The following is a 144179-nucleotide window of genomic DNA, read 5'->3' on the forward strand; positions in this document are numbered from 1 at the left end:
ACAAAAAAAATACTGGTGGTATTTTTATTAGATTTACAAATGTGAATTTAATTTTGCATATTTATCAATCTATGAATTGATTTGATTTTAATTTATTTGGAAAATCATCATAAAAAATTTATACAAAGTGATAACATAAATTACGGACATTACAAATACAGTAATACATTTATAACAGATTTTCTCTAGGATAGACCAAAAAGCTTATCAGCTTATTTTCATTGGGATCCTTTAAATTTACTATTAGTTGGGTGGTAAACAATAACTAAACAAATTAAATAAAAAGTTAAGAGTTTTTAAATTTTTATAATAGGTAGTTAATAGGCCATACTGTTTTGAGTAGATTTCAAACCAGATTACCGGTGTGTCGGGAGTCTTTTTGTTTAGTTTTAATTTTTCTTCCGGAAATCCTGCATTTTTCATTTTTTTATTTCTCCTTGACTCTTGAATACTGGGCCAATATATCATTAAATTATGTAAAAATTAATTGTAGTAATGTTTTTATTACAAAAATATTAAAAAATCAAGCATTTTTCAAAACAAACATTAGATAACATTTTGTGTACATTATAATATTATAAACCTACAACTTATAGTTTGATTTGATTGTTTGCTGATACAGTACAATACTAAATGATATCTATATTTCAATAATATTGCTTATGTATTAGTAGTACACTATTCACGAAATACATTGTTAATTTAACAATCTGAGTCATACATCTCATTGTGAACGGGTCTAAATGCATATGGTGAAGTAATTAAAATGTTTTATCCTTCTATCTCCTTCACAATTATAATCTGTCTATTAGTCATCCTCAGTGTATTGGGGTGTGCCTCATACTAAAGGCGGTTTGGTATATTCATAACAATCAATAACCTCGTAAATAATTTTCACACGGCACGTAGGTATTTCAACAGGTCTGATAAAACACGTCCAATCAGTGCGATTAATAAATTAAGATTTATCCAATCAGAACGCTTAAATTTACTTTCACTTCAACAAACGTATCTGAAATATCGGATCTGGCGTAGCGCCATAGCATGAATGTACTGTAAACTAAAAATCCAGCCGTGTGGTAGAAACGGTTACCGTGCAGTGTCTTTTTTATCAAGCAAATCCTAGAGGTTGTTGATAAGATATTGGAATATTTAGGCATTCATTTTAGAAGGTAAGATAAAGATTACGATACACAAGAGAAAAGCTCAACGAAAGTTGGATATGCATAGGCCTAGGCCTAGCTAGTCATGCTCAATCAATTATAACATCTGGGCCCGGTATCTCATCTCAAGTGTGTTGTGTTTATGTGGAGAAGCATCCCAATTCGCTGAGCCAGTCCACCGCACACAAACTACCAGAGTGCCAGAGGCAGTGGTGGTGGCAGTAGAAAAAACTAAAAATCTAGGATTGGCCTAGCCTCTAGGCTAGTTACTGTAGGCCTACTCTAGTCTACTTGAATTATCAAGTAGCCATGGCATCGAGGGTCTAGCCCTAGGCTAATGTCTGTTTAAACAAAACACACACTATAGCCTAGCCTACTAGGTAGGCTAGGCCTTATTATATATAGGCCTAGTAGGCCTATATTGGTACTTGGTGGTTATCAGACGATCGGGACCACGGACGATCGGGCCCAAATCGTGAGACAATCGGGCGCATCAAGGGTGAAAGACGATCGGGCCCAGACGATCGGGCACAACAAACAAGACGATCGGGCCCAAAACATTCTCGGAAAATAAAAAATAAATAAATACGCGAATCAATACAAACACAATAATAACAATCAAAATCAATCACATTTATTCATAAATCGAGAGTATTGGTAAGAAATTCTTAAAACCAGTTGTGTTAATTAGGGGAAATTATGATAAAATCAGAAAAAATCTAATTTATAACCTTTTTAATTAAAATCTTATTTACGCAAGAAAAGCACGTTGACACTAAGCACTAGGAATGAAATGTGGCACATTATTTTATATAACACAAAAGACTATCGGGCCCAACGCTAAGACGATCGGGACCAACTGGTAAGACGATCGGGCCCAACGTGGTTCTGAAAACACTGGACGATCGGCCATTAGGCCACTGTACTTTTGCACCTAGGCTAGGCCTCTATACACCATTGACTAAACATACTGTATGCTCACTAGAAATAGTATGTAACGCGCACAAAGAAAGAGAGCCTGTAAATGAAATTATTTGACCAATCACAAAAACATCGATGGATTATTTGAATTAATCAAACTCGTGTTGCGTACATGTACATCCTTGCGTTACTATTTCTCTCCTCTAGTGGGAACTATACCTGCTGCATTACTGCTGGCAGCGGCTGAATGTTTGAACTAAAGTTGTACTAATCTAATTTGCTGCACAATTGTAATAATATTGTCATATTTCAGATTTATATACAGTAAGAACTGCAAGCATCCCATTAATTTAAAACACTTTTTATTGTTGTGTTAGGGGCCAACTCTGACTGCGCCATACAACGAGGCCTTACGAGTCGTCTCGTCGGAAGATTAAACTTGTTTCATGTTCTCCCAACGACCTAAAAACTACGCATACGCCCGATGCTACTGTATCAAATGAAGACTCATCTCGTCGTTAAAATAAATGGCGCCTGCACTTCCAAAGCAGTACTGACTTGTAATGGTCCTATGTCACAGTGAAATTAAAAACCAATTTAAAAATTAAGTTTCCACCAAAAGAGAGATGAAAAGGAGAGAGATTAGCAAATCAATACAAGGCAGTGAAAGTGTTTTCAGTATCGAAAAAAGTGTTTATGACCTTTGCTAGTAAACTGTTAAGTACATTATTTCCCAAGAGTAATATCCTTTGTTATGATTATAATTACTGCTAATTGTATTATTAGCATTAATGACATTGACACAGCATTTAATTCTAACATTTAAGACTAATGCAGCTCAACCTTTCTGCTTAAAATAAAAATCTTGTGGATGGGGAAAACCATACTGTACATGAAAGCAATCAGCCCAGGCTGTTTTAACTGTTTAAAATAGTTCTTGTTTCTCATGTTCTCAGTGTCTCTTGAGTACTTGGGTCTATTGTGCTAACAATGGTCTTTCCTGGGTCATCTTGTGGTGGTTGTTTTCCCCGAATTACTGTAGTATGAATATTTTGTTCTTGTATGCACATAAAATCAGTTTTCCAAAGTTCTGTAGTACTGTAATGTACTAATCTGAATGCAAAATAATTCTGTGTATTCTGTTTGCTTGTGAAAGGTTCACATTCTGATCATGCATCAATGCTACTCTGTAACCCTTAGCTTTCTCCATCATAAATCTTGATTTCATTTTACTGACTTGATTTATTTAATGTTTTTTTGCATTTACATATCTTGCCAGGAAATTCACACTTGTTTTCTGTTTGACTTTATATTGCAAGATTGAAACTGACATTTACTTGAGTTCAAAGATCATGGAAAAAAAAATTATTTAGAATTGAATAACTTTATTAAAACTGCAAAATGGCCTACCTGTATTGTAAAGTTTTATTTTAGTACTGTATATTCATTTTTGATGTTTTTTGGGGGAAATAATCTTTAAATAAAAATACTCCAGTAGTAGCAAAATAAAAGAATTTGCTGTCAGAGAAAAGCGCTTTAAAAAAGTTGTTGGTCTAGTTGTTGGTCTAGTTTACCTTTAAAATCAACATGCCAACAGTACAGTCGTAAACATTTTATTGTTCTTAACATTTACAGTATGTTGAAAATTGTATTTTTTTTTATTTTCTCTATTTTATTTTCTACTTATTTAATTGATTTATCAAAGAAATGAACGTAAACGCAGACACACACAATCCATGTCAATCACAGGTTACTAAAAATCAAAGTAAATTTATCTGGATACAATTCAGGTTTGTTTCTTGCCGGTGTAGAGTAAAAAGGGGTTGATGTGTTAACAATGGTCTTTTCCATTCCGTACCTGCATAATTAAACCTTGAATCATCTGTAATTGATATTTGCTAGCCTGAATGAATCGAGCATTGCATTCATCAAGCGTGCCAGCGTAACCAGGTGCTAAAGCTGACTGCTTCTCCACCACGTTTGTACGCGAGCCGTGTTGAGTTCTTCCACTTATTTTCATGCATACAATAACTTAGCATGCTTGCTTTGTTTATATGCGATCAGCATTGTGTCTTCCGCATGTTTGCCTGTCTACAATGACCCCAGGCTTTATACAGGTTTTAACAATGTATTTAACAATACAGGTACCTCCCACCAAATAAACACTATGCATCATATAACTATTATTAATTATTCTAAATTTGATCATAACAATAATATTAATAAGAGGCTATATTTATGGTACTGTATTTCAGATACCATGTTTAAATAGCAGGTTTAAGAATAAATTAAATAATGTACACGGTATGTGGTCAAGCTATTCAAGGAAACACAAATTTTATGTTAGTTCCACCATAATTCTACAGTATTCCCTTTTTCCTGCTTACCAAAAACCCAACATTAATTTTGTGGATACACTTGTTAACAGTAAATAGAAAAGTGCAATGTTGTTTGAGGTTGATATTAAATAGATGGTCAGGAAGGTAGGCTCTGTTTTGTGGTGGTTTTTTGTATTATAACATTAACCTAAACTAATCCAGATATCCTGACAACAGCAACAGTTTAACAATAGAGTTGATTATGATTCATACTGTATTATCAAATATTAATATACAGTAACATTTATTTTATATTATTTTTTCTGGCTTTATGCCAATATTTACTTCACAGACATTAACATTGTACAGTACAGTTATTTTTTTAATGTAAATTGGATATTGTAAGAGTTTGATGTGAACACCTACTGTCTTTATAGACTTTGTTTCTAGACAATATCTTCATTTCTTTTCAATCTAATTAAAATTTAATCTGAATTAAATATTTATAAATATCTTGATGGTTTTGTATTTAGTAAAATACTGTAGAAGTACTGAAAATTATGGAAAATATTAGCATTGGTACATTTATTTACCTTACTATAAAGATTTATTTTACTTAGGTGATCCACCCAGATTATGAAGCATTGTGCTGAAAATTTAGATATGAACAAGATGTACTAAGAAAGTAGATCTATTCATTTGTTTGTTGAATCACAATTTAATCATCATAATTACTGGAAAACAACAAATTTCACAAATATAGGCTCTGTTATTGTTTAACATCAAAACTATTATTGCAGTAATAGCAATACTGTAGCAAATCCCACTATAGCTTAGTACATAAATTGTTTATAAAAATTGTAATAAAAAGTCAAAAAATGGCAATGGTGTGTTGTGAACTTATTATTTTAAAAAGGCTAAACATTTTTCAGACCAAGTATATTGCATACTGTACAGTTTTTATTACTCGCTCGGTCATGGCCAAAACTGCTGTCCCGATTAATCTTTTAAAACTAATACATTATAAAATGCTACAGTATAGTAAAATTTTGTTATTGTGTATAATATTTTTCTCTAATTAAAAAGATTGTTAAAATTGTGGTCTATAATGAATGCTTTGTGTTGGCCATGACCTGTACAGTACTTCAAAAGACAGAGTTTGACCTTCATATTACCTTTTGTATTAATTACTGATTCTCTGTTTGTTATTTCAAGACAACTCTCTATTGATTGGCATCAATATTGATGGCACTAGGCTCATCAGACTTTGTTTTAAAATCCAGATCATGGTACAGTATGTACAGTAATGATGGCTATGTATCATATGATAGGTATGTTTCTCAGAATACCTTCTAATGTTATTGCTACACATTCAGGATACTAAAGAATAATAATCAATGACTATTATACAGTACATGAATTGCCAACAGTCAAATTGAAAACTATTAAAATCAATTATTTTAAAATTGTATTGTGTATTTTATGGTTTTATTTTTATCAAGTTTATAATTATCATCATTTGAAACAAACATTTCAGTAGGTAAAACTACTGTGTTAATCAGTTGTGGTACAGTACAGGTAGTATTCAGTACCAAAAACAGTCAATGGTGTATGATTAAACTGTATAGCAAGCAATGCCCAACAGTATCACACCTAAAAAGCGAGCCACTATGGCCCTGTTTTGGCTGCCAAGTATACCGTATATACAGTATATTTTTGGCAAAAACGGTGCTCATTGTGGATACAATACGGTATTTATAAATTTATACAGTATTTTGGGTACCCTTTTCTGCTGCCAATAAAATAGTCAACTAAAGTAAGGAACAACATCACAACATTTGCAAATAATCTGCCCAGGGAACATTTTCGCCAGTGTAGCGTAGCAAAAAGCTATACAAAACAACCTTATTGCTACACATTTTGAAAATTGTGTAGCAAAAAATACAATACAAAACTATGTTTCTCGACTTAAAAATCAGTTTGATTAGCAATATTGCTAAACAAAATTTTTAAATGAAAATTTTCCCTGTTGGGGAAACAAAGATTTTGGAAAAATTAAAAAGGAACAAACAGGACAGCCACATTTAGAAAGTCATTGAAATAAGAGACAAAGACTGTGAAAGCAGAGGCTAAAACATCGCCAAAGATAACAAATTCTAATTCAGGCAATGAAGGAATAATTCTTGTCTCCAGTTTGGCACATCGAAAGGCAGGTTGGGTAAAAAAGATGAATTTTAACATGATCACCCAAGATAGTACTTCTAGCAGAAACGGGGTATTAAAAATATGGTATAAAATATATCATATTTTTATACTGTATTTTGAGGATATGCAGCAGAAACAGGCCCTATGGAAAGAACACATCAAAATATGGCTGTCATCAGATAGCAGATAACAAATTAGATAAACTGTAAAACTACAGTATACAGTGGTACACCAGATAGAATTTTCGTGTACCAACCTATGCATGTTAAGCGTTGAGACTTTTTCCAAGAAATTATTAATTTTAATGCCATTTCAGACTTTTTACTGTACAAAAATGTTTATTAATCCATTTTGAAATCTACTGTATTTAAATGTAAAACTTTTTTTATCATGACTATTTTAAAGATGTATTGTCTCTTGAAACACGAAAAATGAAAAAAAAAATATTCTAAATTTAAATTGGCCATATCAAAGTAATATTAAAGTTATTCACTTTAAGTCGAAAATTCGAGCCAAAAACAACAATTTTACATAATTAACAGGTAAATTAATTAGATTACATTTCGTCTGGGAAATCGTCGCAAGCAAAAGTAAACAAAGATTTCAAACCATGAGTATGCTGCATTATGCATGATGCTAATTAGGATTGTTTACAACTTGTCACGGTTGAGAAGGTGTTTTCACACAGATCGCGAGAAAGTTTTATGATTATGCATACAGAGTAGCCAAATAAGTGCGTTGCATTATGAGATATGTTTTGATTGAAAACTTTGACTTCCAGTCAAAGTTAATTTTTGAACAAAAAAACATCTGTATTTCGGTTAAATTTTTTTTTTTTTCGACTAATTTTTGGTGAAAGTTAATAACTATTATGATACTTCAAAAATGACCCACTTTTTTTCAAAATTAAAAAAAAAAATTGTTTTTGGAATTAGTCAAAGGGACAATACATCTTTAAATTAATGTTTAATTAATGTACGTCTGTATTAATATACTGTGGCAATGTAAAAACTGTCAAGATATGTTACGAACATACTGTCATAGCTCTGAAAAAGGCTTTGCATTTATTTAGTTTACAGCAAATACTGTATCACTATCAGTTGTCTCAACTGAGTTTATTCAGAATTAAAAAGAAGGAAATGAAAAAGAAATTATTATGAAATTGGAATTTTGTTAAATTACGCCAGTTTATTTGTAATGAGATACTAAAAGTGGATATTTCTGACTTCATTTATAACAAGATTCAATATTTGGTAAGTACTGTACAAGATTTTCATCTCATTAAAGTCTTGTACAAGTAGAGCTTTCCAGTCACTCTTCAATCCATGTAATTGATTAGATATCTTGAGGAAAATTGAAGAGTCGCGGTAAACATGTTTTACATGTTTGCCTCAGCAAATCTTACATTTACTTTTTTTATTTTATGTCTTTTAAAGTTAAATACACTGAATAATAAGTTTGAAAATGCAGTATTGATGAAGATAGCCAACCCCAGCCAATAATTGAACTGAATATACTCATTGACAATATAGTTCCTCTTGTTAGTTAAAGACTGGAACCCTTAAACTTTGGGTCATGTACTGAACAACCACGCTTACTATACACTGATGTCTAGGGTTATTAGATTCAAACATAAGAAAGCAGTCCAGGTGACATACTTTTAATACTGTACTATTCCATTTTAATGTTTTTGATTGCTTTATGTAATTTTATGTATCACTGTTTTTGTATGCGCGTCATATTTCAATGTTAAATGTTGCGTTTACGAGAATAACATAACTCATGGGGACGTTCAGTTTTATTTGTGTGTGGGTTAAACATCAACGATAATTTACCTCAGTTTGTAATGTGAATATAATTCAACTGAAAGGCCTGCTTTACTACAGTACATTCTCAGAAAATCATTGCAACTCATTCTCCGCAATAATTTTAGTACAGTAGTGCTACAGTATGACGTCATTGTTCACTCATACTCAGTTCAGAGACTGAACAGCAAAATGCCACTGAATATGTTTTCAAATTTGGCAGACATGCCAGTCGACTTGCGCATATCATAAAGTCCCTCTTATTCTCTACTGTAGTTTACCTGACCAGCACAGTAGCTCTAAAATGTATTCAGGGAAGTAATTTTGAACGTCAAAATAAGATTCAAGAATTAGACAGTTTCATTGTTCAAAAAGTTAAGTGAAAGTAATATTGATTGTCTGACCAGTGTTTCAAATGTTGGATAATTACCCAACGAACGAAAGTAGACATGTTTCAGTTTAAATTCTGCAAACTTTGAATGTAGTAACAGAAAGAAAATACTGCAACTTTTCCTACGAAGTAGCTTCGTAGATACAGTAGAACGTACAGTATTTTGATACTCCTGATACAGTATGGCTACTGTACTCTGTTCTGATCATTCAGAATTGTGTGAATTATTAAAAATTATAATATTATTAATATTACGTGTGATGTCACAGTTTTTTAAATTTGTACACATTTTTGGTCAATGTGAATATTTATTATGCGACATGGCAAAGTCAACAAATTTAAATGTTTGAATTAGTTTTTTTTTTCAGGAGGACAATACAGTACATCTTTAATAATTGTTTTATTTAAAAAATATGATTTATAATGACATTTCCGAATATACTTTAGTACATGTGATTTAATTTGAGTGGCCATTTGTCCTAAAGGTATAATGACATAAATAGTATAATAAGTAAAGTAACATAGTTTTAAAATGTTAAATAAAATATTCCCACGTGTTATGAATTGAAATTCCAAATGCTTCAACTTTAATCACATCGGTCTGGTTGTACAAACTGCCAATAGATAGGTTTAGTTCTCATTTTAGGTTAATCCTTGTAAATTCACAAAAAATTTTGCTGATATTTTTCTGATGAACACATAAAATTACCGATACACTTTAAATTCAAAGTATTGAATTTTAGTTATTATTAGTAATTCCCCTTTCTTTTCTAAGTCGCATAATAATTTTTGACAAATTAATGTAGCATGTAAAGCTCTTCTTTTTGGTTTTCCACTGTACTGTACAAGTGTCAAAACAAAGCATGCTGACCAATTATGAAGACGATACAGTACATGTTTTTACTACTGTATATACTCGCAACGTGCTAAAGGCCGGTGCACATCGAACAATTTACACAAAGAGCCACGTGTCAAGTATCAATTTAAACCGTGATTTTGTCGCGACGGACAATTCTGGTGTGAACATCAAATCGAACTCGTAGTTGTTGTTCATTCTCAACTTAAATGCAGTAAATATGGAAATGGAAGACTCTGCGCGTTAATTTGTTAGAGTTACTCCATGGACAACTTTTTTGTTTTCGCCTAAAAATTCACTTCAATCTGACCACTCTAATCACAAGGATCATAAGGGCTATGTGTGATGTCATCAGTCAGATGAAGATGTTGTGTCAGCGATGTAAAATTTGAGACCATGATTCACGAGCATTCTTAGCTTTGCGTGTGATCAGTGTACACCAGCCTTAAGCAACTACTGTATAGTACTGTACAAAGTTTCCAAGTCTAAAATAATTCTGCACATGTTCAGAAACAATAAATATGCTTACAGCCGGTGTTTTAACATGTTTAAACTACTGAAACTTTCTACAGTATTTGCTTTGGAAATTTTTCATCAAGCCTACTAAAATTGATATAGAAAGTTTTGAACTCTGTAGACATGACAGTTTATCAATGTACTGTATAGTACTGTAATCTATGTCAGTCTACAGTATGCACATTAGTGATTAATATGTACAGTACTATTATGAGTTTTGATTCTATTTTTGAATAGTGACATGAACAATATCTGTGAATGATATAAGGCGTTTGATTCTATCACACCTGCTTACTGTGATTACCCAGCTGCAAAGGAACGCATTACATTGACGTCTTGGAAGTGACACGGACATGTTTGCTAGCTAGACATCTTGGAAACGAAAAGGTGACATTTTGAAAGAGTGCCAAATCAGGGGGTAAGATTTGACATAATTCTACAAACATTTTAAAACTTTGACAAAACAATAGATTTAACAATTCTGTTCAATTGGGGCTGTTGATTAGTTCAATTGTCTGTGGGAAAGTTCAGTCAATTATTTAGGTAGGTGTGTTTAGAAAGTCTTGTGTCACCTATAGTATAGCCACTGAAAATACTGATGATCACTCGAAGTCTACCTTATACTACAGTACAGTATTGTGATACTGCCATCATGTCAGAAAGACATAAAACCAGGTATCCCTGCTTGAATGTAATTGTGTAATGATTTCTGTTAACTTGTTGCAATGTGTTGAACTATAAATTGTTGATTATGAAGTGTAGTTATCACTTTATATTTTAATTGGAACATCTTTGTGACTTTTACAGCTAAAAATAACGTTAATAAAGATCAAAATACTGAATGGAACTACAATGGCATTATCTATCAAAGTAATTTCAAATGCTACAATACAGTTATACAATGCATATTTGTACATTTGTATCTATTTTAAAGACAAATTGACAGGAAAGGTTACAAAGTACAGTTCCTTTTATGTAGTGTATTTAACTATAATAATGATATTGATAATAATCTTAAATCCTATGCTATTTATTATTATATATTTTTTACTTTTTCATAATTTCTATTCCTTTAAACTTTAACTAGTAGAAGCACTGTTCAAAGTTTACTGTAGCATTGGAATATTATAGTATGGCCTTTACACTGTGATGTTAGTAGTACATTATTCACTTTCTTAATTTCGGTGCATAATGTTTAAGTAGAACAAACTGATCATATTTACAGTATAGTTAATTGGTTTTGTTTGTCTGAGCTCACTTAACGTGGACCAAGATAGTAAAGACAGTATTCCAAATTCCAAGAATTCTAAGCCTTTCATTCACTCTATTTTTTTAGTCAGGTTGTGTAATTATCAATGTCTCTTGCTTTTTATAAAAGAATGACTCCATGTCTGATGGATTTCTTTACCTGAACAGTTGTCATGTATTTACTTCTCATTTAAATAAATTCACTGAATTCCAGCATGTATTTTTTTTTCTTCAGATTAGCAAGTATTACTATGATATTTTGATGATAATATGGTTTATCCATTACATACCAGGTAAGAATAAACGATGTAAAATACTAAATCCTATGACTAAAGTATTAATATCACTGTGTATACATAAGGAAGTAGAAGATGGACATTCATAATTGGTTTAATCTGTATGATAGACACATACTGTACTTCACTGATCCTTTGATTGCTTGAGAGAGTGTTAAATCAATGTTGTGTTGACAACTTGTTGTGAATATCATGTTTATTAAGGAGGCTAAAGGAGATAATTGATATGAGTTGCTACTGTGTATTTAGACTTGGTTGATTAGCTTACAGTGTTGCTTATTAGGTGTGTACTTGTCTTTCACACCCTTATGTCTAGGTTCAATCATTACACATTTGCATTCACCCATGTGATATTGAACGTGTGTTTTCATATACTGTGCTTATTATTGTACATGTTCCTTGGCCAACATCATAACCTTTCCATTTTGGAAACTGAAATAGCATTCAGCGAAACATTTAAGGTTAAATGTGTTATGTTTTCACATTATGAAATTATTTGTACCATTTCACTCATAAACATTCATTATTTTAAATATAATACTAGCTACTACAGTACTATTGCATCCAATCGTGGATTTACCTCCAAAATCCATGATCTGTAGCGTATTAAAGTATGATAATAGAAGAAATGAGATGTTAGAGCAGAAAAGGACGAGTTCAATTTGGGGAGGCCTTCATCCTGCAGTGGGCTGTGTCATATACAATAAGTACAGTACATTCATAATAATGGATACTTAAATGAGTTCTTGAATACTTTCATGATTGGCATTTAAGGTGTAAACAATGTTGTAAACCATAAACCAAGGAGTATGTTTGTTTTGAGGTTTGTACAGTACTCTTCCTAAAATATACAGTTGACTTCTGTCAACACTACCAGGATTTCAACATGCCTATGTTCTGTGAAGTTATCCGGTCATTGAACTATTACAGATATAATGTTTATTTTTACAAAAAAAATAAATACAGAAGAATAAGATGAATTAAAACATAGATTAAAATAGAATGAAAAACAGAAAAAAAAAATATATAAAGTGTATTAATAATTTATTATTATATTATTATTTAATAATAAAATAAATAATGAATATTCAATAATAATATTATACTGTAGATTATTAAAAAACAAATACATAGAAACCGTTTCTGCAGTGCAAATGGTGTGATTAATATGTTCAGCAATTTGTTAATAATAATAATATTTATTTGGAACAATACTTTTTTAACAGTGGCACACATGCGTAGATACATCCATACAAATTCATCTACTGTACATCTTTGTGAAGTTTATTGTGTAAGATAAACATTAATTTTATGGAAAGTGGAATGTTTATTGTGCTGTATTGATGGTCATTGATATCTTCTACAATAACATGATTGATGTGGTTGACACAAGTGTGAAACATACCTTAATGTTCAATTTAATGTTAATAGTTCTTTGTTGTAGCTTTATGGTAGCAATGAGCCTGTCATGTGTTTGTTACATTTTTTGAATTAATTATGTAGTCCTAGGCTTTTGTCTGCTACAGTAAAGGCTATCTCACACAGTTCTAGCATTAAGATGTGCTATAAATTATAAATCATAGAGAAAAAAATGAAGGTGTTAAAACAAATAAAAACATAGTTATTTTCGAAAAAACGCCCCTCTTTGAATAAACCCACCCCTACCTCCCATACTTTAGAACATAATTTGGAACTAGAATTTAATTCGTCACTTTGACGAATTATAGGTGATCATTTTTATCGCTTTACTGACATTAATATTTTTTAAACATGCACGTACGTTAACATACAATAGGAAAATGTTGATGTATACCATCCTGATATACGCTATAGTGCTGAGTTGTGCCTATCATGTGTCATATACAATATGTACAGTATATACTGTATATCTATATACAGTGTAGCATAGGTGAAATTACGGGACCCACATCATGTTCAAATTTTTTGGTACGATGGAATTATCAAAATAAACTCGAAGATGACAATTTCGAAAGATAATGAATTGAGCAAATAAATATAAGGATTGGAAGATAATTTGACACGTAGAAGCGCAATGCGCGCTCTTTGAAATTTGTATAACTTTGACTAAAGAAATTTAAAAACAACGTTTTAACTTCAACTGGCCATATGATAACATCACAACATCCGATGGGCTTAATTTTTATATGAATTCATATCTACATTTATTCAGCTTTCATAATAAATTATAATCTTCAAGGTCACCTTTAATTCTGAAGAGCTATAACATATTCAAATGTATGGTGTAGCTGAAATTACACGACCTTGGTTATTAAAGTTTTTACACATGATGACGTCAACAAAATAAAAATGTTGACAACTCTTGAGAAAGATAATTAATTGAGCAAGCACATACTAAAATTTCGGCGAAAATCGGGCTCAAATAACGGAGATGCGCTCTATTGAATGTGATAACCCACACAAAAAGATAAAAATTACTAATTTTTAAATTGAAGTGGCCATTTGATGACGTCATACCATTTTGTACGTCTAATGTGTACATGAATATGTATCTACAACCCAATGGCTTCCCGAATAAGTTAAAAAAATTGGGGGTCACCTGCCATTCTGAAGAGTTATATTCATTTTAAAAAGGCCTTATTTTTCACCATTTTCAGCACTTTGATGCAATTAATTTGCGCATTTTGTTATTTTTAACCTGCTCGTATAGCGTTATTTTAAGTCGGAACTGACTCAAATTTGGTGAATGTACTAAGGATGGTGAGTAGAACGCGATTTGTATAAAAAAATTGCAATTTTTACGCTTTGTAAGTATCGCGCGCGCAAAATATTTTTTTTGCGCAGTAATTTTTTGAAACACGCAATTGGCCTAATTCATGCTCTAAATTGATTAAAACGTAATTTTGAGCTTTTTAAATTTTTACTGCGCGATTCCACGCGCATGACCCTACGTGCACGCGCGTTTTTACTTGCTAATATCTTTACCCTTGACCTGAAGTTTACGTGTAGTGAATTTCATAAATATGTGATAATGAATTATGGATATATGATTGATAATGTGATTTCACAAAATGGCGTATACGTGACGTCACGGGTGAGAGATCACGCTGAAAAGCTTATTATGGCTATAAGTTAAAGTATTTGAAAGACATTGTTAAATTTTTGTGATTATTGCTATTCAACTTTTTGAGATATTTGATGAACAAAAATTTTACAGAAAGAAGAATAACAATAACTAGATTTGAACTCGTCACGTTGACGAGTTAGGCTATCGCCCAACGCATCGTAACACGCACATGTTATTTATTATGCTTAGTCTACAATAGGCTGCTCTACAACGATTGTAAAGAACAGCTGGAATACATCAAAATCGTTTAATAAGTGTCAACAGTTGACGGTATTAGCATTGTAAACGGTTTAGTTGACGGTTATTTTTTATTTTACACCACTCACGTTTATTCAATTGTTTGAAAATGATGACCTTTTCAAATTAAAAAAAAAAGTTCATAAGTTTAAAAAGGAATTATTTTAGTAATAAAATATTGAAAATTGGAAGAAAATTGATACCGTTTACGCGGTATGCGCTCTATTGAATGTGACGAACTGTGTCGAAAGAGACAAAATCCCTATATTTTACATTTGTGTGGCCATACGATGACGTCACAACAGCCCAGAGGTAAAAATTTTGCATGAATTCATATCTACAATATATCTGCTTACATATTAGGTTAAAAAAATTGGGGGTCACCAGACATCCCGGAGAGCTATAATCGATTCAAAATAGGCATATTTTTACACAAATTTGCATAAAATTACCAATTTTCAAGCGCACGATTTTTAAAGTTTGACGTGCACGTGTTATTATTTTGCATTCATAATTCATCAAATATGAAAGAAATATATCATAAAACTATGAAAAACAATAATCAAACGCAAAAACGGGCTTTCTAGGCTGCGTACGAGCGAAGTGCGCAATAGCGCGCGCGCAACGCAAATTTTTTTGAAAAATGTGAAATGCTTAAAATGTCCTGAAACGTGTAGAAAGTTGATTAGAAATTGATTTTGAGCATTTTTAACTTTCAAAGCGCGCGTACGCGCGATTTGACCAATGTTCAAAATTTTGCTGATGATACAGGAAGATGACCCTTGACATAAAGCATACGTGTGTCAAGTGGTATTTAAAAATAGCTATTGGTTTTCAAGTTATAGTCAATCTAAGAATTTCAGAAAATCGCGCGTAGTTACGCTACGCGACCATATTTTCATTAAACCAAAGTTTGTTGCACAACTACATATATACGTGCATCTGCTGGCCAAGTTACAACATAACTGCTATTGCCATTTTTGAGATATGCGACCAACAAAAAATGAGCAGAAAAAATGAAATCTCTGACAATAACAATAGGCTATCTCGCTCTACAGAGAGCGATAGCCTAATAATAAAGATTTTGTACAATAACAATAGGTGATCATTTTATTCTAAATGATCACCTAATAAATGTTCCTCTTGAATAAATGCCCAAGGCATTTATTTCTGCCCAATGTGTTTATTTATTCCCTTGATGAATAAACGCCCTGTCACATGCATTTCATACATTGTAGAACAATTCATTGACTGCCATAATCTACAACTTACCAAGCATTTTTTTCTGTATTTTAGCAATTGTGTTGTATATATCTAGGGGATATCATTTGATTATAAATGTTACCATATATACCAAACAAAATAAATGCCACTCTCGAATAAACACCCCACTCCCCCTAATAACCCTCTTGAACAATACATTCCCCTGGCGTTTATTTGAATAAATACAGTTTCATCACTTTAAGATGTTTCTTTCTGCATATTCATTCTGGGTGTGCTGTCCTTTACATCATTGTAGGCTCACTTTATACCTCAGATTATTGGCTTTCAATCCCATTCCTGTTTTCAATTTCTAAACTTGGGGCTTCCTCCACCCACAATACTGTACAAAAATGCTATACAGTTTTTAAAAAACATTAAATGTACAGTACAACCATAATTATTAAATTTAAAAAAATGTAACACCAAGTTTACTAAAAATTGGTTTAAAAGTTGTACAAACTACAAGCCACATCACAGTAGAAGCAAGGAAGTTGGAACTAACTGGTCAGTACCAGTTGTGCCTTTTCATCCCGTATCTTTATCCGAGCACCCTACCAACAGACGTTTTTTTTTTATTGTAAAACACACAGCAAAATGTAGATGGGCTTTTTAAATATTAGAATAATTTTAATTCATTTTATTACTGTTATAGTCCATCTTAGTTATTGTTTTCAAATTATTTTAAATTTTAAGTACCGTATTTTGGTAAATTATGTTGTTTAGTCCTTTTTGGAAGTCCTGAGAGTAAAGACAAAGACTTTTTAGAATAAAATTTATCAAATTTTAGTGTAACTTGACTCCAATTTTAAGGAAATCTAACAAATCTACCACTTATTCAGGAAGGATGTTACAAAGCAGTTACTTTATAGCCTTGCTCCATTGGGTCATAGGTCATGGTATTCAAATAGATTATTGATGATCATACTTGTATGTAAAATTTAAAAACAAATTTACAAGTTCAAGAAATGTATGGTAAGTAGATGTTGTTATAATAATAATATTCTTTAGAAATGTTTAGTTTTAAATAATAGTATTTATTTTACTCTCTAAAGGCTAATATGTTCACACATTGTCCCTGCCTTTCTGTATGTTATACATTTTATGTGTGATTTTGCTGTGAATTTTTCTACTTTTGATCCGTCATTTTCAATCAGATTTGTAATACAATATTGTCAGACTTTTGTCTGATTTTTGTAATTTGTATACCTGAAAATAGAAAATAACATACTACTACAGTATTAGCTATTATTGCGATATGTTTGCGATATGTTACAAAAGATAACTTCATTTTACCTATGATTATTCCTATTGTACAACAAAGATTGATTGTCAAAATAGTTACTGTTCCTGATCTTGGTAGCCTAACCTGGTTAGCTGACTAGCAATGATCCGGATTGCACTATCCAAATCGAGCGTTCCCAAAAAGACTGCAATTGTTGGGATCCCGTTTTGGAGTCTGTGTGAACGAGACCAATCTCCTTGCTTTTTGCTATTTAAATTCACTTTCTTGACAGACCTGTTTTTGTTTACCAATACATTCAATTTTAGGAATTCTGAGTTTCTATTCTAATAAACCCATTTGTCATCTTAAGGCCAACACGGACTGCATCATACACCGAGGCCCGGGCGAAATTTTTTGACTTGTCAGTGCTCTCTGAGTTTGATCACGACGAGACAAGTCATCTTGAGATAGTGTCGTGCATAGTTTTTAGGTGTCAGGAGAACTCTAAACATGTTTCATTTTCTTGGGCCTCATTGTACGACGCTGTCTGAGTTGGCAGTTAGAAGCATGGTGCTACATAATTGCGTAGGACCAAAATCCCAGGGATATTGAGGCCTTTCAAGATTAAATTTTATGGAGATGATGTTTCACGACAAATAAAATTTTATAATATAAACTTGAAATTCAAAGTGTGCCCTTCTGTTATTCAACAACCATGAACGAACCATTTAAACGCAGAAAACCTTGTCTTGTAGGCATTGAGGATGCACAATACAACAGGGCTAATACTGTAGTAATACATTATGTGCACAGTGATAAACGATATGCACAGTCGTACCATACAGTACTGTAGGTGCATATTGATACTGATAGATGTTCATTCATAGTGCTATATGAACAGACCATACAGTAGGTGCATATTGATACTGATAGATGTTCATTCATAGTGCTATATGAACAGTGCTATATGAACAGAGCTAAATGTGCTCAGTAATAATAATTTAGAGAGATGTTTAGTTTTACATGTGTCTTGTGCACAGTGCTTTTAACTTTTAAGGTGTTCACAGTTTTATGGGGTGTCACGAAAGCTCAGACCACGAAAGCTCAGACCCCCTAAGACCTAAGATCACGAAAGCTAAGACCCAACACCTAAGATTACAAATATTTATCTTTCACACCTGCCTTGTATTTTAACTCCTAACATTTATTCTGAATACCACACCTTAGAATTGGCACTTTCATGAAAAAGAATCACATAAAAAGTAACAAATACATTTTTAAATTGATGATTTTACAGACGTTTTTCTCGCACACAAAATGACTAGCCTACAGTACAGTAGGCCTACCCCATGGGCCATGTTCAATGTTTTTGTTTCTATGGAACGTCAAAAGAGCAAAAATTATATAGAGGGCTGAAAACTCTGTGGAGTCCATCTACAGTGTGGATGGAACAATGTAAAATTATAATTGTAATGATAATAGTATAATCATGCAAGTACGAAGAAATAAATACTGGCAAATAAATTTTAATTTAAAAATCATGATAAGTTTTTTTGTTTCGTTTTCTTTCTGTTTTTATACTTGTACTATTATTGTTGCTCTTTTGGCGCTTCATAGAAACAAAAACATTGAGCATGGGGAGCTCGAGGAGTTACATTACAGTATACAAAGAAACACATCTGTAAAATCATCAATTTAAAGGATTTATTTATTTGTTATTATGTGTTTCTCCTTCTGAAAGTACTTATATAAGTCCTAATTTTAATGTGTGGTGTTCAGGATAAAGTTAGTCAACAAATTTGGAGTCAAAATACAAGAAAGGCAGGTGCGTAAGAAAAACATCCTCTGAACCAACACAATGGAGTAAATATATACCAACAAACAACCCGTCAAGTTTGTTTGTTGTAAAGAAAAAATATACATTTACTCAACGGGCGAAAATAATGTGAGTTTATCTATGTTTTGCGGTAGTATTAAATTATATTTATGGTAATAAATGAAACCTACTGTGTTTAAAATTATGTATGGATAAACAAGTATTGTTTTTAAGCTGTAGTATATCTTAGTATTTGTAATCTTAGGTGTTGGGTCTTAGCTTTCGTGATCTTAGGTCTTAGGGGGTTTGAGCTTTCGTGGTCTGAGCTTTCGTGACACCCCAGTTTTATGTGCACAGTGCTATGTGACTATTTGTACAGTGCTATAAATAACTGTATTGCATAGAAGTTTGCAGTGCTATCTGCACAGTGCCTTTATGTTCACAGTTCTTTTGCACAGTGTTTAGATGGTCACAGATGTGCACAGTGTGCTGGATTTTCTCCCCTTTTTAAAAGTTTTTTTGATTGACTTTCTCTCAGTCTCATACTCTTAAACAAAATATTTATTTTTGTTGAGAATTTCTCTGTTTCTGTCCATTATCCATTGTGATTTATCAGAAAAGTGTAATTTTATAGGATCAATAGGCCTATACTATTAGTTTGGGAATTTTAATCCTTGATCTACATTCATTGAATCTCCATGACATAAAAATAGGTCATCCCAAACCCACCAGCATGTTTTTGAATACAAACGTACGCATCATTTATGATCCAGTCAAGATCGTAAACAATAGATATATTTCTGTTCAATGATTCTTAACAATTGAACCTCAACAAAAGGGATTTCACGGTCTTAGTCTTTTTGACATTCTCATCAAATATCAGATGCTCGGTTAATATTTATGAGAAAACAAGTGAATATATTTATGCTGATATTTTTATTTTACATAGCAAAATGTTGAGATTTTTTTTACAGTAGATAATTAGTTGTGGAAAGCTTCATAGAGAGAAGGCTTTATTCATGTTTTGAGTTTTGGTTTTCTTGTCATAGTTTCTGTACAATGCACTCTGGTGACCGGTAAGTTTAATGGTTTGATTTGTTTACTCAATAGTACCTTTACATTGATCTAGCGTCACTGTACATTTATTGACATAAAACGATTATTTCAGTTTCAAATGAATAATAAAAGCTTGACACCATACTGTGTGAATGAGATTTTGAATATTTGCTGGTTTGGTAGTGTTCATAAAACTTTAGAAATGGTTAGCTTGTTGAAAGAATTACAAAAAAAAACTGATCTAAAATAAATTGAAATACTGTACATTAAAAAAAAATATTTTCTTAAAATTTCTTATTACTTTACTATACCAAGAGATATGCCTGTCCCCGGACAATCCGTAACCCCTCTCTAGAGTTAGTTTAAATGTAGTTTAAATAACTTTTCCAGTACAATTCCGGCCATTTTGATATCCCATGTATGGATGTAAGCAGTAGCAAAGATTTATATGTACACTTTCTCTCTTGTAGTATATTAATTTTTTTTCTCTTTTGTGGTTGCCTCCACCTTTATTCACTCAATCTTTCATGAGTATACTCTATTCATATTTCATTTTCGTACGTTAAATTTCCATTTTTATCTTTTTTTGTTATTTTCTGATTTTTACACTTCTCTATTTTAACCATTATACATAGTGTTATGATCATGTATACAAATAACCATAAACTTATCCACACTTCATTATGTACATAATATAATACATTTTTAAAATACAGTATATTTTGGAAATGTATGTCATGTCATTATTATTAAATACGCTTCAATTATGGATGCCACTTATAAGTTACAACATGCCTATTGTTCCTACTTTCCCAGCTATTGAGTTTCGTTTTTTTATTTTTTGAAATTGCAACTAAAGTAAATTACTAAATAGAGAAGTTTGTTCCTTCAATCAGTAAACAATGTGAGATCTGGTAGATCTTGTAAGATTGAGTTACCTCGGACTAGCTTCATACTGCCTCTATCATACTGTACAGGTAGATATAGAAAATTGTCTTTAGTGGATGGGTGTGTCCCTTAGGGGAGAAGAACATTAATATAGATTAACATCTAATATCCTTAAGCTCTCTGATCTTTAAAAATGACACTACTTTTTTTAATTTAGTTATAAACATAATCGCAATGGTGGATTACTTGTCACCAAATTATATAATTATTATTTTCACATTTCAATGGTAAAAATGTTAGAATAAATATAACATACAAAACTACACTGTAGTGCCATTTGTGTTGTACCTTCGTGGCCAAATTAGAAATAATATTAATATTAACTATTATATTTGTTGTTCAACAAGAGTAATATCCATCATCTTTGGCAAAATACATATTTCTGGTATTTATTGCTAGTTCTCATTGTTAATTTCTCATTGTTTGTTGGTTAAATTCTGCACGATTGCTACCTTTATATTATTAATAATCAATTACAATGCTGTATATAATCTAATTGACTATTTGTTTGTAGTGTAGATTTTCTTTGTTAAATACTACGACTGTACAAGATGATATTCATTTGTGTAAAATGGTTGGACTGGAAAGGTAAAGGAAATTGAAAATTGCATGTCAGATGCTTTGCTTTTATAATTCTGTCCGTGTGAAATGGATCGAATCTGGTAATTGATTCTCTAGCTGGAGGAAGCGTTAAGATGAAATTCATCTTACCGAGCAATATTTTTAATTCAAAAATCTGTCATTCTAAGATTTCCCTGATCATGACATATACTGTAGTAAGTATACTAATCCATGCTTTGTTAAAAAAATTAAACATCCTGAATGTTAAATATTTATTTGTAAGCTGTTTGTCATACTGAGTACAGTATAATTTGCATAATATTTTGAAGATGTGGAATAGGATATGAGCAAGCACTTTATAATACAGAATAACAAGAGTGTACAACAATTTATCTTTCATGTTCAGTAGATTTATGTTGTGTCCTACTCCTAACTTTTAAAAATGTTTACTAAAAGAATTAGTTGAACTTTGCTTTGGTAATTATTAACCCTCAAACTTCTGCTGATAAAACGGTATAACAGAATCTTCTAACTACAGTATTCAAAATGATACCTGCTTTTGAACAATTATTTAATTGTCGATCTATTGTTCATGCTCTGTCAACATAAAATAAAAAGCCCAATTGTAAAATACTTTGTCTTGACGTCCCCATTTGGATGAGTTTCATCATTTCAGAACCATGATCTTGTACTTGTAGTATTCCATATTTCTGTAGATTTTTAACTCAGAATATGGATTAACATTAATGTTGACTATTTCATGGGACTTACTGTGCTATGCTATGCTTATTATACAACTGATCATAAATCAAATTATGGCATAGACTTATCAAAATTATTAGTTGATTAATTTTGTTAAATGACTCATCATAAACAGGTGTAAAAGAAGTATTTAATGTACTATACCTAGCCATCACAATGTAACCTATCAAGTAGCTAAGTGGTTAACTAAACCTGGTCCATTCAATTGTAATGTGTTGGTTCAAAGCTTTAGACTTATTATTTTCTTGTGGTGTCTTTCAGGTGTATCAAACACCTTAGATAAATTAGGGAATTTCCCATGACTGTTGGTTACTGAATTTGTTTTTGTACTTGGGACTTAACTTTGGCGTATATTAAACATAAAGTGACCATTGAGGTTTAGGATGTTTATCAGAGAGTTTCCACTGTTAAGTGTGGTGCATATATTGACCACTTTTACATAATAATAATACACTATTCAATAGGACGAGGCCGCCACTCCTATTGGTATCACTGTGTAAACCGCATCCTATTGGGAGTATACGGGTATTTTTTTGTAAATTTCATATTTGGTACGTCTTTCACGTCCTGATATTAAGTTTCTGTGCAAGTTTTACCACAGTTTTTCATGGTAGTATGGTAAACTGTAGAATTTGTGGAGTTTTGAAAAGAAACTAATTTCAAACTGTTACTTTTTTAGTTTTTTAGAATAAGTGTTTGTTGCCATTCCAAGATCACATCTCTGATTTAATCTAGTCTTTTCCTGAACTAATCCGTTCTGTTCTTAAGCATCCGTGTAATAGACAGGCACATGGTCAGCCAATGGTATCAATGAATTTTTGATTTTTTTAGCAGTTTCATTTTTATAAAACCTTTTCTGTAATTTAAAATAATCATGTAATTTTTAATTAATCATAACATTTGGGGTGGGGAAGTGAGGAGAGGGAGAAAAATTAACTGTTATATTATAAAATTTGCATTAATTTAATTGTTATTTATTGACTTGATTTCAGGAGGGTACATTAGTATACATCTTGCTTGAAAAGAAGCCCTCTAAAATTTGCATTAATTTAATTGTTATTTACTGACTTGATTTCAGGAGGGTACATTAGTATACATCTGACTTGAGAAGAAGCCCTATAAAATATTCATTTAAAAGCCAATTGGAAAATGTATACAAAACAATTAATTTGAGAATAGTATTAAGATGACCATTGTTATTTGGTAAAGGTATATTCCCTTGGACTTATACACCAGCCGCTGGTATTGTCTGTACATGACCTTGTTCATTGGATTATATAGTTTTTGATTCATTTAATACAAGTATTGATCTACTTTCATTTGCACTGGACTTAATCCAGTGGTTTGATAATCAGCTGTAGTTCTGATCATATACAGTACAAACTTGAAAACGAAATACAGTTTAACAAAGGCAATTGTGTTTGCATATGCTATTGTAATACGGAAGAAACTGAAGGAAATTAAATTAGTATTATCAATTTCACATCAGACATTGAATATCTAGTATTGATAAGTTTGTCAAAACAGCTGGGTGCTACTGAAAAAAGTATTAATAATAAATGGTGTGAATTATAAATATTATGAATTTCTAAAGTCATTTGTTGACAATAATGTAAACCATGCAAGACCCTAGAACTGAATTGAAACATCATAGGAAGCACAAAAAAAAGAAAACAGAAAATCACCATCATACAGTGAGTGAGCTGTTGTTCAATAATTAAAGACACCTTCCCTACAAATAATACATATATTACTTTAAAAACATTAAACCAGGTCATTCCTTGTCTTAAGTACGTTTTTTATGGTAAATTATGATAAAAAGAGAGAAACAATGCAATACCCTAAGTACATAGCTCGCGGCGACTGACCTCTCGTGGACGGTCTTTAGGCCTAGCCTAGCTAGGCTTAGTTTTGTAGGCCTAGCTGGTAAACATCAGTAACACACGAACATCATACGCTATATACCTAGCCTGACGTTGTATAGTTGCTGCATTAATTGTCTTTCTATTTTTGCCAGACTCCGTTGATACAAATTGGGGAAAACCCAGTATTTTCGCTTAAAAGTTAGGAGTCTTCCATTTGTTTTGGCCTCACGTTCGATCGAAACCTGGGTGAATTACAGAAGAAAAACAAAAATATCAATCCGCGAGCAATGCATTTTGGGATTTATAGCGGGCCGTTATAATTATTAGAATCGACTTATTTTTCACATTTTTAACTATTTAAAGACGAAAAAAGTTATCGCAATAGAACCATATAGTATTATTTTTACATTAAATATAGTTTGTGATCTCAAAGTAGATCTAAAAAACGTAGGGAAGGTGTCTTTAAGACTAATACCCTTTTCACTGCTCCTCAAAGAGTAACAAGTTGTAACCAGGTTTGTGTGTGTCGACAATTTTCAGGAAAATCTCCCAAGATTTCACAAGGGACCACCTACAAGAGTTTTATTTTTTTCGCAACATGTTCCGAGTTGTTACTGCGCTTGTATTAAACTGACCAATCATATAGTAATCAAATAGCGCACAACTAAGCTTTCTCCCGAGATTTTTCAGTTCGTGTATGCGTGTGTAAAAACATCGGGACATCAAACCTGGTTACAACAAGTTACAAGTTACTTTTTGAGGTATACCTTTTCTATGCAGTGTTAGTACCTGTTCACTATAACAATGTATGCAGATGTGAAAAGGGCATAAGAGTATTACAGTACTTCTGAGTATTGCAATAGAACTTCAGAATAGAATACAGTAAATAAGTTTTGACATTATCTCGGTTCATGTCTAGTCTCTCATTCTTACTAATGTCTTCATTACTCCTTATAGTCTTCATTATCCTGTTTTTGAGTACATGCACATTTCTTTTCAGTGGACATAAATCAATAATAGTCTATGATTGCAGCTTTCTTTTCCGTTTATTACCATACTCACTTAAATTGAAGCCTACCCTTTAGACATAAAATTGGGTCATGTTTTTGGGGTTAGCTAACAGCGGGCTTTAAAATAGGCGATATGACAATGCATGAGGTGCAATCAAACATGCAATTTACACTTCGTATACGGGTACAAAAGGCAATACTGTTCTGGCCATGTGAATTCTCTGCTCTGGACCACGTTTCGTTTAGTCAAAATGCTATAAATTAATTGATATATTTTTGACGTTCTTTTTGTTGTTTGGTACATATTTGTCTTTTTACAGTATTTTTGTTTGGTATTGTTGATATATTTGTGAAGTATCTTTACTGCAGTTTATACTGAGTGACCCAATTAGCTTTGCTTTTAACAGATTAAAGATAAAGAGCTATAAAATCCAATACCACTGAAAATGTCTTATTGTCTCAATTAATGCATGATATACCACAGAATTTTATGAGCCATTGTACATTTTTATTACAACTGTATATCAGATAATGATGGAAGGAATACTGATCATAATAACATTTAAAACCTACTACTGTAGAGGAAAATCTTCCATCTGGATTAGATCTTATTATTTGTTAATGTTAGCTATAGTTTGCTATTCAAAATTGTCCTTTTTGCACCAAAGAAATCTTTTAATTAAAAGGCATTAAATTGGTTTTTCACATGTGCAAATTTACTGAATTTATTTTACAGGGGATAAGATAAATTTTATATTAGGTTTTAAACTGGCTTTATCTATATTACTTAAGATTAATTCATAGTTTTTTAAAATGATGCGCATTTAATAGAGGGTTACAGTTTCAGATAGACGAACAAATCATGATCAATTAAATCAACAAGAAATTTTGACTTGGAGTAAATACTTCTGTCGTATATAAAGTATTTTGCAGAGAATTTAAAGATTGGAACGCATCAGTAATTGGAATTGAATCCATTTCCTGAAGCTACACTAAAGATGGTAAGATTAAAATAGATATGAAATGGATATGTTCAGAATGATACTTGTTTATCTTGTTGAACCATGTTTATTACTTTTACTTAATGCATTCCAGGTTGATACTGTGTTATAATTTCAACCCCAAATTTACAATATCGAGAGGTTTAAAGAATTTTATGCGTTTTAACAGATTTTTTGCAAAATACCTTGTGCAATCGTTGTGTCGTGCATTCTAGCAATTGGATGTAATTATGTATCTGGAAAATTTAAACAGTAAACATTGGTTTATTTAACCAAAATTTGATCGTTAGATTGGATGAAAATTAGGGATGCTCCTGGAGAAATTTGGAAGGCTAGTAGTCCAAGGCGTACATTAGAATATTATTTTTTTTTAAATGCAGTAAATAAAATGTTTTTATTTTTAGTTCGCATTTTTTCATTTATGAGTTCTCCTTTGAACCTAATCGAATCCCTTTAAACCTTTTAAATGTTACCCTTCTGTGTCTGAAAGGGGTCTTAACAAAAGGTGAAAGATTGGTTTCATACTATTTGTATGTATCAGTACATAAGCAAGCATTATAGCGTTAATAACCCAAACCTCTTTCGCACAGATCAAACTCAAGACCCCATTGTTATTTTACCTAGTATCCAGAGTTGAGGAACTTTGTTCCTTATTTATTTTATATTGCAACTCTGTAAAAGGGGCTCAAAATGCTTAACCATAACATTTATATTTTATTTTCAGTGATGTACTATTATTATTATTACACTGGTGTAATCAAATTAGCGTACAATACAGTTACTTCATATTAGCTCAATGTCATAGTGATCACATTCCTGTTTGATGTGTAATTGATCGTTCGTGTTGATCATCTCCTCCCCTTATTTTGCTCAGCATAACCATCTTGATAACCTCACGGACAGCTGAGAACTTGTCGTTACTCACTTAGGAAGTCGTGTCTTACCCTGCACTTAAAACAATCAAGTGTTTACTTGCCTAATAACTCATTGATTAGATAACAAATTTGATAGGAAATAGGTTTACACTTTAAAACATATTAGATAATTGTATTATCATCTAAAATTAATGGGATTAGATTAGATGAATTTAGACAACCTTGTGAATTACAGCCAATTATAGCTAATAATTGTCTGTGTGTGTATTTCAAGAATGCTATACACAGCAATGACAAATCATTTCAGTCAACGTTTGATATTCTATAACTACAGTACTACTGTATAAAGACATAAGAGCACCATACCGAGCTCCAGCAGTAGATTTCTAAGCTCAAAATCAAAGCCATCATGTGTCAATGCTTATGAATGACTGCAGGAAATCAAACGTTATATACATCAGTTTAAAGAAACATTACATACAGAAATGTTAAAATGATAGAAACATTGCTCTTCTCTGTGTATCGTCAATTCAAAATATTTGGGGTATGGACCACTAATATCAAATTGAACGGTTATAGTGAGATCACACACTTAGCAGTAATGCCATATCTTTATATGGCTATTTGGTATTATGCAGTAGAAACTGACTTCAAAAAAAGATACTGATAACACTTGGAGCCAAAATCGTTAATGGTGTCATCATTTGCATAATTAGAATGTGGAAGGAAAAATGGTAGTATAATGTACAATTAAATTGTTCTGATTCTCACTGATGTGACTGCAAAAGGAAATTGCAGTCGGAAACTCATTTTCGTTAGGATGTATAGTAATTCATTTCGAAGAACGCACTAGTTAAAAGTTCTAGTTGTGACTGATGATTAATGTCTTAAATAACAAGAGGCTACATATCAATACATGCGAGAGCATTTTCAATCTATAACAAAATGACAACAGAATCCATTTCTTCAAACAAAGTCTTGTTATACATTTGTAGTTGGTACTTTTCTGACTACGAGTAATATGCTACAGCCAGGAAAAAGATTACTGCCTAGAACCAAGAGGTTGATGAACTTTAATATCATACATGCTGATTATAAGGTTGGACAGGGACATAATTATTTCCCTATCCCCAATAAAGTACATTCATACTTTTCTGAGAATATTTTCAATTCAAACAAGAACAACCTTCTGTAGTTGATCTGGACTTTTTGTGCCCACACAAATTGAAGGTTGTACATAAAATATATTTTTTAAATGGCAAATATTAATTATAACTTAACAATAGCAGATGTCTACCCTCCCAGACTAATTACGATTCAAATTAGGAGTCAACAGTTATCTGAATGATTATCGATTAAGTACGGAGTAAGGTCTGCAGAAAAACATTCTGTGATGATTTGCATAAATCACCAGCCCCTGGGCATACCAGGAAAATCTAGGTCAGTATAAATTGAAGTTGGGAGAGAAAGTGATTGTGAGAGTTGGAGGTGATTAGTGACTGGTGCCTATTGGGATGTGAACAAAGGATTGATACCTCAGGCTGTATCTTGCATCAAGCCGTATCACTAATTGCTTTGCAAAACCAACATTTATTGTCTTTGTCTCAAAATTAATTAGTACAACTTTCCATCTCGTTAGATCTATTACAGTTTAAGATAATATAATTATAAACTGGTACCAAGGGAAAATTTATATTCAGCTATTTAATAATGATCATGCTTAATTTCGAAAAGCAAATCTCACAATGTAGAACAGAATTTACTTCACGGAAAAACTGTAGTATCATACAATATTATATTCACCTTCAGTTTCCTTTTATAATAAATTAGAATATAATTTTTTTTTTGTAGGAATGTATCAAAAGCATTCATAATTATTTATATAATTAATTATTTTAAATTTTAACAACTCTACTCAAGTCAGAAATAACAGATTTAAAACCTTATTTTAAAAACAATGTAAATTCTTTCTAATAGAAATTGGTCCTCACAAAGTATCAGAATAGAACTGATCACGTTTTTTTATTTTAAAAAACCGAACCCTTTGATTTTTAAACTGATTTCTTTAGAGCAGTTTTTCACAAAATCATTATTTGTATACTGAAAATACTGATTCAGTTATAATTCTATTGAATCATTTTTTGTTTCATTTAATAGTTCCTTTGCAAAAACCAGGTAAACTATATCATACAGGTCAAATGAAGTATAAGGTTATATCCTGCTTTAACCCTTAAATATGAAAGATCAAAACACTGTTCCCAGCAATATTCTGTCTAACATTAATAGTGATTGACACATTCACTTGTATGTCTTGCAAAATCAATTATAACCCTGGAAAACAGGTAGAATAATGGCAATCTAAATGTGATATCACTGAAAATAGGAGATTAAATTTGAAAGCTTGTGTTTTTTTCTACCAGTTTAAAAATGAATAAGTGAATAAATTTACATCATTTAGGCTACAGAGGAATAATTAATTGTACCTAAAAATGTTTTCTTAAATCATGTGGGTATGAATATCATCAACATTTCAGAAAATACAGTAGGTTGTTGATCATTTTAGTTAAATTTGTAGATTTGTGAGTGAGTGCCTTGTGTTTCATGATGTCTCATAAAATAATAGTTTGCTAGAATATCTCTAATTAAAAAGGCCATCTAAAGTTAGAATAAAAGCATGATATATATAATAAAACCTATGAAGTCTTTATCATCTCAATTTGAGTAAGTTTTTGATAAAAATCATGCATCAACGATATGTACAGTGTAGTTTGGGTTTTGATATGATGCTTTCATTAAAAAACAAAAATATAATGACTTATGATGGATGATGGTGGCTTAAACAGAAAAAAAAATGGAACGATTGAAAGAACAGTCAACAAATATAAAAATTGAGGAGATATGATCCATATTCATTTTTATAGGGTGTTTTCTATTTGTGATTTTGTCATTATTTTGATATCATTTTTATCAATAATTTGATTTTTTCTGACAGGTTCTTCAATATTAATCATTAATTTAATTACATTGCAATGATAAATTACAATAAACTATGGCTGTAATTGCTCTTGTAATTCCTTAACTGTCTTTGGCAATGTGCCAATTAATGTATAGCTTTTTTACCTGTCGTTCTTTGGCGATGTGCCAACTGATGCAAAACATGTTTTTCTCTCATTGAGTTGTTGTACTAAGTGTTTGATTATTTATAGAATGTACATCTGCATGCGAATTTAATGTAATCAATCCTCATTTGAACTTCTTCTTACATATTATTAGACTGTCTTGTAATTTACTATGGATTTATGACTGAATTATATAGGCATGCAATAACATATACTACAACATTATATCTTAAGGCAAATTTAGAAAGATGGTCACAATGAGTAAATTCACTTTACTGACAAGGGTAGACAATCGAATGTACAATAAGTACATGATGTATTTAATGCTAAAGCCTAGCCCACTAGGAGGCAATGTAAGGGTGAAGCACAACGCAGTAATTTGACCAATCACAAACTGAAGAATCATACAGATTGTCGCTTGTGATTGGCCAACTCAATTGCGTTGTGTGCTCTTACGTTACATCTAAAGTGGGATGCAACCTTTACCTGAATCACAGATTCCCCACCCTAAAATTGTTTGACTCCCCTCCCCACAAACAAAAACACCTTTTTTAAGATTTTAAATCTCAAATAAAGCAAGATCCACTGATTTAGATAAGATAAAACAAGGGTAAGTCATCAGTCACAAAAACAGAACACACAAAGAATCCAAATATGATCAAATAAAAAAATATTTAATTTATTTCTTTTTATTCGGAGTTATCCTTATTTTAATTTATCTGAAATTATTCAGTTGGATCTTCTGGTATTACTTGTCAGTACAGTGATGTTTGTGTTTCCTCTATCTAAATATGTCACTCCCTTCCATACACAAGAAAATAATGCAATTATTGTACAGTAATTTATAGAATACAAGTGATTCATAGATTAATTTTCTTGTGTTGGGCGGAGTATGTTTACAACTTATTGCTTGTTGTTGTGTCATTAACTTGTATTATTCTCTATGTTTACTGTGTTCTTCATGTGCTCCGTTTACATCTTCCCTTCTACAGATAATCCAGAATTCTTTAGCATGTATGTATCATAAAACCTAAAACAAGAATGTTCAACAAACTAAAAGGTTTGCGAGATTCTGTCAGTCGCAAAGGTATTGTTAGAAGGATTAGTCAACGCAAGATCAAGAACCGCCGTAATAAGCATGAAGATTTTGAAATAGATGACAATGATCTGTGAGTTCCTAATGCCTGATTATTGACTTGTGTTTACATCATTTGAATGCACTAACATTGCACTATTCCTATTAACACCTTCATTTTCTTTGTTTATATTTCTTACTAACAATCATTGTTTGTTGTCTTTTGTGTTTTATGAAACTGCAATCAAGACATATACAGTCAAAATGGCAAAAGGCTGACAACTTTCTATGAGTTTTATCAGATAATCTATATGGTTTTGACCACTCTTTTAACATGAATAAAGTACTGACTTTATTGAAAGATTCATTTCATAAACTGAATACACAAACCAACAAGAATATTGTTGGTTTATCCAGGTAAGCTAGGAACGAAATACACTCAAGATTTTCCAGATTTTGATTTTGTTATAAGGTAACAACATTGAATTTTACTATATTAAATTACTGTATAAAAATAATAACTCAATTTTTCTTTTTTATAATTTAAAAATTATTAATTAAAACACAGAGAAAATTAAAATAAAACCCAGTAAAAAATATTTATTTGAATGGCCTGGTACTAATAATTTTTCAAAATTTTAATTTTCAATTATACCAAACGGGAGTGATGGTCTCAATTCTGATATAAATGCCCCAATTATAATCTCAATTTAAAAATAAAACTATTAGTTTCACATTGGAGGTTGGACATTTTTATTTGCTATTAGCTATTTTTTGACAATTAAAAATAGCGATATTTAATTAATTTAAAAAAAAAACAACTGCTCTACTTTTTGTTATTATGACTTCAATATATAAAAAAGAAATTGAAACCAGTTCCAATTTAATATGAACATTATTTGTAATAAAGTACTAATTACGGTAATAGTAAAAATATCTGGAGGCTCCAAAATTTGACAATGGCGGAGATGTGAAAATAACCAATGTATTTACTTGACCTTTTACTGCCTTTAAAGAAATGATGTAAGTAACAATATAGATGTAATAATATAATAATAAGTGGGCGTAATAAATGCAGTAGGATGAATAGTATCATCAATATGATATGAATATGAAATTATCCTGGATTAATAATATTGAAGCAACGAATAAGAATATTAATCCTTTATAATTTGAGGAAATTTCCTGAAATCGTAATGAATACACCAGTACTGTTCACACTTGCAACAAGTTTAATGAGATTAACAGAACTATCTGAACAATGAGTAATGACTAGAAAAACATATTTCATTGATATGTTGATGAAACAAAACACTGCACTTTATGAAATGAAAGATAGTTTAATCAGCAAACAATTTTATATTTAATTATTTCCTGGTATGAGGTAATGCTGTCAAAGGAATGTAAAATATGAAACAAAATATGCTTAAATTTTAATGTCTTTTTGGTGCCTATAGCTTACCTGGATAAATAGAAAATTGCCTATACACTTCTGATTAAGAGCTACAATGCAAAAATGTTAAATGGTCCCTGAACATTGCTCCTAGTTAATAGAATAGTCCAACAACCATGATGTTAAATTTGAGAATATACTACCATCTTAATTTCTTTTCATTAAATCATCGCGTAAACTACAAACTACCAATATATTCTTTAATTAATCAGGAATAAATATGTTTGATTAAATGTTTGATTGTAGATTTGTGTTGCATGTATGTTGTACTGTATGTATTTTTCTCAATGTATGTGTTGTTTTTGTGTGATGCATCCAATTAACCTTTTCATGAACATAGTGGTCATCTAATTGTAATCATTATATCGCTTATGGGTGTGGTCAGACAGATTATATTCATTAAGCTACGGTTTAAAGTATTTATCCATGAAATTAAAAAGCAGGTTTTATGGCAGTGGCATGGCTATAGATTATGTTATTTTAAAGCTTAATATTAACACTTCAGCCACCGGTTTCCTGAAAGTATGGCACACCCATTTTATTTTGTACATCTCATAATGTACTACCCCAAATTCTATATTTCACTTTTAATAAAATGTTCTTTAATTTGAGGGGCTTAATGCTTTGTATGTTTTGTGATCGCTGTATTGTCTGATGTCTCTCATTTCTTATCTTTTCTATTTCTAACTAGTAAAATAATTGTATGTTTAACTTGTAACAAGCGCTGACTAAACAGGATAGGTGGTGCTTTTTTCCAATGAATTACATAATCTATGTATTATTTTATTTGGGAATGATTCTGATTGTAATTTCAAGAGGGCTCACTATATATTATAGTAAAAGTAAAGAATTATAAATGAAAAATAATACTTTTGAATTTTAATGTTTACAGTCATAGGTCAGCTTAAACTGTTTGTTTCATTTTCATTCTCACTGCTAAAATCATGTTTATATTGACTTTATTATTATCATTGTTTATTCATAATTGATGAAAAGATGTTTATCTTTTCATTTTCCATCTAACTTTTTGTTTTATTTACACATCATTTTTTGATAAAAGTATCACATTTAAATTTCTTTTTTGTTTCTTAATAAAAGTGATAATTTTCTTTTTATTTCATGGTCATCTTTTGATTGCATTTATAGGACAATTAAGTATGTTCAAGTTTTAATTATTATAAAAAATAATATAAATATTTGTTTTCTGCTTTTGTATCCACAAATACAAGCCACTAACATCTATAAATTATCTCTTACATTTAATTTGTCTATTGTATTTTATTGATTAACTGTTTTAGTATTTCATCTTTATAACTTTGTATTGATCCAGGTGATACTAGAATACTAATCAATATATTATTGACTGACACTCTTCTTCAATAACAACAACTTATTATTCTAACTAACATTCCTTTTTATTTCAATCATTAATTTCAATGTATTTTGTTCTGTAATTTCATAACAATTTGCTTTCTGATTCGTAATTGTTTCTCTGAATTTGTTTATTTTTGCGATACAGAACCCACTAACTTATTTAAATTATATTATACAGTACTGTACTGTACATATAATAACAATTTCAAGTAAACAAACAAGTATTATATCATGCCATCTGTGGTACCTACCATAAGAACATTTAGGAAGAGAGACCCATAACAGTTATCTAACACCTAAATTCATCTAACACAATTATTTATCAAGAATTGTTAGTCTTGTATGTATATTGTTTTTCTACCCATTTTTCCATTTTTAAGTTAATATGCCTTTTGAAGTAATTGCAAATAATAGAAGAACATATAAACACTGAAATGTGCATGTATTTTATAAGAAGTAATGTAATTTATTGGCTAAAAAATAAAGTCACATAATTCCTAATTAATACATTAACATTCTGTTGTGGAAAAGTTTCATTTTGAATCATTAATATTGAATGCAAAAACAATAAATATCTTCAAAATAATATTTTAAGTAAATTTTCTTTTGGATGATCCAAAGTCGAATAAAATTCGTAAACTTACGTTTTTTACTCTAGCTTTCGCTGGTCAACGACGCAGCTTAATCATGAGTGAGTCTCTGTGACTTGGACTTGTTACCATTAGATCTCGTATATGGTATAGTGCCATCTATAGATCGTTCAGGTTTTCCCAAATGGGATTGTCGGGGCCTCCTCTTTAGTAAGTTGTTGTACAATTTTGGGAGTTCCAAACCGCCGTCGTCTCTGTTCATAGTGTTACCATGTTTTCTTATTTTTAAAATAATAAATTATCAAAATAATAAATTATAAACATTTTGTTTGAAGGAAAATGTTCATTTGACCCTTTATGACCTTTGTATTTGAGCTTTTGAAGTGAAGGGTTAACTGAAAGATCAAAAATCCACCCCCATGTGATTTAATTTATGCATTTGTTTTGTGGTACAGTACAAGCATTCACTGTTTTAACACTAACAGAATATACACATTGAGTTTATTGTTTAAAGAAGGTGGTACTATGAGACATGTTATTGTAAGAAATACTGTAGTTATTAAATCTGTTCCCTGCTTTAAATAAACAAAGACAAAATGCTAATAATTATAAACAACTGTGTATTTCCAAGAAATTGTTACAGAAACCACAGACCTTAATTAAAACTATAATAGGTTCATGCAGAGACAATTCTACCTAATAAATCTAAAATTTGTTTTTCTAGATAGAACAATGAATTCATTATATAAAACAACACTTTATTATTGTTATTTATTATTATTGCCAACAATAAATGTCAATAAAACAAACAATTTAAAAAACAAAGGATTGATTATTATATTGTTTTGCGTTCCTTTATGGAATGATGCACGACTATTTCATTATCAATTTGGTTTTAATATCTTGTTTATTAATAATTTTGAAACAAACTTAATCTACAATAAACAAATAGAGTAAACATTTCAGGACAGGATTTTAAGAAGACAAAAAATAGATAATTTTATTGAAAATGATTCTTCCAAAGTATCGATGTTGTCCTGTAAATTCTGTTTGAAACTATATGTATAGTAGTAATAACCATTTTTTTCTGCTTGATTTGCGTGACTGATGCATAAAAATATACTGTACAAATGAATTTCAAGACGTTAGACCCGCTCCTACCAACTGTAAAAATCAATGAATATCAAATACCTGCTAACTTCGTATATACCGGTACCAGTTAAAGTAACATTTGTATAAGAGAAACATACCACTAAATAAATCTAAAATATACAAAAATAAGTACTGGTATACCAGTAAATAATGATGAGAGAATAGGTTGTATTAAATATGTGCTAATTGAAGAATTACAATATTATGATGTTAATTTAAATATAATTTAAATTTAGTGGCATTTGTAGAATTTGTAAATGGGTGCAAACAACACATATTGTGAGAAGATGGTAGAGACATATTGGCCATTACAACAAGTTTATTTCCCAATGCGATCAGTCAACAACGTCGCATGGCAAAAATCCTCAAAATGTTAACAGAAAGCTGAGCATGAATTAGAGCATGTAAATTATCACCATTATACAGTATATCACTTTTTTGTTAGGTCTATTCAAATCATGCGTAATTGACCAATCAAATTGTAAAAATACAATCAAGGTGTGTTATAAATTTAGTGTATTCTGTGGATATCCTGCACAGTGTTCGTTACATGTAAAAAACCCATTTTTGTTATGATACAGGTCTTCTTGTTTCTATTATATTCAAATCACCATTACTCTATGATTGTAACAGCTTGTCTCTTTCGCTACACGTTTTATATTTTCTCTTTGATAATAATTCTTGTTATTATTTCTAACATACTGAATAGCCTAATATGGTGTGCTGTATCATTAATACAATTACTTAATGTATTCATCAGTTTCTATGTCTGTTTGCATTTCTCTACATGTCTATCTATAAAAAGTTATTAATATTTGAAATTTAAAAATTGTATTGTTTATTATTAGATAATTAACTACTAACTATAAAGTTTATTTGATTTTTTTTACTTCATTAATTTCTGACTTCTTAATTTATCTTATAAGTTGTTATGTTTTTTAATTTAAAATTTTACAATAATAGATGTCAAACAATAATTAATGTCGCCCCCACACAAAAGTGTGTAACTGAAAACTACAATACAAAACATTTGGTTACGTAGCCATAACATCGGCAGGGGTTCGAGGCTCACTCACTCCATGGTTCTGGTGGTAGAACGAGTCTTCTCGGATAAGGACTATAAACCGTAGGTCCAGTGTACACTTCTAGCTCGTGTGCACTTTAAAGAACCTAGTACATCTTTCGAGACGAGTAGGGGGTTACCCCGGTGTATTAGTACATCACAGCCACTGATCACCAACTGGGCCCTCTGGGAGACCAATCTTTGACTGAAGAGGTTACCCAGTATAAATATAAATTTCAATCAATCAATCAATCAATCAATCAATCAACATTTGGTTTGGAAAAAATTACTGTAATAATAAATTTATATACATTTGAACTTCCCTGTTTAATGGCCACTTATTCAATAGCATTTGATACCTCCTGAGAGAACCTGTGGATTCTTGTTGAATTTGGATTGCATTTTGTATGATTCTTTACCTCCCAAATTTGTTTTTTTAATGGAAACAATCTATTACTGAACCAATTGATCTTAATTAAAATGTAATATATTACAGTGCTTAAAGATGTATTGTCCCTCAAAAACATGAAAAATGAAGATGAATTAAATCAGACTTTGAATAGGTTATTTTGTAGTTTTAATACAGTTACTCACTTCCATAGAATGGACTTCAGCACGATAGGTAGATCTAATGATGATACAACAAATGAGCAAAGAGAGCATATTAGAAACAAGTTAAAAACTACATTAGTATCAATTATAATTGATTGGTACATGTTTGTTTTGATGTTAAGATTATTAAATTTACTTTCTGTTTTAAATTTATTGTAAATATTTTCACAACAAAGGTTTCATCACAAAACAAATAAGTCCTTATTGATAATAAAAACATTTAATAGAATACAGGTATTATTATACTGTACTATGAAAACATAGTCAATATATTTAGAAAGTTAGTAAAATCTCAAACTGTAGGGGGCAGTATTCATAAAATTGTTAAATTTCATAAAATTGTATAATTTACAGTTAGTACAGTTTAAAGTCTACAAAAGTGTATTACTGTAAGTGTAAGTAAATGTTATAATATTAATAGAAAGGCAGTGATCGACACAAAAATATTACATAACTAATACAAAGATTATATTCATTTCACTGGTTTTTTAAAAAATTAAAAATGTTATTAATATTATTTGATTATACATTTATTATGGCCTACTACTGGACAATTTAAGTAAATTTTAATTTTTTTTTTATTCTTTGTTTTTTTATGTATTTTTTTCTTTGTTTACTATAAAAATCTATTAAATATATTGCAGGAGATAAACTAAAGATGAGTTTCAGATAACAATGTATGCTTAATAAAATTTTTTTTTAATTGAAACTAAAAATTTAAAATTAATTAAATATAATATTAATAATATTAGATACAGTTTCAATTTCAAATGTACTTCGACTATGACTACTATCTCCATGTTATTACTATACTGTAGCTACTGTATTTCTGAAGTCTTGTTCTCAATTATCCAAGTGACCGGTCAGTTTGACCAGAACAATTCCAGTACCAAATTGCTTTTTACAACTTTCCTACTTTTCCAAGTTGCACAGTACCGATGAATCATGACTGAGATTGAGCTGTCCAATGCGAAAATCGGACGTTGAGTTTAAACTAACCAAGTCATATAGTGCCCTCAATAGTTGATTTTATTGGTATTTGTTGCTTTCGGTAAAACCATGGAGGAATTTCCAAAGGTATAGTGCCAATGAACATGCATTTCCGACTGAAATGCCTAGTTTGATTAAAACATTGAATGTGGCTTAACATACAGATATTTAATATAATCTTCTTGTTATTCATGATTTGTTTATTTGTTTGTTCACTAATTTCCTAACATAAGAACAAAAGAAGTTTGTCAATATAAATGCTCATTTCAGCCTCCTCCCCCCTCTTTTTTTTTTTTTTTTGGCAATTTTCAATTTCAGTTATGTGTTCTTATAACAAAATGTCTATAGTTATATTAAATTTAAACTGTTATTTCTTGGAAGTGTATCTTAACTTATTTCTTAGTAAGTGTAAGAGTTAAGTGTACTGAATTACTGTACCTAAAGGTCATTTGATTATGTTGATTGAGCAATGCTTTGTGTTGCCTCTATTCAAGATGCCCTGCCATTGAATAGAGATGAGAAACCTCTATTGTTAAACATAACAATAGCCATTCCTTTAAGTATACTTTGCTGAGGATAGCCTAGCAAACTGGCGCACATTTCACACTTCTCATTGACTTTACTCTCTGCTTGTGTCAAATGTAGGGAATTTCACGGTGCTTATGTTACATCATTTCAAGTGTACTTCAAAATAGTTGTATATTGTTCCTTATTAATTGGATGGATTTTTAATTTGACCTTTGGATTTTGATAAAACTGTGTTTTTTTATCATTCAAATTGTATTTTTTACAGACTCCTTGCTGAGGGATATACATTGGTGTTAGAGGGTACTGATCAACGCTGGGAGAAACTTACTGAAAATCTACTGGATATTATCGTAAACTGTGTAAACAATGGCGTTCCAACGGTATATCGTGTCATTGGATCCGACATGGACCAAATCATTATTGATGTTCATATAGAAATACCAGGTGGGTGATCATGAATTTGTTTGATTTAACTTTGCCATTAAAATTGATTATTTGGAAACACTCAATAGGAAAAAGACCAACAACTTATATCTAGTGGGCATTTTCTTAGTACTGTAGTGCAGAAAATATAGCCTACACTTAGGGGAAAAATTCCTCCAAGGCAAATTACCCTTATGATGTAGTGCTTTTTGCCTTTTTTCTGATTTCCCAATAACTGAATATAGCTGGGGTAATATATCAAGAGAAATTCACAGCCTCAACACACACTCCTTTGATCTTTAGCCTGGTCCCGACAAATGCTCCAACACCTGCACTGTATAATGTGGCAGCTAGATGGCCTGCATCCAATATTCATAGGAAACAAATTGTAGAAATTGAAGTTTTAACTGGATTGCACAGACAAACTTTTTGCTCTCTAAAATAGTAAACTGAATTTTTTTTTTGAATAATAGAATAATAAAAATTGTCTCTAATATACCTCTGAAATCAAAATTGTCTTTAAAAATGTACCTCTGAAATCAAATTTGTATAGATATCCTTCTTTGTTCTCAAACTTTTATTGAAAAGCAAGTTTTTTTTAAATTATGGTATTTTTGGTGTTTTTTTTTATTCAGTTTCTGTATGTCTCCTGTTCATTTTACTAGTCAACTGGTTGTCTTTGCATCTTGTTTGTATTTTAATGAAAAAAATTCATTATATCGGAATACTGTATGAATGTGAAGTTGTTCACTAAATGTTATCTAATAATATTTTAACTACTTATTACTAATAATAATATACTATTGTAAAATTATGTGTTTATATACCAGGAAATACAATTAAATGTATTTTAGAGTGATACAATGAAAATCCAAAGGCAAATTTTCATATAGATTTTGTAATTATTCGATACTGATACTTTATGGAACATATGGAATTTTGGTTATAGTTTGTTTCTTAGTTTTCTGTCCATGTTAGCTAATAACAGTTTGGTCTCCAACTGTTACACTTGGATGCAAATATCAAAGTATGCAAGCAAAATATATTACAAAAACATATATCCATAGTTATTATTGAACCATTAACCTTTAGAGATATAGCGAAATCGGGAAGCGTAGAAAACACATACATATGAAATATATTGAAACCAATAGCAAACATGCCTTGGGGTCGTCAGTGGAGTTAATGTGTATTTGTGTTCATATGATATCGGTATCTTCAGTATTGCTTTATTAGCATATTGGTTGGTGATGATGATAGAGGAATTTAAGGTAAGAATGTATTACATTGATAGCATCAATCAAAAGTTTAATTTCAGGTGGTAACACATGTTTTAATATTTTACTACTGTATAGTACAGTATTAATTTAGCATTTAATTTCAGTTACAGTTGCTTTTTTAGAAACAATAAGTTGAGATCAGTAGAATTCAGTTCGTATGGTATTTCAGCTTTAGAAAAATTAGGTGTACAGTATGTTCATTTTTTAACCAATGCAATGATTTTAATGAATTATTTATTATGTATTACAGTATGGCTTTAACATGTTTGAGCTACTATAAACAAATTGGAATTTCCTGTTTGTGTGATTACCATTATTATAATTATAAATACATTATTTTCCAAGCCATATGGCCTACAATACAGTGTTTGAAAATATAGTCTTTCAGAAAATCTTATATTATTATCTGAAACTGAAATTGCTGTTTAATGTTTCTGAGTGAGTGAGAAATAATGTTTATAATTTAAGTCAATGATGTTTCCTTTAAAGTCTTTCAAAATACCATAAGCAATTTGTTTTTCTTAACTTATTATACATTACAAAATCAATTCCATACAATAGAAAGTACTACTGTTGATAAATGAAGCGTCACTTAAGCATTTCTTAAATATCTTGACTTTTAAACCGAAAAGATTGATAAATTCTAGTCCTGTTTGGAAAATCTTAAGATCCTTTAATATTTCCATTTTTTTGTTGTAAAAATAATCTTATGGATAAGCGGCACAGTGAAATTGTTAATACAGTATAGAGCGAGTAAGCCAGACCTATAAATGATAATATAGTTCGTGACTTTGATATTAATATGGGATAATTGTTTTCTGTAAAGTCAAATATGATCAATGCATACTGTAGGATTAAAAGTTCTTTGAAAATTGAAATTTACTAATGAATTTTCATAATCTTGGTCTTCATTTACTGTACATGTGCAACTGTAGCCTGGTGGTACAGCACAGGTGGTTTATTGTTGATCCACATTCTAATCTCAATAGTATATCACATTTGTCACATTGAATGTATTTAATCTGTGCCTTAACATTCTGATGAACTATGTGATTAAAACATAAACCTGATTCCAATGTATCAAATCGAAGTCATTACGAACGCATTCTGATGAAAATGTGTCTATTATTACACAGAATATTCTAATTAGCCTTTAATCAATATTTATTAAAACACATCTAAAGTCTACAATGCATCGTAAATTGGTATTGAGAATTTTCGAAATTACAGCACTTATCACTGTTTATCACAAGGTCAAGTTTTTGCACATGTGCACTTTGTATAGCTCTCGCCCAAAGTGGTTAATGCATTTTTCACGTCCAACTTACACTTAGATTGTACAACAAAAACTCTTCAATAGAAGCATTCTGCTATAGTTGTATTTTAGCTTTAGGAAATTCGGACTAGATCAATGAAATTGTGGATTTACTGGGATCATTTAAAGAGTTATCATAGTCGTTGAAAAAAATACTTTTATCTGAAAAGTAATTTAATGTAAGTATCGAGCATTTACATCGTTCAACATTTTAGAGTCTTGATTTTTATTTATTTTATTTTGTTTCATCAGTATATTGTAATAAATTTTATATGCTGTTGTATATCGGGAAAACAAATTGAAATATTTAAATGTCGTTATACTATATTGCGACTTATAATAATAATTTGTTTTAATTTTATTATTTTATTATTTACTATATTTTTCCATACAGTATGTGCAGACACATCACTGAGAATCTGCCGGATTTTTTTCCCATAATACTTTTTACATTATTCCTTCCCCTACTACCTAGCCATGATCTTTATCCTTGGGATTCTCCATGACCGACATTTTCCCAGGGTTGTACATTATGATTTTATATATAACCTGCTTAGGTGAGTGTCCGCACACCAGATGTATTGGTGTTTAACAGCATCATACGTCACACTGCAGCTACACCACATGCATGATTATCAATAGATTCCCACACCGATCTCGTAACGATTCGCATGTAAATTGAATCTTTGTCATCAAAATTGATTTCAATTGAGCTAGATATTGCATTACAAGTTCAATCAGTGATTTCATCAGTTGTGCTTGCCATTCTCTCTATACATGCGGCAGGCGAGGATGCACATCCATATTTACTGTCATTATCTATAATTTAATTTCACGAAGGTATTCAAATTGTTATTTTTGTTTCATCAACCAATTTTGAAATAGGAATACTGAGACTAGAGTAGTATACAAATTCTATACATACACAGTATATTACAGGTAGGCCTACTATATTTTCACAAACTGGGTGGGGGATGATGGATAGTGTTGTCCTTGGATATAAAAGATATCAAATTTTTAGATATTAAAATGTAATATGTTACTGTACTTCACTAAATACTGTAAACACTAAAAAGTGTTGACAAATCTGTCATATCCACAATTTAATTTAAGAATGTTTTTAACCTTCATTTTCTGAAGCTTGGTATTTCTCATTTGCTTATTTTAATTATTATTTTAGTTGATATTCAGTCCCGTTTTTCATGTTAATCTTCTTTTGAAATTTTATAATTTCCTTATATTTAAATTCATACACTTCGTTATGTGCCATTTTGTGTTTAAAGCCTTTATAAGAATTATTTCTGTTTTTATAGTGTAGTATCATTGTGCATTATGCAATTGTTTTTTAAATTAGATATACTGTATACTATATTTGATCATTGATAAATTCCAGTTACTTTGTATTTATTTCTATTGTTTAAATGTATACCAACTTGATAGGTGATAATGAATTGCTTCCTGGTTGCGACATCATTTGGAAAGATTCTATCTTTTAATTAATTATTTATAAACTTCCTAATTGTATTACTCACACTCAAACTACAGTTATCAGTTTCATTGTATATTTACTGTATCCCTATATGGTTTTATTTTTGGCAAAGGTGAATAAAATAAATAGTTGAAAGGAATCTAATAAATTCTAATCCAACTTCGGTAATTGCATTTTTTACAGTTCAGAAATTGCATTTTTAAATTGTATATATTAAAAAAATGTTTGTTTTAATATAGACCCACATAATGTAACAGCCCAAATCACGGGCAGATCCAGGGGTAGGGGTCGGTTTCGAAAATTAAAAAAGGCTGCTTCCAACCGAGATTTGAACCCTGACTCTTCTGCTTTCAGGATATGCAGACATCCTACCATTAGACCACTGCTGCTTTCGTAGTATAGTCCAAATTCTAATTGGATAGCAACTTTTCAACACTCTGATAAATGAAATGCTTAGAATAGTAGGTAATAAAAGAGTATAACAATTACAGAGTACATGACAATTGACATTAAAGTGTAATTTTAGTAAACAATCTATAGTTTATTTAAGTGTAATCTAAATTGAGTAATTTGTGATATTTGATCTATTGATATGGTAAACATAAAGGGTCATTTTAACTTGTACTCAATTGTACTCAATACATCTAACTGTAGAATAGACTGATATTATTTGTCATCAGTATAAAAACCAATAAAATCAATAATCAGAATAATAAGCAAGCATATCAGATCCATTTTAAACAAATGGTCTGTTGTACAGTATGCACGTTGACAACATACTGGTGTGGGCTCAGCTGGTAACTATACTGTAGATGCTCAGATGACAACATACTCGTGTGGGCTCAGCTGGTAACTATACTGTAGATGCTCAGATGACAACATACTCGTGTGGGCTCAGCTGGTAACTATAGATGCTCAGATGACAACATACTGGTGTGGGCTCAGCTGGTAACTATAGATGCTCAGATGACAACATACTCGTGTGGGCTCAGCTGGTAACTATACTGTAGATGCTCAGATGACAACATACTCGTGTGGGCTCAGCTGGTAACTATACTGTAGATGCTCAGATGACAACATACTCGTGTGGGCTCAGCTGGTAACTATAGATGCTCAGATGACAACATACTGGTGTGGGCTCAGCTGGTAACTATACTGTAGATGCTCAGATGACAACATACTCGTGTGGGCTCAGCTGGTAACTATACTGTAGATGCTCAGATGACAACATACTCGTGTGGGCTCAGCTGGTAACTATACTGTAGATGCTCAGATGACAACATACTCGTGTGGGCTCAGCTGGTAACTATACTGTAGATGCTCAGATGACAACATACTGATGTGGGCTCAGCTGGTAACTATAGATGCTCAGATGACAACATACTGATGTGGGCTCAGCTGGTAACTATAGATGCTCAGATGACAACATACTCGTGTGGGCTCAGCTGGTAACTATAGATGCTCAGATGACAACATACTGGTGTGGGCTCAGCTGGTAACTATAGATGCTCAGATGACAACATACTGGTGTGGGCTCAGCTGGTAACTATAGATGCTCAGATGACAACATACTGGTGTGGGCTCAGCTGGTAACTATAGATGCTCAGATGACAACATACTGGTGTGGGCTCAGCTGGTAACTATAGATACACAGTGATGATATGCACACTTTCTCATTTTCCCTGGGATGATAATTTATCAACCATGAATTAATTTAGTTTTCATATTGCATTGTGTATTGCATATTACTATTATTGCATATTAGCCTTCAGTTCATTTTCATAAAAGGCAAATGTATGTAATATAACTTTTTGCACTCTACAATAACTTCAACACATTTGTGGATATTAGTACTACAGTACTTGACCATACTGTAGGCAGTAGTTTGTACCCTGATGCCAAGATTTAACCGCGGCATTGGACTAGCGGTGATTTTACCGAGACGATAGCAGACATTGGTCTTGGTTAATTTAACCCTGAAGGAATGTGGCCAGTTTTTGTTCTTTTTTTGGTTAATTAAGCTAGAGCGATGATTATTATTTTGACCAAATTAAGACAAGAAATTGATTGATAATATGAAATCTTAATTTCTTCTTTTATTGTATACAGTACTTCTGGGTGGAGATATTACAGGGCTTATTTTATGTTTTCAACATTCTGTGCAACATGAGACAATTAACCATAGCCACTTCAATCATCAATTAGTTTCAACCAATCACCTGTGGTTCAACAAACATAGCCACACAATTCCAATCATTCTATGAATAATACTTTGTTATCAAAGAAAAATTGTCTACCATTTTCTACCCCCACTAAAGGTAACCACATACATCTGTGAACATTTCAGGCCTATATTCCACATTGAAATCATCAAAATGATGCCAAACACATTCCTCTTACCAGATTTCAATCTAACCCATGATGAAACATTTAGCCTAGGACAACCTGAACATACCATTCAATTCATCTTTTTCAAGCTGATAAGGAACATCAAATAGTTTATCCATCTTATTGAGAGTTGAACCTGTAGAAAACAAACAAAAGGATGAATATAGTCTGTGCATTTATCAATACATTGTAAAGCGCGAAGATAATACATTGTACTTAAATTATTCTAAAAGTGTGAAAAACCATTTACATGGTAATAAAAAAATCACATTAGTTTGATTGTTGGTGATTTACTACTGTTGTGGATTTATTAAATGACATTTTGAAATTCTTTGCCTACAGGTACGCAGTTGGAAAAGAAAAGTGAGTGTTTTATACAGTGGAGAGATTTAAATGTTGGTGGCGCTTGGGGTTTGAACTTTGTATCGCCGGAGGAAGCCGATCATTTTATTACACTTTGCAAGGTAAGATTTTAAATAGTTAATTATTTTTTTGTGTCATTTACTGCAGTATAGTCCCAGGCAGCCTAGCTATAAAATGTGCGGAAGGAGGCGAGATTATACTCTGAATGTATAGTAAGGCGTACAAAAGTGTCCAATTTAGCTTAATTAGGGTGTGGGATTATACTCGAACATAGAATTATGCTCGGTCATATACGGTATCAGAAAGTACAGTATAGGTATTGTATGTGATGTCATTATTACATAAAATATACAAATATTTTATTGTGTCTGAAGCCTGTGCACTACTTCAACAATAATAACTAATTGTTCTCTTTCAAACAAATATCCATATTTTACAAAAGCACTCTACAGTAGTTTCATGCTTTATTTTGTTTTTAGTTAACTGAATAGCTTCATTTATTTTATGCGACAGTACCATAGAACCCCTCCTCTATTGAGAGGGGGAACCCCTATCAAGGGGATATTCCTGTGAAATAAACATAAGCAAATATATGTTTTAATACTATTGGCAACCTCTATTTAGGGGACACTTTTTTTTTATCCTTAATACTCTTCTTTTTTTTTTCTGAACTCAAAAGTAAATTGATTTATGTACAGTAACTACATAATTAATGATCAAATGCTTTTTAAAAATAATTTCTTGAGAAAAATAAAGTAAATTTTAACTAAAGAATTTAAGAACATAGGCTTACATAAACTAAGATTGTAGAATGCCAGAATTTTTACTCCAAAATGTTAAATATTATTTTTCAAATAAAAAAAAATATATTTTTTATGCAAGATTTATTGTAAAATAGGCGTTAAAATTTTGGTCTTTGTATTTCTTATATAATACACTATCGAACAAGAAGGATATTCAGTACTCGTACTCAGAATGTGTAATTAGCACGCATGATCGCTGTGCGTGAACAGATGCATATTTCTAGTAGTATAACTGAATCCTTTGGGACTATCGCAGATCTTATGCTTATTTCATTCAAACCAATAAATTGAGAAATTATAGCTAAGCAAACACTGCAGTATAAATTAAGACCTAAATGTATGCAGTGTGTGGATTCTAGAAACCCACCAATGTCAAGCATACTAGACTAATCAGTACCGAAATGGAGGCTTAGCCATTTGAATTAGAACAAAATGGTAGGTAAGAATACTATGATCGAATAAACGCCTTCAGTCAAATAAGCTATAATAGTGCTTGCTAGCTTGTACAGTTTTTTTCTGCTAAGCACGCCAGTTGAATATGCACAGCGATTGGTATTACGTTACTGTGATAATATGGTAAAGCATACGATACATTAATCTAGTAATATCTTATTAAGCTTAATCAAAAGCTGTTAAAATATTATTGAAAACTTGCAGTACAAAACTCCAGAAAGACAATTTAATTTTAATTTAATCATAGAGATATTATAACATCTCTATGATTTAATCTATAAATTGCCCAAATACTCTACTCGACTCCTTGATACCACCAAAGTAAAGACACAGTACGGTACACAAGTATTGTGTGTACTGCACTGAAATCTAAATATAAAGTAAATAGCTATAGGTATAGGATAAAGTATTTATAGGCAATGAAATACCATGATCAATATTGGAATCCTCAATATCAGTTTTATTTAAAAAGAAAACATAACACACTTTAAACTCAACTCACAGTATTTTAGAGGTACTGTATACTGTAGTAAGGTTTGCCATTTATAGAACATAAATTAGAAAGGAAATAAAAACTATTTCCATACTCATGGATTTAATATTTATAATCTTAACGCAAGGTAAAGCGGTAATCCATGGTGCTGATAATCAAGGTGTTCAGACACAACGAATAACTTTTCTATTGCCTATCATTGAAATTCTGTCACCAAAATCAATCATGTGTTCATTGGCTGTTGTTAAAATTACTGATGCATCACAACATAGCGTTTTTTAATTTGCCCTTCACCGCCTGCCCTTTTCTGCTTGTCCTCTCCTGCTAGCCCCGCCTAGTTTCGTTCTCCTACCTGTCCTCTCTTACTGTACCTATCCAGGTGAGAGGCGTAACAGAGTTGTTTTACCCGAAAGCCACATATAATATAATACTAGTTGAGAGTCTACAGTACATACTGAAACATTTTAGCCAGAAGTTTGAAGGGATAGCAAGTAACAGGGTTGTACATTTTATAGAATGCATACAATATTTGATTATATTACATAGCCTATGTAAATACGCGAACGTGATTGGTTGAAACTGCATCACATGACTACCGCTGCGAGGATCGTAAATCGTATATATCCTCGAGAACGATGATATTGACTGTGTAATTTTCGCGTAATAATCGTGTCCCCTGTCATTAATCATAAAAATTCTCGAGTACGATGATATTGACTGTGTAATTTTCGTGTGCAACACTCGAGTTTGCCGATAAATAAACAAAAGTCATCTACTCGATCTTGAACTCGGGTGGAATTGTCACTCCATCGCAAGACAACGTTTCATCCGCTGGGCCACGGAATTTGCTTGAAGAAATTAATCTTCTAAACTATTTAAGCTATGCATACATAGCGCCCTCATTTGTTATAAGTCCACCCTAAATGTGATGAAACACCGTTTGTGATTGGTCAATACTCACGGTAGTAACTAGTACGCGCTGAACATCCGGTGATTCGGCTCCTCGAAGATCGAGAGAAGACGAATTGTTTATTGTTTATTCGGCCTACCTGATTATAATATTATTATTAATAGGCTTATTGATAGAAATTCTTCTGTTAATTTAAACGACCTAGGCCTAAGTGAATATTTTATTGCCAAGGAATCATCAATTAGTAATTATCTGTATATTATTCTTCGCAAGGTAAGGTGTCTAGGCAGGCTTGTTTTAAATACAATACAAATACTATTAGGAGGCCTAGCCTAGCTTCACCCAACCCAGCAGACTTGTTCTTGGCTATATAATATAACAGATATTGCCTTTTATATCGGTTAAATATAAGATTTGACATCCCCTCGGGAATGATATTAAGTTCTCGGGGAATATATATTTCCCTCAGCTGGCGCTTCGGGAAATATATATTCCCTCGAACTTAATATCATTCCCTCGGGGATGTCAAATCTTATATTTAACCTCTAAGCAGTCAATATCTGTATAATACCGACAGAATCTTAAGCATGAAACACTTTGACTACTGTAAGTAATTGTGATTATCAATAGACATTTTGTAGTTTATTTGGACTAATTAATTGACACATTGATGAATTCTGTAACTACTGTACAGTATATTCATCAACAGACATTTCAACATGCTAAAGCATCAGCTTGTGGACTGCAAAACAAAATCTTTGTTTCATAGTTAAAAGTTGAAATATTTTCTATAAGTTGTCTAATACCACTTGACTTTTAAGTCATTGGTGAAAGGTCTTTATTTTGTGTTTAAGCCTCCATATGATGCTTCATATCTCCATAGTGATGCTAAACAAAGATATATATGACTTGCTTCCCTCAACCTACTTACTAGTGTACTACAGTAGTCCATATAAAGGGGTGGGGGAGGTTTAGGAAGTTAGGGAGAAGTGGAAGAGGGAAGGAAGATAGATACTAGATAACTATGAAACTGTAATTCACTCTCTCATGGACCAATACTCAATCATGTCCTCCATACTGTAGGCCTACTGTACATCAAAATGACCTTGTCGTATTAGTGTTGTGTCTTTGATTAAGTTTTTGAACTTCTCATTCCGTTGAACTTGTGGACACATTATATGAAACACAACCATACCTATACCTGGCTATCTCATCAGTCGATTTATTCCTGTATGTCTTCAATTTTGGTTGTGGTTTTATTAAATTAGAAGGTATTGATAAGTTGATATTGCAAATCCTTTGTAAAGAGAAATATGAACAATACACTAGATTAGCTTAAGCGTTTTTCAATACTTTATTGAGTATAAGAAAAATGTTTTGTATAGATTTTGATAGATAGCAAAAGTTGTTTCAGTTTTGTAATGTAATGTAGTAATGTATAAAAAGCTGACCAATTATGGTGTTTAATGTTTGTTGTGAAGCTTTCATTCTCTAATTAATGTATTTAGAATCGATTATAAAACATTCAAGACAGTCACACAAACAATACATACTGGATAGCATTAGTAGGGCAGAGGTGTTAACTGTAAAATGTACAGTGAGTATGTAAATTTGTTTTAATGTCTATCGATAAATTGTAAATTAAATTATTTTTAGTTTCATTATTATATTCATGTCTTTTATTAATGTTGGAGGACTTTCTGCACGGCAAACTTAACAATAAGACTGGACATCATATGGGTTTGCAGCCGACTCTCATATAATTCTTTGGCACAAGTCTTCTACAGTAGTTTAGTTTTGGTCACATCAATCTTCCATGTGCACTATCTGTCAAGTATGAGTTATCCCATTGAGGAAAGAAAATATATGAAAGATGTAACATGACTCTCAAGGGAGAAAAATGTTATTTCAATTTATTTTTCCAAATTTACTAAAGAAAAAGAGATGTTTAGGTTTAATAGGAATTTAGGAATAGGAAATGTGACATTCTGCTATATTGCTCACATTAACTAATTAAACGTCATATTATAATATCTCTTGGTATGTAGTCCAGCACTTTAATATTCTCTGTATAATTTGAATTCCTTACTGTACATCATCCTGTTAAATTAACGCATATGTTACCATATTGCACGGCGACATTTTCACAAGGACACATATAATATTAGCTTTTGCTGACAGTTTTCTGTTTAATATCGGTACAATTTATATAAAATAAAATGTTTGATATTGCAATATACTATTTCAAAGAATTGGTAATATTTCATATAAGTTAAAATTTCTTTATAATGTAATGTATTCTGTTGTCATAATTATGTTATAATTATGTAGAAATGTGGCCGGTGCGTTAATACTGAAGAATTAAAGCCTTTTTATTAAATGTTCTAATTGCAATTTGATTTTAATGACGCGGTACAGTAGCTAATAACAGCAACATTTTTTTTTTCATTTTGTTATGACGATCGCCACTAGGATGCGTGTCTACTGAGTAAAAAAGTACTTCTGAACATGCTAAGAAACATATAGGCATGCGCAGAATGTCTGTTGGGTTCAATAGCTGCATATAGATATGATGCGTACAGTAGATGTATCATTCTGAGCATGCTCAGGAACATAAACATGCGCAGAATGTCTGTTAGGCTCAATAGCTGCATATAGATATGATGCGTAGATGTAAAGTAATTCTGAGCATGCTCACAAACATGAACATGCGCAGAATGTCTGTTCAGTGTTAGACCCAATAGCAGCATATATGTTATGCGTAGATGTAAAGTCATTCTGAGGATGCTCAGAAACATAAACATGCACAATTTCTGTTCTGATTGCTCACTAGCTGCATAGATGTTATGTGTGGATGTAAAGTTTTGCACATGCTCAGAAACATATAAGCATGCCACAATATCTATAGCTGCGCCTTGAAAATGAAGAACGTTATAAATTATTTAAAATTGTTTAAATTAATGTCTACTTACAAGTAACAACAATGAAGACTTAAAACTCAAATTTAATGCAGAGAACATTTTAATTATTTTTATTTTTACATTTTTATTTGCAATAACTACTGATCAATCTGATTTTGGAGCCGGAAACATAGTTTTTGTATTGCATTTTTGTTAAACAATTTTATGCGTACCAATAAGGTGGTATTGTGGACTAAGCATTTGGCTTTGCTACACTGGCGAAAATGTTCCCTGATCTGTTCATGTTTGTTCAAGTCAAGTTATCCTGCTGGAAAAGACATTTATTTAATTATAGATTTAAAAGAGATTAAAATTGTCAGCTATCATTTCCTTCTGAGGCAATATAACCATATTTGACTGATCATTAATGATCTATAGGCCTATAATAATACTGCCAGACATAAATAGAAGTATAACGTTTACTGTATATACTGTATGTATTTATTATTGGCCCCCTGAACATTTTTTTGTTAAATACGCCATTTTAATGCCACATAATAGTTTATAGCTTTGAACACATTTGTTTCTCCAGAAATATTTTTTGTACCAGAGGAACAGTGTTATTTTGTTGCTCGTATGTTCTTCTTTTAGACTGGACACCACTAGACACCACAGTAACATCAAATATGCTACTTTTAAATTTGAACTATAAAACACATTTTGATGGATTCCTACCTAATCATTAGGGCAAGATGAGACTCTTTCCTGTCTATTACCATGAAACAAAATGTGGTATTTTTTAATGAGGAATCACCTTGTCCACAGTATAAACTGTAAACTTTACTCCATTTGTTTTTTTAGCGAACCAGCAGCCACAGTCACCAACATACGTCATGTCTAGATAACCTGTGTAATACCTGGAAATGAAATATTTTAAACAAATAATGAGTACTGTAATCTTGATCAATTGTATTATAATATAATCATTTATTTTTTTATTTTTAATTGAATAATTTATTTTTTTATTTTTAATTGAATAATTTAATTTCATTAATAATATTTTGTGTACATTCATACTGTATATTTTTTCAATTTGAATTTGTTATGTATATTATTATTATTATGTAAAAGCTTTGAGCATTTTTTAGAGGAAGAATAAAATGTATCTAAATTGTCATCCCCAAAAGTTCATCATCACCATGTCTCTTACAGATAATTATCATCAGATTTGAAACATGTTAATGGACACCCTATTTTGTATTGCCATCATCAAACCTACAGTTTGCATACTACTGTACTCTCCCTTGGGTTCCTGTTATAGTTTTTGGTGTTTTGAAATACAGTACAGTACTGTAGAATAATTATTAAACACTTTTACTGACAGTATATACTATATATACAGTATGTAGGCTGTAATTTTTCATTTATTTTAATTATGCACCATATGCAGTACAAGAGTAAGCCATTATATATTGTTTGTATTTATTTTTTTTTTAATTATTTACTGACAAAAATATAATTTTCCAAACTATGTACTGTACTAATTATTACCATTATAATTATCATATGGTATGTGGTTTTTTAAAAATTGAATGTGTTTATTTGTTTTATTGTTCGTAATTGTTTTTAGGGGATGTTTATCGGAGAAATATGTTGAAATAAATATAGTTGAAATAAATAATACAATTTTGTGTGGTGGGGTGTTAATTCGTGAGGAAAAATAAACGCTCCAGGGCGTTTATTCGAGGGACTCTGTATTTACTGAGTGACAAAAATATAATTTTCCAAACTAGACCTTTTACACTTCAATATAATATTGATTAATGTACAGTATGGTATGGCTACTGTATGTATGTCAATTTCAACGATATCCTCCTTATATCTCAATACAATTACATAGTACACATTTATAATTCCTTTGCTAAGTACTGGATTACATCCTCAACTAATACTTTATGTCCATTAGGGAAATGAGGTAGGTAGACGGATGTTGTACAGGAAAGGGAAAGCCAGATAGTAATCAGGTCCTATTGCAGAGGTTTAGTAACCTTTTGTATGACCTGGTATTAAGTCGGCCAGATATTGAATAGTTTCTCAGGTGTGATTAATATCTCACCTAACGATCTTGTGTTCACTGGAATAGATAGTGCAGATAGAACCAAAGTGTGAGTATCCAACCCTTATCTCCATTATTTTATTGTAAATACAATTATAACTACTTTTTACATAATAACTGCTTGTGTATTAAAATTTAGTTCCTAGTTCTTTAATTGTTTATTTCATCTAAACGCTACAGTAGTTTTGTTCGCCATCCCGTACGTTTTTGAGCGAGTATGTGTCTAGGTCCATGCGTGAAAGGTCTTGTTTCTTTCTGAATGTATAATCATATTAATAATATGTTATATTTTTGTTTAGAAATATTTATTTAGATATTATTTATTTAAACTATTTTGTGTGAACAATTAGGCCTAGGCTATCCTCAGAATTGTTCAATGTTTATGTTTTTTTCTAGTTTCTAAAACTACTTTGAATTTTCTAAATTGACATGAATTTATTTCAGCCTACATAGCTGGGAGGTTTCTACTACATTAAAGTGGTTAAAGTATACATTTTATAGTACACGCGTACAGTATTTACTCAATTTAACCAGCTCAATTTTGTTCAATCTATTTTATGAGAAATAATAGAGTGAGAAATAATAAAATATTAATATTTTATAATAATTAATTACTAATTATATTATTATTATTATTATTATTATTGAAGTATAGGTTTAGGTATTTGAATCAGATAGACCAATACAATCGTACCTCCTTAGAATCTGAGCTATTGTCTGTTTGTGGGAACATTTTTTAATTTTGACGATTTTAAAGATAACCCATTTACCCACCAGACCCAAACCGTTTTATTATTTTTAATGAAAGGGGGTAGGGTGTTTTATTGTGTAAATATGATTTTCAGGTAACTATGGAAATAACAATAGCAGAGGTCATAATTGAAGTGTTAAGTTTGATTTAAAAAAATTGGTACCATCTAGTCTTTTTTATATTGTTGTTATAATGTTTTTCTAGTGATAATTTAGGCACACATTGATAATTGTAATGTCTGTCAGTAATTTGTGATGAAAACTATTTTTTTCAGTATTTTTATTACACAGTATATTGTATTTTAAGCATTGATTTATTTGTATTATTTACCTCCGCCAAGGAGGTATATGTAATCGGTAGCGTGTGTTTGTTTGTTTGTTTGTTTGTTAGCAGGATTACTCAAAAAGTAATTACAAGATCTTTACCAAAATGAATAGACAGATAGATATGTGGTCAAGGACCATTCCATTAAATTTTGGGACCATTTGGGACCACAGTCCCAATTCTGGACCACTTTTTAGTATACTTTTTCAGACCTGCTAGTGTTAAAAGATAGGACAGAATTTTTCAAAAGCCGGCGAGCAGTCTTAAAGTAACAAGTAAACTCAAATTGCATTTCCTCGAGAACTACTTATCCAAAAAACTTCATTTTTTAACAAGAGGCAAGAGTTATAATTTGTGATTTGTAATTTTAAAACATAATTTGATTTAATATGCACGTTTTTTGATGCGAGTAGTTTAAAAAACCTATTTCTTTTCAAATTCACTCGTTTGATTTTCGCGTTGCTGTTCTATTGTTAGTCAACTGAAGCTATTGACCGTGTTCGTACGGCGATTGAAATACACGTTTATTTGGTTTTTACCCTTGGGGTAAAACCCATACGACGTTCGTACGAATAAACAAAGTACCGGTAAGCTGACACGAAACCAATTAAGATCAGAATTCTTAGGTCAAAAAGCGCCCTCTGTGCGTCGACCCATATCAATTGACATGGCGTGTTGACATATTCAACTGGATATTGCATGTCGTTTTGTGCGCGAATCGTTCAATTATTATTTTTCAATCGACAATCAGACCTATATATTTATAATACATCGAATACAATTTATTTTTTAACTAAATAATGATCGAAAATCCTGCTAACGTATGTTGTTTGTTGACCACGTGTATTTATCGTGCGAGCCGAACTATTGTTGTGGAAATTCCATTTAATGTAAACGCACTGTACCCCTCTTGTAAAAATCACCACGTGTATTTATCGTGGGAGCCGAACTATTGTTGTAAAAATTCCATTTAATGTACACGCACTGTACCCCTCTTGTAAAAATCACCACGTGTATTTATCGTGCAAGCCAAACTATTGTTGTGGAAATTCCATTTATTGTACACGCACTGTACCCCTCTTGTAAAAATCACCACGTGTATTTATCGTGGGAGCCGAACTATTGTTGTAAAAATTCCATTTAATGTACACGCACTGTACCCCTCTTGTAAAAATCACCACGTGTATTAATCGTGCGAGCCGAACGGTTGTTGTGGTAAAGTCACAGACACCAGGCTACCACAATACAGAACTCCCTGCCGTTACATGTACATTATAAGCCACCGATTCGCAAGTTCAGGTCACCGGAGAAAACCAACGAGTTGATTATTTACATATAATTTTACAAAACAATAGATATACATTTGCATTAACGAAAAAGAACATTTTAAACAATAATTGCTAAACAATCAGAAAGCTTATTTGAGGTCGCGATTTGACATGACCCCGTTAACGCTTGATTAATTATACCCCGAGGCAGTGTGTAATTGGAATGGGATTGAAATAACCAGTAAAGTTGGTGGATTTTTCGTCCAGATGGTTTTCTAAATTTTTATAGCCAGAGGCGTAAGTTAATTGCCACACGCGACCTCACAGTTGGAAGTACACGGTAGTTTCAGCCCCGTCCGAACGGGCCCATTGTTAATTGAAAGGCTTGTTACATAACCATTACACCAAACTCGCATACACATGCTTGTAATGAAATTAGGCTAAATCACAAACAGCATTAAGACACACACAAATATATATATATTTTTTTTAACCGGAGAAATCTTATGTAGGAGAATTTTACAGTAGGCGGAGGTGTGCACTCTCGGAGTGGCTTTCTAGTTTTGTATTGCTTAATATCCAATTATTATACTAAAAACCAAGAAGTATAGTATAACTACATAGTTAGTGTTTGCCAGTATAATTTAAATTTGTTTTATTGTGTGAGCCTCTACATTTTTTTTCAAAGATGAATATTCAATGATATTGTACTATATAAACAAACAATCAATTGTAGTCAAATGAAAATACATATTAAATATTATATGAATATTTCACTTGAAGTGTTATAACACATGGTGTCTCATTCACTTGTACAGTAGACTGTGAGGCCATAAATATATTATACAATTAGATTTAATATCTAGCGCTCTCTCTCATTATTATTATATTTTCCACTGATTAATTCTAATCTATAAACATTACATTATATTTTTTAGTGTTTAAGTTTAATTTTAACCAGCTGGCCATACAGACGTAACTTAAAGTTTTTAAAACACCCTTTTTTTGTCTACATCCACACATTTGTTTAATGACAATACTAGTTTTATATTATTGTTTTGTTAAATTTCAAATAATAACAAAAATTAATTTACTACTTTTGGAAAAAGCAATAAAAGCACAAACTAACAGAATATTGAAATTTTAGATATAGTAGGCCTGGTTTCAACTTTTTAGAGTTCTTCGATAGAGTGAGTTTACATAGATAGTATTTGCTTGTTATGCATCTTGGATTCAAAATAGACAAGATAATTAAAATAATGATGCTGGTAGTTATAAACAAAAGTCATTAAGAATAAAAGGTCATTTCTTTAGTCTTGGAAGAAAGCTTTGTAAGTCCAGTTCAGTGAATATTCTGCTAGTTCATGACGTAGTCTTTCAATCGACCTACTGTGTACACATGTCTGTTTTTTTTGGCTAATTGTTGGTGTTAACATCGGGTACATCTTTTTGTCTTTTTTCATTCTGACTAATTATTTCATTCTTTCTTTTTTTTATTTTGCAGCCGACAGGGGATATAGACTTCAGTAAATTGGATAAATCAGGAAATATTTCTTCATCCTCTCAAGCCTCTATTTCGGGACAGTTTTCGCCAATTCCGACAACGAATGTAGATGATCTGTTGAATAAAGATTATTCATTGACAAGTGAAGATAGTAATGATCGAAGCAGAAGTCACAGCGTTGCTTCTGGTGCGCCACAAGGAATAAAGGCAAAGTTGTTACGTAAGCGCAGCAATTCTAATAAGTATAAATATCGCAATAGTTTCGGAACAAGTCCAAATGTATCGACAACCTCGGATGCACGTGAATCTGTGTATGACAATGTAAATAAATCCACGAGGCCTGTCGGTAAACCTTTGAATAAAAATCTAATACCAGGAAATAAATTTCTAGCCGTTCAGAGTGAACCGTCGATAAACAAACAGTTTGAAGCTCAGGACATTGATACGATCCATGAGGATTCTACATATACACCTCCTAGAGTTGTAGTTAGCACTGAACTGTTAGATCGAAAAGGACGCGATACTGATAAACATAGTGCCAGCTATGACCAATTGGAAACGTTTCGATCCCGTGCTATGACCGATACTAGTTTACCTAGGAATTCACCGAATATTGTTAAAAGACGTATGAAGAGCCCACACCTAGGAAATTCGCGACCCGTAAGCACGGACGTCGAAAATCAAATGGAAATGGAACCCACTACGGAAATACTGGAGGCATATCAAATGCACTTGCAAAGTTCTACCGAATACGCTGATAGCGGCTTTAGTGGAACCGAGACAATAACGACAAGCTCCTCCGGGTTTTTCCATGGACTTCCCCATTTAAATGGCGGTGGAAGCGACAGTGGAAGTAGTCTGTCGAATGGAGACCGCGGAAGTTTTGCAGCAAGTAAAGATGGCAAAAGCTCAATGGCTGACGATTTTCATAAAATGCTCAGTGATGAGGTATAGTACACAATATTTCTTCAGATTGAGTCATAAACAATATGCGCATACTAAAGTAGATAATGTTACTATTATTAAATATGTAATTTAATAACAGACTAAAGTATTATATAAAATGTTACTGCAGGTTATTGGCACAAACTGTGGAACCTAGTTCCTAATCAATTGTAAAACATCTTTCCAATTTGTGTAATGGGCAAGGGAATAAACTAATAAGATAATTAAATAAATGAATATTGAATAATAAAAAAGACAGTAGTTATAATGCACCAACCTAAATTAGGCTTGAATCAATATACTTTAAATTAAATCACTAAATTACATACATTTAAATTTGCTTCATTATTATTTGTCTTAACAACGAGTTCCCATTGAGAATTATTTTTCTAGTTCCTGCTTAGAAGATATGGTCCGGATATTAAGCATTCAATTGAATATGGTAGTAGGAAATTCCTGTGTAATGCAGTTTGAATTGCATTTTTCATATTCTAAAATAATTGATGGTATCTATTACATGACCCATACTTATTTTTGTGCTGCAGGAATATGAGGAGGATGAAGATGAAGGGGAGGGCGACAGCCATTCCATGGGATCTCAGCAAACAAAAGCCTCTTGTTCAAGACAACGGGGTGCAACCAGGAAAGCAGGGTAAGATATTAATATAAAACTAATATGATATTGAATCAAAATGTCCTCTGCATTGTAATTGTGTACCTAAATCATGATCAACACATCATGACCTACACATTATGATAAACACTATATTGTGATTAGCACTTATGATCACCTCAAGATCTGCTCATGCTCATATTATTTTAGTACAGTAATGTTAAATGAGAAAAAAAATGTAAAAATATATATAAAATCAGTCAATCATCAAGTAAACTATTAATTCTTATTACAGTACAGTGTACTTCTCATGCACCTACACGTTGAAACTGGATTTTAAGAAATCAGAAATTTTCGACATTTATTGTATTCTTTCTGTTATATTTCTCTATTAAAATTGTAATTTAATGATACATCATCTAATGTAAAAGATGCTGCATATTTAAAACATGGAATTAATATAATCATTTCATATTAAGTTGATTTCTGTCATCCCATGTTAATTTACTATAGCCAGCCTGAATACTTTTGAATATGAAATGTAATGAATTCATTGGATAAACAGGCTATAGAGCGTGACAATTCAATTAATTTAATCCCAACGTGGATACAAAAAAACAATGGTAAATGGCAATATTTACCATGATACCTAATGTCCCTAGAATTGCGTATAAAAATACAAAGTTGATGGCAATGCACACAACATAATACTAACAATAACATTATATGCGGAATAATATATCAACGCGCAGCAGTAAATAATCTTCACCAAAAGATGCACATTTTATATTTAATCGTTTTTTTGTGTACAACTAAAACTGGTTTAAAATGGCGGGAACTCCATATAATTGAATAATCGTGACCTTGGTTTATTTTAAGAAAATGGAGGTAAAAATGTACAGTATTTAACACAGACTGTTTTAAGCAAGCAGTTTCTTCAGTAGCAACAGACCCTTAATGTGCACTTATAGACAAGTATGTCTTGTAGACTTTAGAGTTATGACATTTGACCTTTATGGTTTCCTTTATAGCTTATAGTGTCCTTCACATAACATATTTCGGTTTTTATAGTCAGGTCTTACCTGTAAAAACACATGATCACTTAGCATGTGTTTCACCTTTATTCACATCCAAAACAGTGTACAGTATAGTAACATTTCCTACATCCTTGTCTTTTTTTTTTTTTTTTCAAAAGATTATATTTGTATACAAAATCCTTTTCATATAATGGCGTGGCAAAACTCCAAAAGAAATTAGCTTGAAGTCTGTCTGCAGTATTTAAAATTATTTAAAAAAATGTAAGGTGAAACAAAACTAAACAAAAGGTTTGATTAGAAAGATCATTATGTTTATTTACTAGAGGTGGACACATTTATCAAGGTTAATGATTGTATTGTAATATGAAATGCTTTCTTAGCTTTAAATATTATGAAATCTCTATTCACTCAATTAATCGCACTTGAGCAAACCAAAGAGAAATGCATTGTACAGTATAACTTTAAAGAGATAATGAATTTAAGAAATGGCTACTTCTTGAAGCCTTAAAATAGGTTGAGGATTCCCAGGCACTAATGCTGATAGCATACTGCAAGTTTCTGCTATGTAGGTACATTGGATAGGAATGAAACTCCCAATATTTTAACATGCCTTCATTACATTCTGATGCATAACTGTAACGTTTTTCTGGGCCTCTCAAAAAGTATTAAACGGCACTCAAATGTATTGTATAAACACGTACAGCCTTAGTTTGAGACCCATCAACATTTTTCATTGGTTCATGAATTATTGTTCTTAAAATAATTTTATTCTTTTAAGTAAAATATTATTTATATATAGGTGGTTGAGTGTTAAATCTTTACTTGTATGCCGTAAGAAAAAAGTTGAAAAGGCTCCAAAGAAACGCTGGAAAGACTACTGGGGTAAGCACTGTACACTAGTTATGAACTTTAAAAATGAAAATTTATTTCGTTTTTGCTACTTATACAGAAAGAACATTTGTGTTGTGTTTTATATGATCCGATACCATACCGTAGTTCAGGTGGTAGTATTCTTGGATAAGGATTTTATATTAAATGTCCAGTGTACACATCTGGCTCGTGTGGAGCTTAAAAGAAAAGTGGGATAGTACAGTCAGGGAAGAGTTACTCTTCCCTGGTACAGTACATCTTAGAGCCTACCCAGTACCAAAGAAATGGCTGAAGGAGTGGTGACTTCAGATCCAATATTGCAAATGACAACATGATTAAGATTACCTTGGCTATGTCCATTTGATATGATAATTCGATGTAAAATACAATAGTACACAATATTAATTAATGAAAATGAATTATAATTTCAGTTTGTTTGAAAGGAACGCTTCTTCTATTTTTTGTATGTGATGAGAAAACAGCTCCTGATGAAAACAGTGAACCTCGACACATCATCGGTAAGAGAAAGACATGGTATTATTGGTATCATATAGTTATTATTATTATTATTATGCTAAGATGATGGAGTATTATTTTGATCTCATGATTCTTGTATATACTATTGTTCTGCTCGAAATAAACTATTCAATGGTGTCTATAGTACATTATCAAACAAAATAACTTGAGTACAGTACTTAGTGGTGGTGACTACTTTCCCTTTTCTTTACTATTTTTGTTTACACATGATATTTTTCTTAACATTATTGCTGATTGGTTTAGAATTTCTCTCTTTACATTAAAATATAAGCAAGTGCATCTAATGTTCCTTCTTCAGCCTACTCTCTTCTTGCCTTCATTCTTTTGTCAATTACTTCCTTCAACAATCCATTTCCTTTCTGTACTTTTCCAATCCATTTCTTCCTTCTTATAATATGGTTTGTTGTTTGTTAGCTTCTTATGTGTTTTTTAAGCCGTCCCTATTCATTCCATAGTTTTTCTGTAAGTATCTTGCCCAATTTGCAAAGATTTTGGAAATTGTGTTAAAGTTAAAAAATGCATAAAATCTTAAAATCTGTGTAGTTTATTTATTTTAAAATACAAGCTTAAGAAAACAATTGCATCCTCTTTGTCAAGTGACTCATCAAATATTGTTCTAAACATAGAATATTACAGAAAAAAAAAATGAATCGAAAATTAGTTAGATTTTACTGTACGATACAATTAGTAAACCTGTAGCAAGGAGGAGGAGGTGGGTCAGGGGGTCCGTGGGTTTGAAAGAAACTAAGCCTTTTTACTGAAGTCTGGTTTCAACCCACAAGGTAACAATTCCGGGAGGTTTACAGATTGTTAATGAATTTGATGCATTTTAAACAGATTTGAAGCATTTTACACTTACTACAAACTACCTCGCACAATCAGTATTTCAATGTTTACCAGAGGTGCATCGTACCAGAGAAGAATAACATTTATTCTTTACTTGTCGGACATTCTTGCAACTAATTCAATGTATCAAATACAAAAATAAACTTTTAAAAAACAAAACTCAAACAGTAAACATGTGTTTGAAATTGTAAAACCAAAGTTTCTGGAGATTTGGTTGATATTCGAGGGATTGAGATTGGATGAGAATTCGGGGGGCTCCCTTAGAAATTCGGGTTGGTTGAAACGCTTGGAAGTGCTATTTTCAGAAGAAATACAATGTGAAATACAAATTGCCCTGTAAAGATTTACTGGTGTTATGTAGGGTGTCTAAAAAACTCAGATCTAGAAAACTCAGATCTCTGACTTTTCTAGATCTAGAAAACTCAGATATCTAACTTTTCTAGATCTAGAAAACTCAGATATCAATATCTGAGTTTTCTAGTTCCAGAATGGAACCCTGTTATGTAATATTAAAACTAAAATATCAACAAGAAATCTCTTTAATTTACTGCAAACATTTAACCTCAATTTTATACTTTTCCTTTATATATCTAAGGTTGTATACTATATAACATTTTGTGGTTATTATGTTAATCATTTGTATAATATTTTGATAAAGACATGTTCTTAGAAATACAAACAAAAATGATGGATAGTAGAGTAATGCTATAACAACAGTTAAATGCATAGATGTGAACCCATTAACACAATCCGGTATACTAGCATTAGGCTACCCTGGATGGCCATTACTGTGCAAGTTAACATTTTATAACATATCATTTATCATAACTGTAAAACATATTTCGAGATAGATGATGCATGTTAATATTGTACTGTATTTCGATTCTTTTGACTTTTATCTATCACAGTTATTTTATTCAGTAATGTTTAATTTCGATAATGCTTTTAGAACCATGATCCTGTATTATACTAGAATTTATTTAGTTGTTCGCTGAATTGCCAAAAAAGGACCGGTTACATGCAATTAACCAAACAAAATTTTATTGACCAAACTCTATTGCCAATTAATTGAGAATTATTTAGTCCACTGCAAACAATGCTATGGTAAGATTTTTCTATTAAAACATTCAGGAATGAACCATAAAACTTTAGATCACTATAATTCTTTGAATTGTTTACCATATATTTGTGCATACAGTAGACCTGCTATTAAGGATCCAATGTAGTGCCCCCTTAATAGGGATATAGCTTTCTTTTTATTAACACATTATTTATAATTGTTTCTAGGGTCAGTCAGAGTCAGGTACAACAGTATAAAACATGGATAGATTTTTAATCATATTTTTGTTAATTTTATTGCATACTGTAGTAATAGATTTAATATTAATATTGTATGCATCTTTCGTCCATCTAGTTGTGGAAAATGGTATTGCCCAAGCTGTACCTGAACATCCTAAAAAGGACAATATCTTGTGTTTGAGCACTGCTTTTGGAGACGCCTATCTTTTACAGGTAATTTGTCTTATCCTAATGATGTGTGGTATAAGAACATAATTATCCACGCTCTGTAACTTAATGTCATGAAACCTGTTTTTTTAAGATTAAATTGAATAATCCACAATGTGATTATTATGTTGTTTGTAACCTTATTCCATAAATAGCAAACCTAAAATAACGATGCTACCTTAATATTTAAAGAATCATCAAGATTTTCTTCTGCTGTAACTGTATTTTTAGATTACAATTATATTTTATTTCAATGTATTTCAGTTACTGCAGTAAACAGTAGAGTATATGATTACCCAAAAAAAGTAGCTAAATAATTGCATAGTAAACAGGTTTAAGAAAACTAAATAAAATGTAATTACTGCAGTAACTACAGTAGAAATAGTTTTGACATGGTTCCTAAATTTAAACAAAATAAATATATTTTGCAGACTTAATAGAGAATATTCTTTTTGATCAAAGACCACAGAAGATCCTATTTTAATTTATTTAATTTTTTTTTAAATGTTATATTTGCAGGTTTTTTAGTTTCTGTAATTAAGTGCAATAACAGTTTTATTGATATTTTTATGATCTGGCGACCCATAGGTTTTCCTTTGTTTAACGCATTGTCCTTAGTTAACTTGAAGTCATTGCTATCATTCTTTGAACCTAAAATTATCTAATATTAAATCATAAATGTTTATGTAAAAATGACTCCTACAGTACAGTAGTAATGGCAAACACTGGGAACTTTTTCACTTGTAGGAAATATGGCCACTCATGAGAGGTTTGGCTGATTCTCAAGCATTTAATTGATTCATTTACAGTATATTTATATATTTTTTTATTTTCAATCTTTCTTTAATACTGAAAACATTTCTTCTGGTTTCGATTCGTATAATAATATAAGTAGTTCTTTGATAGTAAACCAATAAAACTTACGTTGGCAAGACAGTTTCGTCTAGCTGTCAGCTTGACTTCTTCAGTTGCTATGATGCGTTATGGCGCCGATTGGTCTCCTTTCCAGCCACTAGATGATTTTGTTGTGTAGCCTAGGGGACCAGTCGTCGTCAGAAGCTGATCGTAAATGTGAGATAGTTGGTGCGCGCCTTCGTCTCTATTCATCTTTGTATTTTTATTTTGCTTTCTTATGCTGATGCTTTCTTTAATTTTACGTTTAAGCCAAACTTGTTCTTTGTGTAGTACCTCTATCTTATCCCAGTTAGGTATGTGGTTGTGTGTGGTCATATGGTCCGTGATTGCTGATTTATGTAAAATGGAGGACGAAACTTTCCGTGATGCACGCGTCTGCATGTTCTGTGTGTTATCCTCAACATCTTTCTTGTGCTCTTTAATTCTGGTTTTGAGTGCCCTACCCGTTTCCCCAATGTACACCATCTCACAGTTGGTGCACCCCACTTTGTAGATGACACCACAGGAATCCTCTTTGCATGCTTTATCTTTCGGTCGGACGATTAAGTTTTTAATTTTGTTAGATGGTTTAAAGTATGTTCGTATGTTTAAACCATCTAACAAAATTAAAAACTTAATCGTCCGACCGAAAGATAAAGCATGCAAAGAGGATTCCTGTGGTGTCGTCTACAAAGTGGGGTGCACCAACTGTGAGATGGTGTACATTGGGGAAACGGGTAGGGCACTCAAAACCAGAATTAAAGAGCACAAGAAAGATGTTGAGGATAACACACAGAACATGCAGACGCGTGCATCACGGAAAGTTTCGTCCTCCATTTTACATAAATCAGCAATCACGGACCATATGACCACACACAACCACATACCTAACTGGGATAAGATAGAGGTACTACACAAAGAACAAGTTTGGCTTAAACGTAAAATTAAAGAAAGCATCAGCATAAGAAAGCAATATAAAAATACAAAGATGAATAGAGACGAAGGCGCGCACCAACTATCTCACATTTACGATCAGCTTCTGACGACGACTGGTCCCCTAGGCTACACAACAAAATCATCTAGTGGCTGGAAAGGAGACCAATCGGCGCCATAACGCATCATAGCAACTGAAGAAGTCAAGCTGACAGCTAGACGAAACTGTCTTGCCAACGTAAGTTTTATTGGTTTACTATCAAAGAACTACTTATATTACTTTCTTTAATACATTCGAATACAAAAAAAACCAGACATAACATAACAAAATCAAATTTGTGATGGTCACTTTCAGTAAATGTTTATACAAAATTCAAAATATAACCAATCACAAATGTCTGGTGTACATCAGAGGTTCAACTTCATAAAGCAGTTGAATTTCTCAAAATAACCATACATTGCAAGATGGTATGTTAGAATTTCTAATCCCATATAAAGCACTTTCTTGGTAGTAGGTCTATAGTACATATTAACGTTTTTTTTTAGTAATCTATGAATACTTCTGTGCTATTCTACTGCACTATGGTAACTACATTTTACACTGTTTATGAAATTAATTGCTGATTCATTAGATTTGATATGCATTACACCATGGAGAAATCAGATTTCTCCATGATTACACCAAAGAAAGCTTGCTAGGTGATTGCAAGCCTTTTCTGTTTATTGTAGTGGCTTCCTCAAAAACGTCTTCCCTGAAACAAATTTGGAATAAAAAAAAATGTAGTTTACTGCAGTAACTGCAGTAAAACATTTTGACACAGATCCTAAAAGGTTTTTAAAAATGCAAACTTCTTTTAACTGGTAGTTTATCCAATTTATATTTATTTATAACTATAATAAAATTTCATTATTGTATTGAGAGGCACAATTTAAGGGATATTTATATCATTTATATTCTCAGGCTCCAACACAGATTGAACTTGAAAATTGGATAACTGCAATTCACTCAGCATGCTCGTCAGCATTTGCAAGACAGCATGGGAAGGATGATACTCTCAAATTGTTGCGGACTTACTTCCAAAAGCTTGAACAACAGATTGATAATGTTAGTAGATTGTCATGTTTTACACCAGTTACCATCACATTACTTGTCTCTTGTGTTGTGTCCTAGAGGGGAGTAAGCTTTACTGCTTTAACCACCATCTCATTTCTCCTATAAATGAAAAAAAGATTTTTTTTTAAAATTAAAATTATTATTAAATAAGTATAGTCCACCTATTTACCAATCATATATATATACTTATATAAACTACTTAGAAAACTAATGATTAATTGATTATAATCAATCAAATTGGGCTGGTCAATTGGTCTTATTGAACTTGACCTCAGTCAATTAAACAGTCAATCAATAAGTCATATGACCTATGTAATAATCTTCAATCAGCTGTTAACGCTAAATGTCAATCAAAGAAGGTGATTACACCACAAACAATCTAAACCTTTATTAAATCAAAATATTAATAATGCGAAGGCTACCAACCAACAGATGTCCTTTAACCTTGAGTCTGAATCGTAGGTCGTGGGTCACTGACCACGACTGCGGTTGCTACGCTTGTGCACCCCCCGCTACTCGGAACTACATACGAATCACTTTCGCTGTAAAATACACTTGACACGAGACAATTGAATTAGAAGATTTTGTTGGCCAGTGTGCAGGAAAAGCTTATGTTTGAAGTCCAAACATTGGCTTAGTCGGGATTTTAAGGATATTAAAGAATTACCGTTGGGATGGTATTCAAAATCAAGGTCAAAGATATTAATAAATATTTTTTTTGGAAAGAATTATAAATGTTCTAAATTAAATTTATTTCAATTTTGCTTGTTCTGATTAATATGTAGATTGCACTAAATAAACAGAAACCTTTGCTTGTCATAGTTAATTTATCAGACTGGCTAGCCACCACCTATTACTGGTCACCTGCTGGCTAATCCAAACTGGACACACATTGATTGGCCTAAAGTTGGCTACCTGATTACCTGACCAGACCAAACTGCTTTGTCTAAATAATATGTTACATAATAAGTTGTCTGTCACTAAACGATCTTGCCTGAAAATGACTCAGATTCTTAAAGATTGGTTGTAACCCCAAAAGCTTTATCAGATGATGTTTACTGCAATAATACATCAATACAGACACACTCGCAATAAGACTATAGCCTTCCTACAGTTCTTTACGTTTTGAAAAAACAAACTTGGAAATTCCAATACATGTAAGATTTACCTGCCACTTACTATTTTGCAACAAAATTTATGGCACTTATCAGACGCACAAATATGTTGTACTGTTTGTTAGCAGTGTATATGTTTAAAATATCACACATATGTAAAATAAGTGCGTCATGCCGGGAACGAAAAACTGAAAGAAATATTTTAAGCTGATTGCAATGTCTGCAAGATGGATTATGATGTTAAATGTGTTTATTGTAAATGACATACCATTTATTTTGACAGGAGGGCAAAATGAAGAAGATGGCAGAGCTGCAATTAACTGTTGTCAAAGAACAGAAAAATAAAGATGCCATCAAGAACCAGGTAATATAAAAAAGAATACTTTTTTTGATGCCGCCATCACACACTATACTATAATACTAATCATACTGTACTAGTATGTACAAAATAATTTATTTTTTAAACACTTTATTTAATTTAATGGATAACATTTTTATAGTTTAAAGTCCTTTTTCTATTGAGTAAAAAATACGTTTTTTAATCTGTTCTTTCTCTTCTCAATACCCTTTTTCGTGCCAGCAGAAGTTTCTTTTTTTTTGTGTTTGTTCAAACCATACCTTCAGGACCCAACAATTGTCCCTTTATTAGGAGTTGGTCTATATAGTAATAAAATATATGTCTTGTTTGTTTCGAAAGAAAGTTTCCCCTTAATAATAGGAATGTTTCAAAGGAGGAGTTTATTTATTTATTTTTTTAAACATTTTTGTTTATATTTTTCTAATCTGTCTCCTCACAAGAGTCACATTCCATCCTAAAACATAAAGTTGACAGTTTTCCATTCAAATGGACACAATTCTACAGCATAACAACCCCAGCTATTACAAACAAATTTGTTTAAGCATTGCATGTGCATATATTTTATTTATTTGCAAAACACTGCTATAAATACCATCAAAGTTTACTGATCAGCTGCCAGTCTTAAGTTGTAAAATTTGACAGAGTAGACAGTCTGTGATATTTCTATCAAAACGGCGCCTATGTGCATAATTCTTTCTAGGTTTTTTTTTTAAAGAACATGCATTACATATAAATTTGTCTTTAAAAAAAAAAGCAATTTCTTTTTAAATTATCTATGATATTACGTTCGCTAAACAAACAAACGCCAAAAAACAGCTTTATTGTGCTCAGAGGTGTCCAAAATGAGAAAGATTAGGTCAAAATACCATAAAGCCAGATAATAATTAGCAAATAAAATATATTAGTTCTTAAAAGTTAAAAATAGTTGCATCAGGAGGTCTTCTAATTATTTCAATCAGCTTTTGTTTTGAGTTTTGATTTTTTTAAATTGTATTCTCATTAACTATGTATTATCATAGAAGTTGAATTGGTTATATTATCTGAACCTATTTTATCAAAAATATAATTATCTTTGAAAGAAACACTAAATTATTTCACTCTTATTACCATAATTACTGTTTCAATTTTATACTAATCTATTTTTAAATATTTTGTTTTTATCTGAACTGAAATAATTAAGTTCTATAATATTTATTTAATGATGATTTCTATTTTATAAAGTTTACTGTCATTAAATATAATGTAGGTTTTGGCAAAGAAGATAAATGAATAAAGTTTGATAGTGTAGACAGAGCTTTAGAAAGAACATGCATATTAAAAAACAATTAAATATGAATATATTTAAATTATTATTAAATGTTTTTTCTCTGTTTATATTTTATAGATACTACAATGGGGTTACAATTTAGAAAAATTCCATCTAGAATCATACAGATTACGCTGTTACCAATCCTCGTTACAAGGATCAGAACTCCCAAATCCCAAAAACCTACTTGCTTGCGCTTCAAAGCCCACAAAGACTGCCCTCAGTAAACTAGGATACTTCTCCGTGTCTTCATTTCATTCCATGGTCAGTGCTCGATTGCCCATGGGCATGCAGGGACATTTTTCAAAACCAAAAAGCAAGAATTGGGTAAGTTTCCAAATTAATTTCATGCTACTGTGTCTGATTTCAACACTTTACTATACTTTTCAACCAAAGCATAATGCATAAGACACTTTTAGATATTTTTTTCTATCATACAATTTACAAAATGATTTGAAATATGTTTTGTAAAGAGAGAACACATAAATAGGTCAAGTGTGCAAACAAAATGAAAATTACATTTTTGTTGGCATACCTTTTTAAAATTATACAGTCATATAATAAAAAATAGAATTGTATATCGAAATATCTACTCATATAACAGCCGGTTATAAGAATGAATATAAAATAATTTTTATGACAAATTATATATTATATTGTATACTTAAAAAAAAAAATCATATTCAAACTTTATACAAACATAAATACTAAAGTTGCTGTTTGTTGGATATTCTGTAAAATCAAATCAAAAAAATCACTTATAATCACAGACTGTTGTCTGTTGTCTACCAACACAGGCGAAACTGCAAACTCACCTGCCCCTCTCCCCTCCCGAGTTCTCATAATGGTTTTTATGCTAAAAATGTATGGAATTGCAGAGGTCTTAACAGTTAAGGGTGGTTAGGAAAAATATAAAACAGTTTAATTTCAGATACCCTGAATAATTTTGGGTGAGTTCTGTGTTAAAATTAGGCTTCCATGTTAGCTTAAGGTTGACTGGAATTTCTTTTCATTCATTCTCTTTACATCCATGAATTGATATTATAATTTGTTGTACCTTCTTGCAGTTTGGTACTTTAAGAAGAGGTGATTCTGCTAGGAACAGACCAAGTATATTAAGTGCTGCAGATTCTGAAGATTTAAAGCCTAACGAGTAAGTATTCATTCAAATTATTTTGTAAAAATAGTTATAAGTATTATACGAACTTGAATCTGTATCTGCCAGAAGGTAATGCTCTCTGGAGTAGCGCGACTAAGCAAGCAAGTCTGTCCAGCATGTAAGCTCAGAGCTGTTTGTTTCACAGTTCTTAATAACTAATAATAATTTGCTCTAAATGTTCTATCCATCAATTTGAAAACGTTCATTGGAGGTGCCTCATTGTTTGACTTCCCCTTTACCACATTTCTAGATCCACCTCGACTTTCGGACGAAAGATAAATCATGTGTGTAAAATATATAGTACTGATCTCTCTGTCAAATTAAAGATTGTTTAATTGAAGCCTTGTCTTTATAATCTTTGGATTTTAATTTAAGGTCTATATGCATCTATCATTTTAAAGTGTTTATTGCTTTGTTTTTCTATTAGTACATACATACGTAGTTTGCTTCATCGTGTGTGTAATTTTACAAAGCCGCCAACCTTTATCTCTTTTATTTTGTAGAAAGTATAATGATTAATTACCTAAACACATTTTTTAAAGTATTGTGTTCTGTGTTTGTTTTATTCAATGGATATTCTTGATCAGTTCTTTTAATACTTTTGTATAAAGAATTCTTTTGTCTACTTGTTATTTTTTAGATTATTTTAAAATAAAGTAAACAGTAAAATAAAAGTTGAATTGGTTGATTTAACAGATAACTGTGACACTATAGGATGCGATTGTTATTTCAAATTGTGAAGGTCATTATTAAGCGATTTATATTAGAAAGCTATACTTGAATATTGATAGAAATAATCAGGCTTATGTCATGGCCAAAATTAATACTTTAATACAATATATGTATTGTTTCTTAGAATTTTCCTACAGTAAATTATTTGAAATGAAATTTTTTAATTTCATATTAAAACTGATTTGTTTGAAAATGCAAAACCAAGTCAAAGAAAATCAACTACTGTAAAGATTGTAATAATCGGTTATATTCAAGTTCATTTCAATTATCTTAAAATGTTGCATGGATTTTAACTATATTCCAAATACAATTAATGGTACCAAATAGTACAACTCCAATTAAAGAGACACATTTGGGACCCAAAAAGTGTCCCCTGATTGAGGTTGGGTTGGTCACAGTACATTTTACAGCAAGCGTCCCCTTAATAGGGGTGTCCCCCTTATAGAGTAAATATGTCTGAGGCTTCTACTTCTGATATTTACTGATTACTCTAATTTCTACATCATAATCACCATGTTTAGTTATCATTATCATTCGTTTTATCATTCATTTTTTTTAATTATTTCCTTTTTTTGTTTAATATTGGTTTTATTTTACACATACTTTGTTGCTGACACAATGGTCTTCTGAAGTATTGGTAGGCCTTGCTCTAGAAGATGGAAATATACATTACATAATAATATAACCCCAGAAAACAGTTGTAGCATAACAAGTGAAATGCTGAACATTCTCTACTTTCCTTTATTTCCTCTTTGGAAGTACATGGTGTACTGCAAACCTTTAATAGTGTTTATTCGCCATGCAAACATTTAAACAATAATTTATTATTACAACTTCACTTTACTAGTGCAACATGTGATGCGTTATCAAAACATGTCCTGAGACAAATAATTTATTGATTGTGGTATAAATTGAAGTACTGCATGTAGTGTAGTGCATTATCAGTGAAGTCATTGAAAATACTTACTTGTAATTATTATAACAATTGTAGCATTGATTATAAAGTAAGTACCTATTAGATGACCCTATTTCATAAGGAATAAGACTGACATGACAATCTATAATTACCTCTAAGGCTTAGAATCTCGGTCGAGTTCAATTGTCGACCTAGATTTACATAAGATAGCATTTTGTGAAATATCATTTTAATTTAACAATTATTTTGCAATTATCCATTTTCCAAGTTCATTATTGAAGAATAGTACAAAAGGAAATATGATCACAAATTCTAAAAATGTTAAGTTAATATTATTATTATTATTCAAATCAATAGAAAATTATTCTTATTCTTATTCTTTTATTGCCAAATATAAAATACATGAAGAACACGAATACAAAAAAACAATAGAACCAACTGAGTGAGCTGGCAGGGGACACAAAAGCGAACCTAATCATTGTGACTTAAAGCCTGTGTTCCCCACTCACCCAGTTTCACAAGCAATGAAAATACCATCTTAAAATATTAAAATTATGTTAAAATATTACAGATTTATTTATTTGTTTGTTTATTCTATTTCCAGATAAAACAAATGGTAGCCATTCAATGTTCAGGCCAATTATTCCTATATATCTTGGAGTATTTTATTTGTAGTTTGGTACAATACATTATATTTCACATGTTTAATATAATTCTTATTATTTTCTTACAGACATAACACACCAGAGAATGATGATGAAAATGACAATGAAAACAAGTTGAATGGAATTCATATACAAGAAGTAAGTATTTTTCAAACAATTAAAACTATAAATATTTACTACATTTTTAGCATTTTTCAATTTTTTAGAGTAGGATTATTTTGAAAACAAAGACAATTGTACCTATTTCTATGAAGTTGTAATAATTCTCTACCAAAGAAACATTTTATTGGTAGTGGTCTAAATAGAGCCTTAAAAGATTTCTTTAAAAAAAATAAAAAAATAAATGAAATTATCTTAAAACATATTATTAAACAACAAAAAGACTGCAAACACAACTTTAAAAAATAATTAAATTAAAATGTTTTTTTATCTATAACAAATGAATGAGGAAATCATGTACAGTGCAGCATGCTAAAGTATTAGTGTTATAAATGATTTAAATCAATCATCCAATTAATTGTATTACAGTGAGTGATTTATAATATGGTTGTATTAGGACTCTATACATGTTAATATAAATTCTAATAAACATTTCACCACATGATAAATAATTAATAGAAGCAAACGAAAGAATGCAGACCTGAAAATATTTCTAAGTCTAATCCAGGGTACAGTATGTTGTCAGATAGGTTTTTTTTGTATGCAATATTCACTGGCATTAAAGCGACACTTATGCAGCCAATACCGATTTCACATCAGCATAATTTTGTAAAAATGTAAAAATACGTCCCCCTTGTATTAATATCAGCAAAAACACACATAGCAACGAGAGGCATGTTTTTTATTTACTGCACACATAAACCTGGTATTCAAATGACCAATCACAGTACACCTGTTTAAATTTAGTAACATTTCAGTAAACAAATTTTAACTCTTCCCGAGATTTCACAAAGCTCAGTTATGTATCACGAACCAGTGAGATATAATACTTAAGAATAATAGGGGATTATTAGTATTGTGCAACATTTATGCAGATTTACATGGACTAAAATTTGTATTTATTCTGTCAGACTCAAATGTCGTAATTGCTTTGTGATAGAACATTATGATAAAACCCTTTAAATGATTGTAAAGATGTGCAATGCATTTAGTTGTCGGGGTACATGATTTGTGAGTTAATCATTAAATTAAAAGGATAGTATTCACTGTGTAGACACTTCTTGGGCATTAATTGATTACCATTTCATCCTTTTACCATATTTTATTTTTTGTACGAAAAACTAGAATTTCATGTATTTTTATTTATAGTAGTACTTTCTAAAACTAATGAAAACTAAACAACAGGAAATAAGCTATCCTTCCTAAAAGATGATTTCTTCTATGTGTATATCCACAATACAGTACAACTAGTAGAACTAGAAATAAGGGGACACCTTTGAGGCCCAACAAAGTATCCCCTTTTTCGTTTAAAAAAAAAAGTTTCCCCTTCATAGGGATGGGGTTTGACTGTATATTTAAATTTGTTGTTTCAATTGTTATATTTGCACAGTAGAACCTTCCCAGTTCAGGGGACATCCGATTTAGGGGAAATCACTTTTCAAATAAAAAACAGGCAGTATCTTTAACACTATGGCCAACCCTTATTAATAGTGTTGGGCCTTGAAGATGTCCTCTTAATAGGTTTCTACTGTACTCCATTGTATTGAATAATACAATAATGTAATAATGAATTTCAAAGTCAATTATTATACAGTCCACTACAGAAAAAACATTCTGGTGGGAGGAAGAATTTCATATTCTTGTCAATTGTCATTATTGCTATACAATTCTGTAATAATTCAATCATGGACTAATATGGTAAAAAATAATTATTTTTACAGGAATCCGAGGAATTGCCTCGATGCGAGTCGTCCATGTCGGACATTAATTCCGATGGAATGACAATGAAGATTAAACTTCCAGACAATCACAGTGTGATGGCTACAATTAAACCAGGCATGACAGTGCAAGACCTCCTTATTTCCAGCTGCAGTGTAAGTTTCTATTTCCTGATTACCGTAAATGCAAAAATCAATTTATAGTGTGTATTCATTCATTTTAATAGATTCACTAATAAGTTTTATTATAATAAACTTATTATGACTCGTTCATGCCTAGCTTACCTGGATAAACAGACAATAGCCCTATCTATCCAAAGAGGGTAATAACATATGAAAAGAAAAGATACATTTCACCTGTCATATAATGGTACAGTCCATTATTGTCATCATTTTTTTCATAATGATGTGTTTATGTATTCAAAAATATATGTATTATTTTGCCTCATGTTTTTGTTATATTCTGTAAATAAATTTAAATTAAATATTGTAATACATTTGTTAATAAACTTTAATTTGGAATTGCAAAATCTTAATTGACATTGTCATCATTAATTATTCATATCATTACTAAAATTAATTATGCTATAACAGTTGAATATCTATCACACTCACATTCTTCAGTTATTGATGCAATACACTATTAAAAAATATTTTTTACTGTGCATCACACATATTAATATAATAATGTAATTTTCTTATCTTTATAGCAACGTCAAATGGACTATCATAACTTTTATCTACGCTTCAAACAATCAATGAAATATGGTTTCAATTATGAGATTCCTGAGAAGTCGGTCATTGTAGAGCTTGGGGTGAGTGATTCTTATACTACGTTGATGTCGTATGATGTACTTGCAGAATGTTTACTATTGATATAATAGTAGTAATATATGTTTCAAATTATTTTTTCAATATCATATTTTATTTTACTTCCCGCAGAAATTTGATGAAATTGATATATGTGCCAAAAGCATTCACCAAGTGGAGCTCTACAAATTCAATGATCAAATGCACTTTGGTAAGAATTTATTTTATAAATATGAACAATTCCTTCATATTAAAATGTCTCACAGTATCATAAATGTTATAATTTGGTTTTTTTAAGGATTATTTTATATATCAGTAAAATGTCCCTTTCAACCAGAAAACGGGTCTTGTTTGGGGAATGGGTTTTGCTAATAAAGATAGGAATTATACAAGAAAATGAATCTAAAAATTGTGGTGCTAATGCCCAGAGTGAGCTTATAACATGTCTGTATTTTGTAATGCATATGCACAGACTAGCGACTCTGTGGATATTACATTAAACCAAAATCTTTTATTCTAATGATACTGCTCTGTTTGCTAGTTTCCTAATCAGCAATTGTCTTGCTGTTACAGGTTTTTCGATAGAAGCCGAGTTAGGAGATGATTTGGAGCAAGAAGACCAATTATGTGTTTTTATAAGTGAAGTTGAAAAAGACTGCCTTGCATATCATCATGGTAGGTTCTGACAACTGAGACAGAGTTAGATCTATTTAGACATTCAGTATTAAAGATACTGTTGAGTATCAAGACAAAATGATAGCATTTTCCACAATGAAAAAAGTTTGAAGGCATAAAATGTCATATATGCAAATCTCTGTAATTATTGCCCAAACAATTCTGAAAACTGCAATTCCTGGAAACTAAGGTCTAGAAATGATTGTTATGTTTATCTTTGGTCGCCTAGCACTTTTTTCTTTCTGCAAACCTACTCATTAATCATAATTGAATAAAATATATAAGAAACAAACTGATATAAAACCGTATACACATTCTCCAGAAAAAATCAATTTGTCATGTTCATTTTATGCATCCTTCTCATCCACATTTTATTTCGACCCAAACATTAAATATTTTTTACCTTAAATACGAAACACACTGCTATATTTATGTATCAATATAAACATAATCTATTACCTGAATCATTTAATAACTTATTTAATACATCTGCCTCATTCCATAATTACTCAACTAGAACCAGGTCACACTACTGTCCACAACTAAAACGTGTCGGACAGCGATGTATTTCCTCCCAAGGAACACATATTTGGAATAATTTAACAGATTATATAAAACAATCCTCCACTTTAAGTTTGTTTAAACAGAGATTAAAGCAACATTATAACAATAGAAATATTTAAGTTAAGTAAATCATATTATGTTATTTTGGTTTGTTCTTTTTTGTTAGGGTTACATGCTTAAGCACTTGTGCTTATTTTGTATCCCATTCCATTATATTATTTGTATTGTATTTGTATATGTTTTTATATTGATTAGGGATTAAAAATGATTGATTGATTTATTGATATTTCTTCTACCCTTTTTACTATAAGATCACGTTGCTACTAATATTTATGACTTAATTTCTTATTTTGTAGATTTACAAGTTGGGGATGAACTTTTAGTAATTAACGGCAGGGTTGTCTGTGATCTTGACATGCTGTTTATCGAGAACCTGATCGCAAATGAGTCAACGCTCACCTTAACAGTACGCTCATGTCGTGCAATCTTCCCACAAACCAATGCAATGGAGGAAACCAACAAAATCATTGATCAGCTGACGTGTCCACCACCGCCGACACAGTCACGTCTTACTGATGATATGTTGGATGAACTGGTTATTCCTGCTCCACTTGGTATGTGATGTTCATTCATTTCTTTATTTCATATACAGTATGAATTACCAACAAAGAAAATAATAAATGCTAAATTGAACTATCCATTGTCATAATTACGATCGCAATCACTCATATATATATATACCCATTATTCACTTCAATTCTATCCCTGGTGTCAGAAGTGCAGCTTACATTCACCAGTGGTATTGTTCAAACTCGATTGGATATATATATATATATATATATTATATGTATAAAATTTGAGTATTATATATATTTTTTAAAGTTTTTGGAGATGAAGATGTAGAAGATGATATTGCCTCTGAAACTTCACCTAATTCCACGACAAAGACAATTAAATATATGTATGATCCAAATGAGGAGGAAGCGATGAACAAAGAAAACAAAACCAAAGACAAGGGCCAAATCGAACAGCTCCTTAAGGATGCAGAACAAATAACAGAACTCTGCCGCACAATACCATCACGTCACAACTCCTTAGAGTGTCCATCAACAGATGAAGATCAGCGGGTTGCTGCCAGTCGATTGCGCAAGGTCATCATGGAATTGATTGATACAGAAAGAGGATACCTTAAGGATTTAAATGTTCTTGTTGGAAGGTATTTGGAACCCTTGCAATCAGAATCATTTTTGTCAGCTGATGAAGTAAGTTTAACACTTATTATTATTTAACACAAATTATGAATCAAAATTATCACAACTTTTTATCAACACCTTTATGAAAACATAAATTATGAACAAATTACTCGTCATTCATTTGTGGTGCTCACGTTATCAATATCAAGGATTTAATATTAGTGAAAAGAGGCGACATCTATTGGAATGTGTATGACAATAATTGTACAATTTTGTAATAAGACTCTTTAACCTACTACTTTATAATACTGTATGTTGAAAAGTAGTAAATATGCTACTAGCAAGAATGATACTGATGAACAAAATACTTGACATTCATTGGGATCAAAAACCAGTTTGATATTTGTATAATAATCGACCAATCTTTTTTTTCAGATTGACTCATTATTTGGCAATGTAAAAGAAATCATCAAATTCCAGAAAACATTCCTGCGATGTTTAGAAGATTCTTTAGGAGATGATGCTGAGTTTGAAAGTCTTTGTGATCCTGCATCTTATAATGTAAGTCAATACATATCAGCTGGTAATCACTAATAAACAGTGGCGTAACGCACAGGCCTGAGGTGCCTAGTTTAAGGGCCTTAAGTGGCCCTCGGACGCTGGAGGCCTTGGTCGTTTTTTTAGCCTTTTTCGACATATTTTAATGCATATTTTTTCCTCTGGGCCATGCTTAATGCTCATAGCTGTTACGCCACAGCTACATGTTTTTAGCCATCATCTTGCACTGATTTATTAATTATTATTTATTAATTAATAATCAATACTACAATTCAATGTTGTTCACCAAGAGTATTTCTTTACAAACAGACAACAGATACTTTGTATATTAAAAATATTTGGTTTATTACTGGTACACACAAAACCTGCCCCATAAAACTCCCTGCACTTCCCGTAGCTTAGGTGCATAAATATATGATATGTTGTTTTTTATATTATCTGATAACATTTAAAACAAAAGTAAATTAGTGGGTAGATCTCCTGTCAATGAGTGGCGTGGTCTAGAAAAGTTGTCTTTATAAATGATCACCACATGAGGCTACAAACATGATGATAAGCAAATATACACCATGCAATTCTTTAATTCATGTATAAAAATAGAATCTTGTCACAATAAACAAGCTATAAACACGAAATTGCAACATAAACGTTGATTGATTGATTTATTTACTGGCTTGTCTAGTTTGTCATCAATCAGAACCAAGACAGTTGAAGGTATTTCATTAGTGCATTTTAAACTGAAGATATATTATATAAATGAACAAGAAAAATCTCATAGACACATTTATTATTTGGTGAATTTTTGTTGCATTTCTAAGCCTAAGACCTAGCTTCCTAAATTAAAAGGCTGGTGTGTATGTACACTATACATTATATTAATGGATTTTAAGAACTAAAGAGTATGTAGGATCTGGTTAACGTTTTGCAGAGATATGCTCTCGGTTCTCTGCGTTTTTGTCATTATAATGTTATTAATTTGAAATATTCTTCAATTTCTATCTAGACAATAAGAATTGTTAATATTTATTTATTATTTAAGTATGTGTTCTTTTTTCAGCCTGTTTTATACTCAATCAGTGACTCATTTCTACGGTATATGGACTACTTTAAGCTGTATAGCTCTTTCTGTGCAAGCCATTCCAAAGCTCAAAAGATCCTTCAACCAGCATCAGACAATGCTCCTTTAATGGCATTCCTTGATGCCAGGAACCCAAAACATCAGCATTCCGCCTCACTTGCATCCTATCTTATTAAACCAATCCAGGTACAGTAGTTCTTCAATGAGTAGTAATATCTCGCTATCTTTTCTAGATTAATTCGCCTAGAATACAGTCAAATTATTTTGAACAATGTTAGTTTTGTAGGTCTAGCTGGCGGTAACGTACGAACATTGTATGCTAGCTATTGAATTAGCCTGGCGTTGTCTCATTACTAAATTAATTGTTTTTTCTATTTTACATTTGATTTATGTTTGTAATTTTTTTGTCAAATAAATAAAAAAAATTTACGAGTAAATGAAAGTTTTAAGAATGAGTTAAACTAAAGTATAAAATCAGGTGAAAAATTAAATATTTCAACTTTTAACAGAGAGTATTAAAATATCCACTGCTGATATCAGAGATGAAGAGCAATATTGACAAAGAAAGCACTGAATATAACCACCTAAGTAAGGCATTGAAAGGCATGGAACGTGTGGCCGAACACATAAACGAAATGATGCGAGTTCATGAAGAATTTGGGGAAGTGTTTGACTCCTTAGTGTCGGAACAATATCACGTCATGAAAGAGGTAAGCTAATGCCTAACTTCTTGGTAAAAACATTTTTAAAATGAAAATCTCTTAATACAAAAAAATGAATGCAACTACAATTGATTTTATTTCTTAGTGAAAAATTAACAAGTTTGCAGTGAATTTCTGATTATTAACAAAACAAATCTATTTCTTTTCTGTGGTGATTTCGTATCTTATTTCCTTTGTTTGACTTCTATTTTGTAAACTTTACTTGTGCATAATATTAAAATAAAAACAAAAATGTATGTAGGTTCTTTTACATAACTACTGTTAAAAATATACATTCTTTTAAAGCAGCTTTTTATTTAAAACAAATATTGTAGAAAATTTAAGCAAATAAAGAATAAAATAGTAAGGCACTTGTTTTCTATTAACTTTCTTGAATGGTTTGATGTTTTTCTTTCATTCATTTGTGTTCTTTCTTCTTCGTTTCCTTTCAAATATTCAGTCAATCGGAAATAAGGCAAGTATTATTTAACCTAATCCTTAACATCTTATCTATGTACTGTATAATTAATGTTTATAATATATGTGGTAATAGATTTACAATACCTTGGCAATAATAGTGTATGTTGTACTTTGAAATATGATATATTTTAAATTGTTTATATATATTTGACATTAAAATGGCAAAACTTAATAAAACTCAATAGAACAAATGTATGTTTGTAAATTATATTGAATTAAATGTTTGTATCCAAAATTAAACTAACTTAATACACTATTTTTCTAATAATTCCTTATTTTCAAACTTTTGATAAAAACTAAAATTATATAACAAAGTACAATTGTATTATTATTTATATTCTACTGTATCATGGGTTTTCACTGTTGATCAGATAACCTCAATTGTGGCAATTACCAAATATTATACATGAGTTCTTCATGTCTGCCCCTTGACCATTTCATTACCCTTACATTCAGACAACCTTACCAAATCATTAAATACTGACAAATATATGTTGCTTCTGATCTGCGGTGTAAACCTAAGCATATTCATATGTAATGTTATTTTATTTTCATGTTTTAAACTTTTGCACATAAAGCACTTTTTCACCTGCATGCAAATCTTGGTGATTATCAATCTAAATAAGAACCTTGGGCTCCACAGGTGGCATTTTTTATTCTATAATACTAATTTATGATATTTCAGAAATTATTTTGCACTAAAACATTTCCGGTTCCACATTTTAATTTTATCAAAGCAATTTTAAACTAATAATCTCTTTGTTTATTGGATGTTGCATGGAAAATAACTAACACACACAGGGCACCAGCTTATTAAGGACCAGTTTTAAATTTAATTTTGGGTTTTGTAGTCTTTCCTATGCTATAGAGCCCTAGTTTTTGTGCATGTTTTTTCCCAGCCGCTATTTTATCAATCGAATGTTTTAGTTATTAAAAATAAACAATTACATCTATGGAGAAAATAAAAACACTGTACCACACTGTAAATGAAAAACTGGAGGTGTAGTGACAGACTGTATTACTGCAATTGTTAAAATTAATTGTTAAAAATATGTATGTTGAAATATGAAATTGATGTTTTATATTGAATTATTATTTGTCGAAAATGCAGCAATAGAGTCTTCAAGAAATCTTCAATTCGTTTAGATTCTCAGCACTGTCTACACAGTACATTAAATTGTGTACATTTATTTGATTCATTTTCATTTATTTTTTACTTTCATTAAATTGCCTTGAAAATTGAAAGGCTTATTTATCAAAAAAGGTCAATATTTACTTTTGTTGATATATTTGGTATATATATAGTATGACAATGCCGTGTGTTACTGTACATAATCATTAATGTTGTTTTCACCTTTAACCTTAGGTGCCTGACCTAGCAATGGATGACCTTTTGATGTACTCAAATGCAAGATGGCTGAATTGCCAAGATGACATTGGAAAAGTGAAAAAGGGCAAAGAACCTGAAGTTATTATATTTGGTATGCAATTAGTCAATCTCTCAAACTCTTTTCTTAATTGTTCATTTTGATAATTATAATTATCATCATCAATCATCTCATAATGGACGAGGTTGCCATTCCCTTAGATGTACAAACACCAAAGTGCACACAAGTCAGATATGTACACTGGACCTCCGGTTTAAGTCTTTATAAAAATGACTTGTTCTTACCACTATGGTTGAGGAGTGCTTTGAAACAGTACCGATAATAGTTTGCACCACCCTGCCTTAACCGGTCAGCCACTCTACTTGACTTGATAACACTTAAATATGTTGATATAAAATTTGCGGAACACCACGTATATATACAGTAGTTCTAAAAAGTTGAAATGTTGTGTTTCTCAACATTTCAATCAACATACCTGGATCATCCATTCTCACTTCTGCGGATGATCCGCATATATTGATCAAAATGTCTTTTCAGAACCATATATGTGATGCGCAAACTTATATCAACATAATATGGATTTCGCTATGCAAACCTTCAAACAATATTTTAACATTTAAAAAATCACTAATTATTTGTTGTTTTTTTATTTAGTGTTCCGACCAGCTATTGTTATAATTTATAAGGAGAAAAACAAGCGTAGGAGTAAGTATCCAGATAAATCAACTGGAACCTTGAAAGCTCACACGACTGAGGATATACGATTCAAATGGATGATTCCGGTTGCTTATTTACAAGTGAGAGAAAGTACTGTAAATGGTAAGTGTCTTAATTAACTTGTTTCATTCTCTCGTTTCTTAATCCATGGCCCTCAGTCTGTTTAGTAGGAATGCTTGGAAGGTTTTTATACATCAAATTGCAACTTTTGTATCAAATGATACTTTTTACCTCATATAATGTTCGCAATCAATTAAAGGCCAATTTTCACAGACAAGCGGTAACGGTAACCAGAAGAAAAAAAATATAGAATGTTATTTTGAACAGGCAGTATCTCCTCAGGATAGATTAGATTCTTGCCTTCCGCTCGTCTGTGTAAATTGGCCTTCAGGATCATTTTGAGAAGTCGGACAACAAAAAATCATATAGTAATTGGAAAATTCAGATATAGATTTTTCACTAAATACAATATTTCCAAAATGCAGTTCACGTAATAAAAGCAAAAAATGTATTACATGTATGATTTATTATTGCAGACACAGAGTACCTAAGTCTATGGGAACTGGTTCACATAAAATCAGTTGGATGTCCAGAAAAACACTTCCAATTCTCTTGCTGGTATGTCAACTATAGTTACGAATTACTATATTATTTTCAAAGTTGAATTCTAATACAATTGTAATAAAGAATAAACAATTAAATTTCTAAAATAAATATTACTTAATTTTTAATAATATAAGAAAATCATTGATAGCGGATTTCTGGAAGATAAATGATCTTGTACATTAGTCTTGTGAAAAAAGCAAAAACAGAAAGAGCAAAGCCAAAAACAGTATTCTTAACTTCAGTTAGTACTGGTGTGCATTTTTTAAAGTTTTCATCTACTGTAGCTTGTTTTAGAATTTGGAACTAAAAATATAAATAAGATATTGAGATCTTCTTAATCCTACAAGAGGAATAGAATAATTATTGCTATTTTAAAAATTACCTTTTTTTTCCATATTTTTTTTTGCAGTACACTGGCCAAAAAGACGGCGTTTGTCAAATCTTTGAGAAGCATAGTCAAAGAGTATAATCGTGGAAAAGCACTACCTGGTGGACGCTACAACTCACTTAAGAAAAAGAAAGTCTATCAACCAATCACAGGAAGGACACCAAGGAGAAAACCTTTGGTAATTGATAGTACAGATAGCCCATCAAATAAAGACCATGGTGAGGAAGGGTCACAAGCCAGCGATAAGTCGAGCGATGGCAGTTCACAGGTCAGCTCCATGCGGTCTGAGGAACCAATTGATTATGAGAAAATCTTAGAGAATGAATTAGAACTCGGTCACTATAATGAACAAGGAATTCATGCATTACCACTAAATTTTAACTCCAACAATAACATTATGCACACTAGCCATATGAACGATGCTCAACCATTTTATTTGAGTCCAGAGAAACAAACAACGGCAACAACTGTTGACCAGAATTCCAAAGACAATGAAACAACTCAATTTGAAGCCCTTTTAAGAGTGTTTGAAACTGCTTCCAAGGACAGACGTGTGAAACCAAGTGTTCCACAATACAACACATTTCCAACGAAACGCAATGTGACACGTATGCATAGCGATGAACTTCTTGAAGATGATAGAAAAACAGTTACAAGCCTTAACCAAGGCCTTGATGCATTAGGGTTAGAATCCACATTGAATGGCCTGCCAGGGCCTATACTTGATGTACCGCCTGTTTCTAAAACATTATCTGGATCAACCTATGACAATCTATGTGATCAGGATGAAAACACCATTGATACAAGTTTGCAATACAAATCAAATAATCATAACAATTCTTGTAGTGAAGATAGTAAATAGTGTACAATCAATTTAGTTTGGTACAGACATTTTAGAGTTGAAAGATGTAGTCTATAATATTGAACTGTTGCAATGTTTAAATTATTATTATAGGTTATCTCACCAAATTGGGAACTCATCTCGCCCTATGAATTGCCTCAATTGTAACCCCAAGTTCGTGGTAAAACCATTTCTGTTTCATTTACAACATGTTTCACCTCCCTGTGGCAAAAACCACAAAGCCTAAATACAAAAAAAAAGATTGTATAAATGACAATAAAATGCATTTTACAATGGAATTAGTATTTTCATATCAATTTGTGTTAAATAAATTGATTAAAAAAAATTAACCCAAAAAATATCATTGGACTTTATTCTATGAATACATTCACCTATACAATTTACCAGTACATTCTTAATCAAAAAGTACTAACTTTTTTGTTGTAAATGATTGTAAACCTGTTTTAAATTATTGAATACTCAGTTTGTAACTTTTGATATGAAAGGCATTTGATAGACGTGATCATTATTAAAGAAACCTCTAAAAATGCCATTAGAAACAAATTTATAATACTATTACGAAATTATGAACGCAAATATCTTTCAATACTTTTTATAGCCAACAGGAATTTAATAATGTGTATGTTGTCATTTTGTATATTAAATATTTGAATTCTTGCCAGAAAATTAATGTTGAGATACATCTATTTAATATGTGAATATGATAATTTCATTAAAAAGTTAGGTCTGTAAAATAGATTATATGGTTCTAAATTTGATCTCGAATCAAAACATTTTTTTTTTTTTTTTTGCATTTTTGAGACAAAAATCTTGCGATATTTTAATTAACTGTCTTTTTCACATAGCTGAACTTTCTGTAGTGTTAATGATTAGGCCGAACAGGATCTAGGACTAGCTTGGCTGTCACATACTTATAACATGTCAACTCTTAGTTGATGCAACATATTTGCAGATGTGATTAAAATCTGCTTAAGAAAGATGAAAGTAACCAAATCATCTAGTAGGCTACTGTAGGCCTAAATCTATCTTTTCTTTTACTTACAAATCTTGGCTATGGCCTTGCCAAATCCTAAACCAATATGTTGAGAAGTGATGACAAGAACCGTATAATATATTTTCTCTGGCCTAATAGCCAATACAATTATTACCAAAATGGCTGTCTTTTTGGACAATGATTTTAATAAACTTTAATTTATAACTGCATGGAACATAATATCGTGGTAATATAATTTATATATATTTAATTTAATATTGTATGCGATTGTGTGCATTACTATTTACAATATACTGCTTATCGTTTGTTCCTCTTAAAACAAGAACTTTAGACATTTTTCTGTTATTTCTTTCCCAAAGTATTATAAAAAAATAAATTTACAGTAAAACAATGTGCCTGTATTTTCCATTAGAAATTCCAGTTTACATTCTTCTGTGGAATTACTGTACATTGACTCATCAATTTAAATATTAAATTAATATAGATTATACTCTTGTTTGGTATTATATAATTGATTGTTAAGTAATGTAATTTAATATAATAAAGCTAATAATATATACATTTATAAGATTACATTGGAAAATAGTACTATATTCTCTATTAAGGCCTAGAATAATAAACAGTAATTATTTAAATAAATGGCTATATATTAAGATATGTAAACCATTGGCTGCCTGATAAGATGTTAAAGGTCACCAACATCTGTTATCTTCTAGTTATTCTTGTATACTGTAACTTATTTCTGCAATATTTTTTGTTCAAATTGCTATTCCGCTATGAAATTTACAACACAGCCAAATTAAGTGGGTCTACTCCCTATAGTGCTTTGTACCCACTCTGCCTGAGGTCCCTTGTTGTAGGGATCTCTACAGCGGCAGTCCAATGATGGAGCCCTTAGGCATTTTTAGCTATTTTCGATATCCGGGCCCATTAGCTGGGTTTAGCACTCGTAACCATTACACCACTAAAGACAGTGATACGCCAGTATTTCACAAGTTTTTTCACTAACATAGAGTCTTGAGGAAGCCTATATCTATTCTGGAGTTTAACCGTTTAGGTAATATTCTCATTGAAATTGTACTATGGGTAATCAGATCTACTTCCCTTGCCACTTCCCTGTCCTTGTCCCGAGATATGTGCCAAATTTGGTGAGTCTTCCATTTTGTATGTTATTTTCAGATCTTAAAGTGTACTATACAATGATGAGTGTATTTAGATTACAATTGTTGTTATTATATATTGTATAATTATTAGCCATACTTGTTTCTTCATGTTATTGGGTATGATGAGACTTTTATATCTTTATAGAAATTAGCCAAACACTTTTATCTACATTGTATAAATTATATCATACACATTTTACTAGAGTTAAATTAAATGGCTTATAAAACTGGTGAATTAAATTGTATATAGAGCACTGTTAACAAAATATGCAATAGAAAAGGGAGTTTCTTTACACTTTACAATTTTTATTTCAAATGCTGTCTTTCATTGATGCCTGCATTTTCTTATATGTTTATTTTGTTTATAAAAAACATTGAAATATGAATTAGTTATTTTATACATTTACGATGAAGACCATATTATCTATTTAGTGAGTTTGTGCAGTGTTATTTATTTTATGTTATAATATTATATGTTTTTATTTGTAAGTTTGATTATGTCTTGGATGTACTTTGTAACCCAATTAAATTCAGCTTTGGCTTATGGTTCATGTCGTCTTTAAAGAGTACATTTTCTTTACAAGTAAAATCGTTTTTGTTGAAAGTCAAGTACATGTACAGAAGTGAGTTGAAGTCTGTGTAGTAAAGTAATCAACACTTACTTCATTGGCAGGGTTATGTGGCCAACTCACTCCATTGTTCTGGTGGTAGAACAAATTTAATTGGGTAAGGACTTCAAACCAGAGGTCCAGTGTCCATCATTCGCCTGAGTATTCTTTCAAGAAGTTAGGTAGTCATAAATAGAAAATTAACTCTGCCACAGACATGATGTGACCCTTACACTATATAAATGATTCATATCAATGAGTTGACTCTTCTAGTTCAGTCAGTGACCATATTCTCCAATTACATTATAGATTCACTCAAAAATGCTAGCCTACAGTACTTAAAATATGAAAATGTTCCTATTTAAGTGATTCAAAGGAAAATCCATAACTTTATTTTAATATTATTGGAATCTCACTGCAACAGAACAGCATTATACAAAAAATATACACACAACTATATATTATTCTTTATTCATGTAAGAGTTGAGTTTCCATACATAATGAGCAAAAAGTGGAAATGTATTTGAAATATGCAGAAGTGAAGATTCCAATTGTTCTTTTATAGTTTCCGCAACGTCACCTTTAATATGTTGCCACGTTTCCGAAAGAGATAATAATTCTTCTAGTATTTCAAAAGCGTTGCATCCATTCTCATACTGAGCAGTGTTCAATTCGCACTGTTTGTTTGTGTGTTGCCGGAGCATTTCAGACAATTTAACAATCTGGTGAGTGAGCAATTTTAAAGTTGGAATTAACAGCGACTTTACCTGGCATAGCCTCACTACTTGTGCTATAATACTCTGCTGAAGTTGACACTGTTGAAGAGATTAAAAATACAAAATTATTTTGGGTGTTGAGGATTGCGTATCTTAGAGTGACAATGATGTATATAATTCTTACTGGTCTGTAATGAGCTCCAATCAACGCCCTCTTTAGCAATCCCTGTACCAGCCTCCAGCAGTTCCTTTCAAGATTCTTTTCACCATCGTCATTTGATTTTGAATCGATAACATGTAGCACACCCTCAATACCCCAGTTTACATCCTTTGATGGAATAGATTCAATGTTCTCAAGAAGGTGGTCTACCACAGAGTTCAATGAACTTTCAAGAATATCCAATGCTTCCTTTGTTTGAAAAAATGGACAAGATTTGTTGTGATTGTGCAGACACGTTGTGTAATGAAGGAATCGGATGTTCCTGTTGAATTCCTGAGAGACCTCATCATCGTCATCTCTCACCAATGCTTCTGATGAACATGGTGGTGTTAGGAAGTTGTCCAAGGTACTTGCCATTATTTCATTTCCATCATCTACTTAAAAAAAATGAATTAATTATGAAAAATCTGAATTAAAAACTTCCCACACCACCACAAAAAAACTTAAACTATTATTACCTGATTTATTTGATTTGATTTTTTCTTCTGCTTTTACTCTAAAAAGTTCTTGTTTTGCTGTTAATAGTTCGGTTTTAAGTCGCTTAGCTTCAATTTTCCAGCTTCGCTCTCTGTTATGTATTGTTTCTCTTAGTTCTTTAGCATATTCTTCTGCTGGCATGTCATTAGGTTTGTTCTTTACTACCGCTACTGCAACAGCAAGTTTTACTCTTTTTATGTAATTCAAATCATTAGGGTTTATTGATGTAGGCATATCCATGATTTTAATATGCCTCGCCTAAATCTTGAATGACTGAAAGAAAATTGGATCGTACTGTAAAACCTCTTGGTCTGCGAAACTAATCTGGTTAGGGTTCCGGCACAGGAACTCAACTGCTCGTCGTAACGGATTCTGACAGACCCTATTGCTGAAAAGATCAGGCCTTCGGCCATCTAAACATATTTTCGTGCTATGGAAGCCATCTTGCAGAGATGAAAAAACAGTAGTGAATAACCGAGCATAACCAACAAAAATAACATAGAATTTTTAGGGGATTCAGGACACAATTTTAATTAAATAATCTTAACTCCTGAACAAAGGATCGTATGAGAAACACTGGGTTTTTTTTCAATGAATTTTAAGCAGTGACAACAATTTTTCTAATTTTTTTCAATCACACAGTGATGTAGGCCAATCTTTTAAGAACATTTTCACATTGTTTTTTTTTCTCATACGATCCTCCGTTCAAGAGTTACGATTTTTAATTTAAAATTGTGTCCTGAAATTCCCTAAAAACGCCATGTTATTTCTGTTGGTTACGCTTTCTTCGTTACACGGCATTGTTTGTCATCGCGGATCGAAGATGTCGTTTTGTAAAAAAGGCGTATTGGCTGCCAGCCAAGGGATTTTTGGTTGAATTTAACCAATTATTTTGTCATTTTATAAGTGAAAATGATATATTTTCAGTATTTTTTTCTATGGAAGGGATTAAATTATTAAAACTACAAAATAACCTAGCCTATTCAAATCAAAGTCTGATTTAATTAATTTCATTTTTCATGATTTTTTACAATACATCTTTAAAAAAGGCTAGACGAGACCATGCACACTACTACTACTAGCTCCGCTAGCCTTAGCCTACTATCTAGACCTGGATTCTCCTAGGCTATATAGATAGGCCTGGGTAGGCCTATCTAGAGTAGGCTCCTAGCTAGGCCTATACGTGTAAGCTAGGCCTAGCTTTTTAGTAGGCCTCATACTCATACTCCATAGGCTAGGCTAGTAGTAGTAGAAAGAAGCCGCCTGCTGGCTACACTAAATAAAAGTTAGGGCGGATCCTATCGCCTAAACTAAGCCTAGGCTAGCCTCCTTTTCTACCTAAATAGTAGGCCTAGAGAGGGCATAGGTCTAGAACCACGTAGGATACACCAACTTTAGGCACTATACCTAGGCCTAATAATATGAAGTAGGGTCTAGGCCTAGGCCTAAACTACATACTGTCCGATGATTGTGTGTACAATCGACCATGATTGTACGTACGTACCGCGGCCGCGCCGCGTGTTTACCGTCGCCTTATCGTCTCACACTTAATCGACGTCTGTAGGGAAGAGTCTACAGAACTTTTTATAAAGCCGTATTGGTAATCAAAGATACGCTATCTTTGGTAATAATATACGTTTTTTTAATAGAGTGCTAGCTGTATTTGATGTTTGCCACCCAACCTTTTGCCACCTTAACTAGGCCTTTTGCCACCAGCTAGCCTAGACCATTTGCCACCACGGCCATTTTCCACCGGTCATCTGTGTGTGCCACCCGTCCTGTTGCCACCTAGGTCCGTTCCACCTGTAAACTTCTCTCTCTCTCATTATTTTATTTTATCACTGCTGTGTGCGTAAGTAGGCCGTGCCTACAACCAAAAATGGGTATAATAGCCTATAGTAGCGTAAATTTCCATTGATTAAATCCTATAGCTATGCGCAAATACAACCAACATGGATATTAGCGCAAAGTGGTGAACTTCCCATTGGAAGTGTGGTAGGGCCCAAGGAAAGCGGTAGATTGTTTTCTAAGGAGTTGCACAAACTATTGTTCAGATAAGAAACTATTCTAGGCCCTCCTAGTTAAAAACCTCTGATGTGTTACTGAAACATTCACGGAGACGGCAACAGTGAGTACTGTGTCCGTAATTGTTTGTATTTAAATACATTTAATTCACACTGTACAATGCATGCCATACCAATGAAAACATTTCAGCCACAGGTGTGGCGATGCAAAGCAGTTGAACAACCAATGATAACTACTGCATCCATTTTAGATAATTGACGAAGGCTAGGCTAGAAAGCTAGGCTATTCAAAAAGGCTATATGCTCTAAATTCGGAAGCAGAGAGTGAGAAGATCTAATGACGCGCACTACTGTATTACTATTATGGTTTTTTTCCGCACTTGCACATCACTGTAAATAGAAATACAGAAAAATTTAGTTTAACATTAAACACAATTTTGTTTTCAAAACTACAAGTAGGCCTACAACGTTATGTTTTGTTAATTAAAATATTGTGTGTATGTCTACTCAACATTTTTATTCTTTTCCTTTCATAATGTTTCTTCGTTTTACTTGCATGGAATAGTCAAGACCTAACATGATTATGCCTACTGTTTCTTTTATCAATTCTGTTTGTATTTTAAAACTACTAATGTATATCAAACCAGTTCTGTTTATCGTATGGAATGGATTTGGACTGGAATTAATGGAATGGACTCAAAATCAACACGTTTTGTACCTTTTGCGCATTCGTACGTACGTGGGAAATACAGGAAATGCGCGTCAATATTTGCGCGCCCGAAGATAGCACGCATTGTGCGTACATAGAAACACGTATCCCCGTGAAACAATTCACCACACAACAAATAATCATACTTACGAATTCGCTTAGTTGAGAACTACACGTACGTACAAACTACGCCATTAAATTGCCTGTTTTCTTATCTTAAAGCACGGTTTGTCAACCAAACATTGGTAAGCAATACAAATCAGTTTTTTTTAATCATCGGTAGCATATTTATATATATTTTTAATTGCGGTAAAATGTGAATACTTATAGCCTAGTCTAGGTTCACCATCTAGGATTCAAAGGTTTATCTAGATGTCTTAAAATGTGTATAGGCCTAGTAATAGCCTAATGGCTATGTATTAGACTACTAGTAGAAGTTTAGTTAGTATTTAACTTAGTATAATGATGTCAGGCAATTTGTTAAAAATTAAATCGCACATTTATATTTGTATTTTTCGTTTGTACTCAGCACAGGTTAGATCAGTGCCAAGCCTGTGATAAGAACACGTCATAGCTTAATTTAACACTATAGAATAGTTATAATAGGCCTAGTACAGTTATTCAGCATACAAATACACAACCGAATTCTTTTTTTATAGGCAACACATCTACATTGTTGATTTTTCTTTTATTTTTTTTAAAGGCAGTTCAATAAAATTATTTAAAAAAAGTCAAATAGGCCTAAATTTTACAATTTTTAAAAAAAATTTCCATAATTGGGATTTCAATTCATATATTATTTATTTAATTCTATCATTTATGTTTTCAGCTTTCTTTTTGACCAAGGATGGGTAGAAAAAAGAAAAATAAAGTTCACCCTAACGCCAATAAGCCCGCTGGATCAAGGTAAGCCCAAAATGTAGCCCGCAGTCTGCTGACACAAGCCTCTCGATAATTGAACAGTTTCTACCCAAAATTTGAAGACGTCATTCAACATCTACAGTACATGTCAAAATTATTCTACGGTAGTCTCTGCAGTAAATATATATTTCATGAAGTAACACATTATTTTAGTTTACTTCAAAGTGTACGAGACAGTCACTACAATAAATAGTTTGATTACATTCCACCGACGCACCTCACACGAAAATGCTTTTTTTTTTTAAATAATTGCATAAACAGTGAACAAAGTGTAGATACTGTAGCTGGAGTACAATAATTTTGGTTTAAAAAAACCAAATACAACATTTTTTTTAAAATAATAAAAGTCTTTCATTGTGTAATTTTAATTCTAATAATATTTATTGTAGAGAGGATAATGCATCATTTGCAAGCCGCTTCACAACCTTCATCTTTGGAATGTGCATGCTGAGGCAAGCACCAACAACTGACAGCTATGAGAAAGTTCAGAAAAAAGAACAAGGTTGTCAGACTTCCGGTGTCCAGAATCAGCAGGAGGCGACCACAAAGAAAGACGCTTGGTGCCAATACTCTTACGCAGATGGCAAGTCAACTCGAAATGCATCTGTTCAAACCAGATCAAAGCGAAAACGGAAAAAGTCGATTGTCATGAAAGATTCCTCGTGCCAATACTCCCAACCGGATCCCAAGATAATCTGCCATGCATCTGTTCAGACTGAGGAAAACCAGAAAAAGTCGGTTATGAAAGATGCCTCGTGCCAACCGGATCGCAAGACAGCCTGTCATGCATCAGTTCAGACTCTACGCAAAGAGTTAAAGAGTACATCAACGACCACTTCACCAATGAACGACGGATTATGCCAAGTCAATGATGCAAGTACCATGACCTCTATGTTGTTGTGTCAATGTGGTGACGCACTCCTGCTTCCTGCCAAAAACCAAGGTGTAACTGCAGCAGAAGCTACATCATCTGTATCTAGCTGCTCTAGTAGATCATCCATTCAACCCGATAGTGAATCTGAAGATGAAGAAGACATCAGTACATACACAAGCCTGATCCGAAAAGTTGCCCAGTGGAAAAAGGGGGTAAATTACAGACTGAAGGACATAGAAGCACTGCTATCATTTGACCTTCCGATTTTTAATGATACCATCAAACCTGTCTTATGCAGAGGTAAAGAAATAATTATTGGAAATGGAACATCTGGTTTAATGAAACTAGCAGAGACAATTTCAGAAAGTGGTTCAGCAACGATGATTGCAGTGAAGTCCATCGATCCGACATCTGTCTTGGAGGAAAAACCAATGTTAATTTATGAAAAGAATTATTACATTAGGAAAGGTTTCATTGAGGCCAAAATACTTTCAAAATTGTCAGATTGTGTACTCTTCCCAAAGATATATGGCATACATCATGATCCAGATGAGCATATATTGGACATTTATATGGAACTCTTTAGCATAGGTGATTATTATAATGCTTCACTTCAGGAGTACCTTCAAGAATGCAAAGGCATCAAGAATGAACATTCTCTACTACTATGGCTTCTCATTGCTTATGACATCACAGCTGGAATCCAGGTCTTGCACATTAACGGATATCTGCACAATAACATTGCATCGCGCAACATTGTTTTGACAAATACGAAGGAACGACTTTGTGGAAGAATCGTCGATCTTGGTTCCGTATCACTTGCATCTACACAACAACCAAGACTTTACCAAGAAGACTTCAGTAAGGAGGAAGAACGAGAAAGATTTTCTTCTATTTGGCCGGAAGTTGCTCCAGAATTTATAACTGGCGACTTGGTCGAGACAACGGCAACCGACATCTACGCTCTGGGAGTTTTGTTTAAAGAGCTCTATGACCACATTCTTTTACCAGAACTTCATATTTTGAGTCGCGATATGACAGCAGAAGATCCTAGCCAACGCCCATCCGTTAAAGATGTTTTAAATAAACTTCACAAGTATATTTGTACAGAGAAGGCAGCACTTGGATTTGGAGATGTGAAATTTGTTTAAAGTTCATTCAATAATTTTAATATTCACTGTTAAAAAATCAACATCTCAGAAAATTAATTTATTTATTATATGGCAGTCACTAATAATTTGTATTTTCATCACCTGGAATAAAGTTGTTTTTAAGGAAATAAATCCATAACTAATTTAATACTTTGTATTCAGTTTTTCTTCACCATGCTTTTACTAAATTTCTCACAAACAAGACATTTCATGAATAACTTATTACTGCTGCATCCATCTTAGATCATTGACGAAGGCTAGGCCAGAAAGCTAGGCTTTTAAATAATTCAGTGCTCTAAATGTGGACGCAGAGTAGAACAGCTATAAATGACGCAAACTATAATATGTTGATTTTCGAACGCGAAATCAGTCCAAAAACCTTGCATGGCAACAATTATCAAACTGTTAAAAGAAAAGCTGAATATGCATTAGAACCAATTAATTATCCCCATTTAGGTATCTCTTCCCTGGTATAACTAATGGCATGTGATGCGTAATTAACAAATCAAATTGCAAGAACACAATCAGGTGTTTATGTATTATAAACAAACCTATTATAGCACTTTGCTAAGGTCATGTGTTCTCCATTGCGCTGATCATTACTTATCTATATTTCTTCTTTGTACAGTTTTTCTTCCCTATGTAGAATATCTTGCTCTAATTCTTCGTGACTTGGATGCAATAATCCATTACCAGTTATTATACGTTCCATATTGATGCTGTATATAGCATGCAATGGTAGCATTTTCTTATACGTCTTAAAAAATATATATGCATTAAAAACCCAAAATATTTAAAATTACATAGGCCTACATGAGCAAATTGGATGCGTTCATGGCAAAGAATAGAGGGTGATATAAACAAGTATTTAAAAAAACCATAGTGCCATTGGCACCATTTATTTGGAAAACCCTAGGCATCAGAATTTTATAGTAATAATAATAATAGTTCATTCTTATATAGCGCTCTACAAGCAAGCTTCTCTAAGCGGTGAACATTATTACCCCAGTCATTGTTTGGATCAAACACCTATGGAAACATACTCCCATAATGCAGCTAGAGTAATCAGCGCGAAGTTGTGTCTTGATCTAACCGGGTGGAGAGAGGCAAACGTAAGTAAAGTATCTTGCCTAAGGATATAATCAATGCGGCGAGAGTTGGATTCGAACCTCGGCCACACGCCCTCACATGTAGTATATTATGCAACCACCAGCTTTCCATGTGAAAAAAATGGTTTTGAAAAAAAAACTATTTCATGGAATTCTTTAGATTTTTACTGTACGTACATGGGCGAAAATACGGAAAATATACAGCTTAGTTAGTCTCATCCGAAAAGTATAAAAGGCATACTAGTTGATTCACGCACTTAAGCCTACCTTAAGTGTATCTTGCAGGTCATATAGTGACATGGGTTTACGTGGTGGTTGGATGCCCCCATTGCTGCTTGCATCACAGCCTGAGCCTCAGCTTCCTCAACCAAGGGCCGGCTGCTTATTTGCGATCTGCCTATGAAGTGAATCCACTGTTAGTGGGCATCCTAAAACAAATAAATTACAAACTAATAGAAAATTTGATTTTATTATTGACAAGAACAATTGAATGGCAGACAAAAAAAAACTTGAAAATGTCCAAAGTATGTATGTTATTCAGGCAGTGTCGTAAAGTAGAGACCTGAGACCATGGTTTAGAAACCCTAAGTGACCATCCAACGTTAGATGCCACGGGTGTTTTTAACATTTTTTGACATTTGAATGCTTGTTTTCTTCTCTAGGCACTGTTCAGGGGCCCTCATAAACTCTGGGTCCCTGGGTTTAGCCAGTGAGCGCTTATAGCTGTTACACAACAGGTTAAAGGATTTCATAGCCCTTTATATTATAGTGCCTCTATTGATGTTGCCTATACAATGTCAGTTAAATAATAAAAGTCAGATTTATTATAACTACAAAGCAAAAAAAAATCTTCAGGATTGTATTGTCCTTTATATTTTCAATAGAGCCTCCCTAACTTGACACTGGCCACAATATCAAGTTTATTAATGAGGCAGCAGCTAAACAACTTGTTCATGCTTTTGTTGTCACTTCATGGGATAGGGGAAACTCATTGCTATATGGGCAACCACAAAAAAAACTCCACAGGCTTCAGCTGATTCAAAATACAGCGCGCGGCATGAGTTGTTAAAAAATTACCAAGATATGGACACATATCAAATAGCTTGGAAACATTGCATTGGCTACCTGTTAGGTACCGCATTGTTTTTAAAATATTACTCTTTGTTTTGAAGTTTATAAATGGCATAGCTCCTGAATATATTTCTGACATGCTTAGGCTGTATGTTCCCGGACGTAATCTGCGTTCTACTGATACGCTGCTTCTACATAAAGTCTCACCACTCGTGGGGAGACAGAGCTTTCACCGTTACTACTCCTCGTCTATGGAATGCTCTACCGAGCTCTATAAGATTTTGCAAAACTGTTGATATTTTTTTTAAATTATTAAAAAAACACATTTATTCCTTAAGGCACATGGAAATCATGAGGTTTCTTAAAGTTCTAGACTTAGAATTGTATAGTATACTTTTTCCTGGCCAGCATTATATTTGGGTTGCCTCTGTCTTGGTTGTTGTCTCTGAGCAACCGGTTTTCTGTGGCAAGGCAAATGTGTATCCTGCTCCTTTGATTGGTCACCTAGGTAGGGGTCCGGGACCGCGATAGAACGAGAACGGATGGGGACCCTTTCAAAGAAATTTTATTTGTCAGGAATTTGTATGATTTGTTTTTTTATTTTTTAAATGCGCCTTGAGCACTGTGCACTATAAATCCTGTTATTATTATGTGTTGCTCCCCGGCTACGGCTTCCTACGTGGGAAGAGAGTAAACTCTCTTCCGCCGAAAACTTTCGCATTTTCCGGTCCTCACTCAAAAAGGATTTCATTCAGGCCCGCCCACCTAGCTTTGTATCAACAGCGAGCAGTATTTGCAAGCAAATAGCAGTTCCCGTCTGACAGACGACAACAGGATCCGCATCTTTAGTAGATCAAAGTCAGGATGGCTAAGGACAGTGTAATGAAAGAGTACAACGTCGTGCGACTAAATTAGTTCCATGTATCCGTTCATATTCATATGAAGATCGACTAAAGCTTCTTGGCCTAACAACCTTGTACGACAGAAGAATTCGAGGTGACCTGATTGAAGCATATAAAATTGTTGAAAATTTCGAGGGTGTAGCCAAGGATGACTTTTTCCAAATGAGAAGTAACATTAGCCGAATTACTCGAGGACATCACCTGAGATTTTTCAAGCCTATTTTCCATAAAGGATTGAACTGTAGAAGACATACCTTCTCGCAACGAGTAATAAACCATTGGAACAGTTTACCAGCTGACGTTCTGAGACCACTAACACCTTCAAGAATCGCATCGACACAATGTAGTTGATATGGGGTTAAAAAGGCATTCGCCTAAACTTTCCCATTACAACTAAACTAAACTAGTCAACACCGGCTATCAGCGACTCGTTACTGTGGACTCAGCTTGCTGGAGGGAGAATGAGAAGATGACCTTTTTTTTACACTCATCATCGATTTGATTAGATGTCAATAATGTCTTCCCCAACACAATAAAAAATAAAAAAGTTTTCCAATCAGAAACATAAAAAAAAACTAGATTTAATTCGTCACTATGACGAATTATAGGTTATATGCATTGATTTAAATAAAGATAATTTTTTAAAGATATATTGATTGATTGATTGATTGATTGATTTTCTCAGAATCTTTAATTATTTTAATATATTATAAGATCTTGCTAACGGGAATACAATAGCCGGTATCACAATCCGATCAAAGATCCCTCTGCGTATAATGTCATAAACCACATTGTTACATAAGTAATGAAGACATTACTTACATTTTATATAGATTTCATTATAAATTATGTGTATAATCTATACACTAAAAATAAAATTGAACAAACAATACGGATAATAAAAAAAAAATCTTATTTCGTTTCCCAAGGTGAGACTCGATCTCGGTACCTTGAGTGCCATAGACACGAACACAGACCACCGAGCCATACACAACTGATTTAAAGTTGTAGAAAGATTCCTCCATGTATTTACTATGCAGTAACCACTTTGGTGGAAATAGATTATTACATACCGCAATGAATTATAATTTTTTACTATCATGACATCTTTAAAAATGTAAAAAATGAAGCACTGTCAAACTATATACTTTTAACTTTAATATATGAACTTTTCAGGGAAGAAAGTTAATGTTAAGTTTGTTATTTTGGCCAAGAAAATGTCATAATTTGTTTGATTGTCGAAATTAATTAAAAAAAATTTAATATGCAATTAATGATGACTTAATCAACTTTTGTTCTCTTAATTTCATAATAAATCATACATATGATACATACACTTCAAGAAAATAAAATAAAAAATAGGTGTTCCCGAGTATTCTGACGATCTATATTAATTCAAAAATTTAGCATATTTTCACCATTTTGTTAACTTACACGTGCGTAGCCTGTCACTTAAATTTAGCGTTGAAAAGTGAATAAAATATGATGATATTATTAAAGAAAGGTTGTACAACAGAAATCGGACAAAAATAGTGCGCATTAACGTTTAACGCGCAGTGCGCGTGCAAAAATCTGCATTCATCGAAAATAAATTTTGACAATTTTGAACATTTTAAGCGCGCGTACGCATGCGTTATATGCGCTACGCACGTAATTGTATTGCCATATGATGAAATATGACCTGAAATTTATGAGTACCAAATTTTGTTTAAAAGTGATTCATGCTTGTGAAGATATGATTACAAACGTGATTTCGTTAAATCGTAATGATTGATTGCGCACCGTGAAAACATAACCACATCGATTCCTGGCCATAAGGAATATACTCTGAAAAATTGACTTAGCTAGATGAAACTGATGCCAAGATAATTCACGGACAAAATAGTGCTAAGGAAAGAATAAATAAACAAACTAGATTTAATTCGTCACTATGACGAATTATAGGTAATATGCATTGATTTAAATAAAGATAATTGATTGATTTAAGATATATTGATTGATTGATTTTCTCAGAATTTTATTTAGATTTCATTATAAATCATCTGTATAATCTATACACTAAAAAATACAATTGAACATTCAATTAAAAGATTTAAAAGTTTGAGAATTTCAAATCATTTTAATTAAGATTGTGCCCTAAACTCATAAATGTCTAAGGCCTTCACATTATTCATTAATTCATTTATTTGGTCAAAGACATTATTATAATATACAGTTCAAAAGTATAAAAATGCTAAAATAGAGTAAAAAAAGAAAATCAGTAAAACAAGTGCTAAAAGAGTAAAACACTAATAATTGTAAAAATTACATTTAAAAAGTGATAAGGCTAAAACATTGTTTTATCTAAAGTTCAAATTAAGTGTGAAAAGAAGCAGGATACCGCGGCCGAACCGTGATTTAGCTGCTTAACAGTTTGTGGAGGTAGTCGCCGGCAATGCATGACGCGTCGTAACCCTTAATTTTCTTGAGAATTTCGTTGGCATAGAACAGTCCAGTCTGCATAGGATTCATCTCGAAACGATGCTGGTAAAGCGTCTGTTCTTTGTCGTGGAGCACAAAGAAAATGTTCCCATTGTTCAATCCGTACTGAAAAATAAAAAACGAAAATAAATGCATGATTTTTAGCCTACAGAATGTCCCCCATTACCTATACAATTATACAGTTCTGGCATTGTTCTATTGTGCCACGACACTATCCGCAAATTATGATGGCTAGCTAACTTTCTATTAAACTACCGTATATATACGAGTCACCTCTTCATTTTGTGAATATACAACGGCAATTCTTTGAAAACCGGGTTCTATATAAGAGCAACATTTCAAGACGGATATATTTTTAACTTGGTAGTTTTTACAGTTTTTCAGCCCTCCTAATGAAAATTATTCATCATTATTGCAAAAGAGTTGAACAAAAATGCCCATAGCCACAATAGCTATCGCCTTTTTGCAGTCAAGTCGGCCAGGCATGGCTAGTTTTAAGGTTAGTGGTCACCAATTAGTTTGAAATTAAACAGGTTTAGATTTCAATTTTTTTTGTACGAAGAGAACGGCCTGTTATGGTCACGCGATGTAGGTTGGAAAGGCTGGAAGAAAATAATTATGACTGGCTAAGATTGGAACATAGGAACAGGTATAGACGAAAGAGATGAGAAATGCACAGCTGTCCTTACCTGGAGCTTGCTGTCAAGCTGGAGAGGCTTCGGAATATCCCAATCCGATTGGACGAAAACAACTATGATTTTTCCATTGCTCATCTTGTAGTGACACTCCCTGTATGTTTGGGAGCGATCTCCCCAAAACCCTAAGATGCAACCCTGTTTCCAATGGATTGTCTTGGTAGCTACAACACTATCAAACTGAGCAGTTTGCCCTGAAAAAGCAGCTGATATGGCAGCCATGGTGCTCTGAAAATATGAAATAAATGTATGTGATTATTATTCATGTTATACATCTGATCGTCCATGTAACTGATTGTCCGCCTGCCTATCTGACACCACAAAAGGTGAAATGTACGGCATGAATAATATTGTGTTTCTTTCACAAGGTCATCGTTCATTCCATTACAAAAGGTAGGTATGCACAGGCGGACGCTCAGCTATGGCAGACTTTCAGTTTTAATACACACCGGCATGTGTGTAAACAGGATGAGCATAATACACTATATGAAGAGTTCTTGCGCAAAGCACAGTAAGTCCATTTGACCTCTTTTGTAAAAGAAAGAAAGAATTGAATAAAATCGTCAGGTCTTGCTTTCACTGGTGGTCTGGAACTTATTGTCAGTAGCAAATGTTAGCAACAACTATGTCAAAACGGCGCTTATATACATCAAAGAGCCCCTCCCTTAGTTTTCTAATTGGTTGATCATTTGAATCATTTCTCACCTGTTGATTGGTTAAATGTAGGGGTATGAGACCTAATCGACAATAATCATCCCAACATATTTCCGTTAAAATCAATATTTCGTTTTCAGAAGAAAGATAAAAAAAATATATTTCTGATTTAAAAATACGGCACATTCAATTGTTTATTAATACGTTATACATTTTTTGGCACAATTTTGCTTCTACGTTCACAATAACTGGATCATTTAGACGAAAGTCAGGTTTTTGATAACATGCTTTCATGTGTAAAATGTATTAAATTATTATTATTTAACATCAAAGTATTACTTTTACTTTTGACGTGTTTGATGGCTGGGTATATCGTGGGCAATAAAATTATCGTTTTAGCTGTTCAATAATGGGTGTCACGAAAGCTCAGACCACGAAAGCTCAGACCCCCTAAGACCTAAGATCACGAAAGCTAAGACCCAACACCTAAGATTACAATTCAAATATTTATCTTTCGCACCTGCCTTGTATTTTAACTCCCAACATTTATTATGAATACCACACCTTGAATTGGCATTTTCATGAAAAAGAATCACATAAAAAGTAACAAATACATTTTTAAATTGATGATTTTACAGACGTTTTTCTCGCACACAAAATGACTAGCCTACAGTACAGTAGGCCTACCCCATGGGCCATGTTCAATGTTTTTGTTTCTATGGAACGTCAAAAGAGCAAAAATTATATAGAGAGCTGAAAACTCTGTGGAGTCCATCTACAGTGTGGATGGAACAATGTAAAATTAAAATTGTAATGATAATAGTATAATCATGCAAGTACGAAGAAATAAATACTGGCAAATAAATTTTAATTTAAAAATCATGATAAGTTTTTTTGTTTCGTTTTCTTTCTGTTTTTATACTTGTACTATTATTGTTGCTCTTTTGGCGCTCCATAGAAACAAAAACATTGAGCGTGGGGAGCTCGAGGAGTTAAATTGTCATTACAGCATGGCAGTATACAGTACAAAGAAACACATCTGTAAAATCATCAATTTAAAGGATTTATTTATTTGTTATTATGTATTTCTCCTTCTGAAAGTACTTATAAGTCCTAATTTTAAAGTGTGGTGTTCAGGATAAAGTTAGTCAACAAATTTGGAGTCAAAATACAAGAAAGGCAGGTGCGTAAGAAAAACATCCTCTGAACCAACACAATGGAGTAAATATATACCAACAAACAACCCGTCAAGTTTGTTTGTTGTAAAGAAAAAATATACATTTACTCAACGGACGAAAATAATGTGAGTTTATCTATGTTTTGCGGTAGTATTAAATTATATTTATGGTAATAAATGAAACCTACTGTGTTTAAAATTATGTATGGATAAACAAGTATTGTTTTTAAGCTGTAGTATATCTTAGTATTTGTAATCTTAGGTGTTGGGTCTTAGCTTTCGTGATCTTAGGTCTTAGGGGGTCTGAGGTTTCGTGGTCTGAGGTTTCGTGACACCCGTTCAATAATATATGACGAGCATTGTATTCGACCCGTTAAGTGCCGTTCTAAAGCGTGGTTCCCACTAGTGACGCAACACAAGGACGTAACGCAACGCAAGTGAATTGACCAATCACAAGCGATGGCTTATTCGCTTGTGATTGCTAACTGTCTATAACTTCGCTTGTCATTGGTTAAAACACTTGCGTTGCGTTTACATCCTTGCGTTACGTTCTAGTGGGAACCAAGCTTAAACCCAGATACGCTAAGATATTAATCTTGTTATAACAAAATTAGAATAACGGTACTGACTTGCATAGATTATTTTTCAAAATTGAAAGTATGTATTTATAAAAAAAAATTGAATGGAGATGGTATTGCGTAGGTATTCTCAACACAGGATATTATCGTTAGTTACAAAGGAACCAGTGTCCTTGCTAACAGGTTCTTCGTGGAACTTATTAAAAATAAAATGTGTATAAAGAATCGTTCACAACATTGCTGATACAATACAATCACGACTTAATCATCACCATTGTCAATACAGATCCGTAGTGTTAGTAAACAGACTGCTACATAAGCCATTCGCTATAACGAAACACTATACAAAAACACTCGCTACACTAGGCCTAGCTACTAGCAGCACTATGTAGCATATGCCTAAACAACTTAGGCGTATGTTTATTTAATACACTTTTTTTGCGAAACAGTATTTATAGCTAGCGTGAGCCTAGGTGGTATAAAAAGAAAACATGAAGTGTTTTTAAATATAGACTTTTTGCATAATTTGTGTGTATATTTTTTTTTTGCCGGTAGCACCACTTTGGTCTGGAAAAAAAATTCCTACTAACCTACCCATTGTTAGGAAATACCCAAAACGTGGCAAACACAATCATTTTTTTAATTGAATAACTGACTGGAAGCAAAATATTTACACGATAGGCCTATAAAAGATGGGGCTGAAATTCTAAAAGTTCCCATTACCTACATAATTAATTTATCAATTAGTACCAGTACAGTCCCAGAAGACATGAAAAAGGCCAAGGTCATACCTCTTTATAAAAAAGGTAGTAGAACCGATATTGGAAACTATCGCCCTATAAGTATACTCAGTACAATGTCTAAAATTTTAGAGAAGGCTGTTTTTATTCAAATCGAAAAATACCTTACTGAAAACAACGTATTGTATAAATATCAATCTGGATTTCGAGCTGCCTTCTCTACTGACACATGTTTGATAGACTTAGTTGATTCCCTTAAAACCCAAACTTCTAAGGGAAATTTCTCGGGTATGGTGTTGGTCGATTTAAAGAAGGCATTTGACACTGTAGATCATGACATTTTATGTAATAAGCTTAAATTAATGGGTATTGGATCTATTGAATGGTTCAAATCTTACTTATCAATAAGAAAGCAAATAGTAACTGTTGATGATCATTGCTCTCAATCTTGTACTGTTACATGCGGGGTTCCTCAAGGAAGTATCCTTGGACCCCTTTTGTTCTTATGTTTTGTTAATGACATGGTAACTTGTATTGATCCTGATTGTAAACTCCTTCTATACGCTGATGACAGTGCAATTGTTTATTCACACAGAAATCCAGATATTATTTCTAAGAAGCTAGGGTCAACACTAGACTCCTTGTGTGATTGGCTTGTAGACAATAAGTTAACAATTAACCTGGATAAAACTGAGTGTATACTATTTGGTTCTAAGAGAAAAACTAAAAATGTTAACAATTTTAATGTCTCAACAAATGGTAACAATATCAACACTAGTAATTGTGTCAAGTATCTGGGTATTGAAATAGATCAAAATTTAACGTGTTCTGAATATGCATGTAAAACCATTAAGAAAATTAATAATAGGCTTAAGTTTATGTACCGCCAACGTAAGATACTAAGTTGTAAGAATCGTAAACTATTATGCTCTGCTCTCATCCAATGTGTTTTTGATTATGCTGCATCTTCTTGGTTCTGTGGAACCAGTAAAGCTATCCAAAGAAAACTACAAATTGCTCAAAACAAAATGGTTAGACTCATAAAAGGAGTTGAACCCAGAAGACATATAGGTGCTGATCAATTAGACGATTATGGATTGTTAAATGTAAAATATCGAGTAAAGTTCTTGCAAATTAGCCAAGTTCATAAAATATTTATGGGCAGAAGTGCTTCATACCTAAACGAAAACTTTCGTAGAGTTAATAACTTACATGGTCACTTCACTCGTGGTAGTAAACTCAATTTTGTTGTACCTAAAGTCCAAGGCATAGAATGTAATACGTTCTATTTTAATGCAATCAGAGAATGGAATAACCTTCCTGACTATATTAAACAAATTTCCAACACATCTAAATTTAAAACTGAATTGAAACAATATTACAAAATTAAACATAGATAAATTATTATTGTGCCATTATATCAGATGTTTTGCTTATATGCTTATATATTTATGAACCCCGTCTTATAATGTTTATTTTGTTAAAATTATAATTACTATTTTTTTAGGGACCACATTGGAATTAAGTTGTTTTACTTTAAACGACTTTATGTGTTTTCCCGTGCATCGTCAGACTTCATTAATCCCGCCATTTTTATTTGCTTTTTTGATGTACATGTATATTAATATTTAAGGTGATTTTATATATTATTGATGTATTTTTAATGTTATTTATTGAGATGCCAAATAAATGAAAGAAAGAAATAGAAATACTTTTTAAAACGTTATAGTTTGGTGTGGGTTCAAACGTAAACCACAATTACGTTTATTGAAGACCAGACAATTATAACGTTTGTACCAAATGGTCTATCAACGATTTAATTTATAAAGTTTCTTTATGACGAGCCTTGTATTCGACCCGTTAAGCGCCGTTCTAAACCCTGATACTAGAATAACGGTACTGACGTACTCGCATATCTTTGGGGATTATTTTTCAAAATTTAAAGTATGTATTTACAAAAAAGTTGAACAGAGATGGATTTGTTAAAATTGTGTAGGTATTCTCAATACAGGATATTGTCGTTAGTTACAACATGGATTAAAGAATAGAAGGATATGCATCGACGGTGACATCAAACGATTTTACAACGCGCTTGCCTATACTAAAGCACTGCTGCCAATCAAACAAACACGTTCATTGAACTCCGTGTCTCTAACCGCGACCCTCTGAACGCTGTGAATCAACTGTTACATTTTTTTAGACCAAAACGTAACCATGTAGAAATCGTATGCGCAGTCTGAATGTTCTATTGACATGTCTGCGTCGATGATTAATTGACTACAAAAATATATTGCTGAATAATTCTGTTTTAGTTTCATCACAATCGGACTACGAAAAGTTCACTTTCTTACGACTGGTAATTTTAAGTAGTTTGTAATATTAATAAAATATGCAATTTTTATATTTGAATTATCATTATTTGCCTGCCATCTTCTTTCATTAAAAATTGCGTTAATCTATAGAATATTAAATTATGCATTTGACCATGTATGTTGTTAGCGTGGCCGGTGTTCACACATACAACAATCGTGTTTTTAATATATGGCTAAGCCGTGGTTTCTTCATAAATCTCCTTAATTATCGATGTGATTATATTTAAACTGTAGTGCCTGGTGATTGGCTAGTGGTTATGTCATCCACATCACATCCAATCACCGGGCCTAATTGAATGAAAACAGCGATCCCTGATCCGGGATTGGCTGGCTATGTATAGTTGCGATTCGTTACCTAGCGGTCGTTTTGAAAAGTACACGCAGGGCAAACTTAATCACGAACAAACGGAGTACCTATTATTATTCACACAAGAAGTAAGACAACGGTGAGTATATAGATCATGATTACACGTTGTATCTACTACATTTAAGATTAGCCTAGGCCTACCTAGGCAGTATCAATGTCGGCAAATCATAGGGTTTACTAGCCCAGTTTAGCCTAGTAGGACCTGGGCCTAGGCTAACATTCTTGCTGATTTTGTAATTTTACAACAAATGAGACAACAAATAGTTATTGTCTCAGATGTAGGGCTACTACAGGTCATAAAATGCTACTTTAATCATAAAAAATCATTAGCGTAGATCAATCGCGGCAGAAACCTATACTAATTACAACATTACAATGATAGCATCTACAAACATCATGCCACCAAAGAACGCGCGAAAGAAGCGTAGCCAACAAGGTTAAATGTCGTTGCACATGTGCAGTAAACAATATATTAGGCACGCGACCGTTTTGTTGTTACCATGCGGTTAATTAAACTGTAACATTGTGGGCGGTCCGCGGTCTGTCGGCGAGAGTCAAGGAACCCTTGATCTCACGTCGATGCATATCCTTCTATTCTTTAATCCATGGTTACAAAGGAACAGGTTTTTCGTGAAACATACTAAAAATACAATGTGTATATAGAATCGTTCACAACACTGTTGATACAATACAATAACGACTTAAACATCATTGTCAATACAGATCCGTAGTGTCAGTACACAGACTGCTACATAAGCCATTTTTTTAGAAAATAAATTACTTTCAAAACACTATTGCTAACGCATTGTTCATAACTTCTATTTCAAATATAGACCTGTAAACGTTTTAACAACAGGGAAGAGTAAATAATAAGTAAGTATACTAAAAAATAATGTAATTACGTCGTGAACGCATTGTATATATTACAAACACTGAATAATTCCTTGTCACCCACTTCTTGATAATACTGCTGGGTATTGTTTTATTGCTACATTTCTTTAACGTTTTTTTTATTTTAAACGTTATTGTATTAGGCATATCAATAAAAACAAAAGTGATATTTTATAAGATTTAGCACTATTTTGGGGGCAAATATTGGGATCATTGTTTACAACTCAAAGGCAACTGACAAAATATTAGAAAGAAAAGTCACGTTATACGACGGTACCTGTGTTTATCTCCGACTTAGAAAACTAGTTCCCGAAAGTAATATTCCACTCGTTCTAATTATTAGTCTAACTAAAGAACACTCGTTCTAACGATTGGTCTAACTACAGACCACTAACTCTACTGGTTGGTCAACTAAAAACCACTCGCTCTAACAGTTGTTCTAACTAAAAAATTCTCGTTCAAACGATTTGTCTAGCTAAAGACCACTAAACTCTACTGGTTGGTCAACTAAAAACCACTCGCTCTAACGTTTGGTCTAACTAAAGACCACTAAATCTACTGGTTGGTCAACTATAAAACACTCGCTCTCACGATTGGTCTAACTAAAGACCACTAAATCTACTGGTTGGTCAACTAAAAACCACTCGCTCTAACGTTTGGTCTAACTATAAAACACTCGCTCTCACGATTGGTCTAACTAAAGACTACTAAATCTACTGGTTGGTCAACTAAAAACCACTCGCTCTAACGGTTGGTCTAACTAAAAAACACTCACTCTCACGATTGGTCTAACTAAAGACCACTAAATCTACTTGTTGGTCAACTAAAAACCACTCGCTATAACTGTTGATCTAACTAAAAAAACACTCGCTCTAACAATTGGTCTAACTGAAGACCACTAAATCTACTGGTTGGTCAACTAAAAACCACTCGCTCTAACGTTTGGTCTAACTATAAAACACTCGCTCTCACGATTGGTCTAACTAAAGACTACTAAATCTACTGGTTGGTCAACTAAAAACCACTCGCTCTAACGGTTGGTCTAACTAAAAAACACTCACTCTCACGATTGGTCTAACTAAAGACCACTAAATCTACTTGTTGGTCAACTAAACTAACTAAAAAAACACTCGCTCTAACAATTGGTCTAACTGAAGACCACTAAATCTACTGGTTGGTCAACTAAAAACCACTCGCTCTAACGTTTGGTCTAACTATAAAACACTCGCTCTCACGATTGGTCTAACTAAAGACTACTAAATCTACTGGTTGGTCAACTAAAAACCACTCGCTCTAACGGTTGGTCTAACTAAAAAACACTCACTCTCACGATTGGTCTAACTAAAGACCACTAAATCTACTTGTTGGTCAACTAAAAACCACTCGCTATAACTGTTGATCTAACTAAAAAAACACTCGCTCTAACAATTGGTCTAACTGAAGACCACTAAATCTACTGGTTGGTCAACTAAAAACCACTCGCTCTAACGGTTGGTCTAACTAAAAAACACTCGCTCTAAGGATTGGTGTAACTTAAACCCACTTATTCTATCGATCGGTCTAACTAAACTTCACTCGTTTTAACGATTATTCTAACTGAGGAAAACTTGTTTTAACGATTGGTCTAACTGAAGACATATTGTTTTAACGATACCTGTAATATGGAAAAAGTCCTCAATAACACTACTCCCTAAAAAACCTAAACCAAGTATTAACAACGACTATAGACCCGTTGCCTTGACATCGATCATTATGAAGTGTCTAGAATCCATTGTTAAGCATTTTCTGAATTTCTAAATGAATGTAATGAGTTACGTGACCCGTGTCAGTTTGCGTATAAGAGTAAGAAAGGGAAAAGTGATGCAGTCTTAACTCTTCTTGACTCTGTTTATTCTGGTCTCGAGAGACCGCAATCATTATGTTCGCTCTATGTTCTTCGATTTCTCTTCAGCCTTTAATACTATCCAATCACATATTCTGCTCCGGAAACTCTGTGATATGAATATTAATTCACACATAATCTTGTGGATATGTGATTTTCTATCAAATAGACCACAGGTGGTTAGGATAGGTGGACATTCTTCTAGTACTCTTTTCACTAACACCGGTGTCCCTCAGGGATGTGTTCTTTCTCCTGTTCTTTTCTCTCTTTACACAAATGACTTTAAAATTGAAAGTAATAATGTTAGTATAGTTAAGTATGCAGATGATTCTGTTGTTACGGGTATAATTCAGCATAACTGTGAAGATGAGTATAGAAATACACTTAGGTTGTTTGAGTCGTGGTGTATGAAAAACATTTTTATATTAAACGCGGATAAGACCAAAGAATTAATTTTTGATTTCAAAAAGAAGAAAAGTGTTATTGATAATATTGTATTAAACGACCAAAAGATAGATACTGTAAAAGGACATAAATATTTAGGAACAACGGTAGATTGTGATTTAAATTGGAATGCAAATACTGTAAATATTGTTAAAACATCTAATAATGATATACTTTTTTGTTTCACGAGAGTGTTATTCTTAGTGTTGTAACTTTCAACTGTGTTGAATAGTCTGAGTGCTAATGATAAAAAGAAACTTGACCGTATAATGAAAACTGCTAGTAAAATAATAGGAAAGAATGTCAATGTTATCGACGCAGTTTACAGGCGCGATGTTATTAGCCAAGTTAAGAAAATAAGGGAAGATAACTCACACCCATTGAATGATAAATATGTTGTAAATAAATCAGGTAGAATTCGTTCTTTAATATGCAATACCACTCGATGTAGGAAATCATTTGTCCACAACTCTATTCATATTTCCAACTCAACATTTCAAAGATAGTTTGTTTACTACTGTATATAGTTTAATGTATTGTATTGATATTTTTAATGTTTTATATATTGTATGTGTTTTTAGGCATCTAAGGAAAACCAATTTCATGTTCGCCTGATTGTGTTCATGACAATAAAGATTTATCTTATCTTATCTTAACTAAAGTTCACTTGTTTTAACAATTGGTCTAACTGAAGAAAACTTGTTTTAACGATTAGTCTAGCTGAAGACAAATTGTTTATAAAGTTGCTTCATACGTTCGGTACTGATTTTAACCACCTAACATAACCCTGTTTACTAAATAAGTTGAGTTAGATAATTAGTTATTGACAATCTATATATAAATTATGGTTAATTCTGACATAGGCGAGCACAATGGAAAAACTTCGGTACTAATCTCCGCCTTGGATACCTACCTTATGTATCTCAGATGTACCGAGAAACGTAAATTAGTTTTCAGTACTACGCTATTGTTCCATATTTCTTTCTTAGGAAGATATTATAAAAGGGTTTTATAAGACATTTTCTGATTTCAATCGGTAAATTTTAACTCTACGCACGGTAGAAGTGATTTTTTTTTAATTGACTAACTGACTGGAGGCGAAATCCTGACAGAATCAAGAGATTATATGCATTAATGCATATAACCTAATTAGTATTGCGATTGGTTGTTGGTTGATGTCGATGATGTCATCCTCAACAAAAATACGGTATTACAATTGGTTTGATGTTGATAATGTCACCCACAACAAAAAGTAGGATTTGGCCGATCAGGAAAAGTCAGTAAAATACTTTATTGGGATTGGTTTTGATGTCGATGTTGTCATCCTCAATAAACATTAGAATTTGGCCAATCAGGAAAGGTCAGTAAAATACGGTATTGAGATTGGTTTGCTATCGATGATGTCATCGTCAACAAAAATACGGTATTACGATTGGTCTGATGTCGATAATGTCATCCTCAACAAAAAAGTAAAAAGTTTTACATGGCTGAGCACACACACACACACACAAGCAACGCAACAAGAGAAAAGGAGGTTTTACCTTGCTCATCATATCGTATCAGGATGCAAGAATCATGCAAGTCCTGAACAATCATCTTCAGTAATATTTATCATGGAGGATGAGAAAGCATGCACAATCACAAAGGTTAATGCGCGCCACCGTCAGACTGTTAAAATGTGTACTTATTAAAGCGGTATCACTGTCATTGCAAAAATAAATGAAGAATACGTCTGTTGTCATCGTTTCAAAATTATAAAAACAGTCATCATTTATATAAATAAAGAAACCATATTATAATAAATCACACAAATCATTTATTTTTCTTTTTAATTCAAATTATCAAATAGTGATTGGTGTACAGTATGATTGACATCAGTATAAAAATAATAATTATAATTACTTCTACTACTATTACATATGGCGTTGCTCTTATTCTTCTATTGTTGGTCAACCATTATTACACCAAATTAAAATTATCCTACATCACAAAACCAGTCACCATAAATATCTGTAAATAAATATTAAATAAGTGTTAGAAGGTGTCCAGAAGGTGAATCAGTGTTCAATAGAGCATACTGTATTGTTCTTTGTTACACCTTTATGCAAATTATCAATTGCACAGGTTGTTGTGCAGGGCAGTCGACAATTGAGCTTCGTGCTGGGTGTAGCCAATAACACAAATAAAATCACAAAAATGATGAAACAAGGGCAAACTATAGATCGATAATTATTGAAATGACGTATGATCAATAGAAATTGTTTGCCCGCACCTGGCCTTTAATATATAAAATAAAATAACAAATTGAATGACATTTCTACCTTTCATATGTTATTTACTTTTAATTATTTCAAATTACTTACAGTTATCAATCATCAGTCAGTCAATGTATATAATTTCTTCATCAGGTTCAATACGCTGTAGACATAATCTTCCCCACCACTCTTTCTTCATCGGGTTCAATATTTAATCTTTCCCGTTCTCCCACCACTCTTTCTTCTACTCTTCTTTCTTCTGAAATTAAATTTTCAAAATTACAGACGACTCCTTCTTTTCGTGCCAGTTCACGATTTTGTTTGTCTAATTTTCCTGAACAGTCTTTTTAGTTGTTTCTGAAGCAGCTGCTTGACTTTATCTTCCATCACAAACAAATTAATATGTGCTTGTGCCATTTTGTTCAAATAAATAAATAAATACCTGCAGTGATTCTAAGTTTACATCCTGCCGAAAAACGAATTCTGCTGTTAGCGACACTGTCAATCCTCATACTGTACAAGAACTCGCACATCAAGTAAAACTGAAGTTTGTCTGTAAAAGAAGAAGACATTCACGGTGATAAAAAAAAATTAAATTGAATTTTAAAAACGTTTTTTCCTCAAACTTAAAGTACTGTAAGAAGAAAAATGTAATAACGATGTATATTCAAAATTTTATATATCACGGTTTTTATATATTATTAAATATTACAATAAAAGAAATAATTCTGAAAATCTGGCTTGTAGATTCCAAAATATAAGGCCTTAAACATCATCGAAAATGATCGTTTACCCAAAAATGGCGTAACAATTTTCCCCCTCACTTTGCAGTTGTATGAACTAGGCCTTCTCCATTTTTCGGTAAAATAATTACATAAAATAACGTTTTTTAGTAAAATATTTTGTGTATTAAAATTGTAAAATTCAATAAAATATGATATTAAAGGATTAGTAAATAAAAAATAATATTTACTTACCTTATTCGAATCATGTCAATACTCTATTAATAGTCCGGACTGAGAGACGACGTGACTATCGTATATAAAAATATTATGGATTGCACTAAATTGTTACCTTTAAAGATTAAAAACAATTATTTAATAATATATAAATAAATTATTAAATATTACTACTTTTCTTTGCCGTGTTGTTATGACAGTTCAAAGCAACAAAATTGGAATATGTCATTATATATTATTTATTTTCATTACACAATAATAAACCTAAAGACCGTAAACTTATGTAACTAGGACACCACCCTAATCACTACGCGAAATGTCCTAAAAGACGCATGCACTGGACGTTTCATAAAAATCACCGCCGGCGGCTCAACTTGTCGGCGGCCAACCGGTCATATGCCTAAACATGGTTCCGTAGATCCAGGTGGTTCAGTAGTAATTATCCATTAACTCCCGTACTGCACCGGAACATATACCACCTCACCCTCGATGTCCATATACACTTGTTCAAATGTTCAACAGAAACAAAAAGGGATTACCACAAAAGGCAGTGTCATACAGATCATGTAAGTGAGTCTGAACATACCCAATTCCCTAATACCACTCACAATGTTTGTGTGGTACTACTGTACATGCACAATGTAATAACAATAACATTTTATGAAACATACCTAGCCGGCCTGAACGGCGTTATCGAAAAAAAGGTTATAAGACAAGTGAATAGTCTATCGTCACGTCTTCTCGCCAACGATGGAGAGAGAGAAGCAAGTAGGCCTAACCCAGAACCAAAGATACTATATAGATCTTTGCCGCCCAGAACTTCAGATGCGAAGTACCGGTCACAAACAAACGCTAATGACATCTACCTCCGCAGAATTTCTCGGCTGGTATAAAACGTCTTAAAACAATAACGTTATACATTGCTATGCTAACACCCTAATTAATATCTATTTACAATGAAACTCTATCACCAAAACACTATCAAAAACTTTATGATTAATTAGTACCACTTTATTGTTATGAAATTAAGTATTGTAAAAATAGAGAAACCTGGAAGGGTCACACTTTGTAAATATTGTTGAAATAAAACAAAAATAGTATTCTAAATCGTTCCGTATTATCATACAAAAGATTAGTGAATTAAAAATAGGGTTGTATACAATGTTTCCACAAAAATGAATACAGCTCATGCATGATTGCACAGAGGAAGCCGGTACTTCCTCTTGATGAATTATTATAACATAGACCTAAAATTCATATAACATTTTGGTCAGCGCAACTCGCCTTTTTACTAAGGCCTCTGTAAATAGTTAGTCGGCTTGTCTTTCAAGTGAGAACATACTTCGTGTAAATATCCTACACACTGCACAAGTTGTAAACTGATGTCCATTTTCAATCAAAGAGAATCGGCTGTAAAGGAAACAGCTGTATTAACTTAAGGGAACATCAATAAATGCATCAGATGGAACACTCAAGTGAAGGAACATTAAACTGATAAGGCCTAGACCTTAAACGACATCGTTGACCTGTGAGTAATAATAATATAATAATAATGATAATGATGATGATGATGATGATACTGATAACTAGAATTTGTCCTATGCCATCCTATGATCTGATGCTCATGCTTAGTCTTGAGTTGTGCCTATTATGTGTCATAGAATATGTACAGTATACTGTGTAACGGAGCAAACGCTACGTTAATAGGACAGGAGACCACACTCCTTTGGGTTAAAAACAAGGATTATGAATTACACAGAAAACATAAGTTGCAAGTTGTCTTTCCATTTATTTCTCACAATACTGAACCACATTTACCCAGCAAGCTGCCAGGTAATTCAAAGTAGTCCTACAATTAAACATGTTAACACGCTAAAGAACATAGGTAACTAAAAAAACGCCTTCACGGCAAACAACAGGCTATATACCGTTGTTCACCTGTGCGTGTAATTGTTATTTAAATTAGAATATCGTTCAGAATACAGCTACGGTTACGTAAATACTGAGCTGTAGATATGAATTCATGTACACATTTGACTAGTCTGGGTTCCAGACGGAGTTTTGTCTTAATTTTAGTAAAAAGATAAATATTTTGGCACATATGGCGTTTCATACGTATACTACTTGATTTTGGATCCTCCGTCTGGGGAAACGAGGTATATTCAGAGCGTCATTTCGACGATCGAGCATTCTCTACTTCTACGGAGCGCCATTTATGCCTTTATTTACTTCCGAATTAGAAATAGTACTACGGTAACTGCTCCAGTGGACCAAATTTAGCACCGGTGGAGCACAGTGATATAAAATAGAAATAAGTCACTGAATGTTAATATCTTTTCGTATGTTAATAACACTGTGCTCAAGTGGACCCAATTTGGAGCCAGGGGAGCACAATGATATAAAATAGAAATAAATCACTGAATTTTAATATCTTTTCGTATGTTAATACACTGTGTTCAAGTGGACCCAATTTGGAGCCAGGAGAGCAGTGATATAAAATAGAAATAAGTCAATGATTTTTAGTATCTTTTCGTATGTTAATACACTGTACTCAAGTGGACCGAATTTGGCGCCAGTGGAGCACAGTGATATAAAATAGAAAAAAGTCACTGAATTTTAATATCTTTTCGTATGTTAAAACAGTGTGCTCAAGTGGACCCAATTTGGAGCCAGGGGAGCACAGTGATATAAAATAGAAAAAAGTCACTGAATTTTAATATCTTTTCGTATGTTAATAACACTGTGCTCAAGTGGACCCAATTTGGAGCCAGGGGAGCACAATGATATAAAATAGAAATAAATCTCTGAATTTTAATATCTTTTCGTATGTTAATACACTGTGTTCAAGTGGACCCAATTTGGAGCCAGGAGAGCAGTGATATAAAATAGAAATAAGTCAATGATTTTTAGTATCTTTTCGTATGTTAATACACTGTACTCAAGTGGACCGAATTTGGCGCCAGTGGAGCACAGTAATATAAAATAGAAAAAAGTCACTGAATTTTAATATCTTTTCGTATGTTAATACACTGTGCTCAAGTGGACCCAATTTGGAGCCAAGGGAGCACAGTGATATAAAATAGAAAAAAGTCACTGAATTTTAATATCTTTTTGTATGTTAATACACTGTGCTCAAGTGGACCCAATTTGGAGCCAGGGGAGCACAGTGATATAAAATAGAAATAAGTCACTGAATGTTAATATCTTTTCGTATTTTAATACACTGTGCTCAAGTGGACCTAATTTGGCGCCAGTGGAGCACAGTGATATAAATCGAAATAAGTCACTGAATTTTAATATCTTTTCGTATGTTAATACACTGTGCTCACGTGGACCCAATTTGGCGCGCGCGCCAGTGAGCACACAGTGATATAAAATAGAAATAAGTCACTAATTTTAATATCTGTTCGTATGTAAATACACTGTGCTCAAGTGGACCCAATTTGGAGCCAGGGGAGCTCAATAATATAAAATAGAAATAAATCACTGAATTTTGATATATTTTCGTATGTTAATACACTGTGCTCAAGTGGACCCAATTTGGAGCCAGGAGAGCACAGTGATATAAAATAGAAATAAGTCAATGATTTTTAGTATCTTTTTGTATGTTAATACACTGTGCTCAAGTGGACCCAATTTGGAGGCAGGGGAGCACAGTGATATAAAATAGAAAAAAGTCACTGAATTGTAATATCTTTTCGTATGTTAATACACTGTGCCCAAGTGGACCCAATTTGGAGCCAGTGGAGCACAGTGATATAAAATAGAAAAAAAGTCACTGAATTTTAATATCTTTTCGTATGTTAATACACTGTGCTCACGTGGACCCAATTTGGCGCGCGCGCCCAGTAAGCACACAGTGATATAAAATAGAAAAAAAGTTGAACATTGAACATATATACCAAGTTTGAAATATTTTTTAATTCCAGAAGTATTTTTTCTCGATGTTTTTGTATGTGACTATTTCCCTGTGCTCCCATTGGTGCCAAATTGGGTCCACTTGAGCACAGTGTATTAACATACAAAAAGATATTAAAATTTAGTGACTTTTTTCTGTTTTATATTACTGTGCTCACTGGCGCGCGCGCCAAATTGGGTCCACGTAAGCACAGTGTATTAACATACGAAAAGATATTCAAATTCAGTGACTTATTTCTATTTTATATCACAGTGCATGCTCCCCTGGCTCCAAATCGGGTCCACTTGAGCATAGTGTATATTAAATACGAAAAGATATTAAAATTCAGTGACTTTTTCCATTTTATATCACTGTGCTCCACTGGCGCCAAATTGGGTCCACTTGAGCACAGTGTATTAACATACGAAAATATATTAACATTCAATGACTTATTTCTATTTTATATCACTGTGCTCTCCTCCCTGGCGCCAAATTAGGTTCCCTTGAGCACAGTGTATTGACATACGAAAAGATATTAAAATTCAGTGACTTTTTTCTGTTTTATATCACTGTGCTCCACTGGCTCCAAATTGGGTCCACTTGAGCACAGTGTATTGACATACGAAAAGATATTAAAATTCAGTGACTTTTTTCTATTTTATATCACTGTGCTCCCCTGGCTCCAAATTGTGTCCACTTGAGCACAGTGTATAACCATACGAAAAGATATTAAAATTTAGAGACTTATTTCTATTTTATATCACTGTGCTCCACTGGCTCCAAATTGGGTCCACTTGAGCACAGTGTATTAACATACGAAAAGATATTAAAATTCAGTGACTTATTTTTATTTCATATCACTGTGCTCCACTGGCGCCAAATTAGGTCCACTTGTGCACAGTGTTATTAACATACGAAAAGATATTAAAATTCAGTGACTTTTTTCTATTTTATATCACTGTGCTCCCCTGGCTCCAAATTGGGTCCACTTGAGCACACTGTTTTAACATACGAAAAGATATTAAAATTCAGTTACTTTTTTCTATTTTATATCACTGTGCTCCACTGGCGCCAAATTCGGTCCACTTGAGTACAGTGTATTAACATACGAAAAGATACTAAAAATCATTGACTTATTTCTATTTTATATCACTGCTCTCCTGGCTCCAAATTGGGTCCACTTGAACACAGTGTATTAACATACGAAAAGATATTAAAATTCAGTGACTTATTTCTATTTTATATCACTGTGCTCCTCACTGGCGCCAAATTGTGTCAACTTGAGCACAGTGTATTAACATACGAAAAGAATATTATAATGAGTGACTTATTTCTATTTTATATCACTGCGCTCCACTAGTGCTAAATTTGGTCCACTGGGGCAGCTACCGTAGTACTATTTCTATTTCGTAAGTAAATAAAGGCATAAATGGCGCTCCGTAGAAGTAGAGAATGCTCAATCGTCGAAATGACGCTCTGAATATACCTCGGGAAACACGCACAAGTCACGTGGTTTGACACCAAGAATTCTTGGTGCTTACGATTATCCGGTTGACTAGTTTCAGCTGCATGCGATTGGCTACTCACTCGTACACCGTTTTAATATTCATATTTCAGAATGTCAAAGACTCAACAACTAAGATGATGCGCATGCGCTATGTTACGTTTAGACAATGTGTACTGTACCAAAGAATATATATTAATAGATATTATACATGTCACATTAAATAGAATTATGACAATAGTTTTTGCAATTGTAAACTATTTTATAATACATATTTATTAACAAACTAGTGTACATTCACTTTTACAGACAATTATTTACTAACATGCTAAGTTAGTTCACAAAAATGGCCTAACACAGCAACACCAAAAATCAATGAATCGTTACTCAGCACGGCCTATTCTTTACCATTGCCGTGTGCTACTCTACGCCCGGTAAATTAAGTATTGTTTTTATGATATAAATTAGTATAAAATACATGTTATTAATAGGACAAAATGTTAAATGTTATTAACATTTATTTGTTTTACCAGAAACAAGTTAAATATAGGAATATTATTAAACAATCCTTCGTGAAAACGCGTAAACACCAACACGCCCGGTCACGCTATCGTAGCGCCCGGTTGATAAAGCAAACTGTTTACACGGCAGTTTTTACTAAATAAATTGCATAAAACGAACAATTAAATATCCTAATAGTATTTAACATGATGTTGGCATGTAGTTGATAACATTTTTTATCATGAAAATACTACCGGTGGTCTAGCCTTTGATTATTGAAACCGTCACAAAAAGTTGTATACATCCCAGATACATCCACACTTATGGCGGCGCCCTACCACATAGACAATATTACTGTTACAGGGAAAATCGCGGAATACTCATTCTTGTGATATATATTCTTTGACTGTACTTGGGTAGTTTCTGAAGGCTAGCAATTATTTTATATGCCTACCCAGTGGGCAAAAATTGGTTGAATTAACGTTAATTCAACGTTATCTGCAAACGTTGAAATAACGTTGAAAAAGTGGTTGAAAATGAAAGTTTGCCTCAACGTAAATGTCAACGTTGAATCAACATAGAAATTATCAACGTTGAAACAACGTTATAATAAGTAACGTTGAAATAACGTTGAAAAAATGGTTGAAAATGAAAGTTTGCCTCAACGTAAATGTCAACGTTGAATCAACATAGAAACTATCAACGTTGAAACAACGTTAAAATAAGTAACGTTGAAATAACGTTGAAAAAATGGTTGAAAATGAAAGTTTGCCTCAACTTAAATGTCAACGTTGAATCAACATAGAAATTATCAACGTTGAAACAACGTTAAAATAGGTAACGTTGAAATAACGTTGAAAAAATGGTTGAAAATGAAAGTTTGCCTCAACGTAAATGTCAACGTTGAATCAACATAGAAATTATCAACGTTGAAACAACGTTAAAATAGGTAACGTTGAAATAACGTTGAAAATGAAAGTTTGCCTCAACAAAAATGTCAACATAGATTATCAACGTTGAAACAACGTAAAAATGTCTACGTTGAAATTATCAATGTTGATTCAATGTTGACATTATTAACGTTGAAACAACGTAATAATTAAGTTGAAATGAAAATTTGCATCAACGTAAATTTAAACATAGATTTAACGTTGAAATTTGATTTGTTGAATTACTATATCCAATTTGAATCAACGGTTTTAAAGTAGTTAGTAGTAAAGTTACTGTTACATCGCAGAATCCATCAATAGAGACATTTTATAAATACTGTATATCTTACTAATCTTTAATTTCTATAAAAACATAAAATAACATTTAATCAGGTGTTATCAAATCATCAGGCAAAATCCAAGCAACAATCAAATAATGTACATCCTCACTGACAGTTCTCAGGTACCAATGTTAAGTATAAAAAATATACTAATAACCAGTTTGTAATATGTTTGCCAACTAACATGATTGAATAACTATAAATATTGGCTGATTACAGTAAAACACAATAAATACAACACACGTCACAGGTGCCTTGTGCTAATGTTGCAGAAGTCCAAATGATGGTAATAACACAATACTGTAATTGCATTGTTCCGATTAGTCAATAAACAGTTGCCTCGATTCCTGTGTTGACATTGTCCTATGCTTTCCAAAAGTGTGGCAATATTATTTTTCCAAACCTGAAACAAATTCAATCACGTTACTGTAGTTTTAAACAAAAATAATACAGTAAAAAATTAATTGTTGAAAGATTTATTGTCCCCAAAAAACATGAACAATGAAGATTAATACAATCATACTTTGAATACCTTGCCATTTTGCAATTTTAACAATTTAGATATTCACTTGCCGTAGAAAATAAACAAAAACAATAAAGATTTCACTTAACAAAAATACAAAATAAACAGTACATTTAACCAAAAACCAATTGTTTGTTTAAATTGTCCCCCTTTTAAGGTACAAATGCATTTTTTAAAATCTAATTTTTGGTCAAAGTGAACAACTCTATAGTGACGGCATATTCAACAAAACATTTAAAAAAAAATTGTTCAGTTCAATTATATCTTTAACACATTGTTCAAAAATCATACTGTACATAAACAAAAATTCAATTCAGAACATCATTTCACACTTACTCGTAAACTATGCAATCAATTCAATTTATGTAAATAATATTGCAACACTGTATTAATATTTACGCCGTGGTTAGGATTCCGGCAACGAAACTCAACTGCCCAGCGTTAGGGAATCCGACACGCTATTTCGCATGCCCAGAGCGAGGTATTCGGCGACTCTATTTTTGTCTACAACAGACCAAAGCGTGGTTCCCACTAGCGACGCAACACAAGGACGTAACGCAACGCAAGTAAATTGACCAATCACAAGCGATGGCTTATTCGCTTGTGATTGCTAACTGTCTATAACTTCGCTTGTCATTGGTTAAAACGCTTGCGTTGCGTTTACGTCCTTGCGTTACGTTCTAGTGGGAACCAAGCTTTACAGCGATGGATCATTTTAATAGCTGCGCCACGGCGAACTAGCCGGCCTACATGCCTACTAATACTAGTAGGCCTACCAGCTAGATGTGACCATTGGGCCTATTTATTTCGTAATTAAATTTGCTTCATTCATATATAAACTTTATATATTTATGAATTATAATTGCATGACTAGTTTTAATTTTTATGATTTTTCAAGTACAAAATAAAAGATTTCATATAACGCATTTATACTGTACATAACATCATGCAATCGTATACAAGTTGATTTGTTGACAGCAGCCGCCGTGCGGATGTGAAAAAATAAAACAGACCTATTCGGGAGAAGTCGGTGTCGCAACGCTACGCTATTCATTTTCGTACATTTCTTGAAATATGCAAGCTGATTCTTATCAATATCATAATAATTATTTTAACGCGTGGCATAATTATTAATTCATGTATGGCCTAGGCCAAGTTTCATCCATCGCTCTCTCCCCCGCGCGACGACTAACTAGGCCACAGCAAAGATATCTTTGGCTACACAGTACATCCCTAGTTAACACTCCGACTCTCGGGTAATGTGGTGCGCGGTCTGTGGCACTAGTGCAAGCTATAATTACTTCGCTCTGGGCATGCGCAATAGCGTGTCGGATTCCCTAACGATGGGAAGTTGAGTTGCGGTGCCGGAATCCTAACCACGGCGTAATATTTATTCAATTCAATATTAAAGTTAAGAACTATAAATACCAACCTTTTGTATATAAAAATATTGATCATCCATTAGATTTTTCTCGTTTGATTCACATAGAAAAGATTATAGGCCTACATGTACTTCATTATTTTGTACTCTAGCTAGGCATAGGCCTAAGGGCCTTAGCTAGGCCTACAATCTGAAATAAAGAAAGCGAGTAAGTTTAACAAATAGCCGTCCTAGGCTAGGCAAGCAACATGTGTTTGTATACTATTAACACTAATAATAGCATTAGCAGCTACTGTAGACAGCCTAGCAGAAAGCTAGCTAGGCTAGGCCAACTAATTAAATATTATAATGTTATATTTATGTATACTTTTGGATAAATAAAGAAAGTATTATTGAACTAAAAGGCCTAGCCTAGGCCTAATACATACCATTTTATAACCATAATAAGTACAGAACTGTAGTTATCCTTGGCAAGGCAAATGTTTGCACTTGACATGCATAATACTAAATGCTTCCACTAGGCCTAGTGAGTGAATTCAGTTCATCAGTTTGGCAGCCTGCCTAGCCTACTAGCCTAGCCTATATAGGCCTAGGCTAGGCCTAGCCTACCAGGCTATAGCCTAGCTATGCATGTGTGGCCTAGACTAGAGGCTAGCTATTGTTTGATAAGGGTAAAATAGTCAAGCTCAAAGCTTATAAATTAGTAGATTACAAATAAAAAAGATTGTTTTCCTACCTCAAAACATACTTATTTGACAATTTCAATGATGAGCCTTTTTTTTCTACACACCACTACTACTGTAGGCCTAGCCTATGTCGAAGTAACTGAAATTACTGACACCAGTTTCAAAATTTTATCAAAACGAAACTAACCAATGACAAGCACGTATCTTATGAAATTTGATCTTGCATGAAAGGATCATTCAATTTTCAACAACTTCTTAGAACATTTTTGTATTATACAGAGACAATTTGCCAATCTAAAATTCCTAAATAACCAATAATCATTTGTTTTACAATAAAGGATGATAAAATAAACCGCCAACTGAAATCTAATGTTAATTTAACGTTGAAACATCAATGGCAATGCACTTAAACAATTATTTAATATTAAACGTTAAAAACATGTCATTTTAACCAAAGTATTAAATAGAATTTATCTTTAATTTAACGTTTAATTAACATTGAAAAAAAAAATAATAATTGTTTGAAAAAACAACATAATTTCAAGAGTTTTTCAACGTTGAAAACATGTCATTTGAAAATGACAACTGGATTTCAACGTTAAAATAACGTTGGAATAACATTGAAAAACAAAAATAATAACTGTTTGAAAAAAATTACTAGTTAGAAATACAATGTTATTTCAACGTTGGATCAACATTGATAAATTAACGTAAATTACTAGTTAGAAAGACAATGTTATTTCAACGTTGGATCAACATTGATAAATTAACGTAAATTTCTAGTTAAAAATACAATGTTATTGCAACGTTGGATCAACATTGATAAATTAATGTAAATTTCTTGTTAAAAATACAATGTTATTTCAACGTTGGATCAACATTGATAAATTAACGTAAATTTCTAGATATAAAGACAATGTTATTTCAACGTTGTATCAACATTGATAAATTAACGTAAATTACTAGTTAGAAAGACAATGTTATTTCAACGTTGGATCAACATTAATAAATTAACGTAAATTTCTAGTTAAAAATACAATGTTATTTCAACGTTGGATCAACATTAATAAATTCACGTAAATTTCTAGTTAAAAATACAATGTTATTTCAACGTTGGATCAACATTGATAAATTAACGTAAATTATTAATTAAAAATACAATGTTATTTCAAGGTTGGATCAACATTGATAAATTAACGTAAATTACTAGTTAAAATACAATGTTATTTCAACGTTGGATCAACATTGATAAATTAACGTAAATTTCTAGTAAAAAATACTATGTGATTTTAACGTTGGATCAACATTGATAAATTAACGTAAATTACTAGTTAAAAATACAATGTTATTTCAACGTTGGATCAACATTGATAAATTAACGTAAATTTCTAGTTAAAAATACTATGTGATTTTAACGTTGGATCAACATTGATAAATTAACGTAAATTACTAGTTAGAAAGACAATGTTATTTCAACGTTGGATCAACAATGATAAATTAACTTAAATTACTAGTTAAAAAGACAATGTTATTTCAACGTTGGATTAACATTCATAAAGTAACGTAAATTTCTAGTTAAAAATACAATGTTATTTCAACGTTGGATCAACATTAATAAATTAACGTAAATTTCTAGTTTAAAATACATTGTTATTTCAACGTTGGATCAACATTGATAAATTAACGTAAATTACTAGTTAAAAATACAATGTTATTTCAACGTTGGATCAACATTGATAAATTAACGTAAATTACTAGTTAAAAATACAATGTTATTTCAACTTTGGATCAACATTGATAAATTAACGTAAATTTCGAGTTAAAAATACAATGTGATTTTAACGTTGGATCAACATTGATAAATTAACGTAAATTTCTAGTTAAAAATACAATGTTATTTCAACGTTGGATCAACATTGACAAATTAACGTAAATTACTAGTTAGAAAGACAATGTTATTTCAACGTTAAATCAACATTGATAAATTAACGTAAATTACTAGTTAGAAGGACAATGTTATTTTAACGTTGGATCAACATTGATAAATTAACGTAAATTTCTAGTTAAAAATACAATGTTATTTCAACGTTGAATCAACATTTATAAATTAACGTAAAACATTTGTTTTAAAAACAATGTTATTTCAACGTTGGATCAACATTGATAAATTAACGTAAAACATTGGTTAGAAAGACAATGTTATTTCAACGTTAAACCAACATTTATTAATTAACATAAATTACTAGTTAAAAAGAAAATGTTATTTCAACGTTGATTCAATGTTTATTACTAAACGTAAAAAAAATAGTTAGGGAAAAAATGTTATTTCAACGTTGATTCAACATTTGAAAAACGCTGACAACATGATTTCAACAAATAAACTATATTTCAACGTTGATTCAACGTTGAAATTATGTTCTGTGCCCACTGGGTAGGCCTAGTAGTCTGGTAAATATTTGATGGGATTTTCCCCAAGAACATGAAAACTCGTCTTGATATGATAGGCTAGCTTCTCCGCAAATCAAACATTGAATGGATCATTTATTACGCGGAGATAATTTTGATTTCCCACCCAGACCCTGTCCTGTTCTGTGTGGTGTGTAGCCCTGTTGTGTGCCGGTGGTATGTAGGCCTACTTTATTGGCGTTTGTCATACGTGCGAGTTGAGTAGGACCTACGAAAGAGGCCTAGGCCAAGGACTAAACTAAACTAAATTAATAAACAAAACAACTTGGCATTACGATTTAGTATATTTCAACAGTCTCGATCGTACATTCAGCACTGTCCGTACTCGATCTTTTTCATTTTGAAACAAAATGATCATTGGTTGATTCGAAATCCATATTTAGCCCGCCCCATATAGCCAAATACGGTATGATAACCTACGTCATTCTTATCGGATGTTTGCGGTCTGCAAATCGATTTCTATACGTGTTTCACAAGTCTGTATTTTCAGACAAAAATCGCGGTCGAAATAAAAACAAATAAATTTAAAAAAAAAGATAATACAGACTTGGGGCAAGTCTAACATTTGACGTACAAAATGTTGTGACGTCATCAAATGGCCACGTCTTGAATTTAAAAGTCGGGATTTTTTATTTTTTGTGTAAGTTATCACATTCAACAGAGGGCATACTGTATAAATAATATACAGTGTAGCATAGATGAAATTACCGACCTCCAGATAAAGAAAACTGGAAGGGTCACACTTTGTAAATATTTTTGAAATAAAACAAACAGTTTAGTGAATTAAAACAAGGCCATATAGATGGCTGCAGTCGCGTGCTCAAGTTAGTGTTTATCGACCGACCAACCAACCGACCGACCAACTGACCAAAATTGCTGAACATGTTTAAACATGTTGAAAATGTTTAAAAACATTATATTTTTTTTAATTTACACGTGCGTAGCCTGTTACATTTGACGTGCTCGTATAACGTAATTTCGAGTTGAAAAGTGAATCAAATATGATGATATTATTAAAGAAAGGTTGTAAAACAGAAATCGGGCAAAAAAAGTTCATATTAACATTTAACGCGCAGTGCATGCGCGTGCAAAAATCTGCTACTATACACATTTTTGTTGTACTAGCGGACAGTGATAATGGGTAGGATACGATTGAAATCAGCAATCTATTTACCACTGTGCGCTGCTATATACATTTTGGTTGTACTAGCGCACAGTAATAATAGATAAGATACGATTAAAATCAGCAATCTATTTACCACTGTGCGCTGCTATACCCATTTTGGTTGTACTAGCGCACAGTAATAATAGATAAGATACGATTAAAATCAGCAATCTATTTACCACTGTGCGCTGCTGTACCCATTTTGGTTGTACTAGCGCACAGTAATAATAGATAAGATACGATTAAAATCAGCAATCTATTTACCACTGTGCGCTGCTATATCCATTTTGGTTGTACTAGCGCACAGTAATAATAGATAAGATACGATTAAAATCAGCAATCTATTTACCACTGTGCGCTGCTGTACCCATTTTGGTTGTACTAGCGCACAGTAATAATAGATAAGATACGATTAAAATCAGCAATCTATTTACCACTGTGCGCTGCTATATACATTTTGGTTGTACTAGCGCACAGTAATAATAGATAAGATACGATTAAAATCAGCAATCTATTTACCACTGTGCGCTGCTATATCCATTTTGGTTGTACTAGCGCACAGTAATAATAGATAAGATACGATTAAAATCAGCAATCTATTTACCACTGTGCGCTGCTATACCCATTTTGGTTGTACTAGCGCACAGTAATAATAGATAAGATACGATTAAAATCAGCAATCTATTTACCACTGTGCGCTGCTATATCCATTTTGGTTGTACTAGCGCACAGTAATAATAGATAAGATACGATTAAAATCAGCAATCTATTTACCACTGTGCGCTGCTATACCCATTTTGGTTGTACTAGCGCACAGTAATAATAGATAAGATACGATTAAAATCAGCAATCTATTTACCACTGTGCGCTGCTATACCCATTTTGGTTGTTGTACTAGCGCACAGTAATAATAGATAAGATACGATTAAAATCAGCAATCTATTTACCACTGTGCGCTGCTATATCCATTTTGGTTGTACTAGCGCACAGTAATAATAGATAAGATACGATTAAAATCAGCGAGCTATTTACCATTGTGCGCTGCTATACCCATTTTGGTTGTACTAGCGTACAATTAGGTTGGAATTTAATTATATAGCCATGTCTTATAATCTATAATAATATAGTATGTATATTGTAATTTAATTGGATAAAGAGGACCCCTAAATAGAGAAAACTTGAAGGGTCACACTTAAATAATGTTGAAAGAAAACAAAAGCATTCTAAATTGAATCGTTCCGTATATCATACAAAAGTTTAGTGAAAAAAAGGTTGTATACAATGTTTCCACAAAAATAAATACAGCTCATGCATGATTGTACAGAGGAAGTCGGTACTTCCTCTTGATGACTTATTATAACATAGGCCTATATAAAATTCATAAAACATTTTGATCATCAGCGCAACTCGCCTTTTTACTAAGGCCTCTGTAAATTGTTAGTCGGCTTGTCTTTAGAGTGAGAACATAATTCGTGTAAATATCCTACACACTGCACAAGTTGTAAACTGATGTCCATTTTCAATCAAAGAGAATCGGCTGTAAAGGAAACAGCTGTATTAACTCATAGAGATATTATAGTTCACTAATATCTCTATGATTAATTTAAGGAAACATTAATAAATACATCAGATAGAACACTCAAGTGAAGGAACATTAAACTGATAAGGCCTGAACCTTAAACGACATCGTTGACCTGTGACTAATAATAACAATAACAATAAAAATAATAATAAAAATAACAATAATAATAATAAAATCTATATATAATATTATGGTTAATTCTGACATAGGCGAGTACAATGGAAAAACTTCGGTACAAATCGCTGCCTTGGATATCTACCAGAGCTATCTCAGATGTACCGTGAAATGATACCATTAGTTTTCACTATTACGATATTGTTCCATATTTTCTATCTTAGGAAGATATTATAAGGAGTTTTTAACCAAATTTATGATTTCAACGGTAAATTTTCAACTCATTTCAATTCTACACGGTTAAAGTAATTTCCGGGTTCACGATGAGTTCACATTTTAACAACCAGGTTTCAACTAAGTTGGCCGTTATAGTGGCTATAGCCATTTTTAGTGTTTTTGTTTATTTTAGGAACAGACCGCGCGTGTGAAGGTACAGTAGTTTAACAATAAAATTTATACTGCAAATTAATAAAGATCAAATTAAATATACGCCATAAAACATCGGAATATATTGTGGGGAATAGTATTATAAAATTACATAGGGAGATTTGGTGATAAGACATCTTGTTTAAATCGAGCGAAATCCCGATAACCGAGTTTTATTGAGTAATCTATCTTTCTATCTTTTAAAAGATAATGAATTGAGGCACGTTAGAAGCGCGGTGCGCTCTTTGAAATTGTATAACTTCTTTACGCGTGATGACATCATAAAAATGAAGAATTTATTCTGACTAGTTAGGCCTCCATTGTGAGGGCGGTTGTTGTATGAGACAATGTATCTGGTGGGTGAAAATCTGTAATAATACCATGGCTATGTGATCTAGTGGTATGATACTCGCCCTGTAAGCTAGAGGTCGCAGGTTCGAATCCCGCCAGATACATTTTTTATACAATTAAACAATTACGTATGATTTATATACTGGCCGAATTTTTCGGATAAAACAATCAATTAATTGTCTAACCACAAAACGTCATTTATCTCATATACTGTAATATTTGCGGCAAACAGTACGTCTGGGAAACAAAAAAAAACACTCTCCGTAAGAGAATGACACAACACAGATCAGCTATCAAAACATTAAAGCTTGATCAACCTGTAGCCGAACATTTTAATTTAGATGGTCACTCGATTGCAAATTTTGAGAGTTATTGCAATAGACCACGATGTCAAATGGAGCGACAAAACTCGCAAAGACAAAGAAAACCATTGGGAATTACAACTTAAATGGAAACTATCTAATTCTGCCTATGTAAAGTCTGTAATGAACAAGGTAATTATAACCATTATGTTTGTTTCATGTAGGGAGGTAGTTAGTTTTTGGAGAAAATTTAAGTTGCTTTTACGCAAGTTAAAACTGCCAGATGTAGTCATTTCAACACGTACACTTATATTTATTGTCAACACAGAAACTGAAAACTTTCTAGTTAACCACTTAATAGTTATTGCTTCATTCACAATTTATAGATTTAGGCTGAAGCTTTACGAACATGTTTCGAAGCCTGACCTTTTCAATTGCTTTTTAAATGAGCTAGAATCACTGAATCGTGAACTACAATTGATTTGTTTTAGCCTAGATATTCAACTAATCAATTATAAAGGCCTTTACTTTACGTGAAATACAATTTGTTTCAGTAATTGAACTAATTATTTATGCTATTTATTAATCATTTTATCAAATTTAGGTGCGATTCAACTGTAGGAGGCTAATTGAACTATTATTTATTCTATTTATTAATCTTTTAATCAAATTTAGGTGCGATTCAATGTTACTATAGGAGGCCTGGTAGGCCTACCAAGGAAACACCTGTACTGTTTATATTATCGATTATTTCTGTTGCTTGCTCTATTTATAATTATAAATGGTGTGTACTACGACCGATATATAAGTAGGCTACGAAAGTTGTTATTTGATAATTTTGTTTCAAAATTAACAAGAAGCTGTTGTCATGATATATTGTGATATAAATGTTAAAGCACCGCTGACTGTCACCCACTTTGATAAACTATGCTTTTGGTCTCTTGGTACGGTCACGTTAGAGACTGTTACAGTGATTGATTACCCCTATTAACGGTTTCCTCCTGTGTGTAACGTTCAGATAATATATATATATATAGGCCTAATATGTATATTATACGTATACTGGGTCTTTACAATTATAATATTTGCATTAATACCAATTGTTGTAATACCAATTGTTGTAAAGTTTTTACATCATTACAGGATAATTAATGTACATTTTGTTTACAAATAATTACATCTATTGAGTGACTTTTTCCCCTTTACTTTCCTATAACCACCGATTGCTGTCAAGTGTCCATACATCAACACTGACAGGGGACATAATCTATATATAAATTTACGTAAGGGCAAAATTCGGTAAATCGCGCGTTATTTTCAGAATGTTTACTCGATGGTATATAAAGTTGGTTCATACTTTCGGTACTGATTTTAACCGCCTGATGTAACCCTGTTTACTAATTAAATTAAGTTAGATAATTAGTTATTGACGATTAAAACGAATTTAGGTTCAACGATTTGCCCCAAATAGGGGTGTTTTCCGATCGTGGTATACACTGTCTAATGGATGTACATCTTGAAAAATACCCGCCACAAAAATGCGAGGAGGCTTCGCATTTTCCTATCTCCTCCTACGATAATTGTTTTTAATAGCTGAAAACCGGTTGAACAGCTCGAGTACAGTATCATAATGTTGAAGACAGGCCGATTTTCTTAAAAAAATACTATTTTGATAGATTTAATATCCGTTTATACGAATTGATTTGCGATGAATGGAACATTCCAATCTCTCAGACTCCCAGTTTGTAGGTAAATGTATGAGCCCTTGGTTTAAAGTGGAGCTACACTCAGACTTTCTCAGCTTATATTATGTTTAAGTATGTTTAATTGAAAGTGATTACATAAAAAAAACAGGAAAAATACGGAAATATTTTCCAAAAACTCATTTCTAAAAAATCGGTCAGAAAATAGTGTTTTTTAACAAATTACAGTTTTTCAGTAACTTAGGGGTTATTAGTTTACAATACGTCGCGAAACGCGTTACACTTCGCTGGTCAACGCATTGTGGAAATTTCTTTCCTTTGGTAAATTATGTGTCGAAAAATGGGGAATAAATTTTATACACACAATTAATAAATACGATTTGTTTAGGCCTAAGTAATATTTCCGATAAGAATGTCAGTATAATTTACATGTAACCTCATGATTTTCACTGTACAACAACAGCATTATAATCTTATCAGATTGCTTTTAACTTTAAGCTAGGTCTAGGCCTAGCTAAGCCGTCTGCTCAGCCTAGCTAGCCTTGAATTTTTGTCTAGAGGCCTATGTATTCATAGGCATGGTCGTTTCGCCCCATTTATCGTTCCTGGGTTTTCTCGCATATTAAGAATTGTGCAACACAAAATCCTATACAGAACAAGAGTAGTAAAGAATAGTAAAGCGATGTGCAAGCTTAGACCTGACTGAAAAGCAACTATTCAGGCACCCTATCATGGCCCATGGGTAGGCCAAGGTCGGGTAACAGCAAAAAAAACTTCACTGCTGTCAGCCTAGCCTAGCTAGAGTCTGAGGCCAAGCCACTCTAAGCAGCATCGGTACATACCTACACTCTAGTAGGCCTAGGCCTAGCTTTATTGAATATCAGGCCCGTAACCAGGGGGGGATCGTACGATCCCCCCCGCTGAACAGCGAGTTCCGCTTGGCCTCCCACTTTTTTTTTGCTGGGCATACTAACACAACGCGACGATTGTTCACTACAGGCCTAGTCAAGCCTTAATAAATTTAATTAATATATATATATATATTTTAACTAAAATATAAAAACCTAACACTAAAATTTACAAGATAAGTTCTATTTGATAACTGCTGAACATCGTGGTTCTGGAGCTAGCGAGCTGTACACAGAGCATAGTTGTTGTTTGGTTGACATAACAGGGTATTCCCCTACACAGGTCTCCGCGTGCGTGTGTGACGTGCCCAGCCAGCTGCTTGATATAGAGAAAGCATGCAGCTCACACGGACGCAAGTGCAAGATGCAATGGTTGAGTGAATTCAGGGATCATCTTAATTCCATGGTTTTTTACCTAAACACCACATGATGGTGAATATGCCTGTTAAAGTCTCAATGATACGATCCCTAATGTACCATGTTGTTGCTAGGAGGCTTGAAAGGAGGAGGGATCTAGCCTAATTTCGGTCGGCAAGAGAATGCCGTCCTCTGACAATATAAGGTCGGCAATATTAAGGTCGGCAATTGAAATTTGTGGGCTGGAAATTACACCAACAATATAGTTCATAAACAAAAGAGAATAGCTGGAAATACGATTTGCGGCCATAGGCATATAGAGAAAGAAATTTCGAGGGTATGGTTCCAGTGGCGGATCTAGCGGGGGCGTATTTTTTTTTTTAATTAAATAGATTTTAAAAACACGTATCGTTTCGACGGTCATCAATCACCGATGGTTTGCACATTTTCATAGTGAAAATAGTACGTCGGAGCACATCGTCAGCTTGATCGCATTCCACCAAGCATGTACGTCGACATCCTTTGTGTACTATCAATCTCTAGCGTTACCAACGATCATTCACAGTTAAGTGTAAAAGGAGCAAGTTGATAAAAGCCACGTGGTGAGCTTGGTCGCGTTCCACTAAGCAGGTCGGCATCCTTTGTGATCGTCACTCCCGTATTGTAGAGTAGCGGTACCTCAGACGATCAATAGAGTTGATGAAGCCACATGGTCAGTCAGACGATCAATAGAGTTGATGAAGCCACATGGTCAGTGCTACTATACTACGCGCCCATTTATTAAGTACAATAAAAACAAAGGCTAGGACTGTATATGCCTATGAAAATTATCCCGTTAGGGCTAAATTTTATTAAAACGTATTACTATTAAAATATTAACAATGCTGCAGCATTTCATGACCCTTGTTGTTTTATTTGCTTTCCCGTCGATGATTCTCATAAACACATCGCGATGACATCATGACAAAAGAGGTGTTTTGTTTTTTTTCAAATCACTAAATATAATCTAATCGAGCCGGACCGCTAATTTTTAAACGATCGTTATGCCGTGATTTTAATTGTCAAAAACATGACCGTCAGTCGATGGCTCGGAGTTTCGATAAATCTCGCGTCGCATGTGTTGCGTGGTGAAAACACTCTCAGCAAGTTTGCTTCATTAATATGCATGAGACTTTGTGACGACCCGCTTTAACGTGACGTCATTTTACTTTAGCTGCATGCGAAGTATAGTGACCGCGATCGACCCGGCGCGCGTGTAAAAAAATAATACCGGCCTAGGCTAAGACAAGTTTATAATAATAACGGTGAAAAACATCGTCGCGTTGTAAAAATTTAGATGTAAAGTACAGGCAAGTTGTTAGCTTGCTTTTGGTACCCTAGGTAAGTATCAGCTGCATATTCCACATGTCGTAATTTGCGAGCTTTAGAGTGTTTGGTAAATGACATTATGAGATGTTTGTAAATCGTTTTAAACGACTTACAATGCGCTAGAACGCCAAAAATTTCCAGGGGCCGTCGGCCCCTGGATCCCGACCGGGGGCCCTTGGCGGCCCCCTGGCCCCCAGCCAATGTTTGCTCGCAAAGCTACGCCACCCCTATTTCAATATCCTGGATCCGACCCTGGGTTCCACTAAACAACTTAACGATCCACCCCGCCGTCAAACCTGGTTACGGCCCTGAATATATAGCCACATCTTTCTCAAATCTCGTTAAATTTGACATTTTAGTAATAGTCTCATAATCACATTATTACACTGTGAAACATAATAGGGTCAGATTCAGAATGTTTTAATATACTTTTCGCCCGTCAAAAATAACATCGCGACAAAATAGCAGATCGCCAGCTGCAGTAGTGTGATTGTGAAAAATGTCACGTGATCGTACTCCCTAGCAAAATAAAAAACCCAATTGGACCCGAACGGGGGAAAGTGTCTATTTACGCAAAATTGCGCAATGTATACGTGATAAAAATACCAGAAATAGAAAGATCTGGAAAAATTACATAAATATACATTTTACATTTTTTTTTTTGGTGAAGAAATGAATTTTTTAGGATTATTCAAATATACCCCCCTTTTGCATGTAAAAGAATAGGAAATTACAAGGTATCTCCCCCAAAACGCAAAAAGGCGTGATTTTCAAGAAAATCGTACTCATTGAAAAAAATTTCAAAAAAATATGAAGTATAAGGGATGATATTTTTAAATAATAGTTGAAATGTATGAAATATAGTAATTTTCTTGGTGGAGCTCCACTTTAACACAAGTAGGTGAATTTATGGGCACTTGGAGAATAAACTTAAAACTGAGATATAGTATTGCAATACTTTAACAATATTGTAAATACTGTACGTATTAGCCATTTTTGGTCGCCATTTGAATCGAAATTTTCTTACTGTGAATGTCTTTACTGTTAGATATATAAACACATATACAAAGAACATTTATTACTGTGACTGTGGGTAGGCTGTACTGCTGGATATATAAACACATAATATACAGATAAAAACTTTATTACTGACAGTTGCTTTTCACGTATCGTATTAATTAATAATTTTAAAAAATATAAACGTCGTAGTGGTGTATCGTTACATGTACTTTACTATTTCAACCGACTATAACAGGGACAGATTGTTATTCACTAGCATCAGGATACCACCACCGCGTTTATCAGTATCTCTATCGCGTCGAAATAAAGTGTAATTAGAAACGGAAAGTTCAGAATCGAGCACGTTGCAGTTTAACCATGTTTCCGTAAGTGCGACAATATCCAAATTGCTCTGAATTAGGTGTGCATTCAGATCTGAGTTGTATACGTCCATTTTATTCTTCAGGCTACGTACGTTTTGATAGTATACCTTAATTGAAGATTTAAAAAGGGATTAAATCGTAAATGTTTTACTGTGTTTAGTGGTATATTATTGATAGGCCTATAAAACATTTAAATCAATATTTCGTTACTGAATGGATAAAGAATATATTGAACCATCTGTGGACACGACCTAGATCGTTCGCGAGCGAAGCGAGCGTACCATCTAATAATAATAATAATGCTATGAATTATGATGTGAATGATGAAAGGTTATATTTTAAGCCACGTTGAAATATAACCTTTCATCATTCAACAAATGCCATAATTTGTACCATTACACAAATATAAAACATTTATTATTTGTTTTATAACATGTCTAAATAGATTCCTGTCATTTGAATCAGATTGAATAAAATGTGGGCCTAGGCCTAGACCTATATTCACATTGATTGAAAGAGTAACATTTGGTTTTCAATATTAATATTAAATAATAATCTATATATAAATTTACGTAAGGGCAAAATTCGGTAAATCGCGCGTTATTTTTAGAATGTTTACTCGATGGTATATAAAGTTGGTTCATACTTTCGGTACTGATTTTAACCGCCTGATGTAACCCTGTTTACTAATTAAATTAAGTTAGATAATTAGTTATTGACGATTAAAACGAATTTAGGTTCAACGATTTGCCCCAAATAGGGGTGTTTTCCGATCGTGGTATACACTGTCTAATGGATGTCCATCTTGAAAAATGCCCGCCACAAAAATGCGAGGAGGCTTCGCATTTTCTTATCTCCTCCTACGATAATTGTTTTTAATAGCTGAAAACCGGTTGAACAGCTCGAGTACAGTATCATAATGTTGAAGACAGGCCGATTTTCTTAAAAAAATACTATTTTGATAGATTTAATATACGTTTATGCAAATGTATTGATTTGAAGAGAATGGAACATTCCAATCTCTGTTCCACAAGTGTCTATTCCCTCAGGCGTCGTAAAGGCAAGTACTGTATTCTCATAACAGAAATTCGATCCATTTTTTTTTCAATCTGTGCTGCAGAGGTTGGATATAGATTTTTTTTTAACGGATAATGAGCTAGCGTTTTCAGTCGCCGTATATTATGTACAAATCTTTATTATTGCAGTTAAACCACCCACGTGACATCATCACCCTTCCCTCACTGGCATGAGTAGCGTTGTAAAGCCAGTAGAGGATAGGCCTACGGTGCATCACATGCCCTAAACGCAGAACAACTTTTGTGGGTAGGGCCCGGGGTAGGGTTAGGAACCAACTTAAGTATGAATTGGCTCTTAGAAACAATTGAAAACCATTAGGCCTACTAATTAAGTTGAGTTAGATGATTTAATATTTATTGACGATTAAATCGAATTTATGATTTGCCACGAATAGGGGTGGTTTTCACAAATTGTTTTACATTATATAAACATATTATACACGTCGTAGTGATGTATCGTTACATGTACTATACTATTTCAATCGACTAGGACGGTGATAGTTTCAACAAAGTATTACATCGCAATGTTTTACTGTGTTTAGTGGTATATTATTTGTAAAACATGAAAACAATTAATATTTCGTTACTACATGGATAAAGAATATATTTAAAAATTGTTCCTCTTTGCACCCATCCTCTTTCCCATCCCTCAACCCTAATGTTACATACAAAACACAAATTAAGTTTGTTTAAATTTGACTTAAACAATTGGTCTCATTTTGTGACAAGTTTCTCTTTCGGAAGTAATTCCCAGGGTGCTAATTTTAGTTCAGTACATAAATCACAGTGTCTATTTATTCGTTCCTGTAAACGACATGTATTATTGTCCTGCGGTACGTACATTTGAAATCGCCAGTTTTTTAACGCTGAAATTATAGACAGGTTCCATTTCTCAAAAAACGGCCTAGAAAACGAATCAAGAAGCATTTTTGGGTAGAAGCTGGGATCCACTTGATTTAGGATATTTCGACCTCGCTGATTACGAATATGGCGGATCCCAAGCGAAATTCGGCCATCTAAGCTCTTAATTTGCATAATTAAAAATGGCGGCCATTTTTTATAATTACCCTATATCTCAAGAACCACTAGTCACAGATAATTAATTTTGGTCTCAAAATGTTTTAAATATATGTTTTTATATTCACTTTAATGACACATTTTCTCAAAAAATGGATGCAAGTCTTATTTCTGACATTTTGACCTTTGACCTTTATTTATCGTATCTCAGTAACCAATAATCGGAGAGACACGAAATAGGGCTCAAATTGTTCAGAAACTATACATTCATATTTATTATAATGAAATATTTTTAAAAAAAATGGCCGATTCTACAACTATTGACTTTTGAACTATTAGTCAAATAAAATAATATAATAATAATATAACTTTGAAAATTGTGGTCTTATGATTTTTTTTTCTTTTTAAATTGTTTAAAACATGTGTGTTTCTATCCAGTCTAATGGCACATTTTGTACAAGAATGGCCGATAGTATGGTTATTGACCCTTAAACTACAGCATAGGCCTACTGTATACTAAATATAATATAGCCTAATTGCATAACTATGAAATTATTTATACACAATAATAATTAGTAAAATTATAAAATTCACTGCCATCAAATATGATGTGTTATGATTTATATAGATTTAAAAAAAATTTGAACACGCAAGTTACATTTGTTGAAATTGGAAATTTGAAATTACCTGCCATCAATATGATGGAGTATGATTATAGATTTTTTTAAATGTGAACATGTCAACTACATTTGGAAATTACCTGCCATTAATATGATGGATTATGATTATAGATTTAAAAAAGAATTTGAACACGTAAGCTACATTTGAAAATTACCTGCCATCAATATGATGGATTATGATTATAGATTTAAAAAAGAATTTGAACACATCAGCTACATTTGGAAATTTGGAAATTACCTGCCATCAATATGATGGATTATGATTGTATAGTACCTGCCATCAATATGATGGATTATGATTATAGACTTAAAAAAGAATTTGAACACGTAAGCTACATTTGAAAATTATCTGCCATCAATATGATGGATTATGATTGTATAGATTTAAAAGAAAATGTGAACACGTAAGCTACATTTGGAATGAACATGTTAAGGGCATCAGTTTAAGATCATTCATGCAAAGGTTTCCGTCATCTTTAGCGTTGTTACAGCGGCATAAAGCTGTACATGGTAGTTTTGACTTCTTGCACCTACATCTATTGGTTATGCATCGTGTCTTGCATCCACAATAAATCATCTCTAACGAAGCAGTAGGAATACCTTCATTTTTCAGAAGCACTGGTTGAAGTTTACCATTAGATAGCTCCAAACCAAAATCGGTTGGTGATGGCAAATGCTGGATTTGTGATACAGCTTTTTTCCATACGAGTGCTTGGAAGTGTGCTCTTTTTATATGTTGGTGCACTGCATCGCTTGTTGGAAGTAATGCCTCTGGTTTTTTTTTTTTTTTTTAAAGCCTAACTTCATTGGTACTTTTAACTTGACCAAAACCGTAAACGTAGCAAATGAATCTTTCCGATTTCATAATAACTTGGTCACTGATAGGGTTTCTCCCAGGTCTTTAATTAGTTCATCATTTTTTCTTAATACTTCCCATGCCGATGCCTTTGATTGACCACTTAGATATGAACAGGGAAGAGTTAAATTACTGTATGTATGTATTAATGTAATTTAACTCTTCCCTGGATATGAGGTAGTATCGCATCCACTAATAGTGTGGAATGGAATCAGTGCTTTTGCATAACCCTCGGGCAAGGCTTGAAAAATGTCTTTTATAGATACTTTCTTTTTTTGGATGTCCCTGTCATCATCCATTTGGATACCATGCTTTGGTAGTGAGACACTAGAATCACTAGTACGTCTGTATCTCTAGAAGCAACTACAACTGTGTCGTAGCGGACATTGGCAGCATGACAAGTCTCGTGTCCAATTCTTCATGATCTGCGACCAGAGACAACGTATTCGTGTAGACTTTTGATGATTTAACAACTGATTCTTTCATAAATCCACCAGCTGTGACAATTTCTTTGTCTATAGGAGCTTGACGAATCAACTCCTCTGATAGAAATCGTGCCAGATCTGCTTTATTATCTTGTAATGCCAAAAAGTTTGACCAGCAATTTGGCAGCGGTATTTCACCACTTTCTATAATTCGACGAATTGGTCTCTGTGTTTTGGTTCATCTTTGTCTAGTGGTGTCCTTTATCGACAGTTTTAAGTTAGGCATGCCATGTTAAAAAAAAACCCAGAGGCATTACCTCCAACAAGCGATGCAGCGCACCAGCATATAAAAAGAGCACACTTCCAAGCACTCGTATTGAAAAAAGCTGTATCGCCAATCCAGCATTTGCCATCACCAACAGATTTTGGTTGGGAGCTATCTAATGGTAAACTTCAACCAGTGCTTCTGAAAAATGAAGCTATTCCTACTGCTTCGTTAGAGATGATTTATTGTGGATGCAAGACACGATGCATAACCATATAGATGTAGGTGGAAGAAGTCAAAACTACCATGTACAGCTTTATGCTGCTGTGACAACGCTAACAAAGTTGACGGAAACCTTTGCATGAATGATCAAAACTAATGCCCTTAACATGTTCATTCCACATGTAGCTTACGTGTTCACATTTTCTTTCAAACCTATACAATCATAATCCATCATATTGATGGCAGGTAATTTCCAAATTTCCAAATGTAGCTGACGTTTTCAAATTCTTTTTTAAATCTATAATCATAATCCATCATATTGATGGCAGGCCTATACAATCATAATCCATCATATTGATGGCAGGTAATTTCCAAATTTCCAAATATAGCTGACGTGTTCAAATTTTTTTTTAAATCTATAATCATAATCCATCATATTGATGGCAGGTAATTTTCAAATGTAGCTTACATGTTCAAATTCTTTTTTAAATCTATAATCATAATCCATCATATTGATAGCAGGTAATTTCCAAATGTAGTTGACATGTTCACATTTTTAAAAATCTATAATCATACTCCATCATATTGATGGCAGGTAATTTCAAATTTCAAATTTCAACAAATGTAACTTGCGTGTTCAATTTTTTTTTTAAATCTATATAAATCATAACACATCATATTTGATGGCAGTGAATTTTATAATTTTACTAATTATTATTGTGTATAAATAATTTCATAGTTATGCAATTATATTATATTTAGTATACAGTAGGCCTATGCTGTAGTTTAAAGGTCAATAACCATACTATCGGCCATTCTTGTACAAAATGTGCCATTAGACTGGATAGAAACACACATGTTTTAAACAAGTTAAAAAAAAAAAAATTCATAAGACCACAATTGTCAAAGTTATATTATTATTATATTATTATATTTGACTAAGGGCTCAAATTGATTTCGTGTCTCTCCGATTATTGGTTACTGAGATACGATAAATAAAGATCAAAGGTCAAAATGTCAGAAATAAGACTTGCATCCATTTTTTGAGAAAATGTGTCATTAAAGTGAATATAAAAACATATATTTAAAACATTATGAGACCAAAATTAATTATTTGTGACTAGTGGTTCTCGAGATATAGGGTAATTATAAAAAATGGCCGCCATTTTTTATTATGCAAATTAAGGCCTTAGATGGCCGAATTTCGCTTGGGATCCGCCATATTCGTAATCAGCGAGGTCGAAATATCCTAAATCAAGTGGATTCCAGCTTCTACCCAAAAATGCTTCTTACACCATATTTCAGAGGAAATAGAACTTGTCTATTATTATGGTACGCGAGCGAAGCGAGCGTACCATCTAGTCAATCATAATTGGTATACATTTCGCATCTTACCAAACTTATTTTCAGTAGGCTACAGGTTCAAATCTCACACACTCATTCGGCCGAAGACCAAATATAATAATTAGCCTATATTGTTCTCTATTCGTACATGGACCACCATACATGCATTACTCATTAGTCATATGCATAGGTGTCACCTGGGCTTCAATTTCCAGAGGCGTTGATCATGTTTTCGAGAACCATTCGGTGAAGCTAGCGAACCCTCTAGTTACTTAAAATCGCATAACTTTGAAAATATTATAAAGATGCCAATTAGTTTAGTGTTTATCGTTCAAAAAATACATGTTTCTATAAAGTCTAACGTTACATTTTGTCCAATAATAGCCTAATGTATAGTTATTAACTTTTGAACTATATTTGAAAAAGAATCAAACCCGGAATCTTCATGTAGACATCTATTAGAACATTTGATTTGGCATTTTCAAATCGTTTAAAAGTGCAAAGTGGTCTATTCAGTTTGACTTTATTAATCTCCATGCTTTATGTTGTTGGAGGAGAATACATCTTTGTACTATTTGATTTTTTTTTATATTCAGTATATTACACAGAGGTACCTTACAAGGTGGAACCACTTTAGCTTCAAGGCGCCTCAGTTTAACAAATACAACATTTTAAAACAAAAAACATCAATCAAACCTTCCAGAAATAACAAGAAATTGTCGTACATAATAAAACAATAAAGCATTTTCATAATTCGAAAGAAGGTCGAAACCAATTTAAAATTATACGTTAAAAAAAATCCTTGGCTAAGAAACTTTATTTGAAAAGCTAGATCTTTTTTGATTGGATTGTCAATATTTTGTATACTCTTAATACAATATTTTGATATTTCATTTTTTTTTTCAGAAACAGTGAGCCTAAAGCTATCAACATGGAAACAGGTAATGGGTAATTTTTTTTTAATGTGTTTATTTTACTGGGCATTTAAAAAAATATCATTTTCTCAAACTTTTTCCTTTTTTTTCTAGATTTTAAAGTGGATATTGTGAACGTATCAGAGTGGTATGATAAATATAACATCTTCAGACAGCTGAAAGTGTTATACCGAGATTTTATTTCAGTAGCGAACATAGACAAAGCACGTAGCACTATAGACTTATTTAATGAATTGACGAAATCAGGAAATTTAAGTTCAGAGAAGCGTACGTTACTTTACGAAACAATAAAAATAACTCAAACATTTGGAGCCATCAAAGTTTTCCAAAAATCTGTTCTCGATATTCAAGAAATTAAAATTACACAATTCGCCCCATTTCGACTATGGGTTGTAGATTTAGGAAATGCACTGACAAAAGAGGATGTTGATAAAATTGATGCATTTTACAATGATTGTACGTTAAAAAGGTATAATGATCCTTGGACTATGATTATGGATTTGGAACGAAGACAAATACTTTGTAAAGAAAGAAAAGAAGAATTTATTGACACAATAAAAAAGATTGGACTGGAATCAAGAGTGAAACCTCTGAGTAAAAGTAAGTTAAATCGAAAATCGTAATAGAATTAATTGGTTAAAAAACAACACATTTTATAACAACATTACATCCTTGGTAAGTCCGAGTCCGAACAAAGATGCATGTTATAAACATAAATATTTCTTCTTTTTTGTTTATGTTAATTGTATTTCTTAAAAATAATAAAGCTAATTTATGTTAGACTATCATTGTAAATTCACGTTTCGTTCTGACTTTTATTAAACAGAGCAAATGTTGCCTAGGAATGAAGAACAAGGAATGAGAAAAAAAATGAAATCAGAAACAGGTTAGTATTGAAAAGGTACATATCGTTTTGCTAAAAATCAGTTTTTAGGTAGTATATTGTTAATGTTTTTTTATTATTAATTTATCATTAAAACAGAGAAAGTGGCGACCAGTAGTAACGAGGAACAAGGAATGCAAAAAGATGTTAAATCAGAAACAGGTTAGTTGCTTCAGTAATTAACATTTTCAGAAGATATGTTTAATTCAAATGCTGACCATATGTGAACAAGACAACAATTAAAGGAAGCTTCGTCCTTTAAATACGATAGGCCTGGTGATATGCCTAATTTTAATCCGCAGACAAATTTACTTAGTGAATTTAAAAACTAACAATAATTGTTTTTCAGTGTTAATAATATAGAGATAGGTTACATTAATGATTACGTATTGCGGGACGATTGTGAGAACGATCAAAGCATATTGATCAAAACGTCGAGTAACTCTTTTCAGAACTAATATACGTGGTGTACCGAAAACTTTGTATTAACATTTGATTTCACCATGCAAAACCTTAAAACAATATGATACATAAC

General features: G+C 32.4%; 2 protein-coding genes and 2 long non-coding RNA genes across 7 annotated transcripts; 1 reads left to right on the forward strand and 3 right to left on the reverse strand.

Moving 5' to 3' along the window:
• The first annotated feature begins 907 nt into the window (after window positions 1–907).
• On the forward strand, window positions 908–88326 carry LOC140055291 (protein still life, isoforms C/SIF type 2-like). 4 transcript variants are annotated; one of them, XM_072100590.1, is made up of 30 exons: window positions 908–1172; window positions 10413–10593; window positions 11659–11716; window positions 31553–31729; window positions 39663–39841; window positions 46635–46756; window positions 58178–59125; window positions 59668–59774; window positions 61572–61654; window positions 62074–62160; window positions 64440–64537; window positions 67320–67463; window positions 68871–68951; window positions 70330–70578; window positions 71319–71404; window positions 73792–73861; window positions 75604–75756; window positions 76311–76415; window positions 76543–76621; window positions 76984–77085; window positions 78006–78263; window positions 78532–78911; window positions 79278–79403; window positions 80458–80664; window positions 80988–81188; window positions 81640–81654; window positions 83026–83140; window positions 83702–83866; window positions 84301–84382; window positions 84780–88326. In XM_072100590.1, exons 4-30 carry the CDS (start codon window positions 31602–31604, stop codon window positions 85618–85620), a joined length of 5211 nt encoding a protein of 1736 aa, XP_071956691.1. In that variant the 5' UTR covers window positions 908–1172; window positions 10413–10593; window positions 11659–11716; window positions 31553–31601; the 3' UTR covers window positions 85621–88326. The 4 variants fall into 4 exon arrangements, with proteins under 4 accessions (XP_071956691.1, XP_071956692.1, XP_071956694.1 ...); XM_072100591.1 differs by lacking the exon at window positions 81640–81654; XM_072100593.1 differs by lacking the exon at window positions 31553–31729 and having other exon boundaries at window positions 909–1172.
• Window positions 88327–88846: 520 nt separating this feature from the next.
• LOC140055449 (meiosis-specific protein MEI4-like) lies at window positions 88847–91309 on the reverse strand. Its single transcript, XM_072100788.1, has 4 exons — window positions 91206–91309; window positions 89780–90071; window positions 89286–89695; window positions 88847–89200 (listed from the first exon to the last, which is right to left on the reverse strand). Exons 2-4 carry the CDS (start codon window positions 90036–90038, stop codon window positions 88847–88849), a joined length of 1023 nt encoding a protein of 340 aa, XP_071956889.1. The 5' UTR covers window positions 90039–90071; window positions 91206–91309.
• A 21950-nt stretch (window positions 91310–113259) lies between these two features.
• LOC140055166 (uncharacterized) lies at window positions 113260–114833 on the reverse strand. The gene is made up of 4 exons (XR_011846637.1): window positions 114726–114833; window positions 114073–114169; window positions 113538–113648; window positions 113260–113354 (listed from the first exon to the last, which is right to left on the reverse strand). It is a non-coding gene; the product is annotated as an uncharacterized lncRNA (long non-coding RNA).
• Window positions 114834–121032: 6199 nt separating this feature from the next.
• On the reverse strand, window positions 121033–124229 carry LOC140054342 (uncharacterized). The gene is made up of 3 exons (XR_011846510.1): window positions 123868–124229; window positions 123183–123321; window positions 121033–121630 (listed from the first exon to the last, which is right to left on the reverse strand). It is a non-coding gene; the product is annotated as an uncharacterized lncRNA (long non-coding RNA).
• Window positions 124230–144179: the final 19950 nt, after the last annotated feature.

Source organism: Antedon mediterranea, chromosome 7 (assembly GCF_964355755.1).
Source record: "Antedon mediterranea chromosome 7, ecAntMedi1.1, whole genome shotgun sequence".
NCBI classification, from domain to species: Eukaryota; Metazoa; Echinodermata; class Crinoidea; order Comatulida; family Antedonidae; genus Antedon; species Antedon mediterranea.

Excerpts from the sequence above, each read along its gene's own strand:
- LOC140055291 (XM_072100590.1), top strand. The coding sequence starts at position 31,602 with ATGTTCAACAAACTAAAAGGTTTGCGAGATTCTGTCAGTCGCAAAGGT. Across the intron at positions 61,655-62,073 it reads ACGCTGGAAAGACTACTGGG|TTTGTTTGAAAGGAACGCTT; the intron begins GTAAGCACTGTA and ends TTATAATTTCAG. Across the intron at positions 68,952-70,329 it reads AAGATGCCATCAAGAACCAG|ATACTACAATGGGGTTACAA; the intron begins GTAATATAAAAA and ends TATATTTTATAG.
- LOC140055449 (XM_072100788.1), bottom strand. The coding sequence starts at position 90,038 with ATGGATATGCCTACATCAATAAACCCTAATGATTTGAATTACATAAAA. Across the intron at positions 89,696-89,779 it reads AATCAAATCAAATAAATCAG|ATGATGGAAATGAAATAATG; the intron begins GTAATAATAGTT and ends TTTTTTAAGTAG. Across the intron at positions 89,201-89,285 it reads TTGGAGCTCATTACAGACCA|TGTCAACTTCAGCAGAGTAT; the intron begins GTAAGAATTATA and ends TCTCTTCAACAG.